This window comes from Ursus arctos, unplaced genomic scaffold, assembly GCF_023065955.2.
Source record: "Ursus arctos isolate Adak ecotype North America unplaced genomic scaffold, UrsArc2.0 scaffold_26, whole genome shotgun sequence".
In the NCBI taxonomy this organism is placed as follows: Eukaryota; Metazoa; Chordata; class Mammalia; order Carnivora; family Ursidae; genus Ursus; species Ursus arctos.
The window spans coordinates 42276358-42408282 of NW_026622941.1; the positions used below are offsets into that span (position 1 = coordinate 42276358).

Here is a 131925-nt window from a genome sequence, read left to right on the forward strand (position 1 = left end):
CTTATTTGCTTAGGTGAATATGTGGGGACTAAGCACTTGGCAGAGGGGAGTGAGAGCCATGTTAGGGTTGAAACTTTTCTCTGGGTTATCCACAAAGTGGCTGTGCTGGTCATGGATCATGGAGAGTTGACAATATTCTAGAATATGGTGGTCTAGGAATTTCTATATCTCAAGTCCTTAATAAAACCAGGGGCTTGGAACTGGCCTGTAAGGCTCCAGAGGGAGCTTTCTGATGCTTTTCCACTCAGAGCCAGACATTAGCTCCGGCTGGCTCTGTACCAGACCAAATAGACCACTTACAAAGCAAAAGATAACTAATTCATTTAGCTAATTAGGTCAGACACAGTTTTTCTTACATGTACTAGCAAGTCAGTTTTCTATAGTCTTCTGATTGGTAGAGAGGAAGTGCCACTCTTAGACCCCAGTCTTTGGATTGGCCAACGAGGAGCTGGATCATAGATCCGAGGAGTTTATTCATGGACCTGCTGAGAAGCCTGCTTGCTTACCTTCCTTTCTTCACTTTTAGATACATCGACATATAGAGGATAGTAGATTGGAATGAGAAGAAGACGTACGATACTAAATGTTAGAAATTATGTCAGTCCCGATGAAGCCCCCCCGGAGTTCAGGCCAAGGACTGATCTCCTTGTTTGGCTCAGAGGGGATGAAAGCTTACCGCCATGTATAGGGTTTTCAGAAAGTCAATTTCCTGAGTTAGGGTATCCACATTGGTTTCTAGATCAGACTTATTTAAGAAAACTGTATCCACATCCTGCATAAAAGAGAGAAGGGGAAAACGGTCATTACTTGTGGACTCTTTAAACTTGGCAGGGTCTGGAGATGGATGGGAAGATCAAGCCAATCCCCACAGGGCCAGGCCAGGCTTTGGAACAAGTGGGAGAGTGCTTGGAATGCAGTTATTGACTATTGTTCTTCTCCCTACCACAACATGAAAATTCTCCTGGGGGCTGCTGGACATTTTTGAATGTATATTTATAGGCAAGGAGAATATGGATAATCTAAGACTCTTTTTTTTTAAATCTAAGACTGATAAAAGGTCATCTCTTCAGACCTCTGCTCTCATGAAGACCCAATCCTAAATAATCTGAGGCCAAAGCAGAACTCCAAAGGGAACCTGTTATGGCCTTAGAGGTTCTACTCTGAGTGGCCCCAGACTCCATGGGGCTGCCTGGACATTTTCAGCTGGGGGGTGGGGGGTTGGGTTTTGTCTCGGGAACATTTTCTTGTCTGGAGGAGAAGCTTGCTTGGACCTGTTGCTCTCCCTTACCTTCTTCAGAGCGACAAACTCATTCTCAGCATTGGCCCGGAATCCCACCTCCTCTTCGTACCTGGATGATAAGGATTGAGAAGGTGAGTTCTCATTCTGAACTGAGATGGAATTACTCCTAACTCCCCAGTGAGCCTCTTAAGACATCTGTGCTACATCCAGGAACATGGGTCCCCGTTGCCACCTACATATTCTCATCCACTTTGTCTCATCTTTTGTATCTTTTACGAGCCTGTGGCCCTCAGTTTTTCCAAATCCCTTTTACTTTCTCAAATTAGACTTGGGATCTGAAAATGTGGACCATTGCTATGCTTCTCTGCTAGAAAAGACTTGGAGTCATTGCACTTGAACATAGAGAAAGTAGGACCCAACTCATTGCTGAACCTCAGCATTATTCTCAAAACCAGAGGGCTCCTTTTTCTGGAGTCCTCTGTCCATCTCCACAGACAAGACTAGGGACAAACCATGTCCAATTCAAGACTTCTTTTTACTCAGGACCCACAGAGGGTCCCTTACATATCATGCCCCTACTCCTATCTCTAGGCTGAGTATTGAAACCAGCATTCAACCCTGATCCCTCCAGCTGCTGTTATCTGAGCTTGGCAGCTGATTTGGGAACCAACCCTGCCTGTTCTCAGTCTATGCAGTCCAGATGCCACTTACTTCTTCTTGAAACCCTCAAGGACATCCTGCATGTGATTCCTCTCAGCCTCAAACCGGGCCCGGTCACTGTTTGCTATGTCCAGCTGCCTCCGCAGGTTGGTGATATAATTCTCAAAGAGGGGCTCCAGGTTGCTCCTGGCACATTTCTGCTCTTGGAGGAAGGTCCACTTGGTCTCTAGGAGCTTATTCTGCTGTTCCAGGAACCGCACCTAAATCCACAGGGGCAAAGAAATGGCACCTGAAGAGCTTGATACAGTCACCTACATGTCGACCAGTTCTTCAGGTGGCCAGAGATGACTCTCAGCTCCATGTTGACATTGTCCCCTTGTCTGTTGACTTTCATTCCTCCTCTAACTCAGTAGAAGCTGGAGGAAAAGGTCTGTGACCCCCTTCTCATGCTCAGCCAGGCTCAGCAGCAAACAGAAGCTTTTGAACCAAAACGCTTCAGTACCATTTCCCCTCTACCCTGCAGGAAAGGTGTAAGCCAGTCCACTGCGAAGTTGGAAAATTTGATTCTACCTGAGCTGGGATTTGCCTATATTTAAAAACTGATTGGCCATCCCTCACAGGGAATGAGGATCAGAATAAAATATATTGGGGTGGGATAAGACATTAGGAGGTGCGAATTCTCAGGTCATAAGTCATATCCACTATCCCAGATACTCCATCAGCTGAGAATTGTACAGCTGAAGGAGAACTTGGATCATTGGCTTCACCCCCTCATTTCAGAGATAAGGAAACTGAAGCTCACAGAGGTGAGTTTCCATTCCCAGATATAGAGGATTCCCACTCCACGGAGACATGGTTTGTGGGATGTCAGTTCCACATCAGTTTCTCTCACCAATCTGAAGATCACGACTTCCCGTGGTGGTTTCCTACTATTTCCCTCAATATAGGCAACTCAGCTGAATCTGGGTACCCCATGTGAGGAGTTTGCATTCTTTCTTCTGTGCAAAAATTACTCAGTTCCATTCTCTACTTTCCTGAGCCTGAACAGATGTGGTTACCCAGCCTCAGAAATTACAACAATCTCAAAAAGAGCATGAAGATCTCAAAGGATAAAACTCTTTAAAGATGTGGCTAACATCTGGCCAAATTCCTAATGTTTCTAGCCTGTTTGGTAGGTATTTCTAAGTGACTAGGTGGTAGGTCTTAGTTCGTCCAGGTGCCCTCAGATTTGGCTGGATGCTCCTCTTCCCTCCAGAAGACACAACCACTGTCTTAGTCTATCTCACCATGCAGCATTTCTTCAGGTTTGTCCTTGTTTTGCAGCAGAGTGACCCAGAAATCATACTGACCCTGAAGGATGTGGATCAAGGCTGATGCCTCAGGCCTGGGCTATTTCTTCTTAAGGGAGAGGACACCCCACTGCATTTTAGCTCTCACCATCCCAGACCCAGAAATTGAGCTGTCATAGGTACCTTGTCAATGAAGGAGGCAAACTTGTTGTTGAGGGTCTTGATTTGCTCCTTTTCATCCTTCTTCACCCTCTGGGCATTGGGATCAATCTCCAGGTTGAGGGGGGTCAGCAAGCTCTGGTTAACAGTCACTGCTGTGATAGATGGGGCTGCTGGGACTCCAACTCCTCCAACTCTGTAGCCAAAGCCATAGCCAAGGCCACTGCCAGCTCCAAATCCCAGACCCACACAACTGCTGGGCCCAAAGCCCAGACCAGCACCGCTACCATCACCAAAGCCAAAGGCCATCCCACTGCCAGCACCAAAGCCAACTCCACAGCGGATGGGACGAGGGCCTCCAGCTGCTATCCGGGGTGAGCACGATCCAAAAGCCATGACGCTCCGACTACCAAAGTTGCCAAGGCCCCGGAAGCTGGGCCCACTCCTGCAGGAGACAGAGCTGGCCCGGAAGCGGTTCAGGTTCTGGGGGTTCACTGCGGAGCAAGAGCTGAAGTTGCCCATGCGGCACGCAGAGCTGACTCGGTAGGAGCGGCAAGACATGATGGCTTCCTGGGTGAAGAGCGGGATTGCAGAGTGGGGCGAGCTGGAGCTGGGAGTCCTTCTGAGGCTAGTGGATCCCTTTCCCCCTTTTATGTGTCTGGGGATCTGAGGATTGGCCCCATAAAAATGCAAAAAATCCATTTGGATGCATTTATGAGCTTGGGTAGTTAGCAGAAACTCTTCATGCCTGTAACCTTGTTAATAATGAGCTAATCTCAGACACACCTATTCTCCTCAGGATCAGGACTATAACATCAAACCTATAAACATTAAAAACACATAAACACATAAACATTATGGTCCTATTTTTCCCCACAAGTCCACCACAATTGCCATTATGGGGACATAAATTTGCTTTGGTCATAAATCCAACAGACTTTTTCACTGCAAGTGTGGCGAACCACCAGGAAGTTAGGACGGCAACACCTCCAGCAAAAGGCTCAAAAGAGGTGCATCCATACAGATATAACCCCTGAAATAGATGAGGGTGTTGGGGGGGGGATGCGGAAGAGACAGGGTCTGCACAGCTCTGAGTAAGAAGTGATATGGCGAGAATACAGTTTATTGCATCTCTAGATGGATTAAACAGTTCAAAAGCCTTTTGCACTGTCTTATCTGTCTTCTGGTTTGGCTGTTTACGTAAGAGTTGAATCTTCAGTAAAGCTCATTTGGGTTAGTATAGACACACGTCTGATTTGAGACACTCAGAAGAGATTAATTCATGAATTCATTACTTCATTCAACAATTATCAGCTGCCTACTCTGTCCCAGGCAGTGTGCTTGGTGCTGAGGGTACAGAGATAAAAAGACAGTCTCTACGTTGGGGGAAGATTTATCTTAAGGACTTCCGCCGGTCAATATTTCCGTGGCATAATTTGAGGCCAAAGCATGCCAATGCTTTGATCATGTACCTGTGTGCAAAGTTAATCACATGATTTTGAATCCCCAAAACACACATTAGAGTTGATCTATAGGCTTGTGTGAAGGTTTCTTGTGTTACTGATGAACCTTTGGTTAGGATAGAGAGACACAAAGTAATGTGCATCTGGCCTATGGCCATACCACCCTGAAAGCATCTATCTTGGAAGCTAAGCAGGGTTGGGCCTGGTTAGTACTTGGATGGGAGACAAAATAATAAGCATCCGGATGGAGAAGTTCTTAGCAACTGGATATTATCATTGTTACCAATATTGTAGATATTTCAGGACCCAGAGACAGGTGTTTGCCTTTTCTATTCTAGTGTGTGACATGGTTCATCCTACCTGTCCTGTGCTTGGTGGAACTTGTACTTGACTGGATGCTTGGGATCCTTTGGGGTGCTTGGGATTCTACTTGGAAGGCGTGTGTGCTTTTGACCTGAGCTATCCAGCTTGGGTATTTACTCTTTTCTTCCTTTCCAATCTCTACAGCGTTTATTTCCTTTCGTCTTACTGCATTAGCTAGGACTTCCAGGATGGTGTTGAAAAGCAGTGGTGAGAGGGGACTTCTTGGCCTTATTTTTAATTTTAGTGCGAAAGCTTCAAGTTTCTCACCAAAAGTAGGATGTTAGTTGTATGTTCTTTGTTGATGTTCTTTATCAAATTGAGGATGTTTCCCTCTGTTCCTAGTTCACCACTATTTTCCATAGAGCCAGCTATCCGGTGTATGACTAAAGAGAGAAGCAGGAAAGTAATAATGAGAGAATCCTTCTTGTGAAGATTGCCGGTGATGTCCGTGCTGCTAACTGCTGTGGTCTGTCCTCAGCCCTCACTTAGCGTCTCAGCACTATCTGACATAGTCAATCATTCCCCTTTCCTTGAAATGCTTTCTTCTTTTAGTTTCCAGATGCCATGCTGTTCTGATTTTCTCGCCATATTACTGGCAGCTTCTTTTCTGTTTTCTTAGCCAGTTTCTCCTCGTATCCCCAACCTCTACACACTGCAGCATCCTTGGACCCAGTCTTTGTACCTGTTCACATCTTTATCTACACTCATTCCCTTGGTGACATCATACAGTCACACGTCTTTAAATACCGTTTATCCACACTGATGACTGCCAAGGCATATTGGTCTGGTGAACATCCCTTCCGTTCTCCACATGTATATTTTAATCAACATCTTTATTTGGGTATCAAAGAGGCATCTCAACCTTAATGTATCCGAAACTGTTTTCCCAATTGTTCCTGCTAAAAAAGGTTCCTCTTGCAAGGTTCACTATCCCTACAGTAGCTCAGGCCAAAAATCTGGGAGTCATCCTTGGTTCCTCTGTTTTTTCATATCCCACGTTCAATGCATTGGCAAATCGTCCCTTCAGAATGTATGTGGGCTCCTACTCCCTCTTACCACCCCACTGCTGCCATGTTGCCCAAGCCCATCACTTCCCACAGGGTCCATCGATGTGTCCTCCAGCTAGTCTCCCTTTGTCCCTCAGTCTTTTCTTAACAGCACAGAGTGATCCTTTAACAACATGCTGGAGCCCATCATTTCTAGGTGCTTACGGTTTCCCATCCCACTCAGAGTAAATGACATACAGGACCCTCCACAGTCTGCTCTCCCATGTCCACTGACCTCTTTCCCTCTATCCATCCTAACAGGCTGTAGCCACCCTGACCTCCTGGTTGTCTGTCGAGCAAGCAGGAAAACTCCTGCCTCAGACACTTACCTACCTGCTCTTTTCTCTGCCGGAAACTCCTTTTCCTCAAATAGCTACATGGCTGGCTCCCTCAACTCTTCTAGGTCTTTGCTCATAGGTCACCCCCTATTTACATCTCCCTCCCCCATATCCTCCGTATCCCTCCTCCTCCCCTAGTAGTTGTCACCATCAGAGGTCCTCTCCTGCATGGATTTGCTTGCTTAGCTTCTGTGTTCCCTGGCTGGGATGTAAGCCCCAGGATGCAGACACTTGGTGTGTTTTGTTCTCTGTGCCCTTAGTGCTTGGTAGAGCGGGGCATGTGGAGGGAATGCTATCTTGTTCTGTAGCATGCATGAATACACCTCTAAGATTCAGAGCAGGAGGAAAAAGGGGGTGAAAGGAGCAGGAAGTAAAAAGAAGAGGCATTCGAACATTTGGTTTTGGAGCTACATCATGAAGAGGAGACTCCAGGCTCCGCAACGGATAGCCGTGGCCCCGAGGGTGCTGCTGGTGCAGAAAGTCAAGTGCGCACTGGGGAGCCAGCACAGTTTGCCCTCCAGGCCCGGCCTCTTGCACTGTGAGTCTGGCTGCTTGGAGGAAAGGGCCAGGCAAGGGGATCCAGGAGGTTGGGAAGGCGACTGGCGGACCCTTGGGGAGGTGAAAAGGGAAGGAGCGACGTCCAGAACACCAACGAGGGTGCCAGGCCGACAACAGAGACTTGACATTGCCCTTGGAGTCAGATGGAACTGGGTTCAGTCCCAGTTTGCCACCTGCCAGCGGATGACCTTGGATGGTGGGGCACCAGGGGCAGGGCAGGACAGGGCTCTGCTCTGGGTGCTTGTCGGTACAGAACTTAAAAACGATAATACGACAGACTGAAAGTCAGTTGACTTTTTATTATCACGGTGCACCGGCCATTCTGAACAGTGGGAGGCAGCAAGCATGCCTCCTACGTGGGGTACCGGTGACCTGCGGACGTCCCTTAACCTGTCTAAGCCTCAGTTTCCTCACCTGTAAGATGGGACTGACACTGCCTTCTCCTTCACAGTACCATAGGGATAAGTGTGAGAGTGTCTGGGGTGATGCTGTGGCGGCTGGTGTGGCCACGGCCATCCATTTCCCCCCCTCGCTCTCCTCCCTCCCTCCCTCTCTCTGCCCCTCCCCTCTCTTTGGCACAAGCCTCCCTTCCCTTCTAGGCGGGCACCCCAGTTCCTGCTCAGCACCCGCCTCCTCCCACACCACAGCGGTGCTTTCATCACCCACCAACCGCTCTGGGGCTGTCCCGAGTCCCTGCTTCCCAGGCGGGGCAGTTGTGACCAGTCAAGCATAACTCCCGTTCTGGGATGAACTGTCCCCATCAGCAGTTTCTAGTTCTGAGGCATCATTTCGCCAGACGATGCATAACACAAGCCTCAGCCATTTTTCCGCGGGTGGCACGGAGGGAGCGGGGAGGGGTTGCCCTGGAAATGCTGGGCTTTTGCTGCCCGGACAGTTTCTTCTTCCTGCTGTGGGTCAGGCTGGCTGGAATCGGACATCTGGGGGCCGGGCTCCCCGAGATGCTGTCTGTGCCCTGTGGGGAGGCAGAAGTGCTGACGGGGGACGGTGGGGAGAGGCGCCGTCCTGGTTGGCTAAGCAGGGTCTGGGAACCCTGGGCGTGCCAGGGCTGTGTGTGTGTGTGTGTGTGTGTGTGTGTGTGTGTGTGTGTGAGGGGAGACAGGGAAATCCCAGGTGCCGAGGCTTTGCTAAAAGCCGCCTTCTTCAGAGCGTTTCCGTTTTGCCTGAAGACAAGTTTGTGCTGGAAAGAGACACTGACGGGGAGGTGCGCATGCTGGGACCTGCCGCTGTGGGAAGAGAAGCTCAGGAGTCCCCCAGCAGAAAGAGGGGGACGGTGGGGAGAGGCTGAGCCCACCCCGACCTAGGCCCTCCACCCGTCTGCCCTCTCAGATTGAGGGCTCTTAGATGGAAGCTAATACCCCCCTCCCCCGGGACAGATAAAGTGCCCCCTCTTGTTTGGGGATCCCCTCTCTTCCAGGCAGGATGGCTGTTTTCAGGTGGGACCCAGATTCCTCCCCTGGCCCCTGCGGCTGTCACCTGTCCAGAGTGACAACGAAGCTCCTCGAAGGTACATGGTCAGGTTGCTGCCACACCCTTGCTGGCGCTGATGGGGGCCTGGCGTTACGTTTAGATGCCGGCCTGGCTGCGGCCCAGCTGTCTCCCTGCCATTGGACATGGTGATCCTGTGCCCCCTCCTCCGGTCATAGCGCCGCTTTGGAAGCCATTGTCCCCAGGCCAAGCCCTGGCTAGAGAGTAGCAGTGGTGGGTACAGCTGGGGCCACCAAGGGGACTGGGATGAGCAAGGCGTCCTGGCAAGACAAGGGCCTCCGGGGGAAGAGGCAGAGGGCCCCTGAGGGAGGGGCAGTGGGGCCAGGAAGGGCCTCCTGGAAAGAGAGGCCCCAGGTGAGAAGAGCAACAAGGAAATGGGAGATATTCTGGGGAGACAGAGAGACGAGGTGCTCCATTGTCCCCAGGCCCCTTGGGGCTGCTCCCTCCTGCCCTCACTGGGGTGCCCTGGAGGGGCCCAGGAGTTGGATTCCTGAGGCCCAGTGGAATACAATGAAGCTCTGACTTCCTTCCTGAGGGCAGGGTTCCGAGGCCGACCCTCTCTGGATCCTAGCTCCCTGCCCTGGGCAGGCCCAGGCAGGAGCTCAGGGGAGGTTTGCCTGGGTGAATGGAATGTGCCGCCGGTCACCACTGGGAGGCACTTTTGTCCCATCTGCCTTGAGCCAGCTCCAGGTGGGGAGGAAGGGAGAATGGGGCATCGCTGCTCGGCAATGAAGGAGATCTCCTGGTGGATGTTCTAGAGGGGGCTCGCCCAGGCCTCCGAGCTCACCGTCCAGGACTGAGCTTGGGTCCCCCCACTACTGGGGGCGAGTTTTGCCTAGTGGGCTGTTCAGACAGCCTCCTCTCTCCTGGGCCTGTGCACTCTGAATAGAAAGTCCTAAAGGGATGGTCGTCCTGCCTGAGGCCTCCTCACAGGGCGGGTGGGGAATCTCCCCTCCCCCTTCTCCTTTAATCCGGGGCCTGTTCCCTGGGCCTGCGGTAGCCATCTGTAGGCTGGAGGTGGGCGGTCTATTGAAATCTCTGTTTCTGCGGACTCCAGGGCCTAGCGTCCTGGTGGTTCCCAGAACTTTGCATATTCATCAACCAGGAGCTTAGCTGGCTCGAGGGCCATGTCCAGAGTGACAGGGCTGTAGGTGGGAACTGAGGCTGGGAGGCCTTGCTCTTCTGCCCCCTCCTTCCCTCTGTGTGGCTGTGTGGTCCTGGACTCCAGACTCTCACCGGCACGGGCACAGGACCCTCTGGCTCACGGTTGCAACCGGGTCCTATGGCCGCTCTCTGTTGAATGTTTTGAGGAAGCGGCAGAATGTCTTCCAAAGTGGTTGCACCATTTTACAGTCTCTGCTGTGGGCCCTAGGTCCTGTGTCTCTTCTGTCTGCGGAGTAACTCCACCTCGACCGTTCATCCTTGTCAACAGCCCCTGGGTGGCCTGACCCAAAGCAGGTGCTTGATAAATATATATTGAATGAATGAAAAAGTGAATAAATGGCTCCTTTTGAATATACTGCTGTAGATTTCCTCCCAGACTCTATCCTCACCACCTTCTCCGTGAACCTCTCTCTCTGACCCCCTTTCCGGGCGTAATCATTAGTTGCCTCTTCTTGTTGCTCCCACGTTCTCTGCCTCTCATTATCTATGACTCCTCTGGGAGGCCAAGAGTCCCTCCGGGGTTAGAGAGGGTCTTAGTCACCTCTGTATCACCAGCTTCTAATGCAGGGGTTGGCACAGAATAGATGCTCTGCATGGGCTGTGCGGGGAGGGGAGCTGCACCCTAACACTCAGGAGCCTCAAGGGGGAGTTTGTGGTGGGGGGATTGTTACAGGGGATCACTGAGGCAACAAGAAGGATTTGGGGGCCCCGCAGAGGGCAGAACTGCTGTTACCAAGCCTCATCTCCAGGTCTTGGGGCTCCCTAAGAAGGAGAGGGGACTAGAAGTTTCTCCTCCCTGGCTGGACTGGTGCCCGTCTGCACAGCTCTCCCCAGGCCTGCACCTGACCTGCACCAAGGCTGGTCCAGGACGGGGAGGCAGAACACGGGGCTTGGAGTCTGCTAAGTATTTCTAGGCTTTCTCTAGGACACGTATGTGAGGAGGCTTGCATGTATAAGGCCATGATTTTTAACATAACAAGTGACTTTCAGTCTATGGGGCTTTGATATGCAGGTTTAAAGGCAGTTTGTATGGATCCACATTTATTCCACAGGCTGTTGGCAAATCATTCATATGTAGCTTTTCCTTGTGTAAGATAACCGTCATTTCTGCTCCCAAGCCCTCCCAGCTCCCAAAGGCTGCTCATTGGTTCGCCTTCAGCCTTCTTGTACCCCACAGAGCAGAGTGAACAATCCTGATTCCTGCAGCCCGTTAACAGTCAGTTTATTGGGAACAGACAAGCCCAGAGGCTTATGGCAGGGATGGCTGCTCCCTGGGTGGGGGAGGGGGCTCCTGCAGGAGGCAGCACTAGGGGCCTCTGGGGAGATGGGGTCAGCGCAGCACCGCCTTCTGGGCAGCCCCTGAGCCAAAGCCTCCCAGTGGCTGGGCAGCCCCACATCATTGTAGCCAGGAAAACATGAAAGCATATCAGACCCAAAAGCAAGAGGATTGAAAAGGAGAGGGAGCAGGACAAGGGGTGGGGTGGGGGGAGGGCTATGTACAGAGGGTGGGAGAGGGGCTTGGTTCCATTGAGCAAAGGGTGTCAATTGGTGACTGTCTCTCAGTCCAGGAAGTATTCCATGTCCCCTTGCCTTTGTTTTGGCGTTTCCCCGCCGTCAGCTCCCAATGTGGCTCGGGAAAAAGATGTATTTTCATGGTGTGAGCTCAGCAGCCCCGGGCAGGAAAATCTGCCCGGAGACCACCTCTTGATTCTGCGTGCCAACCGACAGGACCATTAGCAGGTCTCCAGTGATCCTGAAATGCTGGCTTTGGAATTCAGAATGGGATTTGGGGGTACCTCTTTTTGATCATTGCAATAGTGCACGTGTCAGCTGGGCGTTAGAAGTTCACTTTTCTTCGGTGCATGAGAGCCAGACGTAAGGGAGGTGGGGGAACTTCCAGGGGTTGGGGGTGGAAGACTGGCTTTGTGGGGCAACTTTCAGGGGATAATCCAGAAAGCAGAACTTTGGGGTGTTCGCCCCTAGGGCCTAGCGCAGGGTCTGCACACGGCTAAGTGAAAGGTGGCTCTTGGAGATGCCTGAGGAGTGCCTCTCGGTGAAAACCCAAGGGAAACCTGTGGTCAGTACAGGAAGGTGGGGTTTGGGAATATCCTTGTCTTCAGCCCTGGTCGGGGGACAACATCCGGGCTGGGGGCTGGCGCCCTGTCCCTGGGCTTCCAGCCTCAGGGGCGGGGCTAACACTTGTGGGAGGAGCTGCTCCCAGCCCCTAGCTTCACGCTGGCACCCCGCCCGCTCACACAGCCCAGTAGCCCCTGGGGCTCGCAGGGGATGTAGACTTCACCAGTGCCCACGACGCTGCAGCCCCCGCTGGTCTTGAGGACACTGGTGCCCCCTGGGCAGTACTCGGTCCTCAGCACGGGTGTGCTGACCACACAGGGCTCGTAGAGGACCGCGCCTTTGGAGCTGCTCACGGCTGCGGGAACAGGGAGGGGTGCTCAGGGTCCTGCACTGTGCGGCTCTAAGGGCGTGGCCCTGAAACCATTCACCCGGGCCGTGCCCCCACCTGCTGCCCCTCACCAGGAAGGACACCCCCATTCCAGCCACCGACTTCCCACGCTAGCCCCAAAAAGTGCTTAGAAGCTCTTCCTCTTTCCCCAGAGCCTTGGCTTCCGCTTCATGCTCTCCGTGTCTACTTGTCTGAACCTGCTTCAAAACTGCTTTCTCCAGAGAGGCACCCCCTTGTCATGAGGGTTCCCGGCAGCTTCCGGGCCCCAAAGCACGGAGGCCCTGCTGCATCTCTGCCCCTAATATAATTCTGACTCCCAAAGCGAAGAAAAGCCCCTCCATCTGACCAGGAGCTCCTGGCAGACAGAGCCCTTCCTTGGGGTGGGGAAGGTGTGCTGAAGTCTGGGCCGGGTGATGTGATCCGTCCCTGTTGGGTGGACCAGCCCCCACCGCCCCAGAGCCCCGGGGAGGGCGCATCTACTCACAGATATTCACGGGCCCAATGCCTTCGCACAGCCTGGAGGGAGAGGAAAGAAGACACAAGGTAACTGCGTCAGAGAGAACAAGGCTGATGAACGTGGGGCGCCCCTTCTCCTTCCCGCCCCGCCAAGGCTGCCCGCCGAGGACCACGTTCAGGAGAAGGGCCTGAGGATTCTGGGCTGTTTGGGACTTCCCCTGACTGCGGGATGGGCAATCGCACCCGCAGCCTCAGCCCCCACCAGCTCTGGAGGGGCAATGTGCCCTTGGTGCCCAGCCCCGACTCACCTGTGCTCCTCGCCCTCCAGCAGCCGCCTGTAGGTGGCGATCTCGATGTCCAGGCCCAGCTTGGAGTTCATCACCTCCTGGTACTCCTTGAGCAGGCAGGCCATGTCCTGCTTGGCCTTCTGCAGGGCCTCCTCCAGCCCCGCCAGCTTGCACTTGGCGTCACTGAGGGCCGCTTCGCCCTGCTGCTCTGCCTGGGTCACCGCGGCCTCCAGCTTGCAGCGCTGGGGGAAAAGGCACAGCAAGGCATTACTGGGGGCCCCAGGAGCCCTAGGCTGACTTTCGGAAGAACAGGGAGAACATGGCCATTGCAAGATAATAAAAAATACATATATTGGTCTCTGCCCCCAGTTCCTGGCGTAGAACTCCTAAATCCTTGTTAATTTCCCAAATGATAAGAGCATTAGGAACACCTTTTGATTTAATATTCGGTCTTTGACCCTGGGTTCTGACACAGAGTTCTCCAATCCCTTGGGATTCCTGGATGATAGCAATGTCTTTTGTTCTAATGAGGTGACTCTGGGTGAGTCCTCGATGGCTCCTGGATGGGGGCTGGTCACCAGAAAGACCAAGCCATGACTAGAAGTTGGGGATTTTCAGCCCCACGCCCCATTACCGGAGAGAGGGGAGGGGCTGGAAATGGAGTTTATAATGATAGTGCCTAGGAGAGGAGGCCTCTGTAAAATCCCCGAAGGATGGAGTTCATACTTCTTCCAGGTTGGAGAACATGCAGAGGGGCTGGGACACTGGTGTGCCCAGAGCATGGCACAGAAGCTCCGTGTCCCTCCCACCTACCCTGCCCTGTGGGTCTCCTCCATCTGGGTGTTCATTTGTATTCTTTTTCACAGCCTTTTATAACAACTGTTATAGTTGTTATAAAACGGTAAACTGTTTTCCTGAGTTCCGTGAGCCACTCTAGAGAATTAATGGAACCTGAAGAGGGGATCATGGGAAGCTCCAACGTACAGCTGATGGGTCAGAAGCGCAGGTGACAACCTGGACTCATGGTCGGCATTGGAATTGGGGGCAGTGGGATGGGACCCCGACCCTGTGGGATGGGACCCTCTCTCCAGGTAGCTGGTGTCAGAGTTGAGTTGAGCTGTAGGACACCAGCTGGGGGAAATAATCGGCTGGGTGAGCAGCTTTGTGAGTGTGGGAGGAAGGCGACAGTCAAGGGAACACATAGGAGGTGGAGGGAGATCTCCTTCACAGTCATGGGGCCGCGCCAGAGTCAAAGCTGCTGTGCCTTTCGTCCTAGGATTGTGCCATCTGGTTCCTCCCGCGGATGTCGGACCACTTCTGTCTGTAACACCTCAAGGGTCCGAGCGATGTCTTTGGGGCTAATAGACTTGAAGCGTCTGGCTGGTCCTCACCAGCCTAGGAGAACGGAGTGGGTCTGCGTTTATGGACTCCTGGGAGTCGTCTGGAATTTCAGGATCACAGGACTGGAGCCTTCGGGTTAGAAGGGGCCATGGCAACCATCTTTCCTGTGCCCCTGTCAAGGGGAGCACCCTTGCTATTTCATCTGTGACCGAAGGTGGCCTAGGGTCTGTTGGGACCTCGCTGCTTCCCGAGGCTGCTCTGCGGTTGGTCAGCTTTTGTAGGAAGGGCTTGTTCCCTCGTGAGCGAGGGGCGCAAATGCATTCCCACTTCTGGGAGCTCCCTGGGAGAACGGACCCGCCCCCAGGACCAGCAGTGGGGCCGCCTGGGATGGGGCCTCACCACCAGCGCTTTCCGGCCTCACCTGGGCTTTCGTGTTCTCGATTTCTTGCTGAAGCCGCTGGATCAGTTTGTTCATTTCCAGGATCTCATTCTTGCGGTTGCGGAGGTTGTCACAGTGGCTCCCGGCTGTCAGCCGCAGCTCCTCATACTGCCGGGACAGGGGCCGGGAGGTCAGAGCCCCTGGTGCCTGCACCCGCACTGCGGCGCCTCGCAGCCCCCTGTTCTCACAATCCAGAGCCTCTCCTCCGGTGATCTCCCAGCTCAGGGCTCTCTGGACCCTAATGCTTGTTCTGCTCCCCATCCCCTTTCCGTTTCTGGTCCATTTGGGGTCTTTTTCTGGGCTGCTTCTTATTTCCTTCCCCAGCCCTGAACCTTCAGCCTTATTAAACGCTCCTCTGAGCTCTCCTTTTTTCTGTTGAGCTGTTCTGTGGCGCGTCTTTTTCTCCCTAACCCAAGGCCCCAGGGTCTCCTGAGGGCTCTTTCCCCTTTAGAGTTTCCTCCTCTGGACCTTAGTGGGGTTTCTGTGTTCAGCCTGGGACGCCTGACAGACCTGGGATCGAGTGCCTTCCAATATTCTCCTTCAAAACCATTGAAAACAAAACGCAATGTTACTTCCTACTTTGACTTAACATATTTTTTAAACCTTTGCAGCTCCAAATTCAATTTCTGAATAATGTTTCATAGGTTTACAACGATAGATTAAAAACAATTAGCCAACTTTAGATTTTCTGCCTCTCATGGATGGGAGCATTTTGCATTGAGAAGGCAAAACAAGTGATAAGCAAATCACTCTCTTTGGCTCTTTTGTTGTTAGGCTTGTTGTGACAAAGCCTGCAGCTGCCTTAGCAATGTGCACTCTCCTCATCTTCCAACAGAACTCCGCTTTAATTTGGGGTGGCAGTGAGCCCAGATAAAAGAATATTTCTTGGCTTTTTCATTAATGAGATCTATGGGTAACACTTCCAGGAAAGCTGTTTAAAGTGGGGAATGACCCAGTTGGCATGTTTCCTTTGCCCTGTGTTCTTCCTGCCTGGAATGAGCATGTGAGATTAGCGATATGGCAGCCTTCTTGGGACATGAGGCAACCATGAGGATTACAGCAATGTTAAGGATAGCAGAACAGAAAGCGAGAAGGAGCCTGTGTCCCTGATGGCAACATAGAACCCCCGTGTCATCTGTGGGCATTCTATCTTTGTAAACTCTTTGAGGTCAGGGATGGCGTGACTCTTAGTATCCTCACGGTGCCACACACCTCAGTAAGGTCAGCCTTCCCTGGCCACACTATTTAAAACCTCATTCCCACAACACTCCCTGCACTTCATGCTGATTGATTTTCTTCAAAGCGCACGTCACCATCTAACGCACACCCTCCACACTGATTCGCCTTGTGTATTGTCTGCCCCTCCCCTGCCCCTGCCTCTAGAATGAAAGTGACACGAAGGCAGAGCTTGCTGTCTATTCTGTCTCCTGCTGGAATCCAGCATCTAGAACAGCGCTTGGTGTATGATGGATGTTCAATAAACGATTGTTGGAAGAATAAATGACCGAATGAATGAATGCATGGTGCCTTTTGCAGACAGGGCAGGCAAGACAGAGATGATAATATTGGCGAATCAAATTGCCCTTGGGGGTATCACTCTCCCTCCCAGCAAGCCCCTAATTGCCTAAGTCTGGGGCCGCCTTAATGACCGCTTCCGCCCTGCCATTAGTGCCCACTGCGCCATTACCCTCCCTCACGCCTTGAAGCCCAGGGCCCTCGTTGCCGTCATCGCCAATTAGTGCTTCTTGAGGGCTGCCTAGGAGAGCACCTCCAGTGTCTGTGCGTGGGTAAAGCTGGGATGCCCCGGCACCCTGATGACAGGCCTGGGCTGTCCGTGGGGTCCCCTCCCACACACTCTGCAGGGCCCTGGCCCGGGGCCTGGCAGAAACAACAGGACCCAGGGTTTACGGGGTTCCCTGTGGTTGTGTGTGACGCAGCCCTCATTATCTTCTTCCTCATTTCCTAGGGGAGAGGGAGTCTGGGGTCCCAGCCCGGCCCTGCCCGGGCCTCACCCGGCTCTGGTACCAGGCCTCGGCCTCGGCTTTGCTGCGGCTGGCAATGTCGTCGTACTGGGCCTTGATCTCGGCAATGATGCCGTCCACGTCCAGCTCCCGGCTGTTGTCCATCTTGACGATGACAGAGGTCTCGGAGATCTGAGACTGGAGCAGGCAGATCTCCTGGGTGGGGGCAAGTGGGAATGGGTGAGCGTTTTGAGCATAAAGGTGGAGGAGGGGAGGGGAGAAGCAGCTTTGACCTTCCCATAGCAGATTTGCATAGGACTTTACATAGCTGTCCCTAGTCTTCCATCACCAACCTGTTCTTCATCCCCCCCCACCCCCGCCCCAGTGACACGGACCCGAGAGCCACGGTCTGGGCCCTCTAACTTCTAGGAGTTTCACTGCCTGAGAACCAGCTGTCCGTGATTTCTTTCAATGCTCACTTTTGAGTCAGCTTGCCCCAAGCCATACCCGCGGGCAGGAGCCCTCCCGCTCCATCACGCCCACGGAACTGTCCCCTGACCCAGCATCTGTGCGCAGTGGGGCTGCAGGTACCTCCTCATATAGGCTTTTTAGGAAGTCGATCTCCTGGACCAGAGCCTCCGCATTGGTCTCCAGGTCAGCCTTCATCAGGAAGGCTGTGTCCACATCCTGCGGGCAGAGCAGGGACGACTATAACCTGGGGCCGGGGGAACATGTGCGGGCCACCCTCTCTTCCCAGACAAGCTGGTGGCAGGTGTGGGACGCAGGTATAGGTCCATGTGGAAGTGAAAAGGTGACAAAGCCAAGGATGGAGGGAGGGAGCCCAGCTCCAGGACCCTATGCCTGGGCCTGGCACTCTGATGGGGGAGGATATGACAGAGTGGGTTTTGAAGGAGCCTTGAATGCAGCTTCTCAGAGCCTGCTGTGTGGAGCACGGGCCATAGAACACCTCGGTGTCTAGCTGAGAAACCGTCGCTATTGTTTTCCTCTTTTGTGGTTAGAGTCAGAGTTATTGTTTGGTTTTTTGATTTGGCATTAGCTCTATCTCCAAGTTCTCGGGCAGGTGTAGACACAACCCTAACCGGGTTGGGCCCACATGAGTTGGAAGTTGGAGGCCACGTCAATCACTGTCCTTCTGGAAGAAGTGGGGGAAGGCTGGCTTTCCTCTTTCCCAGGGTCGGTGGGGTTGGCCCTGGGCTCCGACGGGGGAGAGGCCCTGTCTGGGGGTGGGTGGGCTGCAGACTGGTTTGGATCCGGTCCAACGTGAGTGTCTGCTGAGTGTGCTGAGGCCACCTGGGCCAGCTCAGGGGGCCCTCTGTTCCTGCGCTGCCCTCCCTCACCTTCTTCAAGGCGACAAATTCATTCTCAGCACAGGGCCGCAGGGAGAGCTCCTCTTCGTACCTGGTGGATGGGCAGGAAGAAATATTTCAGTCTGGCTTGGGGGTTCAGAATTGGCCTTGGTATCCAGCCTGAGGGAGGGAGCCTGGGGGGCAAATCTGCCTCTTACTGACTTAGTGCCCTAAGGAGTCACCAGGCCAGCCCCCGTCCTCACTGGACACCTCTAGCTGCTCCAGCCACTCAGGACCGGTGATTGTCATGGCCTCTCGTTAGCCACTGTACATGTTAACCTCCCTCTCCACTCCCAGCCTGTTCCTGTGATTAATCATCTTCTGGGAAGTCCTTCTTAAGGCCACCTTCCTTCTATCTTGCTGCTAAGGAAGCCCACATCATCTAGCTCTTTCCTCTGGGAAGTAGGTGAAGAGTTGGCTGCCTTCTCTGAGTTCTTCTCAGATTTGGCTGCAGACCCTGGAACCCCAGCCCGCCCCGTGCCCTCCCCGCCAGGAGAGGTCTGAGCCTGGCCCCTACTTGCAGAGGTAGCAATTACCCACTTTACCAGAGCTGTAGAGACAGCCCGGCCATCTCTTCTAGGCTCCAAGGGAGCTCCTCGCCCACTCCCTATCCCCCTGGGCAAGGGAGTCAGGGTTAGGGGGTTCAGTCTGGCTGGGATGACTCAGTGCGATATTGATCCATGGGCAGCCTCACTGCGCTTCCTGACGCCCATCCTTCCTTGCTCCAGCAGACCTCGGCCTCCGCATGGGCCCCGGGAGCTGGCGCCTTCTGCCTGGGCCTGAATGCCAGCTCGGGCGGGTGCTAGTCATGTGACTTTGGGGAAGGGACTTGGGTGAGGGACTTGTCTGTGCCTAAGCTTCATAATGTACAGAATGAGAATGACCCCGGCCCAGCCTCACGGAGCTGCTGTGAGCTACCGCACACACCGGTTAGTGTCTCCCAAACGCTGGGCTGCCCTGGCACGGGCCGCAGGCATTTAGTCTCATCCTTCTTCCCCCCACTCTCCCAGTCCAAAATCCTCATCGTGAGCTGTAAACCGCGTCTCCTGACCACCTTGTATGTTACCCGCCAAGACAGGCATTGCTCTGGCTGAGAGGGCTGGCCTCGCCGCATCTCGCCTGTCACGGTCTGCTTCAGTGGTCCCCTCTCCCTTGGCACACTCTGGCCCTTCCTGTCACCTGCTCCCGTCCCTTCCCCTTTTCTGGCATCTACTCTGGACTCCCCTCTTGTAAGGCCCAACTAGAATGAAACTTCAGCACGGCCCCGAGCAAACGGCCTCGCCTTCAGGAAGCTTTCCTGGGCCCCATGTGCACCTGCACTGTCTGGGCTTTCCTCTCCACTTCTGCCCTGTCTCCCGTCGTAGCTGTTGGTTTGCGCGCATGGAAGTCTGTGCCCGACCGGGGCACCTTGAGGGGAGGAGCCAGCTCAGCGCAGTGTCCAGCTGGCACCAGATAGGCACATGGCTGACACCCGCAGCCCGAGAGGCCCCCATGTGGCTCCTTCCACTGACGCACATCCCTTAGGAACCATGGCTCTGAGCCTACTTGCACCACTTCTTGTCAATGGAAACGTGTCTCTCTCAACCCTCCCCCACCAACATGTGCTCCCACGAGACACCCACCTAGGACCTGTGAGCCAATTTATCTGGGCCTCAAGCCTCTTGCAGGCACTAGACCTAGTAGCCTGCAAGCTCCTAGTTAACATCTGTTTCTCGGGTACCTTCTCCTGGGAGGCAGGCCGGGAGCTGCCCTCTGGGAGGGCAAGTCTAGCAGGCTACCTGACCTTAACCACCAGAGCTGGGGACGTAGAGGGGTGATGGCTTCCAGGTGTGGACTCGAGGTCCGGGAGCTGAGCGTCGGGGAGTGAGAGAAAACGTGGGCCAGGTTAGCTTGGAAGTGGTCCCAGGAGTTGCCGAGAGGGGCTTATTAGGAGGAAGGAACAGTGGGAGCAAAAGCTTGGAGGGAAGAGGGTTTGGGAGCTTGTTTGGGGATAAGACGTGGTTGTGGATCTGAATGGGGATCGATAGATGATACAGCAGACCGGGTGGTAGAGCAGAGCCCCGGAGGGCGGGACATGGCAGCAGAAAGAGCTAGTATTAACAGGGAGATGAGGAGGGCCTTACTGAGGGAGGGCGGCGGGGAGGGAGGTGAAGACAAACACAGGAGTTCAGAGTTTCTACCGCGTGAGTGACGAGCAGCACCCTAGCTCCCCTGCACTGCACTGTTGTTCCACCTAACCGAGAAGTTGGGGGCTTCCCATTGTAGAGATGGGGAAACTGAGGCCCAGGTTGTTGACGGAGATTGCTCCAGGTTCCCTGGTGGGGTGAAAGGGGGCCACACTCACTTTTTCTTGTAGCTTTCCAGTGTGTCCTGGAGGCTGCCGAGCTCTGCCTCCAGCCTGGCCCGGTCCCCGGCCACGCAGTCCAGCTGACGCCGAAGGGTGGAGATGTAGGTCTCGAAGATGGGCTCTATGTTGTTCTGACAGCACTTCTGCTGCTGCATGAAGTTCCACTTGGTCTCCAGCAGCTTGTTCTTCTGCTCCAGGAACCGCACCTGCCGCCAAGAACGGGATGTCACAGAGAGCAGGGAGCCTGGGGACCGTGGCCGGGAGACAGTGGGAGGTGGCGGCGTGGGCGGGCAAGGCAACCAGTGTGGGCTTTTACTCCCAGCACACTGCTGCCAATGAGCTAAAATGTTCGGAGGAGGCTCCCTGCATAGACTGGCACCTGAGAATATGTCTCCATGTTTCCTCCACCTACGGGAGCTTTTATAAGACCCCCCCCCCCCCCACCTAGGGGTGGCAGGTTGTCATGGGAGGAGTACTGTCCCGAGAGGCCTGGGACAGGTCCCCCTTCCAGCCCTGCCGCTGACTTCCCACGAGCCTTGCAACCCCGGCCCTTCGAGCCTCACTTGGCTTCCAAGACTCCTGCTTGGAATTGTGTCTGGGAAGCACTTGGTGAATCTTCACAGTAATGCAAGCTGGTGACGTGAGGTCTGGGAGTTCAGGCTTTCTTTGGTCACAGCCCAGGGGCACTCAGGGGAGGTCAGAGCAAAGGCTTTGTCCTAGGACTCTAAGCTATCTCCCCCAACTCTGATGTACCCTGCGTGGCCGTGTCTAGAAAATGTCCCTGTCCCTGGAACATGGAGAGCTACCGGCCAGCTTTTCCCTTTAGACGGCTTAGAAGCCGAGGTGAGGAGAAGCTGAATGAGGTGATCACGGCCACCCCCTTAGCCACTGGCAGAGGGAACACGGCGTCCATGCCTCAAAAGAAATCTGCGGAGGGAGAAATGTTGCCCTCCTTCTGGTCAACGGCCGCACTGCCAGCAGGCTCCCAGCCTCGGGAAGGTGGTACGACGTTGCTGGAGATGGGAGCCCAGAACTTACTGAGATTTAAAGATAAAACCGTAAGTGGAACAGTCCCCATTTACTGCAATAAGTTTCTTTTCGGAGCACTTTTACCTATCTTAGCTCCCTTGACTCCTCACCACCAAGGCCCCCTTCCCCACCGGGCAACAAGGGCCCTGAGGCTGGGAAGTGAGAGGTGTGCACAGGGCCTGGGGGGGAACAGTCAGGAGTGGAGCCAACACCAGGGCCCAGGCCTCCTGCCTTCTGCCTCAGGACTCTTTGCCCTTCACCTGGGGGTCAGCAGAAACACGGGCTCAGCCCCCGATCCCAAGAGCCTCCCTGGGGTGTGGGGACAGGTGCAGAGGCCGCTGCTTGGAGTTCTGCTGGGCCAGTTCAGTGCCTTTCAAAGGCCGCACACCACCCACCCCTGTAGGCTGTCGGAGCTGTGGCTTTGGTGACAGCGACCGGGTGCTCCCAGCTCTGCCTGCTCCGTCTTCTCTTCACACCAGGCCTACTCCGGTGGCAAATCTGGGGTCCCAGTGCCCCTCCCTGCCCCCAGGCCCAAGGGTCTCACCCCAGCTCAGGCACCCAGAAAGCGGCTCTGGTGTTAAAGCCTCCTCTGCTTCATTCGTTTTTCTTTTCAGTATCTATCATTGCTTTGGGAAGTTCCTCTTGTAGTCTGACCTCAGGCAGCCCTGGTGATTTTCTCAGATCATATTCAGAGAGAGATGATGACAGGGTAAAAAAAGAACTAGCAGGCAGAAGTGTCTAGCCCTGAGCCTGATCTAAGCGGCTTTCAACCATTAGTGGTCGTAGAGTAAAGAGGCCAGTCCATGCCCCGTGCCTTCTCGGTTGCCGGCCTCTTCCTGCCTCCCCGGACCCGAAGCAAAGCGCTCCCTGTGTTGCATGGCCCCGAGCATGGGGCCTCCCTGGTACCTTGTTGATGAAGGACGCAAAGCGGTTATTCAGGCACTTGATCTGCTCCTTCTCGTCCCTCTTCACCCTCTGCACGGCCGGGTCGATCTCCAGCTGGAGCGGGACCAGCAGGCTCTCATTGATGGTGACGGGGGCGATGCAGGCCGAGGGTCCACAGGGGGCTCCCACTCGGTACCCGAAGCTGGGCAGGCCACACCTGGAGGCCACCCGGGGTCTCCCGAAGCCCACGTTGCACAGGCTCCGGGAGCCCAGGCAGCCCAGGGCACGGAGCGCCCCCCCGCCCCCGGGCCGGCACGGCCCCCTGCTCACTGCATATTGGGTGACCATCCGGGGGAGAACAGCGGAGCAGGAGCTGAAGTTCCGACCCCCGCATCTGGAGCCCAGCTGGAAGGAGCGGCACGACATGGTGAGAGAGAGGCAGAGAGGTGCTGGCAGGGAGAGCGGGAGGCCCGAGTTATCAAGCCAGCCCAGCTTCCCCCCTTTTATCTCATGGGGGATGGAGGGCCGGGCAGAGCCAAACCCCAAATCACCATTAACAGGTTTATAAGCTTGGGATATTGGCAACTGCTAAGTACCAAGGTGGATAATTAGGGTAGCAAAGAGCAAAGGGAAGGAGCCAATGGGCAGTGCTGCTGTCCTCTTTCCTTGTTTATGGGGGCGATGAAAGGGGCCAACCAGACAGACGTTTGGCATATTGGGTGGCTCAGCCTCAAGGAAAGGGAGATTTAGGACTTTATGCCATTTTGTGGTGGGGAGAGGCATGAATTATACACCCTGGTTGCCCAAGACTAGAGACCAAATTAACTATGCTTGGGGATGCTCTATTTCCCCAGGGCTGTTTTTCTGCTTTTCTGCTGATGTGCCAGACCCAGGTGCCCTCCATAGGCTCTTGGGTGTTCCTAGAAGCTCCCTGGGAGGGAGGATTTTGAGGTCGAAGAAGCCTCCACAAGCAGGTTGGGCCCTGCCCCCTCCCCAGGCCAGGCGGGTGCTGGCTCTGGCTTAGTACCACTAGGGCTCCTGACATGGACTCTTGTCTCTGGGGCCTGTTTAGTCCAAAACACCTGCAGGGGACTCAACAGGAGATGCTTTGTGCTTCAGGAGGGATGAGGAAGAAATGCTCTCCTGAAGACTCTTGGGCCTTCAAAGATACATTGACGTCAGCCCTTAGGTTAACACTATTGTGTCACTAGCCTTTTGCCTTTTGTCCCCACCCCATCCCCAGCCTCCCCGAGGTAGACAGAGCCTGCCCTAACCTGAGGACATTTCCGGGGACCGTTGCTACCCTCAGGAATTGCTCAGATGGATGCGGGATCCCGGCTTCCTCCCCAGCGCCCAGGTCACAGCTCTTCGGAGATGCTTGGTATGGCCCCCACCCCCCGCCCCTCACTCTCTTCCTTCCCCCTTTCCATCAGTTCCATCCGTGAGACCTCTGCCGTCAACGACTGTCTTTCCCTGCCATACTGGCTTTTTTCCAGGTCACAATTAAGCCAATAATAATAATAATAATAATAATAATAATAATATTTATTGGGCGTTTACTGAGTGCCGGGACCACCTCAAGCTCTACACCCACGACCTCGTTTAATTGCTGACGGCGCCATGATGTAGTTTCTGCTTTACAGACGAGGAACGTAGGGAGCAGAGTGATTTATTAAGGACCCCCGAACCACGCAGCACATCTGTGGTGGGCTGGGATTCGAGCCTACTCTTCCTGTCGTCGAGGTGCTCTGCCGCTCTGGTGGAGAGAAGCCTGGCTGAGAATGGGGTCTCCTGTCAGTATGCCTTATGTCTCCTCCATTCCACCTGAAGATTACGAGCCTGGAGCTCCACAGTTTCGGTCTAACTGTGACGTTTCACTGTCCCCTTCTCCCTAGTCTTGACTTTGGGTCCTAGAATGCTGAGGATTGAAATTGGGGCTTGGGAAGGTCAGGGGTGTCACAGGAGGCCACGGGCAATGGTGGGAGGCGGGGGGGGGGGTGGGTCTTGTTGCATGGTGGCAGGAGAGGGGGATTCCCCTTCCGCCCTGGGGTAAGCGTCACAGAAGTGGGCCCAGGAGACGGTGTTAGAAGGGGATGGTGACACTAAGAAGCCAGACCGGAGAGCATCCCCCTACCACTCCAAGGCCAGAGCACGGTGCAGTGACATGTTGGGTCCCCAGGAGCCCGGGACCAGAGCTGGGGATCAGTGAGTAGGATCGTTGGCTGGATCTGTTGTGGGCGGGAGGCATGTGCTCCCAGAGAACACCGGCTCCAAGGCCGCCCTCTGAATGTGAGATAAGACGCAGACTCCACCAAGACCTAGAGAGCTCAGGGACACTTTATTGAAGCGCTATCAGGAAATAGGCAGGCATGGGGAGCGGGCAGCTCAGGAGGGTTTGAGACAATCAGAGTGGGGTGACTTTTTTTCTGACTTAATATCTCTCCTGTCTTCATGTCCACAGCTGGCAGCCAGTCCCTGCTTGCCTTTGGAACGCATTTTGGTCTTGAATGCATGGCAGGTGTTTTGAGAGCTCCCAGCTGCTCAAGCAGGGAAACCACTCCATGAAGACCAGCTTCAAAAAGATCTCTGTGCCTACATGGCTCCCCTCTTCCACCGTTCCTCTGCCCCTGCTGCCTTCACGGGCCGAGCGAGCATCCTCTGAGAGTGAGGAAAGACGCCGGAGGAAGGACTGCCTCTCTCCCGAGTCTGCCCTCTCAGACTGTGGGGCAGGGGGTTTGGTGGGCTGCCTGGAGAATGTCAGTTCTAGCCAGGCCTGGGGCACAGGCAAATCCACACCGTAGACGTGTCCGAGATGGAGACATAGAGAAAGAAAGGTCAGGAGAGAGGGAGCAGGGGATGTATTGCCAAATGGATGAGTGGGAGGAGAAGAAAAGAGAGAGATAAAGGAGCAGAGGGCAGGGGTGGAGAGAGAAGACACACAGCGTGGTGGAAGAGGAGTAGAACAAGGAGGAGGGAAGAAAGAGCAAGGTAAGAAGGAAAGAGAACTTTCCAGAAAAGGGACATGGCTACCACAGAGCCAGGAGAAAGACTCCTGAGCCTGGAGGATTACTCTACAGGAGGATTCTCCCAGGGCCGTTCTAACACAGGCTGATCGGGTTCCTTTCCCTGGTTCATCTGCTGCCTGGCCGCCGTCCCACACCTGGCATGAGCCTGCCTCCCTCCCACTCAGCAGCAGGGCCATTCTGGGCAGGATGGTAATTCTAATATTGGCCTAAATGAGGCAGATTTGAAAGGAATCTGGCTGTGAACTATCATGGAATGTAGCCCCAGGCCGTGAAGCACTTTGGCATTCTTGATAAAATCATTCTATTCTAGTATGAATAATCGAGTCGGTCATATTTTGAAGGGTGTTGATTTCTTATTCCAATATTCTGATGGTGGGAGCTGTCAGCAGAAGTGGCTGGGAGCCGGGCGGGGGACGAGCCAGAAGGAAGTGGGGACACCCCATGCTGGTTGGGTTGGCAGCATTCCTTGGTCGGAGGGGGCCTACAGGAAAGCGTCCTGCTGCGGCGAGAGAGCCACGCGTGGGAACCCTGGCCTAGACTACCCGCAGCTCCTTTGGGGGCACCAAGGTCAGTTCTAAGCCCTACCCTCCTCTCTAAAGGCCTGTGGGTGCCGTGGATCTGGCTCTGGTGGGAAGAGGAAGATCCTACCGCACCCCTGCTCTGGAAGCTGGGCCAAGTCCTAGCCCAGGTCTTGGCACAGAGCAGTTGAGTGGGCATTAGTGGGAGTGGATGCCTGGGGACCCTGGAGGGCCCTGGGATCAGAAGCAAGGGGGGTATGTCTGTGGGGACCCGTCCGGAGGCAGAGGGATGGACGAGGTGACCTTAGGACGCACAGGCCACTCCCCACGCCTCCTGCTGTTGATTTGGCGCATGGGGCATCAGCGAAGCGGCAGGCCTTAGGGCTGGGGGTCGGGGGGAGGCTGGAGGGGGCAGCCGAGGGGGCGGGGCCCTTTAGCTCCTGTAACTCTTCTTCGTGGACGAGGTCTTGGAGATGATGCGCACGCTGGAGCTGCTGCCGCTCATGCTGCGGCCGCTGGGGGAGCTGAAGCCACCCCCGGAGCTGTAGCCCAGGCTGCCGCTGTAGCCGCCGCCGGACATGCAGAGGCCGCCGCCCGAGCTGTAGCCCGTGCCCCCGCTGGAGGAGACCACGGCTGTGGAGAGAAGGCACAGGGCACGCTGGCAGGCTCCTCCGGGTCCCCGAGGCTCTAGGCCCAGGAGGGCTCCCTCCCGTGGGGCTTCCTCAGGGAACAGGAATCTCCTGGGGCCAGGGGCCGGGGTCAGAGAGGGTGGGCACGGACACGCTGCCCCAGGGTAAGCGTCTACATAGGACATCGCACTTTCCGAAGCACTTTCACAGCTGTGGCCATGTTGATCTCAACAGGCCTACGAGGACACCATTACTAGGATCACGTCCACTTGCCAGAGGAACACGGAGGGGCTAAGACATCAGGCGGCAAGTGCGGGGTCACACCTGCTGCGTCCGTTCCTCAGCGGCGCAGGGCTCTCATGGCCGGAGCATGAGGCCTCGGGTCCTGGGCAGGAGCAGGGGCTCCCATACTGGAAGAGGCCTGAAGGCCATCCGGGTGAGCCTCCCCCGGTTGTAATCACCTCGGACACATCACCAAAAGGCGATGGTTTATAGCACCTGTCCCGATACCCTCAGGGAGGGGGCGCTCACTACCGTGGGACGCAGCTCCCCTAGCTTTTCAAACATCTGGAGATGCCTTGTTGACCGTCCCTCTCTGTCCAGTTCTCCAGCTGAAGCTTTCCTGTTCCTTTCACCAACTGGTTTCAAGCCCTCCCCCATCTTGGGTTTCTGGCCTTCTTCTTGTGGTCCGAGCCACCTGGGGCCCAAGGAGATGCTTCCTCTCACACCCAGGACTCGCTGCTCCCTGAACGTCCCTTCCGCTGCGGGCTCGTTCCCAGCTGCGGTGCTTCCTGCTCTCCCCTCTGTGAGCTGAGGCCCTGCTGTGCTCTGCTGGTTCCATTCCTTTGCTTCAATTCTAGGTATGGTCCTTTCTGTTGCGCCAGTTCACTAGCCTCTTGTTAGTTGTGTGAGTTTGAATCCTGCCAGAACTAGCTAAGGGATCGCGTTCAGGCTGCGGACCCATCGCTCTGCGTGTTGTCCTGTCCTGTAACGGGGGTCTTCTAGGGACCAGAGTGGAGTCCTTCCAGAATGGACGTGTGACCCCACTGGGTCTGGCCCTGGGGCGTGAGGGCCCGCCGCAAGTCTTTCTTGAGCCCACAGAAAGGAAAGGCCACAGAAGAGAAGGGTCTCCACAGAGCCCTTGGGAGAGTCTTAATGACATCCCCACCCACGTCTATCACCAACTCCTTGTTAGTGATGCCATTGCTTCCATTTCAACGCCCACTTTTCTGTTATCCCAAGACATTTACTCACAGATGTTCACGGGTCCGACGCCTTCCCCAGTGAGTCTGTTGCGGGGGGAGAGAAAGAGACACTTCATTGGCTGAGAAGTCGAGGAGCCCTGGGCGCTCATATTTGTAGCTATCGGCACAGCGTGCTTACTATGTGCCAGGCCCTGTGCGTAGCAAGCCTTCCTTTCATCTAGCTAATATGAATCTGCAAGGGGAATCTAGAAGAGAGACTGAGTTAAAATAAATACATAGAGAAATGGGGAGAGGGATGCGTGTTCACTAGGTGGAGAGGGACCGGCAGATTGCAGGCTTCTCTGGGCAAACATGGAGCCCCTGAGGCCCATCCCAGTGTGGCCTGGGGGCTGGGCAGGAAGGGCCCTGCTATGGCCTTCCAGGTAGTCATGGGCCACCACTGCCTGACACCGTCACCCCGACCCTCTGCCCTGGGTCCGGTAGCAACGATGGGAGAGGCTGAGGCTGCAGGGCGCCTCTGGGGAGCAGCTGCATCTTAACCCTGTTTCCGCCTTTGGCATTTCTATCTGGGGCCTGACGCTGTGGGGCTCTTGGTGTCCGTGGCGTTGGTGGTCTCGTGGCATCTGTTGGAGCCACGGTGGGAGCCATGGTACTTGAGCAGCCGCGGTGGGGAAGGCGCCCCACCTGCACTCCTCGCCCTCCAGCAGCTTGCGGTAGGTGGCGATCTCGATGTCCAGGGCCAGCTTGACATTCATCAGCTCCTGGTACTCGCGCAGCTGCCGGGCCATGTCCTGCTTGGCCTTCTGCAGGGCGTCCTCCAGCTCGGCCAGCTTGTGCTTGGCGTCCTTGAGGGCCAGCTCCCCGCGCTGCTCGGCATCGGCGATGGCGTTCTGGAGCGTGGCGCACTGCCAGGGACACACAGGAGTTTGTGAGGTCGCCCACAGAGAATGCAGGAAGATACAAGTTTTAGGTTAAACATATGGGAGGATTTCCTGAAATGGGTTTCATGCAAAGGAGGTTGGAGCTTCATCATCTTCAAAAATAAGATTAATCTCTGTCCTCCTTGGATAATTTGAGGTTTAGCCATAGAGGAGAAAATGATTTGGGGAGGGGGTTCCTTCCCGATGCTGGGCTTCTCTGCATAGTTTTGCTTTGTATGGCCCCGGAGGACAGACCCTTCCCTCGGGGAGCAGCTGCTGCTGGGCAGACCTCAGAAAGAAGGTCCCGACTTCCCTGGTGGGGCGGGAGACCACACAGTTACATTCCTGGGTGGTCACTCATCTGGGGAGGCTCCTCTCTGCATGGGCTGAGTTGGGACCAGGCCTGGGTCTGCCGGCGGGTAGGGGCACGGACGGGATGGCTGCTGGGAGCTCAGCCCTACCTGCTTCTTCAGGTTATCAATCTCGGAGCGCAGTCTCTGCATCACGCGGTTCAGCTCGGAGATTTCCATCTTGGTGGTGCGGAGGTCATCCCCATGCCGGCCGGCCGACCGCTGCAGCTCCTCGTACTGGGGGAAGGGGGTGGTCAGGTCAGAGGTGAGATGGCCATGGCTTCCCAGGGCCCAACAGTCTTCCAGGGCGCTGCTTGGAAGTGCCTGCTTTGCCCCCACTGCTACTTTCCATCAGATACCCTCTGCACTGTCCCTTGGCTGTCTGCCCCTCGATCTCCATGCCCGCAGGCCCCACCCCACAGCTGGACCCGTCCTGTGTCTGGTCTTTCGTCCTTCCCCCTCCACATCAGGTATCTTTTTTTTTTTAAAGATTTTATTTATTTGACACAGAGAGAGACACAGCGAGAGAGGGAACACAAGCAGGGGGAGCGGGAGAGGGAGAAGCAGGCTTCCCACTGAGCAGGGAGCCCGACACCCAGCTCGATCCCAGGACTCTGGGATCATGACCTGAGCCGAAGGCAGATGCTTAACGACTGAGCCACCCAGGCGCCCCTCCATATCAGGTATCTTATCCTCACGTGCTCAGCAGCCACAGGGGTGCCTGTCACTCTGATTTTTAAGCCCTTTCATATTTATGCCTCCCCAGCTCAGAGTGTTTGCCCTAACCTGGAAAGTATCATGGTGTGGCCCATATTGAGCCTTTGGTCCCAGCCCCTTGGTCACCCCCAGCTGCACCTCCCTTCTCTGGATCCAGGCTCTTGTTCCTACCTTCCCTCTGGCTTCCGCTGGCTGGTGCTGTCCAGCTGTCCCTTGCTGCCCGCTATAGGGCATTGGAGGTGTGTCCATCCTCCCCCTCACAGAGGACTGACCAACTCCTGCCTTCATCTCTTTGCCCCCTCCAGGTCCCGATGGTGCTGCCCAAGCAGTTCTCCCGATGGAGGGTAAGCCCCAGGCTGAACTCATATCTTTTTGACCCCATCAGACTGGGACACCTGGCAGGACAAGGCTCTTACCTAATTTACCTTTGAAATCCCAGTTCTCTAAGACTGTTTCACGGACTTGACCTTGATGCCTCACCTTGGTCTGGTACCAGGACTCGGCTTCAGCCCGGCTGCGGTTGGCGATGTCCTCGTACTGGGCCTTGACCTCAGAGATGATGCTGTCCAAGTCCAGCTTCCGGTTGTTGTCCATGGACAGGACCACGGAGGTTTCTGAGATCTGGGCCTGCAGCTGAGCCAGCTCCTGCGATGGAACCCACACGGACGAGCTGAAGCAGGGTGTGTGTGTGTGTGTGTGTGTGTGTGTGTGTGTGTGTTGGGAGACAGTGGCCAGGCCCGGGAAACAGACCCTGGCATCGAGGACCTCACTTGCACTGTCGGGGTGCAGCACCTTGTAAAGGCCCGAAGGGCTGGGAAGGACATTAGGAAGGTCACTGAATTTACACCCGGGCTTGGCTGTCACCCCATCTGCCCGAAGGGAGCAGCTGCACAGGGAACTCCGGCGGCATCCTTCAGAAGTCACTCCCGCTATCAAGGGAGCGCACCTTGCCGTGACCTGTCGGTGGTGGGCTGCTCTGAGAAAACACAGCCTTTCACACCAGATAAAGAAATCCTCTTGTGACAGAAAACTGAGTTAGAAGGAGCCAGAAAGCTCAGTCCTATTTCCCAACTTGGCTCCTCCCTGTTCCTCAGAGATGGGAAATGGAAATCAGCTCGAGACAGCAGAACGGGCACCAGAACAAAGTGTTCGAGTCTGGGATCGGCCAAAAGGGTCAGATCACTTCTCTGAGTCTCAGAGGGGCTGGTCCCAGCACGGTTTCACATGCTTTCTGTGAGGATTAAATCAATTCATGTCTACATAACACGGCTTTGGAAACAGTAAACCACAATTAATTTCACCTTCCAGAATCATCTATGGTGGCGGTTCCCAAAATGGGATCCTGAGACCAGCAGCCCCAGCAGCATCACCTGGGAACTTGCTGGAAATGCAACATTTTGGTTCCTACCCTAGATTCACTGAATCCTACCTGGTGTTTTAACAAGCGGTCTAGGAGATTCTGATGCACTTTAAAATTTGAGAATCCCTGGTCCGCAGCACAGATCTAAGTAAAAATATTCCTTTCCTTTCATAATTCATATGAAATTCATAATTGGTCATGCATTTCCCGCTTCAAGCAATTATTCTTTTGTTGTTTTGCGATATGTTTTTCCCACAGAGTTTTCCTGGTAGGGGACCTAACTTGTGGGGATCGGAGGGTGGTCTCAGCCGACATGCTTGCTGTTGTCAGCATCGCAGGGAACAAGCAGAGAAGAATGATGTCTTTTTTGCCCAGTGTGGGCGGCAGGGTGGTCACGGAACCTGTCCAAAGCCATGGAGCCCATGCTCCTGCTCCCGGAACATGACCCACTTCTGCTGGGCACTGAACATATGCAATGCACGGGCATATCACCTGTCCTTCCCGGGGCTACCCGGAGGCACACAGCACACCCTGCACCCCATTCTCAACCCCTCTGCCTCACTCGCTCTCCTCTAGCCACCTTGGCTTCCTCCTTGCATTCCTGGATCCTCGGTTCTTCCCGTTTCTCTTCAGATATCACCGACCTCCTGCCCGCCACCCTTCCTTGTGTCTCTCCATCAGCCCTACTATGCCTGAAATGGCGAAGTTATTCCATCCTCTCTGTGCAGCCCATCTCTTCCACCGTAACAGAAGCTCCAAGAGCTTAGGGGCTTTGTTGTGTCTGCTCAGCACTGCCCCTGCAGCCCCGAGGACAGTGCCTGGCATACAGAGGGGCACAACGATACGTGTCTTCTTCAAGAGAGCTGGGCAGTTGTGCTGGGTGCTTCTAGAAGCACCCGAGGGCTCGCTAATTGCCACTTGGTGTGTGAGACCGCATCATTCTGCAGCCTCTCTAGGAAGAGTAGCTGGTAAATCTGAGCTGGGCTGGGTGAGCCAGGATGCCCAGCTGTGTCTATGGAAACCACGAGCATTTCATCGACAGGCAGTTTTTTTTGTCTGACCAATAGCACATGCTCGGTCCAAGTAGTCAAGGTTGAATTTCTTGCCTGACCCCCCCAGCTGCCCTAGGGAGCCTCATGTTGTTCCTCAGTAGGGAAAGCAGCACCTGCTCCCTGAATTCCAACCTGACGACGGGGTGGGGAGCAGAGAGGAGACGAGGGAAGGAGCCAGCAGCCTGTGTGCCCGGCCCAGGCCCCCAGCCCCTGACACTGCTTACCGCATCGTAGAAAGCTCTCAGGAAGTTGATTTCATCCATTAAGGCGTCCACCTTGGCCTCCAGCTCTACCTTGTTCATGTAGGCGGCGTCCACGTCCTGGGCACAGAACATGCGGTCACTCTGAGGCCCATCCTTTGTGGGGCAGCCAGCCCCTCTGGCTGAGTTAGGCTGGAGAACGCCAGCTCCCAGGGGTAAGGGCGTTTCTTTGTTCCAGGCTCTGGAGCGGAACTTGCAGGAGGGCGAAGACTATGTGGGGACCAGGGCTCTCAGGGAATGCTCACCGGCTCCCGAGCTGGTGCCACGTGGACAGATCTTAGGTCACCTGCCTGTGGTGAGGTCGACCCCATCCTGGGCCTGTGGGCCTCGGCTGCCTCTGGGCTCTCCCAGCCTCTCCCCCGCCCTCCTCTTCACACTCTCAGCCCCTCCTGCGCTGCACCCACCGCTGCTCCGTTCTCCCTCCCCCAGCTGGCCTCCCCTCCCTCCGCCTGCCCCTGCTGAGCAGAAAGGCCCACCACTCCAAGGAGCTGATCCCTGTCCTGCCCCTGTCCTCCTGAGCCTGACGTGATGTCCTGGAGCCTTAGCTCAGCACAGGGCCCGTTTTGCTTCTTTCTCCCCATAGGGACTGCACGTGGGGAGAGGCTGGTGTCGTGATTTATAGCTGGGACTCTGGAGTCCTGGATCCTGACTCACTTCTGATTTTCTGGGTGACCTTGGGCCTCTTACTTAAACTGCCTGAGCCTGAGTTTTCTCATTTCTAAAGTAAAACCTGCTTCAAAGATCAGCTACATGAACGGGAAGTTGCGAGGCCCCTGGCTTCAGTGACGTCACTCCCAGAAGGGGCTGCTGGGGCCTGGGAGCCAGGAGGGGGCGGCCCTGTCCCCTCACCTTCTTGAGCACCACAAACTCATTCTCCGCCACTGTGCGCCTGTTGATTTCTTCTTCGTACCTGTGGGAAGGATTAAGAAGTGGGTTGTCAAGGTGATCGTTGTGTAATATACAAAAATATGGAATCGGGATGCGGTACACCTGAAAATAATATCGTATTGTATGCCAATCGTAAATCTATACCGAAGAGCGGATGGGTGTTAGGAGCGGCTTCTGGGAGTGAGGCCCAACAGCGGGGGCTATAGGTGGACAGGCGGTGTGGGTCTCCAGCGCAGCCATGGACAGTGAGCTCCTGCAGCATCGCTCGCCCTTTACACTTGTGTCCCCACCCCAAGTCACACACAACCGCCTCTGTCCAAATACAACTCCAGCCCCAAATAACAGTAAAGCAGAGCCACCCCTCGTTCCTTCTGAGGTTGCCTTCCTCGAGGCTTTGCTACATAGAGTGTTGACGTCCCATAATGGGGCCAGCAGGCTTCTCTTTTTTTTACCCCCTGGTGTCACCCTAAGCCAAAGAAGGGAGGAAAAGAGGAGTGGTCCGGCCCGAAGCAGACAGTCCCAGGCCTTGGTTGGCTCCTGCGCCCCGTCGCACCCTCACGTCGCCTTGCCCTTCTGGTCTCAGCCACACTGAACCATGGAGAGGGAGCCGGCCTCAGGCTAATAGGGGCCCTCCCTCCCCCATCCGGCCAGGCTTCTCATTCTTCAATTTGCCCCTAGATAGCAGCCCCTCTCCCCTCCTGCCCCCCAGGGACAGGGGAGGTGCCCCCTTGCTCACTGAGCTCTGGGAAGGAAGCTTCCCTTCTGCCCTAGGTAACCCATTTCCTCCCCAGCCCTCATAAGCGTCAGTGAATCTCACTCTCTTAGCGGCTCTGCAGCGGCTGGGCTGGGCTTTGTCTCTTCCACCTCCCAGCTGAGTAGCCTGAGGCAGGTCACTTAGCCTCTCAGAGGCTCTTCATCTCCGAATTGGCTTGTCATTATTTTTTTTTAAACCACCAGGTACTACCCCACGCTAAGCATGTGTGGGTTCTCCCCGTTTTTATGTTGCCTCCACTGTCCAGTAGGATCTGGGAAAAGCTCTTTCCTGCCCTTGAATCTTCAGTACTGTGCCTTCTCCAGAACGGATGTGGTTTTCCTTATTGCTTCCTTATGCTGCCTTTTAATGGCATCTGAACATCTTCTCCTCACCTGACTCCATGCAACTGTCCTCACCTACTGTATTTTCCAGTTCACAGTCCCTCCCCCTGCACGGGCCTCTTAGGGGCCCTGCCACAGGAACATCACTGTCCATTAACCAGGAACACACTCTTCAACAGATCCCCCCATAGTCCTCCCCTGCAATTCTTTCTTTCTCCACCTTGAGCTTTAGTCTCTTCCTCCAGGAAGCCTTCTTGGACTGAAACACTGTTACTCCATATTGCATACATATTATAAATTCTCCATCTGCACTCGCTTCTCTTGCCTGTGTCCTGCATCACGACACACCTAATCATCCCTATAATAAAAGTAGTGAACACTTCCCAACAACTTACGACGTGCTGGGCGCTGGACACCCTACCAAGTATTTCACACGCAAGTTTTGATCTAATACTCCCAACCCCTACGAGGTGGGCACTATTAATATCCCCTTTAACAGACAAAGGAACCAGGTAGAGTTCAGAGTCAGGGGTCATTCAGTTAGTAAGTAGTTGAGCCAAGATTCTAACTCCACTGACTCTAGATTCAATAGAGCTAGTGCTGTCCGAGAGAACTTTCTGTGATGATGGAAATGCTCTATATCTGTATCTGCTCTGGGGCCATTAGCCACACGTGCAACTGAGCCCCTGAAGCGTGACTAGTGTGACTGAGGAGCTGAAATTCAAGTTTTATTTCATTTTAATTCATTTAAATTTAAACAACCATGGTGGGGGGGAGGGTGCTACCATTTAAACTCAACTCCGACCTGAATTCTCATTACACTATACAAACTATAACCGAAACTCCTTATCAAGTCACTTATTTTGTTTGGACCAAGAGCATTAGAAATAAATTTAAACAATAAAAAGAGGAAGCTGCTTGAATTTATAGGCACGAGCATGCCATCGTGTCTAGTGGGCTCTGTGTGTGTGTGTGTGTGTGTGTGTGTGTGTGTGTGTGCGCGTGTGTGTGGTTTCATGGAGAAGGCCCCAAATCTGTCTTCTTTTGCTCCTTGGCCAGGGTTGGGGTGATTACGCGCACGTCGTGTAAGTTAGCAATGGGGCTGAGTTGAACAAATGTGAGAGCGAGAGTCTATGGGTTCCATTCTTGAACCAGGAGTTGCCACCTGGACAACGCTGGTCAAGTCAGTGGCTGTCTCCGAGCCTTACCGTCCCCATCAGCAGAGTTTACGAGGTGGTTGTGCGAACCCGCTCTTTGTGCCCGTGCCGGCCGTCATCATCTCCAGTGCCATCCCTCCGCAAAGCCTCAACATTCTTGGCCACAGGGTCCCAGTTCTTTTACCGATCCTGCCTCGCTTCCCTGAGTGTGTGTCCCATTGCCCCGCTGGACTGGACCCTTGCGGAGAGCGGGGCCTCTCCAGGACCCTCGGGGCAGGGCCCTCCCCGGAGCCGGCTGCACATCTACTCACTTGTTCTTGAAGTCTTCCACCACGTCCTGCATGTTCTTCAGCTCCGTCTCCAGCCGCGTCCGCTCGCCACCCAGGCAGTCCAGCTGCCGCCTCAGGTTGCTGATGTAGGCTTCAAACATGGGCTCGATGTTGGCCCTGGCAGTTTTATGCTCCTGCAGGAGGCTCCATTTGGTCTCCAGTACCTTGTTCTGCTGCTCCAGGAAGCGCACCTGCCCCGGCCGGAGGGGAGAGACCGTGAGGGCTGCCCTGCCTCAGCCTCCCAGAGGGCTGTGGGACACAGGGCCCCCCAACAGTGCAGGGAGGCCCTGCAGGAGCTTGGAGTCCAGGTGGCAGGCTCCTCCTCGTCCTCGTCCTGGAAGGAGCCTGGAACGTAGACAGCCACCCAGATGTGGGTGTAGTGGGCCTGGGAGACGGGTGGAGGCTTGGTGTGGAGGAGGGAGAAGTAAGGAGGGCCAGGACCAGAGGGGCTGGAAACCGTCTGCATCCACCAAACCACGCCAACGTGCGGGAGCTGAAGGAAAGAACACTCCACCAGCACCGGACTGGGCGGGATTTTGAGTCCCATTAAATGGGCAGGAGGTTCTTGGCAGAAAATTTTGTTTGTCCATTTTCTTTGCTACATGATTTCTCTAGATCTGCAATCTGAACTCAGTTGCCCATATAGTCCAGGATCGCCGAAATGGGTCACTCTAAAGTCACGTTGGGGGATCTGGGCACAAAGCTAGCCATGTCGCTGGCCCGCTGTGTGGCCTGGGCAAGCCCCCTCTGCTCTCTCGGGTCCCTCGAGCTCTTGTGCTACTAGTCTGGTTTGCTTGACTTGCTCTCATCTATCTGCTCCTCTGTCTGGGAGGCTGCCTTGGGAATATGCGAAAGTCCTTTCTTTGGGAGCCCCTGGAATGACCACAGCCTCAGAATGAAGGGACGAAGGAGCCTCCAAAATGTTGGAGATGGCAGTGTGCCTCCAGAGGGCCTTCGACAAATGCCCCTCCTGCCCTTCTCACCTTTCGTGTCTGTTGTCAGAGAAAGGAGGGCAATCCGGGCCCTGAGTCCCTCCCTATCACATCCCCTTGTCCCCACATCCTCTCTAGATGAACCAAGCGGAGGAGGGCCTGCCTGCTCCCCTCAGAGCCAGTCTCCTGGAAACCTCGTATTTGTTGGTGCAGATACCAGGCCAAGTGGGGTGTCACGGGTGATCAAATGGAAGAAGCCCTGGCTCAACAGTCCCTTTGGTCAGACTGGCACATTCGTAGACCGGCGACCCTATGATGAGGCATTCCAAAGCCTGTTCGACCTGCAGAGTCACCCTGACTAGTCTGTCTGTCCAACCCAACCGAGGCCCAAGAAGTTAGGGGATGTTCCCCTAGCAGTAGAGTCTGGGTTGGAAGAGTCTAGCACTCTTCTTTCCAGGTCCCACATATGGAGCCTGAACAAGCCAGATCCTTGGACTGGTTCTTCCCAGGCAAAGCAACCAGCTCAGGCGTGAGCCGGTGGTGGAACAAAGTAGAATAGCGTCTTTCCCCGGACCTGCGGAAATCCCTAGGAGCGCAGGCCATCCCGCAGGGTGCACTTGGGGCTGGTGTCACAGCTCAGCTCTTGCCAGAAGAGAAGTGGGAAAGCCGGCTCCTTGGCAACCACTCAGCTTCCCCGACATACTCAAGTCACCAGGGAAGGTCATGGCCAGAGGGCTTCCCCTATTAACTGTGCAGGTAAAGGTAACCCCAGCCTGCTTCTCAGAACCGTTCATTCCTTCATTCCTTTGCCTATAAAATGATCCCTTTTTGCTGCCTAACTTTCAGCCCAGGACACATTTCTTATCCATGAAAAGAGCAATGACCTTGCCGTAGGTCAGACAGCTCTGGTGTGTGGAGATGAACATTTTTCTGCTCCCACCTCAACAAGGTCCCTCCGCTCCCTCCTTTGCCGGGTCAGCTGTCTTCCCAGCCCCCAGGATCACAGGTCCTGGGCAAGTGCCAGTTGACCTCAGAAAAGCACAGAAAACAGAGGTACCTCGGGCACCTGCTGCTTTCTTGGTGGGGACCCCACTTGCCTCTCACCTTGTCGATGAACGAGGCGAACTTGTTGTTGAGGGTCTTGATCTGCTCCTTCTCCTCCTTTCGTACCCGCTGGAGGGAGGGATCGATCTCCAGGTGGAGGGGGGTCAGGAGGCTTTGGTTGACAGTGACCTCCTGGATGCCCCCGGAGCCAGGCATCATCCCGCCTCCAAATCCGTACCCACCGAAGGCTCCCCCGGCCCGGTAGCCCATGCCTCCGAGACCCAGCCCATAGCCGGCACCCCCACCGCTGGCCCGGCCGCAGCGGTAGCCTCCACTGATGGAGATTCTCTTGCTACCCCCAAAGCTGTGGAGGCTCCTGGTCCCGAAGCCACCCCCAAAGCTGCCCCCGAAGCTCTTCCCGCCCTGGGATACAGAGACAGAGCTGAAGCTGGGCCGGCAGCCTGGGAGGAGGCTGGCCGAGGAAGCACTGAAGTTCCGAGTGCCTCCTGACTTGATGGTGACAGATGATCGTTGGGTCATGGTGGAAGCTGGTACCAGAGAGTCAGAGGAGCGAAAGTGTCACAGGGATGAGGAGCCTTCCAAGTCTAGCTGTTCCAGACTCTCCTTGACTTTTATCCCTTTCAAGAACTGGGCTTGGCCGGAGAAGATCAAAGACCACTCTGTTGAGTTCATCTCAATGGCATGTCTGGCCAGCGCCCGTCTTCCTGCCCCCTAATCATCATGGGGAACACCCTACCCAGGGCAGGACCTGGCCTGGGGATTCGGGCCCGGGGCAGGCCTGGGTCCCGAGCCCCCCGCCCGGACAGGTTCTCAGGCTCACGCAGCAGGCACTCCCACTGTTTCTAAGCTGTTCCTCTCTTTGGATTCCCAGGTCCTGGACTCTGAACCCAAGCACTGGATTATGCCCTTCCTGTTGCTGGGAAAAGAAGAGAAACCTCCTTTCCTGAGGACTCAGTCTGTGCCAGACCATGGGGCAGGTCAGCTGTAAGCATTATGTCATTGGATTCTCATCTAACTTTGTGAGGGTGAGGGTGAGAGTAATCGTTGCCAACGTTTATTGAGCAGCTACTATAGGGAGTTACACCAGTCTTCTCATTTAATCTTCACGCAGCACCGTGGGGTAGCTATTATTATTCTTGTTTTGCTCATGAAGCTATTGAAGCATAAAGTCGTTGTGAGACCCGGCCGCAGTCACATGGCTGGTGAGTGCTGGGCTGATGTTAAGGCACTGTGGTCTGACCACAGGATCTTTGCACCTGACCCTGGTGGAGGGGAGGGGGTTTGTCTGAGGGTGGCAGACTCAGGATTTCTCTCCAGATTCCTGTCCCCTCTACTCTTTTCGTCCCTGGGGACCAGGGACATTTAACGATCACCCTCGGTGTCATTTCTCTCCTTCCTGCCATCCCCCCAGCCCTTCCTGACTTTAGCCCCTGGTTTTACACTCATCTTCTCTGGGTTCATGGCCTCTCTGCTCCTGCCACTTAGCTTTTCCTGCACAGCACCCTGGTTTGTTGTGGTTCAGATTCCTGGTTCCTGACTTCCACCAGGTCTGAGCAGGGTCCTGAGCCCTGAGCCCACTTCCTCTAAGTCCACATGGGTGGTCCTCACTCCAGGTGATGCCAGTCTCAGGCCTTATGGGAGGGGTTCCGGAGACTGTAAACTCAGGAATGTGGGAGCTTCCTGGGTGCCTCACTGCCGCCTGCAATTATGGTCTCAGTGGCTCCTTTGCTTGGTGAAAGCACTGCCCCCAGGGCTGACTTTTAACTCCTCTCCTGGCCTGTTATTTCTCTGCTCAGGTCTGCAAGTTTGAAGCTGTCAGGGAACAATCAGCCCCTTTGCTCGAGGAGGGCTGGGCGGCCCACCCTACGTCACTGTCCTCAGAAAACAGTCTGGGTTTGGGAGGGGATGGTATCGCCCTGAATGACACGCAAAGTTGGGAGGATGGACAGAGCTGCCCAGGGGCTTGGGCTTCTCAAAGAAGGCATCCAAACAAGAGGCGGGAGGAAGTGGCAGAAACACCAGGATGGAGTCTGCCTGGCAGTCTGCCCCCCTTCATCCCTCCCATCTCCCCAGCCCAACAGTCTTCGTTCTGAGGGAAGCAGGGAAGATCGGATGTGCACTGGGCACTCTTTGTGGCCCGGAGAGGAGGGGGACTGTTCTGTGCTGCATCACCACGCCAAGCAGAGGGCTGGACACCAAACACATTACACATGCATTTAATAGACACGTTCCAGGGAGGGAAGAGAGAGAGCCCTCACTCCCAGCAGGGAGCTTATAAGCACCGTGAGACGGGTGGGCTGCGAACCTGGCATTGAGACGGCCTGGAAAACACCCACTCCCCAACTCTGTGTCTGGAAGGTGGGGAGGAAGAAGGAAGAGTTGAAGGGGGGGGTCTCTGCAAGATAAGCCAAATGTGAATCTTGAAAGGGGGGGGCATCGGCACAGAGAGGGTGTGGGAGCCTTCTGGGGACTGTCAGGAGCGGGGAGGCTGGCTCAAGCTGGGGAAGGGGTTTAGCCAGGACACCAGGCTTCCTTCCCGGCAGCACAGGTGGGCCAGGGGAGAAGAGGGAGAAGGACCCAGATATCCTGTCTGAGAGCATAGACAGGCCAGGTCAGAAAGCAGACAGGCTTCAGGGCAGGGGTGGGGGAGCGGGTGGCTTCACTTAATGCTTGTAGCTCTTCCGGCTGGAGGATGTGGTGGAGACAAACTTGACACTGGAACCACTGCCTCCGAGGCCCCGGCTGCTGCTGGTGCTGAAGCTGGAGCCGCCCGGGCCTGCGCCCAGGTTGTGCCCGGTGCTGGAGGTGAAGGAGTAGCTGCTGCCCCCACCGAGACCCAGACTTCCGCCTCCAATGTTGCTGCCACCGCCGTAGCCACTGGAAACGGTGGAGGTGACCACAGCTGCCGGAAGACAGGGGACAGGGTCAGAAGCCAGGGCAGGAGAGAAGAGACTGGAGTGTCAGGGCCTGCGCCCCGAAGTCCGTGGTGTGAGGATGGGGTTGTCTGGTCAGGCAGCTGTTTGCCTCCTTCCAGCTGCCCCACCCACCTAAGTGAGAGCTCTGTCCTGTGCTCAGCCTGGTTTTCCCTGGGCTGTGATGCCGGGCATGCTCCCTGTCTAATGGCTTCCTGCCTCCTCTCTGCTACTTGGTGTCTTGCTTTTCCTTCCAGAGCTCAATGGAGACTTCTTGCCTCCAGGAAGCATTTCTTTCCCTTTGATCCCAACACACTCCCCTGCCACTCTGTCCCCATCTCCCTCTGTGGGTCTGGCTCTGGTGTCTCTCTTCCTTTTGGGGGGCACGTACACACTTGCCTCGGTGTCCCCAGCCTCTGCACCCCGAATCCCAGAATGGGGCTGGGGTAATCTTGCTAGACCAAGTGCCAGATGACCCACTGGCCAGCCAACTCTGCTCCCATTCTCCCCCCTCCCCCACCTGCTCATTTCCTAACTTTCATAACCACCCATCACCTTTAACATCCCGTACCCTACACTGGGCTCTTCAGAAGCGAAACTGAAATAACAATGGACTGTTAGGGAATGAATTGTGTCCTCCAAAAAAATACGTTGAAGTCCTCACCTGCAGTACCCGTGAATGCAACCTTATTTGGCAATGGGATCTTGCAGATGGAATCCAGTTAAGATAAAATCATTAGGGAGGGCCCTACCCAATAGGACTCGTGTCCTTATAAGAAGAGGAAAGGCACCCACATGAAGACAGACACATAGGGAAAGGGCCATGTGATCACAGAGCCAGAGATCGGCATGATGCAGGGCAGGGAGCACCGAGAGTTCTCCGGAAGCGTGAGACAGTACATTTCCCTCGTTTGAAGCCCCCCAGTTTGTGGTACTGCGACGTGCCAGCCCTAGATAACAAACACGGACTTTCAGGCGCTTTCAAGAGAGAGGGAACCTCGGACGTTATGGCAGCCACCCCCCAAACTAGCTCTGGGGGTCTCTGGAGCCGCCAGGCAAGGCTATCAGCGAAGGAGGACAGCTGGGGAGTTCCGAGGGCTCGCCTTCTGGAGCCGTCGGTTAATAGAATCATTGGTTTTGTGAATCCCGCATCAAGAAAACCAAACTCACTTGCGGGATGCAAGCTGTAAAAGTCACCCCTGTTGGCCTCACGGTGCCAGCAGTGAGCTCTGCGAGTGACTTCTGCCCTCAGCGGCACGGGACTGTGCCAGCTCGCTAACACTGCTCCCATTCCCGGGCTGCTGCTCCCGGTTGCCCTGGCCGAGGTGCTCTCACTGCCTTGAGGGACCCGGGTAACCTTCTGCTGTCCTGCTCTGCAGCGTAAGACGGAGCAGCGGGGCTGCTCTGCACACCGTTCTGGAAGGGGGCGGCCTTCCTGGCCATGCCCTTGGGCCCAGCGTGGAGCCTCCCTCCAAAGGCTGAGAACACACCAGGGTTTCATAAATCCTGTCCGCAGTGAATGCTCGTGTCTGAACTAGACTTGCACCCCCAGTGAGAAAGGTGTGGAATCCCAGGAGTTGGTGGGGAGGGGGCAGAACCTGTGGGTCTTCTAAACCCATGTAGAAGGGTCCCAGAAAACCTCCTCTCACCCTCTCTGTGGTGCTCTGTCCCTTGCAAAGAGGTAAGAATTGGGACATTAAAGACTCTGTCCTAAAAAAAAAAAAAAAAAAAAAAAAAAAAAAAAAAAAAAGACTCCTAATATGCTTCTCCTTTTAACGAATTCAAGACCTCAAACGTCAAAATGAACCCTATCCGTGGGGTCCCCTCCGATGCCTCATGCATGCCCTCCGACCTCCCGCATGGTGCCACCGCCTCTGTCCCAACCACGTGCACACCAGCTGACACAGAGGATGTCATACTCACAGATGTTAACTGGAGAAACGCCCTCTCCGCTCAGCCTGATTGGGGTGGGGGGGGGGGGGAGAGGAGGAGGGAGAAGGAACGTTACTATTATGTCCAGCAGCTCGTGGGCATTTGAAATCACATTTTTGCAATTAAGCACATTAAAAAAACCCTTTATTATGTTTATTGCAGCAGTAAGTGGAGGTTGAAATTATTTAAATACTAGTAGTATTAAAAATAATAATCTAATGAATGACATAACGCAGAGTTTGAGGTTCTAGGAGGAAAACCTGTAATCTCAGAAATACCTTTTTTTGGTTCAAACTAGGTAGACACCTGGAGAAAATTAAAGCTAATCATACACTAGGGTCGGCTGGAAAGGCAGGGCTCCTTAAGGAACAAGAAGATTTCTCTCAACAATGGACTGTTGTCCTGCACGGGGCAGTGCTGGGGTGATTAGAGGTGTGGAGAGGAGACTGAGTCATAAACATAACAATAACAATGATCAGCCTATTATTGTAGCAACTGGAGTAATTTTGCTTTCCCGTGCTAGGGACAGAACTGGGCTTCATTCATAAACACATACTTAGAACATTAAAAAGCACTACCTACCTGTTACTACATTATGCCACTTAATTCTCCCATGACCCCATTAAGTAGGTATTGTTACCTCAGTGTGATGGATGGGGAAACTGAAGCTCAGAGAGGTTCATTAACTTGCCCATGATCACAGAGCTAGATTTGAAGCCAGACTCCTTTGGCTCCAAAGCCCGTATCTTTGGCCACGAAACTGAATGATGGCCGGCATTTTTCGAACACTTGTTGTGTACCGTGCACTGTTCTAAGAACTTCATGTGTATTCCCTTATTTTAACCCTCTTAATAACATATGGGATAGAAACCATAGTTATCTTCATTTCACAGGTGAGAAACAGAGAGGTAAAGTAATTTGCCCTTGGTCACACAGCTGGTAATCGGCAGAGCACGAAGCTCCCACTGAGCTTTGGGGATCAGATGATTTGGCCCCTTTATTCCATCACCGAAGAATTTGATGACCAGAGAAAGGATACTGACTTTCCTGAGGTTACGTAATTAGTTAGTGGTAGGCCTGTCCACCCAAATCCTGGGACAGTTCATTCTCAGCCCAGAGCCTTTCATACCATGTACCCAGACCTACCACTTAACACAATTTCTCCTTTGATAGAATTTGACTAGTTTGGACCTGATCAGATCCTAGATTTCTATGGGGTGTGAAAAGCAGTTGTACTTCAGATAAGGGCCTTTGATAATGATTTACTGGCCCAGAAGGAAATTGCACCTTTTTTTCCCCCTTATAGCCCAGTTCTATCTGCATTCCAGGAGAGGAGGGGGCCACAGGCACCTGAGCCCCTAGAAATGCTCTCGCAGCTGGAGTGGCGCTGGTCCACCTGTCCCCACCTGCACTCCTCGCCCTCCAGCAGCTTGCGGTAGGTGGCGATCTCCACGTCCAGGGCCAGCTTCACGTTCATGAGCTCCTGGTACTCGCGCAGCAGCCGGGCCATGTCTTGCTTGGCCTTCTGCAGGGCCTCCTCCAGGTCTACCAGCTTGGCCCGTGCGTCCTTGAGGGCCAGCTCCCCACGCTGCTCTGCGTCAGCGATGGCCGTTTGCAGGCTGGAGCACTGTAAGAAAAGGAGGAAGCCATGAGCCTTACTGACAGCCCCTGGAGGTGCGGTGCTTCTGGGGCGGGGTCCTGGAAGCACGGCAGAATGACCCGGGAGAAATGAGCGAGCAAGGAGCTCTCAGCCCTGCCCAAACTCTACCTGCTTCTTGACGCTGTCGATCTCAGCTCTCAGCCTCTGGATCACCCGGTTCATCTCGGAGATCTCTTGCTTGGTGTTACGGAGATCATCCCCATGCCGGCCCGCTGTGACCTGCAGCTCCTCGTACTGATGGAATCAGAGCAGCGTCAGTCACCTCATCAAATGCCTGGGCTGGGTACTCCCTGTGCACACAGCCTGGCTCTCCGGACCACCTGCGGGCCCAGCCGTTCACTGATCCTTCACGCACTCCCTCGCTCATTCGTTTGTGTGACATTTCTTAGGCACATCTACTTGCCAGGCACGTGCTAGGCTCTGGGAGTATCACGGAGAGCATCATCAGACCCCTGCTTACAGTTTATTGGGGGAGATAGATGTTAATGAATTATTATTGAATTTATAGTTCCAAACTGGGATGAGTGCCCCTTAGGAAATGAACGTAGTGTAACAAAGGAATCTGACCCAGATATGGAATTGTGGGGAGGGAGTCAGGAAAGTCCTTCCAGAGATAGAGGGGCTCAAGCTGCGTGCTGAAGGATGGGAAGGAGTGGTGTAAGTGACAGGCTGTGGAGAGAACATTCCAGACAGGGGAGACAGCCTGTGTGAAGACCCTGGAGCAGGGAGGAGCATGGTGAGCTCTGGGCAGGGGGGAGGAAAGGTGACGTGTCAGCGTCCTTTGGGGATCCCGGTCACGGGGCATACACCCAGACCCATGTGACCATGAATTTTGGTAGTCCTCCAGACATCTGGACTGGGGGTGCAGGGGAGAGGTACAGGGCATCGGTGTTGGATGGAGCCAGGCTGGAGGGGTCATGGTTCTGAAGACTTTAACAAGATCCCCCATCTGAGGGAGCTCTCTGCCTAGTGGTGCATATCCAGGATGCACTCATTAGGGAGAGACCAACGCCCCTCTCTCCTGCCCACACCTTCCCCAGGGAAGAAGAGCCCCTGCCCGAGTGAAGATCTGTCTGGCTTTCAAAGTGCTGAGTGGCCCAGCTCCTCCAGTTCTAGATACACGTGGTTTAAGGGAACAACCAACGGCCAACAAAAGGGTAAGTTCCAACCACTGTAAATTTCAGCTCAGGCACATTTCATCCCCATTCACCATCTGCCTTTGCCTCCGCAGGGGGCGTGACTCTGCACCGTGCACCCCTGGCACCTGACACCCTCTTCCTTCCTACCGTGTTGCAGTGGTAGGGACTAAGGCAGTGCACACAGCAGGGCAAAGGGTGGAAGCCACATGTAGCCACCCTCAGGCATGGCCCTGAGAGGGGTCTGCGTTTGGCAGGGAGCTGATCTCCTGGATTGGACTATCCAGTCTCCTACACCCTCCAACGCCAAACCTTCTTCTGACCATCTGTGACTTTGGACAGTAGCTCTCCAAGGTCATCCCAACCCCCCCTTCCTGATATAGAGACTTTTGCTTGGCAAAGTGCTCGTTTCTGTCTTCCAGCCCCCACAGGACTGCTTGCTCAGCCTTAAACCCCTCCCCCATCCTTGGCAATCTACTGTCTCTGGATGCTTCCAAATGGAAGGAAGACCCACCTCTTCTTGGAAGCTTTTTATTACATGGTCTTTTCCCTTCCATGACCCCTCCATTGACTTCATGCTCTCTCAGACCAAAATTAAACTGCAGTTTACTTATTTACGACTCTGTAACACTGCTTGACACAGATGTGTGGAATAAATAAGCCATTTAGAAATAGCTGCATGACTATTTCTTGGTTGTTTCAGAGTCTCACCCAGGCCCAACCAGATCATAAGTGATAATGGGGACGAGGGCTGTCCTGAGCACCCAACATTGCCTGACTGCATGTTAGTGTGAATGGCTGGGTTTCCACACCCATTTCAAGTTGACTTTTCATAGAACCAGACACTTGCGCCACATTGAAAGAAACAGAAATGCTCATGTATTTCCTGATGCTCGTGGCTAATAATTAAATGATTATTCAGGGCTTCAGATAACACTAGCCCTGGAACCTATCATAGAGGTGCCCACTCTCACCTTGGTCTGGTACCAGGACTCAGCCTCGGCCCGGCTGCGGTTGGCGATGTCCTCGTACTGGGCCTTGACCTCGGCGATGATGCTGTCCAGGTCCAGGCTGCGGTTGTTGTCCATGGACAGGACCACGGACGTGTCACTGACCTGGGTCTGCATCTGGGACAGCTCCTGCAGAGGCAGAAAACTCAGCGTCACCAAGGCATAAAAAGAAAGGTTCTTGAAATCACGCGACTGACTACCCGTCTAGGTCAGGAATCCCTTCTTTGCAGGGATTCTTCCAGCCCTTCCCTGGGCACACGAAGCCATTTAGGGACTCCCATGCCAATCCCTGAGAAGTTTCTGGGTCACAGACCAGTGTGATGGGGGTGTGTCCCCCAGCATAGCTTCTCAAGACCCACACCTTTGTGCTTTCCCTGAGTATGAAGGGTGGGTCAGTGTCCTCTGGTCCAAATTATATTGAGTTGAATATGACATATGTTGATCCATAGGTCAGCCTCAAAGGTTTTTAGGATACAGTGAGTGTTAGGACCTTGCTTCTCCCTGTACAGTGTGACCTCATCGCTCCCTACTTCTCTCTCCCCTTCAAAGACCCAGGTCTCTGCCTTCACAGTGGCAGTGCCCAGAATGAGGCATCTTCGGAGGGCAAGAAGCACCCTGAGCAATGAGCTGAGGGGCAACTTGCCTTTTATGAACTTTTCTGGGAGGGGAGGGGGAGAGTTGTGTCTTGATTCCTTGGAAATGCTACCCAGGAACCTGGGATTCGAGAATCGGCACTCCCTCTTTGCTATGCTGTGGGGTGGGGGGAGCAGCCTCAGAGCTGGAGTAGGGCTTAGTGTGGCAAGATTTCAAGCAGGTCTCCCAGGTGCCCGTGACCACCCAAGCCCCAACTTGGAGCCTCTGGGGCAAGATGCTGGATGGAGGCCCCATGTAGATGACATTCTCTGCAGCTTCCTTTTCTTTCCAGGCTCCAGACCTAGGAGGGACAAAAACATTTGCAGCCTCTTACGGCCTCAAAGAACATCCGGAAGAAGTTGATTTCGTCAGTCAGAGAGTTGACCTTGGCCTCCAGTTCCACCTTGTTCATGTAGGCCGCGTCCACATCCTAGAACAACAGCACAGGATTTTCCTCTGAGACCCCAGCCCCAAGCAGCGAGTCCAGTGGAACTTGGACAGACTCCTCCCTGGCCCTCCCGGGTTAGATTTTAGCAAACTCTGAGTCTGGGGTTTGGGGTTGGGGTGTGTGGGTGATTGCAGAGAACTGGGGGCTTGAGTCCCCGGAGCTAACAGAAACCCTAGCAGGGTCAGGGGGCCCTAACTACAGAGGGAGTATTTTGGCAGATTTGAACTCTCCAGATCCTCTCAAGGGTTATGTGCCATTTCAAGGGTCGAGTCACTGCATACTCCGAGATTCAGTCTCGGATCTTCTCCTATGAGAGACATTTCCACCCACCTTCTTCAGGGCCACAAACTCATTCTCGGCAGTGGTGCGCTTGTTAATTTCGTCCTCGTACCTGTGAGCACAGAGGAGAGGGGGCGTGCTGTTGAGCAAGTGTTCAGTTGAACTCGTCCGAGGCTGGGGAGTGTTTCTGGTGTAGCAAGAGTTAAGAGACCTCAAATCCTTTCCAGCTCTTCCACTGACCTGTGCGTGACTTGGGGTGATTCACTTAACCTCTATTTCTCCCTCTATAAAAGGGGAATCATTTCTTCTGCCAGAAGTTTTTTTTCTTCTTCTTCTTCCTCCTTTTGTAAGACTAGAAGGTGAGCGGGGAGCTTACGGGAATGGAATTAGGTACTTAAGCAACTCCATCTTAGAGAGGCACAACTTCGATCTTTAAAAAATGTTGCCGCCTCAAGTGTCTGCTGGAACTGTGGGGTGAATTTTGCTTGTCCAGGAAGGAAACTGTTCCTGGTAGATTTTGACGTGTTCTCACTGAACCTCAGAGCAGCCATGTGATCAGCATACTTTTAGTAAATAGAAGTGGCTCTAACTCAGAAACCAAGGGCAAGCCAGCCAAGGGGTTAGGGGGGCCATCCTTTCTTGTTGGATACCTCACCTACTGCAGCCTGGACGATGGCCAAATTTTGCCTCTCCCTGGAGGATGGCCTCGCGTACACGGGGAATGTTCCAGCTCAATTATAGTGTCCGCGCCAGCGGAGTTAAGGAATATCCTGGCTGTGAAATGGTATTATGCTTTCCAGAATAGCCATGTTATGTTAGATGACGCAGACATCCCTTTGGGGTCATGTGGACAGATTAGAACAGGCTTCTTGTTCATAGTGATGCGTGAGATGAGAGTCCCTTTGTGACCCTACTCCATGCTCTCTTCAAATCATGGGATGGTGACTGCAAGTTCCACACCTCCCTGCTGGCACACTGGCATTTGCTGCCTTGCACCTTGCTGGTCCTTACAAAAAGGAGTCCTGAGACGACCATGTATGACCGGAAGCCCGCCTTCCCCTTACCTGACTTTGAAATCTTCCACAACATCCTGCATGTTCCTCAGCTCAGCGTCCAGCCGGCCCCTCTCCGTGGTGACGCCGTCCAGCTGCCGGCGGAGGTCAGTGATGTAGGCATCAAAGAAGGGCTCCAGGTTCTGCCTCACCGTCTTGGAGCCCTGCTCCTGAAGGAGCTCCCACTTGGTCTCCAAGACCTTGTTCTGCTGCTCCAGGAAGCGCACCTGGAGGGAGGGAGGATGGAATCTTGAGAAACTGGGGAGGCAGAGCCAGACACTCCAACTAATAAGGGAGGGAAGAAAAATACGCTTTTCACTGGATACCCATCTGTCGGCGATATGATTGACAACTCCAAATCAAAATGAGAAAACCCTTGAAGCCACGCCCCTGCTCTCTGGGGCCTGCATAGAACTGGTGTGGTGGGCACGGAGGTCTCTATGGGGAGACTCGACTCTGGGGTCGAGTGTCTTGACCGCACCTGCTCTGGGTGAGCGGAGTTTGCTCGGCGGGAACGTCTCCTGTGGAGAACAACTGAACTCTTCCCTCAGTGTTGGCTGAACCAACCGCGCGGCCCCCAGGGAGGATGAGGGAAATTTCCACAAGGTCCTGAGGGCCAGTCTGGTCCCACTTGTGAAGTACTTGTTGAGCGGATGCGTTTTTCCACAGGGAGGCCATTGCAGTGCTGCTCCCTGTGCGTGGGGGGGGCCTCTCCAAGAGTTCCTGCCCCCCCACCCCAGTGGCACACATGTCGCCCCCCGGCTCACCTTGTCGATGAACGAGGCGAACTTGTTGTTGAGGGTCTTGATCTGCTCCCGCTCTTCCTTCCGCACCCGCTGGATGGCGGGGTCGATTTGCAGGTTGAGGGGAGTCAGGAGGCTCTGGTTGACCGTGACCTCTTGGATGCCTCCAGGGGGGCACACGGGGAAGCCCGAGGCTCCGTAGCCTCCTCCGGCTGCGCCCCCATAGCCAAATCCACTGCTGACCCCAAACCCGCTGCTGGCCCTGCCCCCAAAGCCACTTCGGAAGCTGCCGCCGCACCTGCCGATGGAGACCCGCCGGGTGCCCCCCAGGCTGTAGAGGCTGCGGCTCCCGAAGCCTGCCCCGGCGCCGCTTATCCTGCCCAGCCCCGCACCGCCTCCCGTGCAGCGGGCCACGGAGACGGAGCTGAAGCGGGAGCGGCCGGCCGCTGGGGTGGTGGCCGAGGCCGTGCTGAAGCTCCTGCGGCTGCCGGTCTGGAAGGTGATGCTGGACTGCCTGGACATGGTGGCTGAGCGAGGCTGGCGAGGAGAACTCCTGACACGGGCGCGTGCCACAGGGGATGGAGAAGACGGGGCACTTGGGGAGCCCCAGGCCGCCTTGGCTTTTATGGGCCTGCGGGAGGGGTGGGGCGCTGCCCAGGGAGGCCTCTGATGGCATCTCCCAGGCATTCGCAGGCCCTGAGCTCACGCTCAGCGCCCCTCCGCGATGGTGTCAGGGCCACTGGTTGGTTCCCTGGCATTCTCCCCCACGCGGAAACTCCTTTCCAGTCGCAACTTGATCAGCAACTAATGAGAAGTGCGCTAATTGCTTTCAGTCATGTCCTAATCATGCATCTCCTAATGGGTTCTACAAACACCGCCTCATTTCTAACCCGCTTTCTTAGGCCTGGGACCCACTCCCTCCTGTGCAAACATCGTGTGTCAAAACAAGTGCCGATTCCCTGTTTCCCAGGCCTTCCTCTCCCCCCACGGTGCTTCTTGCTCCAGAGCCTTCTCGCAGCAAGTGCCCGCTGTGTCCCCTGCCCCACACTGGCCTTCCAGGTCCTAAAAATCCTGCTCCACGCTCATCTTTCTTAGGAAACCACCCAGATGGAATCGCGCCTTTGTTTTTCTCAGAAGCTTCCTTCTCTATTGTGTAGGTCACACCTGATTTCCCGGAGTGGGAAATCCTGTCTGCTCCACTATGGGACTCTCGGGACCTGCCCCTCTGTCTCCTGTGGAGAGAAGTTGTGAGGGTGGGAAGATGGGTTCGAATCCCAGCCCCACCTCTTACTCGTTGTGAGACCCTGTGCCGCTCACAAAGCTTCCCCGGGCCTCAGTTCGGGTGTCTGTAAAGTGGGGTTTGCGATGAGGAATCATGTGGGAAACAGCTGTTGCAATGCCTGCGACCCGTGAATGCTGCGGAAACATTTGTCGAATCCTCTCTCCCGGTGCCATCAAGCACGAATGAGCCAAGAGCCAGCCGCGTGTCCCTCCCATGGCAAGGCCGGTGGGGATTTGAAAGGAGCAACATACACGTTCTTTTTCTTTAATAACAAGCTTGTGGTCCTTCTAGGAAGACAGAACTGAAGTTCATGAATTTATACGAAGTCACCGATGTACCATAAACTGCCTCCCAGCTCTGTCTGAGGCTGCCTTATTCCAGAAGCTTCCTAGCCTGGCCACACTGGCTGAAGGCCGGGGATCCCTGGCTTTCAGTCTTCATCAGAAGAGCTTCAGTGGTTGCACTGAGTGGAGGGCACCCCAGACATTTGTCTTATTTTCCCTGTTAGTCTTGTGGGCTGTGCCCTACATCCCCATTAGTGGAAACTGATGGAAACCTGCAAGCTCCTGGTCTCCCCTTTTTTTCTGCATCTCACCCCCCTGCCTCTACCCTGGGGGGAGCCAGACAGGGACATTGTTAGGAATGGAAATGTATTCGGTTGCCGGAAACTGAGTCCCTGAATGGTAAAGCCAGCAGACCAGGGGTGCCCAGCTATGGGAAGCAGAGCCAGATTCCATGGTCTTCCCACACAGGTGTCCTTTCAGAGACACATGTGGAACGATGGGTTAGCCGACGCTCACCGGCCTGGAATGACAGCTTGGCACTTGTGCGCGGAGCTCTTTCCTCCTTGCAGCTGAGGCGGGGGGAGCTCTCCTCGTTGAGAGATTGCTGGAGAGTCTCAGTTTCCACAGGGAACCTATGAATCATAGCTTTTGTTGATACAGGGTGAGAGGAGCATAGGAGTTCTCTCACCGAGCTGCCAGGGCCCCCAGGTCCGAGCCGGGTGGTGCGTGCGTCTGGGGCGGAAAGAATAATTGTCTTTGTTTTGTGTTCATTGCATGATAATCTTCCTTCCAGAGAAGAGACACTTGTTTCCTGACCGGTGCTGAGTAAACTCTCAGAGCTTTCCACGGAACAGACGCCGGTGGAGAGGCTTAGGGAGCACCGTAGCCTGTGCCCGTGGGAACAGGGGCCACCTCCGCTCTCTCTAATCACGCTTCCTGTGACTCCAGTCTGCCTTCCTGCCTGGGTCCTTCCTTTCTTTCCCATGCCCTCTCCAGAGAGTCCTATTCCCAGGCATTACCTCTCACCCCGTTTCCATCTGCCTCGTGTCTGGGGCTGCCCACTTCTTTCCCTCCCTCCTCTCTCTGATCTTTCCACCCGGACTGTTGTTTCCAGAGCTGGACTGTCTCACTCACTGACTTTGGTGACATAAGTGGAAATAGGTAAGTCCTTCACTTCTCTTCTTCCTTCACTCCTTCTGTGGCCTTTGACCTTCATCGTGACCTTTTCGCGGGTGAACGATGTCTACATGAATGCCGAGGACGGCCCAGCCTCCTGACAGCCTGTGTCACTGTCCCCTTTAAAACCTCAAAACTTGAGACTATCAATACCTTCTTCTTTCCTTTCTGCCAAGGAAAGTTCTCTGTTTTGATGTTTAACCTCCTCCATGGTTCTGCCTGAAACTCACCCCCAAGAAAGATTCTCAGATAAACCGGATGCAGGTACTGACCCCTTTCTGCCTGTTTCCTGAGACCACATGTGCAGGCTTGCAGGTCACTGTGCTTTTCCACTGCTTTGGTCTTCTGATGGTCTGGGAGCTAGGTTACCCCTGAGGGTCAAGGGTATTTTTCTCCCCACCCCCAATTTGCTCCTACTACGCTGCATGGAACTGTGGCAGAAGTTCACCCGAGTTAGGTTGTCTGGTTTAGAGAAGAGCTCCATACTCTTCTCTGTTCTCCACTTCTTCTGAGTTCCTCTAACTACCTTAGCGTTCCTGGGTCTGTCCAGAGGAATTTTCTTGAGGTTTTGGGGGGTGGTGGGTCAAGAGCTATGGTATGCACTCTGCTGCCCCAGGCTGTTCCCTGTCCACCCAGCTCAGGGTGGGCTCTCCCATCCCCGGAGGGACACAGAGGTCCTGGGTGGTGGTAGATTTTGAGAAGACCAGGCGGGAGTGGCAGTCAGGGCTGTGGAGATCAGTGGAGGAGGAGAGGAAGGCACGGAGCACGCCTCCCAAAGCCTAGGAAGTCGGGGTGGGGTGGGGAGGGGACACACCAAGAAGCTTTGGCTTCCAAGCAGGCCAAGGCCAGAGAAGGAAGGGCAGGCTGGGTGGGGACAGAGGGGATTCGGTAATTCCATAGACCAGACTGTTTTGACGCACAGAGCCAAGTCCCTGCGGACAATCTCCGAGGACCCAGGCCCCGAACTACCCACTCCCAACCCCTGCATACACTGGGATGGACCTCTCCTTTAGTTAATAACTATTTATCAGCACTTACTGTGTGCCAGATGTTCACTGTTCTAGGCACAGGAGACACAGCGGGGAACAAAGCAGACACCACGGCTTCCTCCTGGGTCTGCGTTGAAGGACAAAGGGGAGCTGAGGCTGTCTGGAGGGGCAGCCACACATGGCTCTGCCAGTTTACAACTGCCAGGGGCTGAGCAGAGAAAAGAGAAGTCTGTTGTGGTACCAGAGACGTCACAACCGGAAACCCTTTCCCCCAGGGCTATCGGTGCATGGCAGGGCAGCTGACCTCCTTCCCGTTTGGGACCTCTAAGAGGTGCCACCCGGCCTGCCTCTAAGGGGGTCAGACCCTCCAGCCCATGGTCCCCTTCCCCCTGCATTCCATGGCAATAGCTCCTGCCCAAAGGGCATGAGACGTACCAGTCCATCTCAAGAAACCACCAAGATTCACGACTTGCAACATTTGCTCACGGCCAGGCCTCTTTGATCTGCTCCCTTCTACGGCCGACATAACAGGCCTTTCCCTGGGGCCCAGATTTGGGGCAGGGGCATACCTTGCACAGGTGGGCAGGCAGCTCTCAAGTCCCCTTCAGCCAATCGTAGCAACAAAACGGGGTGCTCTTTCATTCAAGCTTGCATTTAAGTAAAGGTGGAACAGCCCCTTCCCTCCACAATCAAGTTCTTCAGACACTCCCAACAGACGTGCATGTGCAAAGCGTGAACACACGGACACGTATATCTCAAGAACATTCATGAAACAACAGTCTCCATGCAACGTGGTGGCGACTGGGTGTGTCTGGGGAGAGAAGTGACATGAAGGAGTAGAGTCGGGCTTTTGGAGCCCGACGGAGCCTTAGCGATGAGAAGACCCAGAGCAAGAGCTGTCTGAAGTGGGGGACTGATGGAATGCCCCTGTGGCTCTTCCTGGGCCTCTGTGAACAGAGAGTGCGGTACCTAGACACCCCGGCAGGAGGAACGGCGCGTCGCCACCGCCTGCAGGCACAGGCTGGGCGGGCCGGGTGATACCGCGGTGCCGCAGGAAGCTGTTGACGCCATCCACCGGCTCCTTCCAGGGCTCAGGGGTGCTGTCGAGGTCTGGGGTGTGTGTCACAGGCTGGGAAGTAACAGCCAGAAGCCATGCAGGGCTTTGGCACCGCCCGGTGTCCCATAACCTTGGACATCACAGGAGCCCTTCTCTCCCTGCCTTCCAGTGCCATCTCTCACCCCGGTTACATCTGAGAGGCACTGCCGACCGGAGCCTTCATCCAACGTGCATCTGTTCATTTGTTCATGTATCCTTTCAACGAATATTTGCTGGGACCTACAATGTGCTGGGTCCCGGGCCACGACAACGGAGGACGCACTGTCATCCCCCTCGCCTCAAGGAAAGGAACCACTACAATAAGGTGTCGCCGTATGTATACGAGCAGGCACAGCATGAGCACAGGGAGCCCTGGGACACCTGGCAGGGCCACGTCCTCCTCGGAGGCCAGACCGTGATCTGGGATCCAGGCCCCCTGGCCGTTGCCGTTCACTTCAGCTCCAGAAAAGCTCATGAAGTACACCATCAAGAGCTTCCCTATTTCTGGTGACGAGAGTGAGGCCTGGAGTCCCACAAGAAGTTGAGAGTAAAGCTGGAACCAGGACTGTTGTCTCCTGTCCCCCCTAGGGTCTTGTGGCCTAGATATAGAGGCGTCGTTCCGCATGACTTCCCCCACCGCCAGCCTGCTGGGCTGTGAGGAAGGGAAGATGGACGCATATGGCGCAGGGGAGTCGTATAAGGGGCCCTAGAACAAACTTGAAAATCTGCAGTTCGGACAGTGCGTGTCATGATCGATCACAGGATGGGCCTTGAGGGCTTCCGATGAGCCTTACTCTCCCCGTGGGCTCCAGAGGCCACGTTTCTGGCACACACGTGAGGGCCCAGCCTGAGCATACAAGGAGAGGCTGGGGGCGCTGGCTTGGTTTAACATTTCTCATAGGTAAATCACAGAGTGAATCCATCCACGGATACTCGAGATGGGATTGCATTTAGCTGCTGAACGCACACCCACCTTGTCTGTAAAGCTGTGTATCCTGTCTGAGACATCTCTGATGCGTCATTTACCAGGGAGTTTCCATGGGCAGGAGCTTCTGGATGTGGGGCTGTGTTTTCCACCATCTCCAGGAGGGCCGGGCCCATGGGCCATCCAGCGGTGGCCTAGGAGTCCTTGTCCCATGATGGGTGTCACGCTGGGCCACCTGACACCCAGCTGCCCTGTGGGCACCACGTGAGCCAACACTGATGCTGAGGACAGTGACAATGACGATGATGTCGGGAAACTGAGAGCCATTAAGCTCGGAGAGATTGAGTCAAGGTAACCTGGAGAGTAGGTACCTTTCTGTGCTCTGCTTTAAGAAGGGTAAACATACAAAAGCCCAGAGACAGAGGGTAAAAAATAACAACAACAAAAAAAATCAATGACTCATTATTTACAAAAAAATTCATCTCTTAGAGGAAGCCACTCAACAGAGGACTCTTTGAATTAGCTGGCTTTCTTTGTGTGCACTCAAAGGACAATGGATGATATGCAGCTTTGCAGGGGGGCTTCGAGGGTGCTAAACCAAGCATAGCTCTGGAATCAGTGGGATGAAGCCGTTCTGAAAGGGCCAGGTTCAGATGCAGGTTATATCAGAGGAGCTGGACGCTGCTGTCACCTCCCTTCCTGGAATAGTGCTGAAAGGGGGTGTGACCCCACAGGCAGGTGTCTCAGTAGCCTCTGTGTGATTTCCTCTGGTGGGGATTCTGGATATGCTCCCATTGGGCCAATGAGAGACACTAACTCCTTTTAAAGGAATGTGTCCAAATGCTTTTCCTTCCCTCCTCCCCCCCCCCCCACCCCGAGGGCTGGTTTATTAAGCAAGAGTTGGCCAACTTGGAATGAGCCCAGAGACTAATGAATATGATGAGGGAATTGGGAAATAGGAGGTTTGGGGAGCGGAGAAGGGCATGATGGTAGACCAGTCAGTTTCTTGGGTGCTGTTGGAGATGATACACTTAAACCTCAGGGAGCATTCGAGGGTCTCTGGATTTTAACGGTCAACAGGGAAATCTTCTCTCCGGAGAAGTGGTGAGATTTCCGTAGATTCTTTCTGGAATGATGGGTGTGCTTCTGCAATAAATGGAGCTCTTTCTTGTTTTTTTTTTTTTTCCTGGAGCATTTAGTATCTCCATGAGATAAGCACCTATATTCTGCACCCTGATAAGGTTGTTGAGGCATCATGGTATTTGAGGATTTAGTTTTAAACTATGATTTTCCTACATCTTGAAAGATTTCCCTTTGAAGGAACCGACATCCACTTAGCCCCTCCAGAGTGGATCTGCCGTGGCTCCCATGTCTTCATACTTTGCACACATTGTCTTTGTCTTCTGGTGTGTGCGTGCGTGTGTGTGTGTGTTTGTGCGTGTGTGTGTGTGTTCTGGCTCTCACAGGTAAGAGGGATTTTTTCAAGGGTAGGCATACAATTCTGTTGAATCCAACATGAACTTAATAATTTATTATTTGCAGCGTCTACAACCCAGCTATGCCACGGATAATCTTAAACTGTATTGCCGGGTAGCTTTGCTGGGTTGCTGAGTCCCCTAGGACGTATCTAAGGTTTGGAAGAACATTTTGTGAAGCAAAGGTAACACAGGATAAAGGCAGTCACATTCCACTCAGCACTCCCTCATCACTGAAGAACGAACTAGAAGTCAGAGTAGGGGATGTAAGCCTTCATAGACTAGCAAGGGCTCTCAGGGAAAGGCAAGGCAAAATAAAGCTTGGACCGAGTCCAGAGCTGGAGGAGGAGAGAGCAATGAGCTTGCCAGCTTGGGCAAAAGCAGTCATTCCTCTTCCTTCCAGTGTGGGCTGGGATTCTCAAGCTCAAGGACAGCGCTGCTTGGTGTTTGCCCTCAGTGTGTGAGTACGTCCCCAGCTGACATCATCACCTGGCAGATGCAGGCAGGTGCTCCAAGTAGGTGAGGGGCCCACTCCTCTGTCTGCTGGCAGCACCCCAGGGTAGCGGTGCCTCCACCAGAGGGCAGGCAAAGCAAGGAAGGGCTGGAGTGGTAGGGGAAGGTCAGGCCAGCCTCTCCTCTCCTGCACCTCGCCCCATGGCTAGAGGGGAGACTGATGGAGCCAGAGTCCTGGGCGAGACCACGCGTACCTCCCTAACACGGGGAGAGAGACAGAGTCTGAAAGGAGGTCGGTCGGTCCTTGGATGCTGGTTCTGCCTCTTACTCATTTAACCTCATCATTATAACTGGGATAAAGTGTAGGGATGTGAGTGGGTCCAGAAATCAATAATTCTCCGGCACTGCCTTCCAGTAATCAGAAAACATGACAGAAGACAAGGAGTTCGCATTCATCACAAAAACTCTGAGATGCCTAGCGACACCCGATAGCAACAGGACCAATGCAACAAAATGCACAAGAATGACCAGAAAAGATTGAAAACAAAGAGCAGGAATTGCTGTTTCAGAAACCAACATGGAATAGGAAGCGTTGGTAATTACAGTGGTGTGATCACATAACGAGATCAATGGGGCCGAAGAGGAAATGTATGAATTCAGCATGTAATGAAAGTGGTATTTTTTACTTTTAAATAAAGTAATACTTATTTTTTACTTTATTTAAAAAGTGTGAGTGTGTGTGTTTTGGGGGGGGGAATGAGGATGTTTCTCTTTACATAGCAGAAAGGTAGAAAAAGGAAAATAGCAATTATCCAAATTCCCACTCTTTAGAATCAATCACTGTGATTATTTTGACTTATTTACTTTCATCCTTCTTTCCATGTTAGTGCCTTTTAATAAATCACATATAGAATAAATAAACACAATGTCCTTTAAAAACAATTCATGGCTCAAGTTCCTGCTAAGATGGCCAACCGGCTGGATCCGGTTTGTCTCCCTCCCTCAGGATCAGTCCCGAGAAATTTTTTTTTAAAGATTTTATTTATTTATTTGACAGAGATAGAGACAGCCAGCGAGAGAGGGAACACAAGCAGGGGGAGTGGGAGAGGAAGAAGCAGGCTCATAGTGGAGGAGCCTGACGTGGGGCCCGATCCCGTAACGCCGGGATCACGCCCTGAGCTAAAGGCAGACGCTCAACCGCTGTGCCACCCAGGCGCCCCCAGTCCCGAGAAATTTTAGAAACACGGGGAAGGCCTGGATCCTAAGAACTACCAATGACAACCACAAAAACTGCGAGGAAGCCCAGGCGGGTCTGAGGCTGTTTGAGCTGATTATAGGGGCAGGTGGGTGGCAGCAGCCTGGGGCTGAAGCCTGAGGCAGCAGGGAGGGGGCAGTTCGGAGGGAAGGGTCTCAAGTTTGGTACTTGCCTACTGTCTGCCCCTTTACAATAGAAATTCAGAGCAGCAGCCCGACCACCAGTGCCCTTGTCTGCAGGTCAATATGAGGACAGATTTGTCTCCTTTGTAGGTAGGGTTGCCAGATTGAGCAAATAAAAATATAAGACGTGCAGTTCACCTTGAATTTCAGATCAATGACACTTAATTTTTTAGTGTAAGTATGTTTTATGCAATACTTGGGACATACTAAATTGTTGATGTCGTTTATGTGAAATTCATATTTAAATGTATGTCCTCTGTTTTGGCTGAGTGGCCCAATTCATAGGTGACTGGGATAGTAATGCCTGCCCTGAGTATCAGGCCTGTAGCTAAGTAGTTGGCCTCCATAGAACCGGGGACTGGTCTGGCCTTTACTCAAGGATGTGAGGAAGGCCTGTAGGGTAACCTGCTGTCACGGAGCTTCTCAATGGGGAAGGAGAACCAGAGTCTGAGCCTGGCTCACTGGGAAGTTTCCCTGTCAGCTTTTGGGATTTTGTGGGGCATGGCATTTCCTAAGCCCCTCTTCCACCGTTCCCTTGACCTCAAACTCTATAACTTCCTAATAGAAGGGTAGGGAGGTCACTAATATTCCAAAGTCTCCCCCAGCTCCAAAGCTTCTGCCTAGCAACCTAACCTGTTCAGCAGCCAGACCGTTGCCCACCTGTGGACAACTATGCAATAAGGCTAGACTGCAACTTGACTCATGACCCGGGGAGGTGGGGGGGGGCAGGTCTCTGCAGTGACTTCCAATTAGCAAAATATTATTACAGCAGAATTGGTTGCTACTGTTCTTGTGAATTTTTTCCTTCTGTTTTATTCTTTCACATTCAGACAACTCATGGGATGGAATGTCTGGTTAGCCAGATTCTAGAATAAACTTGTGTAAACATAGCCTAGAAGATAGAAAGCCCATTGCTGTGTGAAAGTCAAAATTATCACCCTGACGGCGGTATCTGGGAAGATTGGAATGAACCTCCACTCTCTGTTTTTGCTTGCCAAAACTTGCATGAAGTTTACACTGAAAATGGCTTTTGGGTGTCCTATCACAAAAGGAGAGTGTTCGCCAGCCAGAACCGCCCCCGTGCTAATCTGAGAGCCATCTGTCAACATGGACCATCTTTCAGTCTCATCTTTTGCCAACAGCACTTCAAAACAAAGTGTCCAACCAACACTGCTTGGTGTTTTATTAGCTCATTCTATTACCTTTTTTGACTGCCTCACTTTGTTTCAAGGAAATCATGACCTAATTTAAAGACAGTCAAATTCCCTGTGTTCAGGTGTACAGTTCTATGGCTTGTAACCAGCGTGTGTCAAGCTCTTCAGGCAACCCTAATGTCTTTGGGTGCAAAGGAAACCTATTTCAATTCATTTACGGCTCTGCTCCCAGGCTCGGCTATGCTCCCAGGCTTTCAATGTAACCACCCCAGATTTGGGGATATTTCCTTTTCTGTAGCAATTGATTCAACTGATACATCTCAGAAGTTGCTTACAAGCAGGAACTCTGCGGCAAACCTTTGTTATCATAGAGCCGAGTCAAGCATTTTGCCTTCCTACCAGTTGGCCTCTGTTCTGCTGGATCAGTGCAGTGTTTTCCTGGCGGTGGCTGGGGCTGGGGTGGGGGACACCAGGCTGAGGAGCAAGCCACTGAGTGACCGAGTTGGAAACACAAAACCCCTCAGTTATCAGATTACGCCAATCCACTTTCCAGGATCCTCACTTCTCCGTTTTGAGAAAGAGCCCTGAGTGGCGGAGGGCTGAATTGTTGTGGGTAGTCATATCACCCACAGGATAACTAAGTATCACATAATGTTGACTGACTGAGTTGGGTATGAAGCAGGGTGAGTGGTCAGCAGGGCTGAGAGATGGGTCTCCAAAGACAAGGAGCAGGAGAGGATGAGACAGTTTCAGAACCAATACACTGATCAGCTGCCTAATCTGACAGTCTTTATATTAGAAATCTGCTTTGTGCTTGTTTATCATATGGGAAACTCCTGAGTGTAGCTACAACGGGCGGGACAGTTAGAAATCAAAGGGAAGAAGCCTTATTTTGTAACATGATCCACACTGAGTTTCGGTTTTCAAGATAGGCATAGGTCTCCGTCTTCCCCAGAATCGTGGAAGACGGAGACAGCTGATCATAAGAGGGTTACATCCAATGGACATGTGCTTGTCTTGAGTGTCAGTGATTTTTGACCTTCTGATGGTGCATGATGGGAGCTCAGGTACAGCAGGTGTAGACAGTGGAAATGAGAATGGGGCCGCTCCAGCTGTAACTTAGGGGCCGACGGAAGTTGGAGGCAGGAGAGGAGAAGTAACCTGAGAGAGGGCAATGCCACTGTAGACGGGGACAACGTGGGACCAAGACCAGATGGCAGGACTCAGTGCTTGTAGCTCTTCCTGCTGGAGGAGGACGTGGTGGTGTATTTGATGGTGGAACTGCTGCCTCCAGAGGAGCTGAAGCCACCGCCCACGCCTCTGCCGCTGCTGGAACTGAAGCCACCTCCAAGGCTGTGGCCACTGCCATAGGAGTAGCCGCTGCCTCCGCCCAGGCCTGAGCCACCGCCCATGCCGCTGGCACTGCCATAGCCGCCAGACACGGTGGACTGCACCACAGCTGTGAAGGAGAGAGGGACAAAGACACACAGGACACAGTGAGCTCTCTCTGCCAGCCTCAGGCCAGTCAGAAGAGCACAAGGGCAAGGGAGGGAGGCAAGCAAAGGTACTTACAGATGTTGACTTGTCCGACGCCTTCCCCACTCAGCCTAGGAAGGGAGAGAGCACAGGGAGCGTGAGACCTCAGAGAGCTCCCAGGGGACCAGAGCGGGAAGCCCCGATGTGAGGAGAGCCCCTGGGGAAGCTGCCTTTGAAATGGTTCTCTGAGAGTAGCCATTATGGCCATAAGTAAGGTGCCTTCAACTTCTGCTCAAGACAACCTGACCCTGGATCCAAGATATTTGAGGGGCTTGTGTGGGTTACCCACCTGCACTCCTCGCCCTCCAGCAGCTTCCTGTAGGTGGCGATCTCCACATCCAGGGCCAGCTTGACATTCATCAGCTCCTGGTACTCCTTCAGCAGCCGGGCCATGTCCTGCTTGGCCTTCTGCAGGGCATCTTCCAGCTCAGCCAGCTTGTTCTTGGCATCCTTGAGGGCCATCTCCCCACGCTGCTCAGCATCAGCGATGGCGGACTGCAGGTTGGCACACTAGGGGAGGAACACAGGAGAATGAACTTGCGATTCAGTCCTCCAGAGGAGACTAGCCACACTTCTTCTTTCTAGTGAGAAAGAGTCCTAGAGCATAGAATTTGTGGAGAGGGAACCCTGAATCTTCCTGTCTAGCTGTTTGACTATCTGGTAACCTTTTCACGTCTCTGAGCTTGTTATCAAAGTCCTATGCCTTTTGTATTACCCACCTGCATGAGGACGTGAGTGGTGACTGATGGAGTCTCCAGTCTACACATTAGAAGAACTGGACAACTGGATTTTTTTTTTTTTGAGTGTTGTCTCCAAAGTCAAATCTGGACCACAGACAAACGTATCTAGCATGACCACGACTAAATTTGTACATTACAAATATGGTCCATTGAGGAAGTGAATTTTCCATGAGACTATTGAAACCCTGCTCTCATCCCACCTCAGATCACATGTTTGGGAAAGCTTGTTCTCCCCTTTCACTCTTCCCTCTTTTTTTTTCTTTTTCTTTTTTGAATCATGAGTAGATTTGCAACATCTTTTCTCAACTCCTATGGCCTGCCTTTCCTCCCCATTTGTTCCTTTGCAGCTCCCAATACAATCATTCCTTTAAGATCAATCATATTTCCATACTTCTAGCCCATACTCTACTCCTGTGACCAGGAGAGATGTTTCTATGTGTTTGTATCATGCTCTTGGGATTGGACCCACTCTCCCTGAGAGACCCAGTGGCAGCTACTAAGGTAGACAGCTTGGTCTACTAAGGACAGCATGGTCTTTCCTCCCTTGTAGTTTCCAGTGCCCAGATGTGTCCAAATGATGATCGATGACTGGCTGATAGTCTAGCAAGGAAATAATACTTTTCTTCCCTTCCCCACTCCCACCCTCTGCTCCATCCTACCTGCTTTTTGGTGTCATCAATGTCAGATCTCTGTCTCAGGATCATTTGGTTGAGCTCAGTAGTCTCCTTCTTGGTGCTGTGTAGCAAGGTGGTCTGCTGACCTTGACCTGCAGGAGTTCAGAAGGAAAGAAAGGTAGGTATGGGCTTTCACATATGAACACTGGCTTTTAATTCCCAATCACCTAATAAGATTGTACCAAATGATGTTACATCTCTAAGAACAGTAGATGGCACAAGATTATTTGCTGTTGCGCAACTGAGTGGTTCTGGAGGATCATTGAGCACCTAGTTTTGCAAAAAACAGTGATGTTCTTCATATCCTTGGGATTTACAATCAGGAAGAGGTTGAAGGCAAAGCTCAGGAGTACAATGTCATTAAAATATTTTTTTTTCCTCCAATTTTGTCTCTTGCTTTTTACTCTTCCAACCTTCAACAAAGGGACTGAGACACCTAATCTTGATAAGCTCACCATCTTCAGGTGAATTCATTTTGTGCTGCTTCATGTTTATTGATTTCTCATTTGTATCTAAAAAGAGGAAGAGGAGAGATGCTTGAATCAATGAGTAAAGAATTTGGAAAGAGCCTGTCTTGACCCAACATTTCACACTAAATGAATCATTCTTGAATTGAACTTTCAGTTCATGGAGACTAGAAAGTGACTACTCTCTCATTTTCTCCCCTAATGTGCACTTCAGCAATCATGCCCACAACTAGACCTGGCCACTCATAGACTTGAAGTGTGGCGCTGAAGCCATGGTGGCTGACGCTTTGGCTCCTCATGGTGGATTTGCTAGACATGGTTCCTGAAGAGGAGAAGGCTGCAGAAAGTGTGAGAGGCTGGAGGGTAGAGCTGAAAGGAGGAGGAACATGAGATGCTTTCTAGTAGCCACTGTACAGGGAGGACTAGGCTGGGCTCATCCTGAAAGGTGACCTTGCAGGTTGAGAAGTGTGGCTTTTTTAAAAACAGTGAGACCTCATCTTTGTTATTAGAAAAGTTATGAAATATGAAGATTGCTTTTTTGACTTCTTTTAGAGGGAAAAATTCTCTTATCTTTGATCTGTGATTGAAACCAATACAATAAGACTATTCTGAATTCACTGAAGCCAGGAGTTAGACTTTGTCTCAAACAAAGGTTCAGAATGTTTTGCTTGTGTATCAGAATGTCCTGAGTGCTCTCCTCTCCAACCTGGTCTTTTGTGACGGCTGAGAACTAGAAATCTAAAGGCAATTTTGCCCTAACAAAAGATTACTATTTTCCAACAATTGCAAATATGTGAAGTTTGACTTGTTTTTTCAGCTATGTAAAACATTGAATAGGTAGAAGAGTATAAGAAGAACTTAATAAAGCCCTGGATACCCATCACCCAGATTTTGCTATTGTATCTCAAGGTTAACCTTATTTCATTCATAATTTCCCCTCTTTCTTCACCTACCTTAAATTTATTTGAAAGGAAATTCCAGAAGATTATATGTTTATCAGTAAATAATTCACTTTTTATGTCAAAATGGCAGACTGTTTAAAAAGTGACCAAAATACTATTTTTATATCTTAAAGTTTAACAGTAATTCTTTAATATCATGAAGGGATTAACATCCAAATTCCCTGCATTCTTATTGATTTTTTAAAATAATTTGTTCAATTCAAGATCCAAACAAGGTCCATACATATTTGTTTGAGTGATGTATCCCCCAAATAATATGTCCTTTAAATCATCTAACCCTCTGTCTTTTTTTTCTTGCAATTTATTTATTACATAAACTAGGTTAATTGTCCCATAGAATTTTTTATTCTTTGGGTTTTGTCACTGCATCCACTGGTGTCATTGAATATGTTACTCTCTCCTCTGTGTTCCTGTCAAGGGGAACTCAAATCTAGAAGGGTAATAAGTTTATTTTATATATTTAAACTTTTCCAGAAGTAGGTGTAGTTGAAAGTGTATAAGAATGAATATTGTCACTTGAGGTGCCTGGATGGCTGAGTCAGTTAAGTGACTGACTCTTAATCTTGGCTTAGATCATGATCTCAAGGTTGTTAGATAGAGCCCCACATCAGGCTCCTTGCTCAGCACAGAGTCTGCTTGAGATTCTCTCCTTCTCCCTCTGCCCCTCTCCCCACTTGCACACACACACTCTCTAAATAAATAAATAAAATCTTAAAAAAGGAACAAACATTAAAAAAGGAATGAATATTATTACTTCAATATCTACAGATTTAGAAATCACTAAGTAATGCATCTTTGTCTATCAAAACAAATTCTCAAGGCAAGCCCCCAGCCATGTAATTGAAGAAGTTTCTGTCCTTTGAGGGGACTTTTCGTGCATATGAGTGTGTGTGTGTATACACACTTCCTTCAGGTGTTCCAATTATGCTTGTGTTGCGCCTACTTTATCTTCTTTATCTGTATTTCCCCTTGACTCTCCTTTAATGCTCTTTGACCACCCCCCCACTCATGAAACTCTCTTTTCTCAGTATTCTCCTACATGTCCTTTATTGTGCATTTGGCATACCTATTGCCCTTTGTACTGATATTAATTTGGCCTTCATTTGCATTGTGGCTTTATTTTTCTCTCTGCCTCATATCTGACTTCTGTAAGTGAAGTTTTAGCTATTATTGTCTCATTATATGGTTTTTATTCTCGAACTTAATAGCAGGTTTATTTCATTAATTTTGGCAATTTTGTTTTATAGTAACTTCATGTTGATGAGTGATCATTACCTGCCTTTCATTTTACATATTCACTTCATTTTCAAACATGTGTTGTCTTTTGTGGGTCCTAAAACGGTTCCTTTCTGACTACTGCTCATCCATGAATGAGATGAACTCTATCTTGACCCATCAGTTGTTTGTAGAAAGTATTCTGGGGAATGGGCTGGGCCATATGCAGGCTAACAGATTGGGTGAATAATTCTTGCTCCTTAAAACACCCTACTCAACAACTGCAGAGTGGTTTACAATTCCCAGTCACTCTGCTTTTTTTCTTTCTTTCACCAACAAAATGCTGCCAATAGGCCTTGTCTTTGATTTGTTATTCAATTCTACCTCCACTGTTTCTTGAAACTTCATGACTAATGGGGTCCTGCCTCAGGTCACACTCCTAGTTCTGACTGTTGCAAATAAGGGATTCTTGGATTTGCACCTGATGACTTGTCCTTCACATTGACTTACTTGTGCTAAATGAGTCAACAGTGCCTGGAATATAATAAAACTTCAACATCAGGCTGCTTCTTTAGCTTGTGCTCAACAATTATTTTGACAGATAATTTCTTGTGTCCCAGGAGCTGAAACAAACAACAACAAAAGAACAAAATAAGAAAACTGAGGAAATTTAATCTCTTGATGTTTGCATACTGTCCCTGTGATGAGACATTCTTTCACCACTTAGCTAGGCTTACTCTGAACCTAGAGATCAGTACAACATGAATACATAAGATCTTCTCAAGACTTTACTGAGCATGTGTCTTCCTGGATATATGCATGACTCCTTAAATTCTCTCATACACAGAGCAACTTTTAAATGTGCTCATTTTCCAAAAAAACTCATTCCACTTAGTCTTTAGACCTTAGATGGTCAGATGGTCTATTGTTTGTCTCTTCCTATAACCTCTTGCCCCAGGACTCTGTGGGTTTGTAGTCTTCCTGGAAGTTCTTCCTTGCTGTGTCTCTTGCTTCTCTTATCTACATTTGGATTTATGTGAAACAAAGTTAAGAACCTTGCCTTAGTTCTTAGGAACTCTTCCAGACATGTTTGAAGAGACTTACATGGTTATTTGCAAATAGGGTCTACAACTTCTCTCTGTGTGAAGGTGTATATGGTAGGGAGTATTAGAGGCAGAGGGTGGGGAGGGGGTGAAGGGTAGAATGGAAAGAGGGAGGTTGGGGAAGAGTTCAGGAACAGGCTGCTGCCTACTCAAGACCAAAATTGCAATAGGTAGAGGGTAGAGCAAGGGCTCAGAAAATTGTTTTAAAAAAGGCTTTGTTATAATTTTGAAGTTGCATATTCTTGATTGGCCATTTGTTGGTTGTTATCAACTTTGGACAGTTTTCCAGAGCTCCTACAGAGTTTACTCAGTTTCTGGTTGTTTTTTGAGGTTTCTGGGGGCAGAAGGAGAGCTTGAAGTTTTCCAGTCTGCCATTTTGCTATCCTCACCTGCACCATAAGATTTTAATTAAATAAATCCATGTATATATACTGTTTTTGCAACTTGTTTTTCTGGTAGATGCTATATCCTGTATAATTTTCCAGGTCAGTTGTTTCCTTTCCATTACTCCTCCTGAGTGTATAATAATATGAAAGTTAAATGGGCTTAGATTTTGGAACCCAGTTATCACTTTATCTGTTGTTGGGAAGTTCTGACCGAAAATGAGGAGGTACCAATGTGAGAGGCTGCCCATGTTCCTGGAGGAACACTCAGAAGTGAATACAGGAGAATACTGATACAAGAGGATCCAGAAGCAGCCTCTATATAGTAGGGAATTGAAGAAATTTTCTCTTGTGTTGTGAGAGCCTGGGGGCTAGGAAGATAATGATCACTTCTGAAGAAATAGGGAATGATGTGGACAAGGGCAGGACAAGTTGAATGATGAGCCCTTGCACCATACCTTGAGTTTTCATTTTCCATTCATAGAAGTCAAATCTGGCCATGGCACACCAGAGGGGAGACGTGGAAGCATCTCTTCCGAGGACCAAGGAATCAGCTTTATCCGTTTTCATGAGAGACTTAGGGTGGGACAAGGTGGGTATTTCCATTTTTGTTTTGCCTTCACACTTCAAGAAATTAGCATATGAGTTTTGTGCCTGAGTCTTTGGATTCTTAATTTGAGAACCTCTAGTATTTTTAATTTTCCCATGTTGTGAAGACTGTTTGGATTCACATCCGTGTACATACCTCTTCCCACAATTGTGCTATTTCCTCAGTATACATTTCTAGAAAGATAATTGCAGTTCAGAAGTAAGTACACTTCCATTTCTCTTGATACACCTTGTCAGGCAAATTTCTTGGTCATGAAGCTAATTCCAAGTAAAAATCAAATATCGTATCCCTTGTTAAATGTTCTTTTGATCTGATAGGCCAGAAATATATTTCTCCAACTGATAATGTAAGGTTCATCCCTGGGGGATGTAGTGAGGTGGTCTTAGAGACAAGGCAAGTGAGACCAAGCCATTTCTGCCTGGTGCAGCTGATAAAAAGCAGAGTATACAATGATGGTGGACCAGATTCTTCCCATTCCACTTGCCAAACATTTAAATGAAATCTTATCTAGGAAGGAAATCTGAGTGTCAGGATGCTAAACTGCAGGCTTTTGTGCCTGTCTCAAGGAAAAGAGTGAAGTACCTGGGGATTGGGAGTATTTTAAATACATAAACAGGTATTTGTTCATTGAAAAGCTCAAGAACAACGGGTGACAAATCAAGGCCATAAAACGATGCATTATATAGTAAATCTGCTTTATTTAGCAATTAGAAGAAAGCAAAGAGCAGAGGGAACTTCACAGGGATACAGACTCTGTACATTGTAGAACTAGTCACTTCTGCTTTCAAGACCATTGCAAGATAGGAGGAACCTAACACTGGGAACGTAGAGAATTCCTGGGTACCTGGAAGCAAAGGGCAAGTTGCCGTGTTCTGGAGTAGGACCCAGGCAGTGTTTCTGTAAAGAAAATGGGCAAAGGTAATTTCCTTCTGATTCTCAACCTCATATACAAAATAATGGAGGCAAGAGAGTAATATTTTGGTAACAACCTGAGCCCCAGTTGCGGTTTATTATGATGTAAAGCAGAGGTTGACCTATGGTGAGCAATGGATGATCAGGTGGGGCAGGTATCAGCAGTGAAGAGACCTGAGGGACTCAACAACTTTAGCTCAAACTCAGAAAGTAAGAGAAATCAGAGGCAGGAGAGAAGTAGCCTGAGAGAGGGCAATGCTGCTGTAGACGGGGACAACGTGGGACCAAGACCAGATGGCAGGACTCAGTGCTTGTAGCTCTTCCTGCTGGAGGAGGACGTGGTGGTGTATTTGATGGTGGAACTGCTGCCTCCAGAGGAGCTGAAGCCACCGCCCACGCCTCTGCCGCTGCTGGAACTGAAGCCACCTCCAAGGCTGTGGCCACTGCCATAGGAGTAGCCGCTGCCTCCGCCCAGGCCTGAGCCACCGCCCATGCCGCTGGCACTGCCATAGCCGCCAGACACGGTGGACTGCACCACAGCTGTGAAGGAGAGAGGGACAAAGACACACAGGACACAGTGAGCTCTCTCTGCCAGCCTCAGGCCAGTCAGAAGAGCACAAGGGCAAGGGAGGGAGGCAAGCAAAGGTACTTACAGATGTTGACTTGTCCGACGCCTTCCCCACTCAGCCTAGGAAGGGAGAGAGCACAGGGAGCGTGAGACCTCAGAGAGCTCCCAGGGGACCAGAGCGGGAAGCCCCGATGTGAGGAGAGCCCCTGGGGAAGCTGCCTTTGAAATGGTTCTCTGAGAGTAGCCATTATGGCCATAAGTAAGGTGCCTTCAACTTCTGCTCAAGACAACCTGACCCTGGATCCAAGATATTTGAGGGGCTTGTGTGGGTTACCCACCTGCACTCCTCGCCCTCCAGCAGCTTCCTGTAGGTGGCGATCTCCACATCCAGGGCCAGCTTGACATTCATCAGCTCCTGGTACTCCTTCAGCAGCCGGGCCATGTCCTGCTTGGCCTTCTGCAGGGCATCTTCCAGCTCAGCCAGCTTGTTCTTGGCATCCTTGAGGGCCAGCTCCCCACGCTGCTCAGCATCAGCGATGGCGGACTGCAGGTTGGCACACTAGGGGAGGAACACAGGACAATGAACTTGCGATTCAGTCCTCCAGAGGAGACTAGCCACACTTCTTGTAGAAAGTGAGGAAGAGTTCCAGAGCCCAATATCATAGAAAGGGACTTTTCCTCTTTTTGCCCAGCCCTTTTCTCTTCTGCACAAATTAGCTAATCTGAGAGCCACATGACAAAACCCGTGCCCTCTATTTTTAACCACCCTGCATTACACTGGACAAAATACCAGCAATTTGGAAGAAATGAACCCACTCATTTCTTTTGAGTGCTGCCTCAAAGCCAGACCAGCACCTTTTTTGATGAGCTCTGTGGATGCCACACTAACTTATACAAAATTAGGAGCATCCTTACTCAAGGAGATGAGTTTCACATCTAGCTGTGGAGATCTTGCCTTCCTCACTCCTAAGGGATTCTAACTCACTTGGGCAACACTGATCTTCACCCTGGGTCCTTGCTCAACTTTCTTTTTCGGTAGAATCTTCAGCAGATTTGGAACAATCTTGACCCTCTTCTGACCTCCCCTTTCCTTTCCTCACTTGTTTCTTATATTCCTAAACCAACCATTCTCCTTAAGTAATCTCTTTTAAAAGCCCCAAGACTACCTTTTGACAGTCTGACTAACTGGGATTGCTCCTGTCAGGTGATTGCATCATTCTGTAGTGTTGGCATGCGTGTGTCCCAAGCTGGGGGAACTCACAAGAGTGGGAGCGGTGTGTCCTCCTCTCTGCTATTCCCTCAATTCCCAGTGTTTCCCAAATGGTGACTGATGACCACTTGGTGGTGTAGCAAGGAAAGGATGCTCTTCCTCTCCAGAGCCCCCCACCATACCTGCTTCTTGACATGGTCGATCTCAGATCTCAGCCTCTGGATCATGCGGTTGATCTCAGCAATCTCCTGCTTGGTGTTGCGCAGGTCGTCCCCATGTCTGCCAGCTGTGACCTGCAGCTCCTCATACTGGAATGCAGACAGAGAGAAGGCAGTGTATACGGGCTTTCACATGCCAACGGTGACTTGACTTGTGAACCAGGCATTTAACACACTTGCACCTAGTGGCTTCTCCCCAAGGGATTTTAGGGAAAGTTGATGTGGCAAGGTCACAGGATCCTGTACCTTGATCACAGACCCTCTTTTGAATGGACCGCTGACTGCCTAGTTCAGTTGGGGACCAGCAATGTTCTGTATCCTGTTTCTGAGAGCCAGCATCAGGGTGAAGACAAAAGCAAAGCTCACTAGGTCCTTATCTATGTAGCTGTCCTCCTGCACTTGGGTTCTTTGACTTCTTGAGCTTGGACAGAAAAACTGTAATGCCTGCTCTAGGAGTGCAGGGTACACATCCTATGAGAAAAGATCAGCTTCCTTACAGCACACTTCCCAGCAAAGAAGTCTATAGTCTTGCTGGTGTTCAGGTAGGGGACACAGCTGTCAACTCAAGGCTCACCTTGCTCTGGTACCAGGACTCAGCCTCAGCCCGGCTCCTCTGAGCAATCTCCTCATATTGGGCTTTGACTTCAGCGATGATGCTGTCCAGGTCCAGGTTACGGTTGTTGTCCATGGACAGGACCACGGAAGTGTCTGAGATGTGGGTTTGCATCTGTGCCAGTTCCTGCAGAGCAGAAGATTATCAGATCATTTTTTCCTATGGCATTTACAGAGGTATCCAATCACCCAGATCTTCCACCCTTTGCAGAGCCCCATCAGGGCAAATAAAAGAGGAGTGGAGATGCTTACTGCGTCATACAAGGCTCTGGTGAAGTTGATCTCATCTGTGAGAGCGTCTACCTTGGCTTGCAGTTCAACCTTATTCATGTAGGCAGCATCTACATCCTGGGAAATAAACCAACAACTTGAAGTCAGCTGAGCCCTCCTTCCCAGTCTGAACACCTTTTAGGCTCCCCATCTAGTCCACTCTTGGATGTGTGCACAGACCCAGAGTCCTCACCCTCTACAAAGGAACATGACCCCCTGATCCTCATCAGCTCACCTTCTTCAGAGTCACAAATTCATTCTCCGCTGCTGTGCGCTTGTTGATTTCGTCTTCATATCTGGAATTAGAGCAAGACACAATTGAGCCAGTGGCGAAGATGATACAGCAAGATCAGCCTGGGTTCCCAACTTCCCATAAGACAGATATCTCTAAGTTGAGCTTTCCTGCCACTGAGCCACAGAAATGGTTTTTTTGTGTTCCCTCAATTCCTTATATCTTTTCTCTCCCCACCCACCTCTATGGTCCATTTGTTCTTTTGGGGTTGTTTTTAGGCACTACTTGTGGTTTTCATTGCCATGGACCTGTTTCCCTATGGAACCATGCCCACCTCTGGACCTGGTCACCCGGTCGTCTTCAAGTGTGCGCTTCAGGAAACTGAACCCCTTTGTCTCCTTGAACTCACTTGTTCTTGAAGTCCTCCACTGTGTCCTGCATGCTCCTCAGCTCCGAGTCCAGGCGGCCCCTCTCGCCCAGGATGCTGTCCAGCTGTCTCCTGAGGTTGTTGATGTACTGCTCAAACAAGGGCTCCAGGTTCTGCCTCACGGTCTTGGTGCCCTGCTCCTGGAGCAGAGTCCACTTGGTGTCCAGGACCTTGTTCTGCTGCTCCAGGAACCGTACCTGGGGGAAGACAAGGTGGTTATTTGCCAGAGAAAGCAATGGAGAAAGAGATATGAGTTGCCAGGAGCCCAGGCACGCCTGGCATGTCACCGAGCTCCTGGGCTACTACAGAGCATGTAGAGAGGATCAGACTGACAGTGTTGGTCCCCCCAAACCTATTTCCTTCCTACCCCAGTGATCCTAATGTGAAATTCTTCCATGGACCTATGAGGTCTTCTCGCTGGCTAAGTTATGTCACCTGTCAGTAGCGTTCAACTTGTCTTTTCTTTTCATTGAAAAGCACAATCACACATTTCCCTGTTACATTGCACGATTTTTTAAAAAAATCATACCTCAGTTAAAAGTATATGAATTGTGCAGAATCTAATGATTAAATCCAATTCAGTTAATGATTGGAGTGCAATATCTTCTGTTTTAGTACATAGTTCTCCTCTACAACAAACACCCTCATGGTCATGCTCTGGTTCTACACATTCCTTTCTATGGATACATAGATGTTTCTGAGTCTTTTTCTTCTAATCCAGGCAGAAATGCTTTCTTTTCTTTTTCTTCCCACTCTTTTCCTCATGCCCAGAGTCCTCAAGGAGATTTCCGCTGGCATTATTTTTTGATTCTAGGAGTCTTCAGAAGGTAAAGCTAACCCACTCCATTCTCTCACTGCCTTATTTTGCTTCATGCTTATGAAAAGTAGAGTATTCTTCCCTGGCAGGGATGAAGGACACGTAAGAGAGCCAGGGGTTTTAAATGGTTTCCATCACCTGCTGCCTGTTGTGAACGTGGAGGCCAACTGGCATCCCAGGGGAGAGCTAGTCTCAGTCCCCTTCTCCCTGCCTCCTGAGTCTCCCCCTGGTAGACAGTCATTGCTTGCCTAGTGTCAGGACTCTGGAATCCCAGTGCAGGCAGGTGTTCCTGGCTCACCTTGTCGATGAAGGAGGCGAACTTGTTGTTGAGGGTCTTGATCTGCTCCCGCTCCTCAGTCCTCACCCTCTGGATGGTGGGGTCGATTTGCAGGTTCAGAGGAGTGAGGAGATTCTGGTTGATGGTGACCTCTTGGATGCCTCCAGGAGGGCACACAGGGAAGCCAGAGCCTCCATAGCCACCAACAAAGCCAGCTCCACCACCGAGCCCAAAGCCACCACCAGCTGCACCACCAAAACCAAATCCACTTGCGACTCCACCTCCATAGCCAAAGCCACCTCCAACTCTGCCACCATATCCGCCACCGATGGCACAGCTGCCCCCTCCGATGGAGATCCTCTTGGAGCCCCCCAGGCCATAGAGGCTCCTGCTGCCAAAGCCGGCTCCTCCATACACTCCACCGAGGCCACCACTGCCCCTGGAGCGGGACACGGAGACACTGCTGAAGCCAGAGCGGCAGACCCCTGGGACTCTGGCTGAGCTGGCGCTGAAGCCACGGTGGCTGACGCTTTGGCTCCTAATGGTGGATTTGCTAGACATGGTTCCTGAAGAGGAGAGGGCTGAAGAAAGCGTGAGAGGCTGGAGGGTAGAGCTGAGAGGAGCAGATCTGTGAGATGAACCTCCCGGCAGCAGTTTATATAGGATGGAAATGGGTTGGGCTCCGTCCTGGAAGGTGAGCTTGCAGATCGGGAAGGGTTGGGCTTTACAAACAGTGATGTCACATCTGGATTATTAGAAAAGTTATGAAATATGAAGATTGCATTTTTGGCTTTCTTTAGTCAGGGAAAAATATCTCCCGTCTTCCAGCTTTGACTTGATCTCAGTACAATGAGACTATTCTTAATTCACTGAGCGAGGAGTTAGTCACTGTCTCAAACAAAGGATCGGCGTGTTATGCTAGTGCATCAGAAGGTATAAGCGCTTTGCTCTCCACCTGTGTTGTACCCAGCAGAGATAGGACATTGAAATAATCCATTGCATATGCTGTCATAGAAATATTCTTGTTCTTTTCCATAATTAATGAAGTTAAATATGACTTTTTTCCTTTTATGTAAAATTTCACCCACATAGGGAGTAAAATAACAACATAATCGGTCCCTATGTTCTTATCACCTGGCTATATAAAAGTCATTATCTCATGGTCCATCTTACAGCTTCCATATTCCCACCCTATTCCTTAGCAACTGTAAATTATTTGAAAACAAATACCACAGATCGTATTGTCTCTTTGGTATGTAATTCCATATTTATGACTAAATGAGAGACTCTTTAAAAAAAATAACCAAAATATCATTTTCATATCTTAAAAATTTTATATATTCATTAACATCAACAAGTATCTATTCAATCTTCAAATATTCCTGTGAGGATCATTTATGTTTTATATTTTGTTTGTCCATATCAGGACCCACATAAGCTCTATACATTTTGTACGTGGGGGATATGTCATTTAGATCATATATCTTTCAAATCTTTTAAGTCATTAGATCCTCCTTCATAATTTTCTTACAGTTTATTTGTTAAGGAAACCAGGTTATGTGTCTCCTGCAATGTTTCATTCTTGGAGTTTTCTAACTGCATATTCATGATGTCTCACTTGACACCCTACTGTGCTCCCTTTATATCCCAGAACGTGGTAGTTCAAACTAGAAACTTAATATGCTATATATTTAAACGTTCCAGATGTAGATGTTGTCCACTGTCTATTAATCTACTGAATATGATTACTTACACACTTACTTGTATATTTAAATATTGAAGAAGTAACAGATGTTCAAGGGACAAAGACATGCTCCAGGCCATTGCCCAGCCAGCCAGTTCCCACATGCAGACGCAAGCAGCGTTCCCAGTTCCTGTGTATCGTTGTAGTAACCTCCCTTGGGTATGTTTCTGTGTTTTTCCTGGCATGTGTGTGATGTGTATGTGTGTGTGTGTGTGTGTGTGTGTGTTTATGAGAGAGAGTGAGAAGGAGAAGGAGAGAGATATTGGGCGGGAGTGTATATGTACAGAGAGAGCCCATGTTTTTTTAAAAGTATACATTGTATGCATATTTATGTATATATAACCCCCCCACATATTCTCTTTTCGGTTACTCCTGTCTTGTATTTATTGGTGTTTTCTCTTCATTCTCATTCTCTTTCATTATTGGTGTATTCTCTTCATTCTCTATGATGACTGCTTCCTGCCTGCTCGCTCCCCTTTCCTCTCCCTGCCCCCCCTTCGTGTCTATTTCTGTACATTCAGCAAGGCCTTGACCCCCTTGTCTGTTTCCAACTTGGTCTTCATTTCTATTATGGCTGTCTTGTTTCTTTGCTCCTTTCCTGAGCTCTACAAGCTCACATTTTCTCCTTTATTATCCCACTCATTGGCCCCTTCATTCTCTTATTTTATCATGATGTCTCTTTCCTTGAGTTTTGGGTAATATTTTATTGGAACTTTTTTCTGTTGAGTGTTTTTCACATGCCTCTTGTTTTTCTAGTTCCCTGTGTTTTTTAACGTAAGGTATCTATTGTGGGTCCTGGAATGGTTCCTTTCTGACCAGTGCTCATCTCTGAATGAGGCGAGCGCCTTCTGGGCCTGCCATTTGCAGGAAGACTTCTGGGAGGTTGGCCAGGGCCATATCCAGGCTCACAGTGATTCTCATTATGACACAGAGCTGTGCGAATAATTCCTTTACGCTTTAATTCAGACCAAACAACAAAGGTCACTGGAGAGTGGCTCACAGTTCATTCTCAGCCTTCTTTGCTTCACCAACAAAATGCTGCCAATAGGCCTCGACTGATTCCTTATTCAGCCCTGCCTTCACAGTTTCTAGAAACTTCATGACAAATGGGGTCCTGCCTCCGGCCCACACACCCAGTTCTGACTGTTGCAAAAAGGGATTCCTGGATTTGCACTTGATGAAGTGTCCTTTACAGTGACTTGGCAGGAGTTCAGTGAGTCAGCAGTGGCTGGCATGTAGGGAGACCTGCGTTAGCTTTGTTTGCTGTTCTCTGTGGTTACCATGCTGTTTGGTTTTGATTTGTCGGTTGGTGGAGAGCGTCCTTCACTGAGACGTGTGGCCGTGGCCATCTTTTCTCTGAGTTTTCTTAACAGCTGTGCTTGCGTGTCTCTATTTCTGTGAGAATATTCTTCTATTTTTTTTTTAATTGAGGGATTTTAAGATCTTTTCATTTTGATAGTTGAGGATGGAGTTTACCTTTGTGTTTCTTGTTCTTGTCGTTTTCAGGGAATTTCTGAAAAAGGGGAAATGCTTCCCTTTCATCTGCTAGGTCCATTCAGAAGTCTCCCGTTCACATATTTATATTTAAAATATCATACTAACCAAAATATCAAGCTAGTAACTTAAAGTAGAAATATTATTTTTTCCTCTCTCACGCTTCATGAAAACAGTTTTATTCAGTGCAGATGTTCTTGTCCTCAGGGCCTCCCTTCCCCAGAGCCACGTTGGGAGTCACCTGACAGTTTTCTATAGGACATCATATTTACTGTCAGTAGAAATTTAACCCTAAATTAAATGCTCTCATCAGTGTGACAACTTACTTAATTGCTTAAACAAAATTTGTATCATTGAACGTTTCTGAGTGGATACAGTCACAGAGAATAGCATATAAACCACCGGGTACCGATCACCCAGATTAAACGATTATCAAAGTTTTCTCATTATTGTTTCTTCTAATCCGCCTTCTTTTTATATCTAAATCCTCTACTACTTTTGTTGAACTTAAAGGAAATCCAGACATCAAGCATTTCACTTGCAAATACTTGCAGGCAGGTCTAAGGAATAAAGACTTTTTAAGCTAACTGCATAACAACACTATGGCTCTCTTCAGCGGCAGCCCTTTTTAAATGGTATCTAATAGCCCCCTACATTTGAATTTCTCTGATTATCTCAATGATGTCATTTTATCCTGGTTTGCTGGAAGCAACATCTTAACTAGGTTCACATATTGCATTGGACTACTATGTCTCTTAAAGTTCTTTTATTTGATAACAAACTCCGTCCTTTTCTTTCATAAGCCATTGATTTGTGGAGAAATTATTTTTTCTATAGAATGCTTACATTCTGGATTTGGCTCGTTGTTTCCTGTTGGTGTCGCATAACTTCTAGCCCCAGTGTTCCTGCATACCGGTAGTTGTCCTGGAGTTGCTTAGATTTATTTCCATTGTTTCGGGCAAGACTAGTACTAGCTGTGCTCTGTACTCCTGATTGCATCAGATCGTGAGCTACACAATACTAGATGTCCAATTTTTTGGTGTATGAAGACTGATCGGGGGACTTCTGTGGTTCGGCCCCATCCTTCTATTGAAAAGTACACAACAAAATTTCATCTAAGATTGTAGTGTTCACGGATCACTTCCTAGAGTCACTGTTTCATTAGGGGTTGCGAAATGGCAACTTTCTGATTTAGCATCCTGCCTCTGCATTTATTAGCCAGGGCTCATCTACAAAGGACTCTTTAGGTTTACTCTTTCGGTAAACTAATAGTTAATTCATCTAGAAGAGTCAAAATAAGTACTTGATTCTTTCCCTTTTAAAATTACTTTTTAGACTAATGGATTGGGAGCCTAGCAATTTCCAAAGGTAATCAAGGTAGTTTTTAGTTTGGTAGTTTGTTTTAATTTTTGGTGTAATTATAAATTCACAGTTTAAAAAATATATATTTGATATGTTTTAGTCTGTTGCAGCCATTAGTCCTTTGGGTGCTTAAAGTGTCCCAATTCGGGCCAATGGGAGTTTTTCAGATTGGCTTCTGTGTCCTCTTGACGAGACCCATTCAGCTTCAATAGCTTCCTTGTTTTCTGAGATGAGGTGTCTCCAGCTTATCTTATACTTACCTTGTAACAGACATGGAATCAGCCATTTTGCCAAATAGCTCTGGTTCCTTTTATTGGGAAATAATATTCATAAACTAGAATTTGGATGATAAGAGCACTCATTGTTACTGGCTTGTCTCGGCTTTGAAATCTTTTCAATGGACAGAACTAGGAAAGATGTAAAAATATATTTAAAAACAAATCAAACATTTGTAGTAATATTTTCAATTCAAACAGAAAATTACAGGTTGATTTTATACCTGTATTTATTGTTTCTCACACTGAAATCTTGGCCCTGAATGACATAAACATATTACTCATTTGCTTTATCCTGCACCATACCTATGATAGTATAAAAATAGCAGTAGCAATGTCATGATTAAAAATCAGTCTACTGAATGCGGTTTGTGATTTCTTTGGGGTTACTTTCTCCAGTAGTATGAAGAAAAACAAATTAGGTAAAGGGAATGGACAGAGAGAAAGAGGTGAAAGAAAACTTTCATGACATCCAGATAAATTCTAGGCTGGCAGTTTCAAACAGAAGCAGGAACGTAAGGTCCTCCATTACCACGACTGATGCAGTAGAGTTTCTTCAGTGAGAGGAGTACAGACACAGATGACAGAAGCCTTAAAGAAGTGGCCTGCTGGGGCGCCTGGGTGGCACAGCAGTTAAGCGTCTGCCTTCGGCTCAGGGCGTGATCCCGGCGTTATGGGATCGAGCCCCATATCAGGCTCCTCTGCTATGAGCCTGCTTCTTCCTCTCCCACTCCCCCTGCTTGTGTTCCCTCTCTCGCTGGCTGTCTCTATCTCTGTCAAATAAATAAAATCTTAAAAAAAAAAAAAAAAAAAAAAAAAAAAAAAGAAGTGGCCTGCTAAGGGAGCATGAAGAGGTTGGGGACTGTAAAAGTGCTGGGGAAATGGAACCTCTGAGTAGACATGCCTCCAAGACCTAAAGACGGTGGTTTTCCTGCCCCATCCCTACTTTTTAGTGCCAAAGGCATCATGGTGCCCCTGAAGTCTAGTAAGTGAAAGCATTGAGAAAAGACCGCCCAACAGGAGTCATGGTCAAAAAGGGGACAGCTACTTCCAGAGATGGATGCCTCAACCCCTTTGTCCTCCCATCCTTGGATCTACTGCCAGCTTTTCATAAAGTCACATACAATGAATAGATAGATAGGAAGTTTGTAAGGACTGCCTCCTGAAGCATGGAGAAGGGCAGAGAAGTGCAGCCTGCTCTCGAACCCTCCCTGAAGCATTCCCTCCCCTACTATGCTGCGCCCTTCCCTGCTATGAGATGTGATTCCAAGCATTGGAATGTGGTCAGGATTCTACCTAAATGCAGCTGGAATCTACATTGGACTGCCCACTAGCAATCATGCTGGATCACAGAGGATTCAGGTATGGTAGACTTTGGGTATGTTGTCTATCTAGAAAAGAGTTCTTCTACTTACAGGTGTATTTAAAAGATGTATTTCCTATCTTTTCCAGTTACATGGCTTCTGTACTGAAGAAGGCAATAGGCTAGGCTTCTTAGGAGTCAAATCTAATATCTAACCACCATTGGTACTGACAGCTCATTCCTTGCCTCAAAAGCAAGTCTTTGCTGTTGCAAAAGAAATCCATTCCTTCTTATTCAGCACTCAGTGTGGAAAGGAATAAAATCCAATGTTTTCTTCACAAGGGCCTCAAATCTAGAGTTAAATCTTTTCTCTCTTTGTACCAAAAAGCATAACCACATTTAATCTCAGATCTCCTATAATTAGGACATCATTGGAGGACTCTTTCTTTTTTCTCTTTTGAAATATGTTTCAATGATGAAAATAATACATGCTCAACATTGAAATACTCAGAAAGTACACAACTTAAAATAAATACAGGTTATTTAGGTTTACACCAACTTGAAATAACCAGTAGTATTGCTTTAGCGTCTGTCCTTCAGTTATTTCTCTGTCTCTCTCCCCACCTTAGTTGTGTTATAATTTTGTTTACAAATTTGGCATTACCTAAAAATACAGATGTCGCTTTGAGCCCCACACCTTAAGCATTTTTGTAATAAATTTTTTATTTTAGAATAATTTTAGATTTATAAAAAAATTTTTGAAGATAATACAGAGAGGTCCTGTAGACCCCACACACCCAATTTCCCTATTATTCATACCTTACATTAGTATGGTACATCTGTCACAATGAAGGAACTGATATAAATATATTATTATTAACTAGTCCATACTTTATTTGGATTTCTTTAGCTTTTATCACTGTCCTTTTTTCTGTTCTAGGATCTCATCCAGGATACTACATTACATTTAGTCATTATGTCTCCTTAACTCCTGTTGGCTGAGATTGGTTGTCAGGCTTTCCTTGTTTTGATGACCTTGAAAGTTTTGAGGGGCAGTGGCTAGATATTTTGTAGGTGTCCACATTTGGGATTTGTCTGATGTTTTTTTCATGATGACACTGATGTGATGGGATTTTGAGAGGAAGACTGCAGACGTGATATTGCCACTCTCATCGCGTTGTATCAAGGGTACATGCTATGAACAGGACTTATCACTGCTGATGTTAACCTTGATCATCTGCCTGAGAAAGTGTTTGCCAGATTTTTGTAAAGTTATTATAAAGTTATTCTTTTAACCCTTTCCTTCATACTCTTTGGAACAAAATCATTATGCATAGCTCACACTTAAGAGGGGTGGACTTACTATCTGCTGAAAGGAGAAGCATCTGTGTAAATAATTGGGAATTCATGAGAATAGTGTACCTTCGCTCATTAATTAATTAATTAAATCATTTATTAATATTAGTATGGGCTCATGATTATTTATTTTATATTTTGCATTACAATCCAGTATTTCTTCATCCTTCCCTCCCTCCCTTCCTTCTTTCCTTCCTTCTTCCTCCCTTCCTTCCTTCCTTCCTTCCTTCCTTCCTTCCTTCCTTCCTTCCTTCCTTCTTTCTTTCCCTTCCTTGTACAAACTGTCCCAGTTTGGCCACTAGGAGCTCTTTCAGTGGGCTTTTGATTATTTCCTAAATTTTTGGCATGGAAAGATGCTCTAGGGTTATCTTGTTTATTTCCCACCCCAGTCCTAGAATCAGTCATTTCTCCAGGGAGCCTTCTTTATTCCTAATGGTATTAGTTAGGGTTTTCCGAAGAAGCAGAACAGAGCAGACATATACATATATATGCATATACATATATGCATATGTATAAAAACACATTATAGATTTACAACATATACAATACACATGATTACACATAAATACATATAATTATATATCATAAATCTATAGTAAATAAATGTTTTACATATATAATATATATAATCACATGAACCAATTCCTTACAACGAATTTTTTTTGCATATATATATCTATCCATAGATAGATATATATATGATCTTTGTATGTATGTATATATATATACAAAAAGAGATTTATTACAAGGCATTGGCTTGTGTGATTATGGAGGCTGGCAAGTCCAAAATCCGCACAGCTGCTGTTCCATTTCAAGTCTGAGGGCTGGAAGGCTGCCGCAGAGCCAGGAAATGCTGATGCCCCAGTTTGAAGGCCATCAAAGCAAGAGAGCTGTTTTTTTAGGGGAGGGTCAGCCTTCTGTTCTCTCCAGGCCTTCAGTGGATTGGATGAGATCCACCCACATTATGGAGGGCAATTGACTCCATACAAACTACCAATTTAAATGTTAATCTCATCTAAAAACATCCTGACAGAAATACCTGGAATAATATTTGACCAAATATCTGGGCACCTTGTGGCCTAGTCAACTTGACACATAAAATTAACCATCACACTAATATTGGGTCATGGTATTAGATACCAAGATCTGGTTGCTAGATGTGCTCATTGCTACCGGAGTGTCATTGTTTCCAGGTGCCTTAAGGTGGTGGAGCGAAAAAACCAATGTATACATTCTAGCATTTCCCTGCATATACACATATCTATAAATGTTACAATATGTAACCATCTGTATCTATACTAAACTAACCATAAGCTCATGCTGGTGTCTACAGTTTTAATTCATTACCATAAAGATAGTTTTAGCGTTTTCCTTTGCTTATATGTAAACTTGCACCAACAGTGAGAAACCTGGCTCTAAGCATCTGCCATCCGTTTACTTAATTTTTCAATGCCATTATATGTGTATAGTGGCTTCATAATTATTATACCTTATCCCTGTGGGAACTGACTTTATTAACTACAGTGTTTATGTATAGCTCCTCTTGCCTTTAGTCTTACAGGTTCCATTCATTTCCAAAGTTACTTAGGTCAGCCTTTTTTATCTCTAACCCCTTCCATGGGGTTGTTTCATACATTTGTAATACAGTAGCTCTTTTTTTCACACTTTACATTCCATCCTGGGATTGCTTAATCTCATAAATGATTCCTTTTTAATTTCACAGAGAGAGAGAGAGCGAGCGCGCAAGCACAAGCAGGGGGAGTGGCAGAGGGAGAGGGAGAAGCAGGCTCCCCACTGAGCAGGAAGCCTGACATGGGGCTCAACGTGGGGCTCGATCCCAGGACTCTGGGATAATGACCTGAGCTGAAGGCAGACACTTAACCGACTGAGCCACCCAGGTGCTCCTCCTTTTTAATTTCAAATATTAAAGTTCACTCTTGTGCTACAAAATTCTGTGAGTTTTGACAAATTCAGAGTGTAGTGAATTCACCATTACAGTATCATACAGAAAAGTTTAACTACCTTAAGTAAGTCCTCTGTGCTTCACTTACTTAACCTTGCAAAAGTCTTTTGTCTTTCCACATAAATTTTAGAATCAACTTGTTGATAATCAATGGAAAAGCTTGCTAAAATTTCAATGGAGATTGTGTTGAATCTATATAGCAAACTGGGAACAAATGACATCTTAATAATACTGAATCTTCTAATCCATAAATATGCAATATCTATTCATATATTTACACTTTTGATTTCTTCCATCAATATTTTATAATTTTCCACACATAGATATTCTTCATATTTTATTAGGTTGATACCTAAGTACTTAATCTTTTGGTACTAAAGATAAATGATACTTTAAAAAATTTCAGCACTCAGTTCTTAACTACTGGTGTATAAAAAAGCAAATGACTTTTTAAAATGGTAATCTTGTGTACTACAACTTTGCTATACTGGCTTGTTTTTTTCCAGGAGATTTTTGACAAAGTCTTTCAGATTTCATACATAGACTATCATGTCATCTGGGAATAAAGACAGCTTTATTTCTTCACTTCTAATCTGTATAACTTATATTGTTTTCTTTCATCTTATTGCACTGGTTAGAACTTCCAGTATGATGTTGAATAAAAGTGGAGAGAGAACACACGCTTGTCTTATTCTCAGCCTCAGAAGAAAAGGGTCCAGTCTCTCACCAGTAAGTGTGATGTTAGCTATAAATTTTTTTTGATGTTCTTTCCTAGGATGAGGAACTTGTTCTCTACTCCTTGTTTGGTGAGTTGGTTTTTTTTTTTTTAAATCAAGAATGGATGTTGGGGGGCGCCTGGGTGGCTCAGTTTTTAAGCACCTGCCTTTGGCCCAGGGCGTGATCCCGGAGTCCTGGGATCGAGCCCTGCATCGGGCTCCCTGATCTGCCGGGAGCCTGCTTCTTCCTCCCCCACTCCCCCTGTTTGTGTTCCCTCTTTTGCTGGTTGTCTCTCTGTGTCAAATAAATAAATAAAATCTTTAAAAAAAAAGAATGGATGTTGGATTATGTTATATAACTTTTTTTCTGCATTAATTAATGTAATCATATGATTTTTCTTCCTTAGCCTTTTGCTATGGTGAATTACGTTGATTGATTTTGAATGTTGAATAAGCCTTACATGTCTAGAATAAATCTCATTTGTTGTGGTGTAGAATTCTTTTTATACATCATAGGGCTCAATTTGATAACATTTTGCTGAATGTCTTCATGTCCATGATCATAATAGATATTAGAATGTACTTTACCTTTCTGGAAATGTCTTTATCTGGTTTTGTATTAAAGTAATGCTGTCCTTACAGAATGAATTAGAAAGTGTTCTTCCTGCTTCTATTTTCTAGAAGAGATTGCCAAGAATTGGTGCCATTTCTTTTTTAATTGTTTGGTAGAATTAACCGATGAAAATATCCAGGCCTGGTGCTTTCTTTTTTGGAAGGTTATATATTACTGATATGATTTATTTAGTAGATACAGCACTATTATCATTATCTGTTTCTCCTTGTGTCATCTTTAGTAGTTTTTTGTCTTTCTAATTTGGCTCATTTCATCTAAATTATCAAATATGTAAGTATGGAGTTGTTTGTAGTTTTTCTTGATTATGCACCATAAGATTTTAATTTAAATCCATACATGCATATATGGGTTTTTAACCTCCTTTTTGTATATTGCTATAGCCTAGATAAAATTCTTTGCCAGTTATTTTACTTTCCATTATTCCTCATGGTAATATTAGTGTGTGGTGAGTGGGCTTAGATTTTGGGAGCCAAAGGTCATAAATCGGGTATTAGGTAAATTCTGTGCAGAAAGTGAGTCAGTGCCAAAATGAAAGGCTACCTCTGCTCCCTGCAGGAAAGGTTAGAGGTGAACACAGCAGGATACTGATACAGCAGGATCCAGAAACACTTTTATAAATTAGCCAATCCATGAGATTTTCTCTTGTACTGAGAGTTGGGGTTAGGGGCATTAAGAAAACAGACTGAAAACAGTAACTGGCCCTCGGGAAGTAGAAATTAATAGACTATCCCTGCACTGTATCCTATTTTCCTTTAACCATTCTTAGAAGTCAAAGCAGGCCAGGGCATAGCTAGAACGGATGCGAGACCATCTCATCAGAGCAACAGGACTTGACTTCTTTGAGCCACTATGAGAAGCTTATGAGGTAAGGAAGAGGGAATTTCCATTCTTGTTTTGCCTTCACACGTCAAGAAATCAGCATGTAAGTTTTGTGCCTGAGTTTTTGGACCCTTAATGTGTCCAGCTGTAGAATTTTCAATTTTTTCATGTTGTGAGGATTATTGGAATTCACATGCACATACATATATCCTCCTGCATTTGTACTATTTTCTCAGGATAAATGTCTGGAAGTATAATCCCAGCTCAGGAACATACACATTTTAATTATTCTTCATACACCTTGGCAGGCAGGTTTCTAGGTCATGAAGGCAATTGCAAGCAAAAATCAAATATCTTATTCTCGTGCCGATGTTCTTTTGCTATAATTGGACAGTAACATGTTTCTTTGGGCATTATGGGTAGCCACTGGGGCAGGTGGCAGAGAAATCTCAAAGACCAAGTAGGAGAGACTAAGCTGCTACTACCTAATATAGGCAGTAAAAATAATTTTATAACGATGGTAGACCAGATCCCTGCCACTCCACGTGCCAAAAATTTATATGGAAACTGATCTGGGGATGAATCCTGAACATCAGGATACCAAACTGCAGTTTGTTGAAACTGTCGGAAGGAAGGGAGTAAAGTACATGGGTGTTGGGAGTATCTATCACGTGATAAGGCATTTGTCCAATGAAAAAACCTCAAGAATCAAAAGTGATAAAGCAAGTCACACTACACCATAAATTATATATAAATCTGCTTTATTGAAGTTAGAAGAGAGCAAAGAACAGAAAATATCACAGGGATACAAATCCTGTTTATCACACACCTGGTTACTTGTGCTTTCATAACCATTGTGAGGGAGCACCTCAATCTTTGAAAGATGGGGAATTCCTGGGCCAGTAAAAGCAATAAGAAGTTGCCCTATTCTGGAGTGGGACCCAGGCAGTGACCTTCAGATGGTGAGCAATGGAAGCTCAGGTGGATCAGTAGAGACAGAAAGGAGAAACGAAGGCACTCAGCAACTTTAGCTCCAACCCAGAAAGTAAGAGAAATCAGAGGCAGGAGAGAAGTAGCCTGAGAGAGGGCAATGCCACTGTAGACGGGGACAACGTGGGACCAAGACCAGATGGCAGGACTCAGTGCTTGTAGCTCTTCCTGCTGGAGGAGGACGTGGTGGTGTATTTGATGGTGGAACTGCTGCCTCCAGAGGAGCTGAAGCCACCGCCCACGCCTCTGCCGCTGCTGGAACTGAAGCCACCTCCAAGGCTGTGGCCACTGCCATAGGAGTAGCCGCTGCCTCCGCCCAGGCCTGAGCCACCGCCCATGCCGCTGGCACTGCCATAGCCGCCAGACACGGTGGACTGCACCACAGCTGTGAAGGAGAGAGGGACAAAGACACACAGGACACAGTGAGCTCTCTCTGCCAGTCTCAGGCCAGTCAGAAGAGCACAAGGGCAAGGGAGGGAGGCAAGCAAAGGTACTTACAGATGTTGACTTGTCCGACGCCTTCCCCACTCAGCCTAGGAAGGGAGAGAGCACAGGGAGCGTGAGACCTCAGAGAGCTCCCAGGGGACCAGAGCGGGAAACCCCGATGTGAGGAGAGCCCCTGGGGAAGCTGCCTTTGAAATGGTTCTCTGAGAGTAGCCATTATGGCCATAAGTAAGGTGCCTTCAACTTCTGCCCAAGACAACGTGACCCTGGATCCAAGATATTTGAGGGGCTTGTGTGGGTTACCCACCTGCACTCCTCGCCCTCCAGCAGCTTCCTGTAGGTGGCGATCTCCACATCCAGGGCCAGCTTGACATTCATCAGCTCCTGGTACTCCTTCAGCAGCCGGGCCATGTCCTGCTTGGCCTTCTGCAGGGCATCTTCCAGCTCAGCCAGCTTGTTCTTGGCATCCTTGAGGGCCAGCTCCCCACGCTGCTCAGCATCAGCGATGGCGGACTGCAGGTTGGCACACTAGGGGAGGAACACAGGACAATGAACTTGCGATTCAGTCCTCCAGAGGAGACTAGCCACACTTCTTGTAGAAAGTGAGGAAGAGTTCCAGAGCCCAATATCATAGAAAGGGACTTTTCCTCTTTTTGCCCAGCCCTTTTCTCTTCTGCACAAATTAGCTAATCTGAGAGCCACATGACAAAACCCGTGCCCTCTATTTTTAACCACCCTGCATTACACTGGACAAAATACCAGCAATTTGGAAGAAATGAACCCACTCATTTCTTTTGAGTGCTGCCTCAAAGCCAGACCAGCACCTTTTTTGATGAGCTCTGTGGATGCCACACTAACTTATACAAAATTAGGAGCATCCTTACTCAAGGAGATGAGTTTCACATCTACCTGTGGAGATCTTGCCCTCCTCACTCCTAAGGGATTCTAACTCACTTGGGTAACACTGATCTTCACCCTGGGTCCTTGCTCAACTTTCTTTTTCAGTAGAATCTTCAGCAGATTTGGAACAATCTTGACCCTCTTCTGACCTCCCCTTTCCTTTCCTCACTTGTTTCTTATATTCCTAAACCAACCATTCTCCTTAAGTAATCTCTTTTAAAAGCCCCAAGACTACCTTTTGACAGTCTGACTAACTGGGATTGCTCCTGTCAGGTGATTGCATCATTCTGTAGTGTTGGCATGCGTGTGTCCCAAGCTGGGGGAACTCACAAGAGTGGGAGCGGTGTGTCCTCCTCTCTGCTATTCCCTCAATTCCCAGTGTTTCCCAAATGGTGACTGATGACCACTTGGTGGTGTAGCAAGGAAAGGATGCTCTTCCTCTCCAGAGCCCCCCACCATACCTGCTTCTTGACATGGTCGATCTCAGATCTCAGCCTCTGGATCATGCGGTTGATCTCAGCAATCTCCTGCTTGGTGTTGCGCAGGTCGTCCCCATGTCTGCCAGCTGTGACCTGCAGCTCCTCATACTGGAATGCAGACAGAGAGAAGGCAGTGTATACGGGCTTTCACATGCCAACAGTGACTTGACTTGTGAACCAGGCATTTAACACACTTGCACCTAGTGGCTTCTCCCCAAGGGATTTTAGGGAAAGTTGATGTGGCAAGGTCACAGGATCCTGTACCTTGATCACAGACCCTCTTTTGAATGGACCGCTGACTGCCTAGTTCAGTTGGGGACCAGCAATGTTCTGTATCCTGTTTCTGAGAGCCGGCATCAGGGTGAAGACAAAAGCAAAGCTCACTAGGTCCTTATCTATGTAGCTGTCCTCCTGCACTTGGGTTCTTTGACTTCTTGAGCTTGGACAGAAAAACTGTAATGCCTGCTCTAGGAGTGCAGGGTACACATCCTATGAGAAAAGATCAGCTTCCTTACAGCACACTTCCCAGCAAAGAAGTCTATAGTCTTGCTGGTGTTCAGGTAGGGGACACAGCTGTCAACTCAAGGCTCACCTTGCTCTGGTACCAGGACTCAGCCTCAGCCCGGCTCCTCTGAGCAATCTCCTCATATTGGGCTTTGACTTCAGCGATGATGCTGTCCAGGTCCAGGTTACGGTTGTTGTCCATGGACAGGACCACGGAAGTGTCTGAGATGTGGGTTTGCATCTGTGCCAGTTCCTGCAGAGCAGAAGATTATCAGATCATTTTTTCCTATGGCATTTACAGAGGTATCCAATCACCCAGATCTTCCACCCTTTGCAGAGCCCCATCAGGGCAAATAAAAGAGGAGTGGAGATGCTTACTGCGTCATACAAGGCTCTGGTGAAGTTGATCTCATCTGTGAGAGCGTCTACCTTGGCTTGCAGTTCAACCTTATTCATGTAGGCAGCATCTACATCCTGGGAAATAAACCAACAACTTGAAGTCAGCTGAGCCCTCCTTCCCAGTCTGAACACCTTTTAGGCTCCCCATCTAGTCCACTCTTGGATGTGTGCACAGACCCAGAGTCCTCACCCTCTACAAAGGAACATGACCCCCTGATCCTCATCAGCTCACCTTCTTCAGAGTCACAAATTCATTCTCTGCTGCTGTGCGCTTGTTGATTTCGTCTTCATATCTGGAATTAGAGCAAGACACAATTGAGCCAGTGGCGAAGATGATACAGCAAGATCAGCCTGGGTTCCCAACTTTCCATAAGACAGATATCTCTAAGTTGAGCTTTCCTGCCACTGAGCCACAAAAATGGTTTTTTTGTGTTCCCTCAATTCCTAATATCTTTTCTCTCCCCACCCACCTCTATGGTCTATTTGTTCTTTTGGGGTTGTTTTTAGGCACTACTTGTGGTTTTCATTGCCATGGACCTGTTTCCCTATGGAACCGTGCCCACCTCTGGACCTGGTCACCCGGTCGTCTTCAAGTGTGCGCTTCAGGAAACTGAACCCCTTTGTCTCCTTGAACTCACTTGTTCTTGAAGTCCTCCACTGTGTCCTGCATGCTCCTCAGCTCCGAGTCCAGGCGGCCCCTCTCGCCCAGGATGCTGTCCAGCTGTCTCCTGAGGTTGTTGATGTACTGCTCAAACAAGGGCTCCAGGTTCTGCCTCACGGTCTTGGTGCCCTGCTCCTGGAGCAGAGTCCACTTGGTGTCCAGGACCTTGTTCTGCTGCTCCAGGAACCGCACCTGGGGGAAGGCAAGGTGGTTATTTGCCAGAGAAAGCAATGGAGAAAGAGATATGAGTTGCCAGGAGCCCAGGCACGCCTGGGATGTCACTGAGCTCCTGGGCTACTACAGAGCATGTAGAGAGGATCAGACTGACAGTGTTGGTCCCCCCAAACCTATTTCCTTCCCACCCCAGTGATCCTAATGTGAAATTCTTCCATGGACCTATGAGGTCTTCTCGCTGGCTAAGTTATGTCACCTGTCAGTAGCGTTCAACTTGTCTTTTCTTTTCATTGAAAAGCACAATCACACATTTCCCTGTTACATTGCACGATTTTTTAAAAAAATCATACCTCAGTTAAAAGTATATGAATTGTGCAGAATCTAATGATTAAATCCAATTCAGTTAATGATTGGAGTGCAATATCTTCTGTTTTAGTACATAGTTCTCCTCTACAACAAACGCCCTCATGGTCATGCTCTGGTTCTACACATTCCTTTCTATGGATACATAGATGTTTCTGAGTCTTTTTCTTCTAATCCAGGCAGAAATCCTTTCTTTTCTTTTTCTTCCCACTCTTTTCCTCATGCCCAGAGTCCTCAAGGAGATTTCCGCTGGCATTATTTTTTGATTCTAGGAGTCTTCAGAAGGTAAAGCTAACCCACTCCATTCTCTCACTGCCTTATTTTGCTTCATGCTTATGAAAAGTAGAGTATTCTTCCCTGGCAGGGATGAAGGACACGTAAGAGAGCCAGGGGTTTTAAATGGTTTCCATCACCTGCTGCCTGTTGTGAACGTGGAGGCCAACTGGCATCCCAGGGGAGAGCTAGTCTCAGTCCCCTTCTCCCTGCCTCCTGAGTCTCCCCCTGGTAGACAGTCATTGCTTGTCTAGTGTCAGGACTCTGGAATCCCAGTGCAGGTAGGTGTTCCTGGCTCACCTTGTCGATGAAGGAGGCGAACTTGTTGTTGAGGGTCTTGATCTGCTCCCGCTCCTCAGTCCTCACCCTCTGGATGGTGGGGTCGATTTGCAGGTTCAGAGGAGTGAGGAGATTCTGGTTGATGGTGACCTCTTGGATGCCTCCAGGAGGGCACACAGGGAAGCCAGAGCCTCCATAGCCACCAACAAAGCCAGCTCCACCACCGAGCCCAAAGCCACCACCAGCTGCACCACCAAAACCAAATCCACTTGCGACTCCACCTCCATAGCCAAAGCCACCTCCAACTCTGCCACCATATCCGCCACCGATGGCACAGCTGCCCCCTCCGATGGAGATCCTCTTGGAGCCCCCCAGGCCATAGAGGCTCCTGCTGCCAAAGCCGGCTCCTCCATACACTCCACCGAGGCCACCACTGCCCCTGGAGCGGGACACGGAGACACTGCTGAAGCCAGAGCGGCAGACCCCTGGGACTCTGGCTGAGCTGGCGCTGAAGCCACGGTGGCTGACGCTTTGGCTCCTAATGGTGGATTTGCTAGACATGGTTCCTGAAGAGGAGAGGGCTGAAGAAAGCGTGAGAGGCTGGAGGGTAGAGCTGAGAGGAGCAGATCTGTGAGATGAACCTCCCGGCAGCAGTTTATATAGGATGGAAATGGGTTGGGCTCCGTCCTGGAAGGTGAGCTTGCAGAGCGGGAAGGGCTGATCTTTACAAATAGTGAGATCAGCCCCAGCCTCTTAAAGGTATGAAATATGAAGATTGCTTCTTTGGCTTCCTTTAGTCATGGAGAAATTCTCCTGCCTTCCAGCCTTGTTGATCCTAACACAATAAGACTGGATATGAATTCACTGAAGTCATGAGTTAGTCATGTTCTCAAACAAAGGAGACAAGGAGCTGATCTGTGATAATTGTCCCTTCTTTCTGCTTACTCAGACGCTCCTCTGTGTGCCCCCTTCCCACACAGGTTTTCTCCTCTACCAGCACCACCCTTCCCATCAGGGTGGGACTGACTCTGAGTTCTTATAGGCATTTGCCCAAAGGCCTGAGCAAGAAGTGGCCTGCAGTGTTTTTCACCATGTTTGTACCTGTCCTTCTGGAGCTCCTGGCTGTTCTTCCTAGTGGCCTGGGCATGAAAATGGGGGCTATTTTGGAGACATAATCATTCTTTGAAAAGCAAAGGGACAAGAGAGTTGAGTTTTTACACTATGCAGTCAGCATTTGCTCTCTGTTCTGTGTGATAAGCTGGCCAATTGGCAGTTTCCTCAGAGGACAGGAGACATCACCAAAGGTCACTCTGCCTAGAAACCTGACTTGTGCACCTCCCTTTCTAGTGTTTGCTTCCACTGATCTGTTATTATGCAAAATTTTCTTTCCAACTGGAATCCACAGACACCTTTTTCTCTTCTGTTTGAAATGTTCACTTAGAACTTAAGGATTCTAAAATGAGTAGGACAAAAATCATTGAGGACTTCACTGAATTTTTATTCTAACAGACACTTCTTAGGAATCAAGAAGCAGACACCTTAATGGGGTGTGTACAGAAAGTTGAGGGAATATAGAAACAGTGAATCATACAAATGTGCCCTTACATGTGTGATTATGTCACAAGTAGATTCCAAATTTTATTTCTAATCTCAGCACTTGAAATCTGAAATGGCTACACACCTCGGAGGGAAAGAAGAGTGATGTTTGGCCTGGAGAGGAATGAGGTCCATTTTTTCCCAGCCCACACATTAAGTACTGAGCACCCGGAGCATTGAGGCATGCCATTGTGTGAGAACACAAGGGTAAATGGCAACCAGCAGAGGAAGGACAAACTCGCCCATTGAGGTGATCTGAGAAAAGCTCTTGTTACTATCTTAGAAATGTCCCATCTCTCCAGTGTTTTGGGGTGCACAATATCCAGGAGGGCAGGTCATTTCCTGTCCAAAGGAGGTGCTATCTAAGCATAGGGAAGAGATACGTTCTCAAGACAACGGAAACAGCTCCCTTCTCTCCACCCTGGTTGCACAATGGCTGACCAAGAAATGGGCTTCCGCCCACTTCTGGGAAAGGAGTGTTCCTTCCCATGGCATGGCCTTCTGCTCTGTTCTACTATCTTGGGATAGAGGCTCTAGGTTTGGCTTAGACGATGCAGGAGGGGTGGGAAGGGTTGGTAAGTCAGGTGGGAGCAGCACACAGTTTTCCCAGGATTTAGCTCTATAGCTGCTTTCATTGTGCAATGGTGGAGATGGGTAGTTGTCACTGAGAGTGCATGGCTTGCAAAACCGAAATGAGTTACTATGTGGCCCTTTAAAGAAAAAGTATATCGACCCCTGGTTAAGAGCCTGGGCTCTGGAGACAGAGCGCTCAGGCCCTTAACTAGCTCGTGTGTGTCTTTTGAAAATTATTCATTTTTACAGCTGTAAAGTGAGGGTGAAAATAATACCTAGCTCACTGCGTTGTGGGGATTGCAGGAAATAATGCAGAGGCCTTAGCATAGGGCCTGCATGGAAGTGCTCCATCAAGAGGAGCTCATAACCGTATTATAATGCAAGTAGGAAGAAGCTTAGTGGGTTCGGGGGTGCCCGAGAATCTTCGAGAACGGGAACACAGGTGCAGCTGTGTGTGTGGCGGAGGGGATGGGGGCGGAAGAAATGAAACCCACGCTGCAGGTTTGTGGCATATTGGTAAGGACCTGGGAGCCACACGTGGGGGTCTGCCCTTGCTCCCAGAAGCGGTGTGGCACCATGGAAGCCAGAAGGGCAGCAGAAGCAGAAGCCTGATTTAGAAGCTTGCTGGCGCTCAGAGCAGCAGGACAGGGAAGAATCTTTGCTCTGGGGCGGATGCGGCTCCTTGCCTAAGAGGTTGGAAGGAAACTGTGGCCAGAGAGAAGGACGATCTGTGTCTTTGGCAGGAACCCAGCAGGCTGCTCGCTCAGTCCTGTGTGGAGTCAAGCTCCCCTGGGCCACCCTCTGCAGGGCCCTCTTCTGTCCTTGGGGCTGTGCATACAGGGACAGGCTGCCATCCACCAACACAGGTGACCAGATCAGTGCCTCCTTCAGTACTGACCTGACATCTTTTCCAGGGTGGGAGAAGACTCATCCCTGAATAAAGTGTGTAATTCCATTGTAGCAGGGACCTCACATTCAACCAGGTAGCCGGTCACAGGATGGTTTAACTTGAACATATCATCCACTTCCCAGCTTGGCATGTCCACCAGATAACACCAGCAATATAAAGTATTATGTTTCATTTCCTGACATGAGTATTTCTCCTATCTATAGATTTCTACGGCATTCTGTAATACATTATTTTATATTATAGTCTTTTTAATATATATAAAGATGTATTTTTCTCTGAAATTCTCATCACTACCTGCCAGGGAATCAGATGTCCTGGGAACCAATGCTGGTGACCCTGACCATGAATGAGGTCAGCTAGGAGGGCTCATGAGAGCTGCCGCAGGCTCCTATGACAGTGGAGGGGGAGTTAGGGAGGTGGGGCCCCATGGCAGGTCCATTTCTGATTTCACTCTTTTCCTGTCCTGCCACCTTAAAAGGTCAAGTTTGTACTTGATTCATTTGCCCTTGATTTTCTGTATCTTTGGCTGCAGGGAGGCGCCTGGCTTCTATATTCCACTTTGACACTGGGGTAAGTCGTCCTGGGCTAAGTGGTCCTTTTTCCTCCTCAAGAGTCCAGTCTTCTGCCCTCTGTTTCTACTTTCACACTCAGGAGAGGGCTGTGCTCACAGACAGTGCAGACCCACTGGATGGTTAGAGAATTGAGTTCTCCAGTGAAATCTCCCCAGTGTTCCTGAATCATGTCCCATGGTTGTATTTTCCCAGAGGAGCGGGGTGGAGAAGGCCAGACCTTCATAACAAGATTCAAACAGAGGGTGACAGTTCAGGCAACTATGTGAGAGAAACGAAAGCAAGCAACGTGAGTAACGCCAATGACAGCCGGCCTCCTCCCCAGCAAGCTGCCGAGCCCAGCCTCTTCCCTCTGCCAGGACAGCCACCATTCAGTGCTGCTGTCTGATGGCCTTGGAATGAAGAAGGCCTTTGTTCTAGGGCCCAGGGGTTCACCTGTACTCCTTGCATTTTTCCCAGCATGGAGGAAGGCAGGAAGGAAACCCAGAAGCCCGAGCCCATGCAAAGCCTTGTCTTTCTGCCTCCCTGGGTGGAGCTGGCAGATGAGACTGAGGGATAACTATTGTCATCATCCATCAAAAGTTTAAGACTAAGTGCCTAACCCTGCCAGCCCCGGTGCAGGATGATGCTGTTCAGAGGGAATCCCACAGACCCAGTCCTCTCCCTAGGGAGCACCCACTGAAAGAAAAACACATGCAGCCACCTGTGTAAAGACTGTAGACAGTAACACCCAAGTTGGAGTAGAAAGTCAGCCTTCTATGATACATAGAGCGGTTCAGACAGTATGGAAACTTCCAGAACTGCATGACATAGTAACTAGGCTGTCATGAACATACAGTATGCACTACACTGTAGAACTGCCCTTGTATTTCTCAATTTCCACACACACGGCCCATCCATTTTTGCAGAGAACACAGTGACAGGGTCATAAATCTGGACATGAAATCTGAGTGGCTTTACCTACAGCTGCTGGAAGTTTCTGACAACTCCCGTTATCCAGTGGGATGAGGCTCTACCCCAGGTCAGTCAGGGGGTCCAGTGGTCACTGAGAGAACACCTTCTATGGTGCTCAGTGAGACGCTCAGTTCAAAGCATTGCCTGCCTCTGGAACTGTGGTCCCAACCCCTGACGTCACTCCATGGGACCTCTAGTGGGGGTAAGTCAAGAACCTCGTATTTGTCCTGCTTCTTCCTCCTAGCCTGGAGGAAATGAAGGGAAGCATTGTGGCTGTCATTTCAACTGCCAAAAGTAATATGCACAAAGGGTCTGGGATGAATTGGGTTACTATTATTAGCATATAGGATTGATGCGTGTCGTGTGCCTTCAGGGACATAAATTGAGTGTTTGTACAATTATAGAAAAACTCTGATGTTCCTTTAAACATTGATCTTGGTGCATATTCCTATAAAAATCTAGTTACTGTGTAACAGATTTTTGAAGGTGTTCATTTCTTTTTGACTCACCCCATACACACCGGCATTGGGTAGGTAGGGGCATTTGAATGGTTGAGTAAATGACAGGTGCATAATTGAGCTGGGACTGGGGCAGACTGAGATGAAGGGGACAATGCTTGGCTTCCCTAGTCAACATGGAGAGACAGTCGCACCCAACTTGGAGTAGAAAGGCAGCCTTCTATGATATATAGAGCGGTTCAGACAGTATGGAAACTGGAGGAAGTGAGGCATTTTGAGGCTCTGAGGCAAGAAGCAATTTTGGAGGCAGAAAGATCTTTCAAAAAGACACAAGAAGCTGTATAGCAGGTCTGGTGTGGATTATGCCTGGAACGAGCAGGGTGAGGGACCAGATTCTCCTTCTGTCATGTGTCCTAGGTCCTCTATGACAACTAGGGTAGAGAGGAGCCTAGCCTGGCCTCCCCAGGAGCCGACAAAATCTCTACGTGGCCTGGTTTCTGTTTCTGTCCACGGCCTCTCTCATGTCCCTCCTTTCTGCATCCTGCCTCCTCACCACTGAAGGGTCCACCTCACTAGCTTGTGTCATTTAAAAAAAAATGTAGTTGGGTAAAAAAACTCCAGCAAACCTCCAGTGAGACACATAAAGACCTGGTTTAAATACTGTAAGTGGTTGAATGAGACGCAGCCTGTGGGATGATGTCTTCCTACAGATGCCTTCTAGTGAGACTCCCTTAATGTCAGTAAAGGGGGGAATGTCTACATAATGATGGTTACATTGGGTAATTCCCCCCAATTCAGGATGATTTACAGTAATTCCTACCCAAAAACTGCATCTCAAAATCATCTGACTCTTAGAGAATATCCTAGAGAGAAAACATGCCTCACACGTGCTCCTCTGAGACTTCTTGGCATTTAGTGGCAATGGCCATCTGTTAATCCTTTGTAATCTCACTTCAAGCCTGGGGTTGGGATTAGTGACAGATATTCGATGATGTGATGTGGGCTGGGAGCAAACGGTCAAGAAAGAATTCTTGAGATGTTTTTGGTGCAAAAAGGTGCTTTGATTACAGCACGGGGACAGGACCCTGTGGGCAGAAGGAGCTGCACTGGGGTCACGAGGAGTAGCTGATTCCATATACCTACTAGTTAGCGGGGGCTAAGGATGGCGAAAGTCTCTAAGAAATTTGGAAGCAAGGCTTTTAGGGCCATGAGGAGCTAGCCGCTGCGAAGATAAGGTCATTCACTACTGCCTAGTAAAACATCAGTCTTGAGACCCTTTAGGTGTGTATCAGTGGCACATATGCTCTGGAGGTCATTGCCAATATATCCTGGGGAGTGTCGCAGCTCTCAGGGAGAATGACACTAACAAGAGCAAAGCGACAGGGGCAAAGCAGCAGAGGAGGTCCTTGAAAGGGCTGTAGGACTGCTGCAATCTGTAAATTTAGGAATTCTGCCTGGAGACTGCCAGCCGAGTCTGGCCCTCGCTTCCTTTTTCTCCCATCAGTTCATCCTCTGGCACAAGTCTGGGAAATAATGTGGTGAAGGAGGCCTCAGGGGGATCTGATAAATTTAACTTCTTTCCCATTTTCCTCTGCCCTTTCCTCAGCTCCTTCCAGGAAACAGCCTGGATTTTTCCAAATAAGCACAGAAGATCATTCGATACTGCTTCAAGCATTTGGACCCTGCGGCCGAATCTGCTGACTAGGTATTCTAGAGTCCATTCCCAGTTCCCTGCTTTCTCTCCCACCTCCACCGTAGACACTTGAAAAGTGAGACATTCTTTCTCTTAAAATTTTTAAGAAATTGATTAGATATAATGTATGTACAGTGAAATGTACAGATCTTAAGTAGGAAGTTGAATCAATTTTGACAAACGCATGCACTTCTGTAACCCACACAATATCAAGCTAGAGAACATTTCTATTACTCCAGGAATCCTCCTTGTGTCCTTTTCCTATAATCCCACTGCCCCCAGGCAATCACTGTTTTGAGTTTTTCCACCTTGGATTATTAATGTGTTCATGTTAGAACTTTATAAAATGGGATCATACAGCATACACTTTAAATATATCTATTTATTAGTTATTATTTTTGTATATTTTATACTATTTATATGGATGTGTGCTTCAATTTTTTTACTCAGCAAAATGTGTTTGAGATTCATCCAGATTGTTGTGATATTTCAGTCTCTTTTATTGCTGAGTGATGTGCCATGGTATGAGATACCACAGTTTCTTTACCCATTCTGACTGATGGGTATTTCCAGTTTATTACCTTCCATAAAATGGTGATGAACATACTCGTGAGGCTTCATGTGGACGTATGTTTTCAGTTAACACAAATAAATACCTGGAAATAGAACTGTTGCATCAAGAGTTAGTGTATGACCAGCCCAGCCAGGCACATCTCACCTGTACCATAAACACACACACAGAGTAAGCAAATTTTGGTTTTCCAAAATGATTGCACCATTTTAAAAAATTGACTTTAATTTTTAAGCCAGTTTTAGGTTCATAGCCAAATTGAGCAGAAAGGACGGGGAGTTCGCATGTACTTCCTGACCCCTTCCGTGCGTAGCCTCCCTCACTATCAACATCCCTCCCCAGAGCGGTACCTCTGTGACAGCTGACGAATCTATGCGGTTACACACATCACGTGTAGGGTTTCGTATGGACTTTTCCAACGTGGTTGCCCCATTTTGTATTCCCATTAACAAGGAAGGGAGCTCTTGCTGCTCCACGTTCTCATCAGCACTTGGTGTTGTCAGAGTTTGGATTTTCACTCTTCTAAAAGGTGCATAGTGGTATTTCATTGTTTTAACTTGTGTTTCCCTAATGACATGCGATGTGGGCATCTTTTCATATGCTTGTTTGCCATCTTTGTAACTTCTTTGGTCAGCTGTCTGTTAAAGTCTTTGGCCTATTTTCTAATTGGGTTCTTCATTTTCTTTCTTTCTTTCTTTCTTTCTTTCTTTCTTTCTTTCTTTCTTTCTTTCTTTCTTTCTTTCTTTCTTTCTTTCTTTCTTTCTTCCTTCCTTCCTTCCTTCCTTCCTTCCTTCCTTCCTTCCTTCCTTCCTTTCTTTCTTTCTTTCTTTCTTTCTTTCTTTCTTTCTTTCTTTCTTTCGATTTATTTATTTATTTTAAGAGGGGAGGAGCAAAGGGAGAGTGTCAAGCAGACTCCATGCCAAGCACAGAACTTGACCTGGGGCTCAATGCCATGACCCTGAGATCACAACCTGAGCTGAAACCAAGAATCCGACGCTTAACTGACTACACCATCCAGGTGCCCCTGGTTTTCTTATTGTTGAGTTTTAAGAGCTCTTTATATTTCAGACAACAGTCTTTTTATTGGATTTTTCTTTTCTTTTTTTTTTTTTGCAAATATTTTCTCGCAGTCTATGGCTTGAGTTCTCATTCTCTGGATAGTGACTTTTGCAAAGCAGAAGTTTTTAATTTTAATGAATCCAGCTTATCAATTCTTCCTTTCATGAATCATACTTTTGATATTGTTTTGTTAATACTTTTCTGAGGATTTTTGAATCCATGTTTATGAGAGATTTTGGTTTATAGTTTTCCTTTCTTATAATGTCTTGGTCTGGTTTTGCGGGCCTCATGGAATGAGTTAGGAAGTATTCTTTCTGCTTCTTTCTTCTGAATGAGATTGTGGAGAATTGGTATAATTTCTTCCTTAAATGTCTCATAGAATTCACTAGTGAACCCATCTGGGCCTGATGTTCTTTTTTATTTTGGAAGGCTATGAATCCTTGATTTGGTTTCTTTAATAGATAGAGGCTTATGTGAATTTTGGCAGGTTGTGTCTTTCAAGAAATTGGCCCATTTCATCTAGGGTATCAAATTTGTAGGCATAGAGTTGTTCATAGTATTCCTTTATTATCTTTTTAAGGTCCATGGGATCCATAGTGAAGTTCACTCATTCATTTCTGATATTAGTAACTTGTGTCTTTTCTCTCTCTCTCTCTCTTTCTCTCTCTCTCTTTTCACTTAGTTAGCCTGGCTAGAGGCATGTTAATTTCATTATTTTTTCAAAGAACCAGATTTTGGTTTCATTGATTTTTTTCTGTCAATTTCCTGTTTTTATTTCATTTATTTCTGTGCTAGTTTTTATTATTTATTTCCTTCTGCTTACTTTGGAATTAATTTACTCTTCTATTTCTACTTACTAAAGATGGATGCTTAGATTATTGATTTTAGATGACTCTTCTTTTCTAATGTATAAATTCAATGATATAAATTTCTTTCTAAGCACTGCTTCTGCAGCATCCCACAAATTTTGGTAAATTGTATTTTCATTTTCGCTTAGTTCAAAATATTTAAAATTTCTCCTGATATTTCTTCTTCTCATGTGTTATAGAATGTGTTGCTTAATCTCCTCATAATTGGGGATTTTTCAGTTATCTTTCTGTTGTTTGCTTCTGATTTACTTCTGTTGTGGTTTGAGAGCATAGATTGTATGATTTCTATTCTTTCTATGCTGCTGCATGTTCCGTGTGAGCTTGAGAAGAATGTGTATTCTGCTGCTGTTGGATGAAGTGTTCTATAGATGTCAATTATATCCAGTTGATTGATGATGCTGTTGAGTTCAATTATGTCCTTATTGATTTTCTGCCTATTAGAACTTTCCATTAATCATAGAGGGGTGATAAAGTCTCCAACTATAATAGTACGGTCATCTATTTCTCCTTGCTAGTCTATCAGTTTTTGCCTCATGTATTTTGATGCTCTGTAGTTGGGTGCATACACGTTAAGGATTGTTATATCTTCTTGGGGAATTTATCCCTTTATCATTAGGTAATGCCTCTCCTTATCCCTGATTATTTTCCTAACCCTGAAGTCTGCTCTTTCTGAAATTAATACAAATACTCCAACTTTATTTTAATTAGTCTTAGTATGGTATATCTTTCCCCATCTCTTTACTGTTGCTCTATATATGTCTTTATATTTAAAATTAGTTTCTTGTATTCAATCTTTACTTGGGTCTTGTGGTTTTGATACATTCCGATAATCTCTCTTTTAATTGGTCTATTTAGATTATTGACTTTTAAAGTGATTATTGATATAGTTGGATTAATATCTACCATATTTGTTACTCTTTTCTAGTCATTGCCCTTGGTAGAACTCCCAGAGGTGAAGCTCACAAATTGTGGATGTCTCCAAAAGACTGAGCCCCTTTGAGGTTTTTCAGCTCTCAAGTTTATCCACACTGAAACTCCAACAATTTTAATTACACTTCAGGTTTTTCTACCAAGTACTAGTTTAAAAATAATTACTAAAATCTCAAAACAGTGTTGGTTAGACTTTGTTTTGAAATGTACTGACTAAAAGACGAAATTGAAAGATGGTCCATGTTGACAGATGACTCAGATTAGCATCAGGGTGGTTCTGACTGGGAACATTCTCCTTTTGTGGTAGAATATCTAGAAACCATTTTTAGCATAAACTTTTTTTTAAAAAAGATATTTATTTATTTATTTATTTATTTATTTATTTATCTATTTATTTATTTGACAGAGAGAGAGACAGCCAGAGAGAGAGGGAACACAAGCAGGGGGAGTGGAAGAGGAAGAAGCAGGCTCCCGGCAGAGGAGCCCGATGCGGGGCTCGATCCCAGAACGCCCGGATCATGCCCTGAGCTGAAGACAGATGCTTAACGACTGAGCTACCCAGGCGCTCCTAGCATAAACTTTCATGCAAATTTTGACAAGCAAGAATTGTTGTATTCAAATCTTCCCAGTTATCAGTCTCATGGTCATAATTTTGACTTTTAGACAGAAATGGGCTTTCTCCTTTTTAGACTATGTTCACACAAGTTTATTCTAGAATCTGGATAATCAGACAATCCATACCATGGCTTATCTACATGCTAAATAAGAAAATGCAAGAAAAAATTCCACAAGAACAACAATAACCAATTCTGCTATAATAATATTTTGCTAATTGGAAGTCACTGCAGAGACCTGCCCCCCCCCCCACCTCCCTGGGTCATGAGTCAAGTTGCAGTCTAGCCTTATTGCATAGTTGTCCACAGGTGGGCAACGGTCTGGCTGCTGAACAGGTTAGGTTGCTAGGCAGAAGCTTTGGAGCTGGGCGAGACTTTGGAATATTAGTGACTTCCCTACCCTTCTATTAGGAAGCTCTAGAGTTTGAGGTCAAGGGCACGGTGAAAGAGGAGCTTAGGAAATGCCATGCTGCACAAAATCCCAAAAGCTGACAGGTAAACTTCCCAATGAGCCAGGCTCAGACTCTGGTTCTCCTTCCCCATATGAGAAGTTCCATGACAGCAGGTTATCCTACAGGCCTCCCTCACATCCTTGAGTAAAGGCCAGACCAGTCCCCAGTTCTAGAGAGGCCAACTACTCAGCTACAGGCTTGATACTCAGGGCAGGCATTACTATCCCAGTCACCTATGAATTGGGCCACTAAGCCAAAATAGAGGACATAGAGTTAAACTTTAATTTCAGATACACAACATAACAAATTTAGTATAAATATGCCCAAATGTTGCATGGAATATACTTATATTAAAAATAATATGTCATTTATCTGAAATTAAAATTGAACTGCACATCTTGTATATTTATTTGCTAAATCTGGCAACCCTGACATACACCAACATAGATCTTCCCTCATATTGACCTGCAGATAAGGGCACTGGTGACCAGGCTGCTGCTCTGGGTTTCTACTGTAAAGGAGCAGACAATAAGTAATGACTGACCTTTAGACGCTTTCCTTTAAACTGTCCCCTCATTAACTAGCATGGGTTATTTAGAAGTATTTGGTTTAGTATTCAAATAATTAGGATTTTTGAGATATTTTGCTTTTTATTTCTAATTTAATGTACCATCGCGATAAAACATAGTCTATATAATTTCAGTCTTAAAAAAACTGGCTCAGTGGGGCGCCTGGGTGGCACAGCGGTTAAGCGTCTGCCTTCGGCTCAGGGCGTGATCCCAGCGTTATGGGATCGAGCCCCACATCAGGCTCTTCCGCTATGAGCCTGCTTCTTCCTCTCCCACTCTCCCTGCTTGTGTTCCCTCTCTCGCTGGCTGTCTCTATCTCTGTCGAATAAATAAATAAAATCTTTAAAAAAAAACTGGCTCAGAATATGGTCTATCTTTGTGAATGTCCACTTGAAAAGAATGTTGCTGTGCTTACACCAGTTAAATGGCAAAAATCGACAAGGCAGGAAACAACAAATGTTGGAGAGGATGTGGAGAAAGGGGATCCCTCTTACACTGTTGGTGGGAATGCAAGTTGGTACAGCCACTTTGGAAAACAGTGTGGAGGTCCCTTAAAAAGTTAAAAATTGAGCTACCCTATGATCCAGCCATTGCACTACTGGGTATTTACCCCAAAGATACAGACGTAGTGAAGAGAAGGGCCATATGCACCCCAATGTTCATAGCAGCATTGTCCACAATAGCTAAATTGTGGAAGGAGCCGAGATGCCCTTCAACAGATGACTGGATTAAGAAGATGTGGTCCATATATACAATGGAATATTACTCAGCCATCAAAGAGAACGATTTCACAACATTTGCAGCAACATGGACGGGACTAGAGGAGATAATGCTAAGTAAAATAAGTCAAGCAGAGAAAGACAATTATATGGTTTCACTCATTTATGGAACATAAGAAATAGGAAGATCGATAGGAGAAGAAAGGAAAGAATGAAGGAGGGGTAAACAGAAGGGGGAATGAACCACCAGAGACTATGGACTCTGGGAAACCAACTGAGGGCTTCAGAGGGGAGGGGGGTGGGGGATTGGGATAGGCCGGTGATGGGTATTAAGGAGGGCACGTATTGCGTGGAGCACTGGGTGTTATACTCAAGTAATGAATCATGGAACTTTACATCAAAAACTAGGGATGTACTGTATGGTGACTAAACATAACATAATAAAAAAATTATTATAAATAAAAAAAAGAAAAAAGAAAAGAATGTTACTGTGGATAGTCTTTTGAATTTCATATACACATTGTATGTTCTTGAATGGAATGTCTTTGAGAGATATATGTAATGTAAACATCTTTTCCTGGGTTGTGGCTTTCTGTTTTGCTATTTTTATGTTGTTTTGTGAGCAGAAGTTTATACTTTTTGTAGGATAAGCAATTTTTATGATGTTTAGAAATTTTGTCTATCCTTAGGTCATCATGAAAAATTGTTTCTTTTACATACATTATCATTTTATCTTTCACATATAAGACTATATAATACAGCTAAAATTGATTTTTGTGTATGATATGAATTAGGACTCATGATACAGTTTTTACCATATGGAGAGTCAATTGACCTTATACCATGTGTTGTGCAAAACCATTCTTTCCCTATCACACTGCAATGGCACCACTGTTGTGGATCAAGTGAGTCTATATGTGGTTTGTTTGTTGAGTCTATATATTGTCCCACTGGTCCATTTTTCAGTCATTTCCCAACAGCACACTCTCTTACTTAATAAATTTTTATAATAAGTCTCAATATCTGGAACTACAAGAACTTTGGTCTTTTTAAAGATTTTTTTTTTTACTATTTTAGATCTTTTTGATTTCCATACAAATTTTAGAATAGTTTTAGCAATTTCCATAAAATACCACCTGAAATTTGACTGAAATTGCTTTGAATCCATATTTCAAATAGGGTTGACATATTTACAATATTAAGTTTTCCAAGCCATGAAAATTGTATATGCCTCTCTTTGTTAATTTTCTTTAGTCATTTTCAATAAGGTTTTATAGCCTTCTGTGTATGTTTTGCATATCTTTATCCTTAGATATCATAAATTTTTTGATGCTACTAAAATGGTATCTTTTTAATTTAATTTTCTAAGTGTGTCTTGCTAGTATATAGAAATCCAATGACTTTTATATTAATTTTCTAGTAACTTTGATAAATTTGCTTATTAATTCTAATAGTTTAGAGAATATTTTCATTTTCTACATACATAATCATGTCATATGTGAATAACTGCAGCTTGTTTTCTTTCTTTCTAATCCTTAAGATGTTTATTTCTTTGTCTTGCCTTATCACACTGGCATGATTTCCAGTATAATGTTGAATAGTTGTGGTGATCACAGTTATCCTTGCCTCCTTCTTGGTCTCAATGAGAAAGTTTTGATCATTCAGTGTAATATTTGCTGTTTGTGTGTGCGTGTGTGTGTGTGTGAGCGAAGGAGAGAGAGAGAGAGAGAGAGAGAGAGAGAGAGAGACCATTTGATTTCTCTCCTTTTATTCTGTTAAAATTGTATATTACATAATTGTGTGTTTTTTTAATGTTGAACCACCTTTACTGTAATGATATTTGACAGCTTCTAATCCCTATTCCTACTTCTTCCCCTCTTCCCACATCTGAGAAAACTGATAAGAAAGCCTGGGTGTTCCCTCTTTTGTGATTAGTGGGAACTTCAAGCCATGTATGGTACTCCTCAGACTGGCCTCACCCCTAGTCACCATAAATACCCCACTCCATCTCCATTCCCTGCTTTTCCAAGCCATATTTGGATCGGGTTGGGAGGCTTTCCCTTCTCTCCCCAGAAAGCCTTATTATGTGAGTAATATATTTTCATACCATCTTGGTGTGTGTGTGTGTATGTGTGTGTGTACTGTCATCAATCTCAATAGTTGAATCAAATTTTAAGTGGAGATCCATCCTGCCTCTGTAGGGGGGCCACAATAATTGGTACTGTGAGCAGGTTGTCTAGATGATGACTGTTACCACTGAGGTCTTCCTTTTCTTGCTTTGCCTTGTAATATAGCTCTGCTGTGTACTTGAGAGCATTCAGTTTGAGTTGCCGCTTTCTATCTTGTAGGTTCTTTGAGTTGTGTTGCTGCCTGGTCTCAAACTTGCATTCTGAGCTATACTGATTTGTGCTACATTTACTGAGTTCCACCAAGGCATCTGTTATAGACTTAACTGACCTATGTCAGAAGTGTCAATAATTGTCATTTAGAGACAAGAATATGGGACTGGGGCCCTCCTTAAAATGGCAGTGGATGATGCACTCAGCCCAAACCTATCTGGGTGTCTCATATTGAATCGTGTTTCTTGATTCTCCCATAAACAGTGACTGATGCTAAGATCATGAGAGTGACTCTTACCCTGTGACCATTAGCGTGTGTCTCAAGCAGGTGTTGGTCTCTATTCTGTGAAGTGCTCAAGGGAAAGATCGATAACCTGTGCAATATATGGTCCCATCAGGTGATCACTCATGTGGAGAAAGAGCAGTTACTATGAGGCAGGCTAAGGCCACACTCTGAAAAGCAGGTGGTTTACTAGGATCCTGAAAAATGCTTTTGCTGCTGCTTCCCATGTTGTTGCCAAACGAGAGCCTCATCTTCAGGGTTACAGGGGAAAACACATATGTTACAGCTGTGACACAACTAAGGGGTTAATTCAACTATTTCCATGAAGGAGGCCCTAAACCCTGATGATACCAACTTGAGGCTCTCTGGAGGAAGACATTTATGGATTTGAGCAAGGTAGAGAATAATCCCTCTTTCCCCCAAGTATATTGAATAAACACAGAAAAGAAAAAGAAAGAGAATGGAGGGAGAAAAGAAGGAAGGAAGGAAGGAAGGAAGGAAGGAAGGAAGGAAGGAAAGAAAAGAAGGAAAGAAAAGAAGGAAAGAAAAGAAGGAAGGAAAGAAGAGAGAGAAAGAGAAAGATGAAGGAAGAGAAGAAGAAGATAAAGAAGAAGGAGAAGAGAAAAGAAAGAAAGGAATGAAAGAAAGAAATCTGGAAACGGAGGAAACAAAGAACTGAAACACAATCTGATGCAACTGGAAATACAATTTGCTAAAAGAATTTATACATCTAGGAGATTTTTTTTTAAAGGCATGGATTGGCTTTGTGCCTCTAGCATATAGGTTCTGAATTAACTTTAATGTCTAAAATACACTAACTGGCAAACCTTTGTGGCCTTAATCCATACTGGAGGTCAAGTTACACTTCTGCCTGGGATCTCACTAAATTTAAACAAGATACCTCTATAATCTTGAAGGAGTTATTGAACCCAAAATAGAGAACAGATAAGTATGCCTCACCCTAATTATCAGAGCTATTGACTTGACTATATTTCATCCATGGCCCCCTAAAACATTACACAGTGGTCACGCACAGTCAAAAACAATAAGCAACAAACTAAAAATAAATCAAGTCCTTGACATTTACACATTGGCTTGACAAAATGGAACTCTATAGACCTTCCCCTAGTTAAAATAGTTAATATGCCCCAATGTAAATTAGAATAGGGCCTTCAAATAGTGAGACCCATTATATGGCATCTGTTTAGAGAAGGGGGATTATGCTCACATTATTTCTCTATTCAACAACCAATTTGACTTTGTTTTAAACTTGGAAAGAAGAAAGGTACTTCACAGTTGATTACCAGAGCCTTAATCTGATGGTCATACCCATTAAGGCCCCTACCCAACACTAATGAAATTGCTGACTCTACCCAATCAGCAACTGGTAAATACTTTGGTTTCATGGATTTGGCTAACAATATTCTGTTCAATACTCATTCCCACAGCCTTTCAGTCACAGTTTTCCTTCACCCCTGAAGGGGCACAATACATCTTTAACTCAGATGTTCAGGGAATGCCTCCATAACACTGCCATTGCACACAATCTTTGCAGGCAAAATCTTAAATGCCTGGACTTTCTCCAGGAGCACAGGTATGATATTACACTGATGAATCTTCCTCCGAAGAGTTTCACTGGGCATACTCATTCAGGACATGCAAATACAAAGGAGCTCACAAAGAGGATAGGCCACTTCTCCACACACAGTGCAAATTCCTGCTGCCTCAGTTAAAATACCTGAAATTATCTGGTAATCTGAAGGCCACCCTGACACTGTCAAGAAACAGCTACTGACCTGCTTGGCACCCACAATACTAGAACAGGCCTAACATCTTTTAGGCTTTTTTTTTTTTTTTTTTTTTTAGTTCTGAAGGTAATGTATTCCTTATTTATGAAGCCCATATGTGCTATTACTTGCAAATCAGCCCACCTTGAATGGGGCCCCCCTCCAACAAAAGGCTCTAAAATCGGTCCAAGTTGCAATGCAGTGGACATTACTATTCATGCCCTCCAGACACTCCTTCATTCTAGAGGTTGTAGCAAGACCTTTTCATGCCTCTTGGAGTCTCTGGACCACCCATGACAGCCACTTTGCCTTCAAGGTCATTCTGTTCTTCCCATGAATCATCAGAGGAACCAAGCACATCTGGACAGATTGACCCTCATGGAGTCTCTAGGCTGGTTGTAGACCTTGAAAAAACAATTCTTCACAACAGCTTATATTATAAAAGCATTTTATTGAACACACTCTGGAGGTAGTCAGAACCAGAACAAAATTTGGGATATGGATGGGGACCCTGGTCTGAAGGTTTAGATACCAGGAAACTTTGGATTCTTCTCTTGAGGACCATGCTATAGAGACCTAAAGGCTGATTTGAAGCAGAGCATAGAATCACAATACAGGAGACTAGAGACCGGGGATTGGACCAAGAATGCTACTCTGCAATACATTGGACTAGACCACACTCCAGAAAAAGAAAACTTGGCTTGGGCAACCACCTGGAAGAAGCAGTCACCACAGGTTGGATTGCTGCTCTTGGGTGGCAGTGACTTGCATCAGGCTCTTAGCTCTTGAAGCTCTTCCGGGAAGAGGAGGTGGTGGAGACAAACTTCACACTGGAGCTACTGCCCCCACCACTGCCAAAGCCCATCCCCAGGCTTCGGCCACTGCCTGCGCTGAAGCCAGAGCCCCCCACACTAAGCCCGCCGCCCAGGCCAACGCCTCCACTGCTGCTGGAGTAGTAGCTTCCGCTGCCACCTCCTCCAAGACCACCGCCAAGACCTCCACCAAGACCTCCACCGAGGCCACCGCCAAAGCCACTGCCGCCGCCATAGGCAGAGGACACGCTGTTTGTGATGACAGCTGCAGAGAAAGGAGGGAGAACTTGGTGAGACCAGTATGCTCGATTAAGCCTGCACGTCCAAGTTATTTGATCCCGCTAGTGTTAGCGTTGTACCTGGCCTCTTTCACAGAGTAGCAAATGAGGCTCAGGACTATGCCATTTAGTTAAGGTCCCTAATAGAAGGTTGGTGAGCTTAGAAGGCAAGGAATCGTGCTAAGTCCTCAGGGGGTAGGGACAACGAGGGGAGAGGGTACAGATGTATGAAACACTGGGCCTTTGCTTCAAGAAATAAGACATGAGCCATGTTGGTTCATGTCTCAATCTGGGCTCTTTCCCCTCTACTACCTCCTTCTCTCTAAATGTATTAAAAAACTATATACTGCAATGGGAGTTTCTGGTATGTAGAAACAATAGGATTCTGAGTTGGCACCAAATACCCCATATTATCATCATTGTGAAGGTCTGTTCAAAGTTACTTACAGATGTTGACTGGTCCAACTCCTTCTCCACTCAGTCTAAAATGGGAAAAATTAAAGGAAGAGTTAAAAACTCCCCAAAGACAGTACTAGTCATGTTTAGAGCTTGTTCTACAAGCAAGGAGCCTGCATGCCCCAAAGCTGCTTAAATTAGAGAAAGAGATAGCCCTCTAGAGTGACTTCCCAATGAAGAGGAGTGTCAGCCTATTTGACCTAAAAACAGTTTATTGGAAGAAGATTGTAATTCACATCCTCCTCCACCCATTAGATGGAAAGCATGAGTAAGAGGCTGTGGGAACTATGAATATGTATCAAGCAGTTTTGGCCTGGTAGGAGCTTACGTTCTCTGAGGGAATTTGGCATAGACAGAAATACCTCTAATAGGAAGGATGCGGTGGTTAGTGTCAGAAGATTGCAGAAAATGGAGTAGTTTGAGAATCCAAAGGCAAGTGAATTTAACTCAGCTGGAGTAATCATGAAAGGCTTCCTGAAGGAAGGGGTACTTGAAGAATGGGAAGACATTTGTTGAATTGCTTGAAGGAGAGGAATCTGGTCATGACAACAGGGTGAGAAAGAATCCTGGTGGTGGGAACTGGGTCAGAAAAGTGAGTTGGGGCCACATTGTGTAGGTCAGCTGTATGCCTAGGTGTCAGATTGAAACTGGATTAGTGAAGAGTAATTATCATGCACAAGATAGTGGTCACTTGTGTGTGTGATTTACACCCTGTAGTGGAGAAGAAGCTCCATTTTATCAAATGTGAGGCCATACTGGACTTGTGAAGTCAGCCGTATGTTGCCTACCTGCACTCCTCGCCCTCCAGCAGCTTCCTGTAGGTGGCGATCTCCACGTCCAGGGCCAGCTTGGTGTTCATGAGCTCCTGGTACTCGCGCAGCAGGCGGGCCATGTCCTGCTTGGCCTTCTGCAGGGCGTCCTCCAGCTCGGCCAACTTATTCTTGGCGTCCTTGAGTGCTAGCTCCCCGCGCTGCTCAGCATCCGCGATGGCGTTCTGCAGGTTGGCGCACTACAGAGGGAAAGAAGTGAGTGGGAACCCTTTAGTAGCTGACCTAGGCCTCAGGTGTCTCTTTCTGGAATTTCAGGGAGAAGCCAGTACATTTGTCCAGGTCACTGTGGATGGTGGAACATTGTAACGCTGGTATTTGTTCCAGCTCTGGTGTGTGTGTGTGTGTGTGTGTGTGTGTGTGTGGGTGGGTGGGTGTGTTTATAAAAAGTAAAACAAAACAAAATAGATCTCCCTTTCAGAGCTCAGGCCCCTTCCTTGGCTTCTTGCGACCTCTCCCTACCTGCTTCTTGACATTGTCGATCTCAGCTCTCAGCCTCTGGATCATCCGGTTCATCTCAGAGATCTCTTGCTTGGTGTTGCGGAGATCATCCCCATGCCGGCCTGCTGTCTGCTGCAGCTCTTCATACTGAAACCACCAGAAAAGAGGAAAGACCCCCATTTATTTAAGAATGGAAATAGTTTCTCAAAGCTCACAGGCAGGAGCGACCAAGAGGTGGCAAGTAGTCTAGTTATCTGAGACCTGGGGCTGGTTTCAGCTTTGTCCAGGTGGACCTGGTCTTAGATAATTTTCCCTTTAGTGCCTTTGCTTTCATAGAGACACAGGTGTGAGATTCAGAATGAGATTCTCCTTAAGGTTCTTGAATTTATGTGGCAAATGTATGCATGACTGTTCCCACAAGTCACCCCACAAGGCCTCAGGGGTTTTGGGAGCCCCATTCTTAGCATTTTGTCAACAGTCTGGAATCCTAGACATATGTCCATCCCCTCACTCAGGATGTATTTGCCACAGCACCCACCTTGGTCTGGTACCAGGACTCAGCTTCCGTCCGGCTACGGTTGGCAATCTCCTCATACTGGGCTTTGACCTCAGAGATGATGCTGTCCAGGTCCAGGGAGCGGTTGTTGTCCATGGACAGCACCACGGACGTGTCTGAGACATGGGTCTGCATCTGGGACAGCTCCTGCAGGGAGATTTGAAATCAGTCATTCTGTGTTATTTAATATTGGGTCCATTCAAATCTTCCACTCATTGTGGTATGTCAACTTGAGAAAAGAAATAATAACCACCTACATCAAAAATTAAGATAAGTTAATAAACAATCCAGATCATGAATCAAATTAGTTTTTAAAAAACTTTAACAACTTTGAACGTCCAAGAAACCCCTATCATGTAACCTCTCAGACTCACATCTTCTTGGGCCATAACTTAAAAAAATCTAGTTGCATGGACTGCTTGCTGGGAGAAAACAGAGAGGGGATGCCACTCCAGAAAGGGGAGGTGGCCAGGAAAGGTATACTTGTGCCTTTAGTAATGCATTCCAGACCTCACTCTGCAAAATGACTATTGAAGAGGTCTTTTGCTTTTAATTTGACTTTCTTTTTTTAAAGGGTTGTCTTCATAAGTAATAAAGTGTGAGTGGTACCAAAGGGGAGGGAGAGACAGAGGTGTGCTCACAGCATAGGAACCACTGAAGTCAATCTTGGAGCCCCTAATTCCTGGTGATGTCCCATGTCTCTGGGTCCCCAGTAGGGGGCATTTCTTACCGCCTCAAAGAACATCTTCATGAAGTTGATCTCATCCATCAGGGCATCGACCTTGGCCTCTAGCTCCACCTTGTTCATGTAAGCGGCGTCCACATCCTAGAGAAACAGGGATGGTTGGCACTGCACCCGATTTTTACCCTGACTTATATGAACGACACCCTGAGACAGCATAGCCCCGGGCTACGAGCTATCTTCTACCCACGCACCTTCTTCAGCATCACAAACTCATTCTCAGCAGTGGTACGCTTGTTGATTTCATCTTCGTACCTGGTGGTAAAAAGGATGGTAAGTGCTGATCAGAGGATGAGGGACAGGTGGGGTCTGGGGTCTTTATTGCATGAAGACCACTGTGAGCCTGCCTTCCCGCTGGGAAGGGTCTTCTCACATCATACAGCCAGAGAGGGAGGGAGCACTGGTAGTATGAGCCCCTGGGCAAAGTCCTCACCTGTAAGAACATTGGTTTTTCTGTAACTGCTTACCAGATAAACATTATGTTATTGCTATCATTCAGTTGCTTCAAGAATATTCTTGAATATTCTTAAAGAATATTAAAGAAGCTGTGTTATTTCTACCCAATGCCATATCCAATTTCCCTAGTGCTTTTTTCAACTCCCATAGCCTTGTGAAAAAACAAACAAAAAACTACCAACCCAGCTACTACTCCGTAAGGGCTAAAGAAATTATTTGAGCCACTATGTTGGGTTTGGGGACAATCCATCAGAGAGCCCATGCTGTGGACTTCGAGTATACTGGGGAGAAAAGCCCTAAAGAGCAAGGATTACATGACAGCTCGTTTCCCCAGGTGGTACCAAGGTGCTGAGCCTGTTGCTCTGGCTGGTGGTTAAATGCTATTGGTACCAAGGGATTGAGTTTGGGGCTGGTACGTTCTAAACAGGGACAGGATTGTTTTTTTTTCCAGTTCCACAGGCATCCATGGAAGGGACATGCGTCTAGCCCATGGGGGAGGCATACGCAGCAGGCTGGTTATAAAGTACATCTGGTGCCAAGGTGACATCACCCGCCCCCTCTCTGCTCCCTGTGACCCACTTGTTCTTGAAGTCCTCCACCAGGTCCTGCATGTTCCTCAGCTCCGAGTCCAGGCGGCCCCTCTCGCCCAGGATGCTGTCCAGCTGTCTCCTGAGGTTGTTGATGTACTGCTCAAACAAGGGCTCCAGGTTCTGCCTCACGGTCTTGGTGCCCTGCTCCTGGAGCAGAGTCCACTTGGTGTCCAGGACCTTGTTCTGCTGCTCCAGGAACCGCACCTGGAGAGGGCAGAGTGTGAAGGTGGAGAAACTTGAATTTCATGTTTCGATGATCAATTCACCAGTTTTCCTCCCATTTCCTGCTGGTCCCCTCCACCTCTCCATGCACGGCGCCTGGCCCTGGGCTCCCAGAAGGGAGGTGCAAAGTGAGGCGCTTGCCCTCACTCTTCTAGGGGAGACAGGACACCCGGACAGCACTGGACCCAGCTGGGCGGCTGTGAAGACACTCAGGCTACTGCCCAATGAACTCATCTACCTTTCTCGTCAATCAGCCCTGTTACAGGAAGCACAGAACTCTTGTCTTTGCCCCACAGTCATCAAAGAGCCCTTATGAGGTCATCTCTGAAGGGCAGGAAGTAAGACCCTCTCTTCCCAAGTAGCCAATGAAGCCGTCTAACTAAGAAAATGGGCCACAGATCCAGGACACAGAAAAAACTGTAACGGCCACCTAGGAAGGTATGTGCACAAAGTCAGAAAATCTCCCTTCTTTGCACTTTCTTTGGCATTTATTCCACACTTGTGGCGGTTTTTCACGAAAGATCCCACTCACCTTGTCGATGAACGAGGCGAACTTGTTGTTGAGGGTCTTGATCTGCTCCCGCTCCTCCGTCCGCACCCGCTGGATGGCGGGGTCAATTTGCAGGTTGAGGGGAGTCAGGAGGCTCTGGTTGACCGTGACCTCTTGGATGCCTCCAGGGGGGCACACGGGGAAGCCAGGACCACCGAAGCCTCCTCCAAAGCCAGCGCCGCCACCGAGCCCAAAGCCTCCACCAGCTCCACCGCCAAAACCAAATCCACTCCCAGCTCCACCTCCGAAGCCATAGCCGCCTCCGGCACCTGCACCTGCACCAAATCGGTTCCTGAAGCTGCCACCGCTAGTGCTGATGGAGATCCTCTTGGAGCCCCCCAGGTTGTAGAGGCTCCGGCTGCCGTAGCCACCTGCTCCGCAGGCACCCCCTAGGCTGACCCTGCCAAAGCCGCCACCGCCACCCCCGGACCGGGACACGGACGTGAAGCTGGTGCGGGAGACAGACGGGGTAATGGCAGAGGCAGCGCTGAAGCTCCGGCCGCCTCCACTCCGGAAGGATACACTCGACTGGCGAGACATGATGGCTTGTTCCTGGTAGAGCAAGAGTACCGGGCACTAGGGGTTGGGAAGTGCTGGAGAGAACAGAGCTCAGCAGGACGCAGAAGGTGGCTCTGTTACCCAGGAACGGCAATCCCCCCTTTTTATTCCCTAGAACTGGGTTGGGCGGGAGAGCTGTCGAGCTGTGAATGATTAAGTGGGCTGGGCATGCCTGGGGGGCAGCTGTGAGCTCACCGTCACACCTGCACAGTGGTGTGGGGTGCAAACGCTTGCTTCCTGGCAGGCTGTGCTCAGTTAGGAATAACCTTGCCTTGCAGCGCGGATATCTTGGCAGAAAGTTGGCAATGCTGCCAGCCAGTCTCTCTTCACCAGGGGGGCCTGGGGCTGCAGGCACCCCCAGAAGGACACCAGAAAGTAAGGGGGCATGTGGCCAATGTCCCAAGGGCTCCTTACGGGACCGGGGATATCATCAGCCCTCTCGGCACAGTGTACACAGTCCGTGAATTGGAGTCCCCCGCTGGCAGGGATCTGCTCTTTTGACTCTTTTAGGCAGAGGGTTGTTGCAGGGACCTTGGCACTTGAAAAGGCAACGTGACCTGACATCTCAGCTATGTGCTAGAGGGGAAAATAGACTTCTGTCCTTTACTGCAGAATCTCTTTCTTTGGGGGGGAGGCAAAGTTATCCCAGAACCCACTGGGCAGATTGTCTGGCAGGGTTTGGGCCAGAAAGGCTCCCCAAGCCCAAGCTCCAGAAACAGAGAATGTGGGACATCCTCAGCCCTGGGTCTATATCACTTTGTGCCCTATAGGGGCAGGCCAATCCCCCCACAGCTCCTCCTGATTCAGTATTTTCTGTGGCTTTGACCTTCCCTCTTGCTCTTTGGCCTCCCCAGGGCCCCGCGGGGCCTTAGCCAATCCAGGGGACCCATGCAATCCCTCATAAAAGGTCCCTAGACTCAGCCTGGCAGTCACGTCTGTCTTCAGAGGGAGCTGCTCTGCCCACTCCCGCAGCCCCCCCGGTGTGTTCCAGCAAGCCCTCAGTTATTCCACTAGGGAAGAAATGAGTCATCGTATCTGTTGATACAGGCTGGAGACTGCCGCAAACACATACCTGCAGGAGCTTCTAATCTCATCAGGAACATGTTGAGAATCTGCCCGCCTGTTATAACGGAGAACCGCCCCGCTGCGAGCAGCGGGCACTGCCGCGCTTTCTCTCAGCGCCAGCCCCAAAGTTTCCTTGAGGGCCAGGCGAATGGAAAATGGAATTCTAAGACTATGGATTGTCCTGTCAGATAGGCCCTGGGGAGCAGATCTGGGGGACCAGGCAGCTGGTGTCGCGAGCCCACCTGGAAGAGAGGGGTCTGGTTACGTTTCAGCAAGTGTCCGTCCTAAACCACGCCCCTTCTTTTGGACGCAGACCTGAGTGGGGTCACTTCTCGTCCTCCCCAAAACAGAAGCAGGCACAGAACTGGGCCATTAAGAGCTGGGGCGGGGTGGGGGGCGCACCTGGGGAGGTAGGGGATGGATTGAGAGCCTCGGGCTGAGGGAGTACATTCTCAGGAGTAAAGGAATGAGGACCCAGCCCAGACTCAAGAATCTCTGGTCAGGCCTGCGGTTGGCTCCAGGGAAGCCGCGGCTGTGGGAAAATGCCTCTCAGCTGCTGGGGATCAGCAGAGATGTGCTTGTTCACCAGAGGGCTGGGATGAGCAAGCAGTGGACAGGTAAATCCAGACAGACAGACCGACGGCCAGAGCTCGCCTCACAGGTCTTGGGCAATGAGGTCTGGGTTGCCTCCCCGCCTGGAGAACTCCTGAGACTCTCAGAGATGAACTTGACCGAGCTCACCAATTTCACACTTTGTGGCCTCTTGGGGAACAGACGGGAGTGTCTTGGGGACCCTGAGACATATTGGGGGACTCTCAGCCCCTGAGAGATCGTAGCCAAGCTGAAGGCAGGCGTCTGAGGACGCCTAGCATGGGTCTCCCTCTCCCCTGGGAGATCACCATCAGGGCATGCACCCTCCCACCCCCGCACAGGTCCTGAGTACAGTCTCTGCGGCCCTCGGGGAAGCCCCACCCCTCCCAAGACACTGGGACATTCTCTTTTCTCCAGCCCTCCTCCTGCCAGCTGTGTAGAGGAAAGAGAAGGACTCGGGAGAACAGGAATGCATTCAGGCCAGTCTGAGAATCTCTAGAGTGTGCCAAGCTCAGATTCAATGCCAGGGACCAAAGGTGTGTGGGTGGCGAGTCACTGTGGCAGGGAGTGTTTGGGTGCCTGACTTGGAGTGGGGGGTGGGGGTGGGGGGGAAGCAGCACTTTTCTGTCCGAGCTTTGTGGGAACCCTCCCCTAAGCAGGTAAGGCAGCCCCTCCTGCAGTGCCAGACCTGGACAGCTATAAATATTGGGGATGGGGGGAGCCAGGCCCCAGGAACACCACAGGGAGAGTCCCACCCCGGCCTGGCATTTCACTGTGGCGGGAAGGGAGGGATTACACGGAGCTCACTGAGCTTCTCTGCTGGGCGCCCACAGGATGAGTTACCAAGTCATGGCAGCACGAGCTGCCCAGCTCCCCATCAGCAAAAGACGAGTGCAGGGCTAAGTGAGCTGCAGTGGCTGGCCCTGCGGGTGTCCCCGCAGAGGGAGGCAGGACACCTGAGCCTCCCACACAGAGGGGTGCCTCACAGAGCAAGTGGCGAGAAGGGTAAATCCAGGTGTCCTTTGGCAAGGGTTGGGCTAATCCTGCAGTTCCAGCCCGGGGTCCCCTCCGCAGAGCCCCGTTGCCATCTGTATGCCTTTCATAGAAAATGTGAGAAGTAGACCCAACAGGTAACAGAAGACTGTTTTGCACACAGCCTCTAGGTCTCACTGAACCGGACACTCGCCAAGGTCAGGGAATGCCCCTGGCTCCCCTTCACTTTGCCGCCCCACGCCCAGCCCAGGCCGACACACTGGAGGTGCTCAGCAAACATTTTTGAACTGAACTGGCAAATGTATGACATCTCCCCCCACTCCTTTCCTAGATCTTGGCGTGAGGCGCTCCCTAACCCCATGCTGAGTCTCTGAGTCCTGTCTACCGCTTCTGTCCCTGGGTCCATGTCCAGAAGGCAGGTCCCTTGCCCCCTCTAGCCTGGGCACCCTCTGAAGATGGAGCTTATGACTCTTCATCCTTTGCACTTGGCTCCATTCTTCTCCCAGCACCGCGGGCCCTGAGAGCACTCTGCACCTGAGGTCCCTAGCAGCCCCTGTGCCCTGCCCCAGCCTCTCCGCACCCCTCTGGGAGAGAAAGAAAGCCGTAGTGCCCTCGCCTTTGCAGGCTTGCTATCCCTTGCATGTTCAGCACAAAAAGTGGGGAGCGATAGCTGGAGCATGAATCACCCTATTCACTGGGCAGCAGCTGGCAGCCCCGTCTGGGAGCACAGAGGCAGATTCGGCAGGATGGGCAAGGGCAGGTGGACGGTGTGCCAGCCCCGGCACCTCCTTCCAAGGCCCTGCCTCAGGGAGGAACTGACGGAAGAATTTTCCTGCCTCCACCCAAAGTCAGCGGAATCCTGCCCCCACCTCCACTCTGGGTCCCAGCTTTGATCTCAGCTAGATTCTCAGGACTGCAGGGGCCATAGAGGAGCCCGGCCCCTCTGCAGACTGGGGAACTGGATACACCACTCCACCCTCCTGTGGCCTTGTGCCCCCGGGGGCCTCCTCGTGCTGCTGGGAGGGCCACCCCCACTCTCCAGGACTGTCAAACCCCACAGCTGAAACCAGACCCAAGTAGGAACACAAATGTCCGCAAGCAAAGTAACACTCTGCCTTGGCTTGGGTGGGTTCGGAGGTGGTGTCCTGTTGCTGTTATGGGGGTCATGGTGACAAGCGGGCCCCTGGGTTGACTTCTCTGGTACGAGGGCTTCACACAAACTGTGAGCTACAGCATAGGTAGAGAGGCTTGGTCCTTGGGTGGCCCTTGCACTGTTGGGACCCCGGACACATAGCCTGGCCTTGCCCTGCAGTTTGCCCCATGGTGCTGGGAGGAAGCACGGTCTGCAGACGCAGAAGGAAAGGGGCCGTGCGAGCCGGAGTTGGAATTTCGAGCTGGCTGGAGTTGGCAGGAAGGGTGGGGCAAACACGCAGGGGGCCCTGGGGAGCAGCCTCCCCCCTCCAACGAAGCAGGCGATTGGAGCTTGTGGGACAGAGCTCTGAGCTGCCCTCCGACAGGCCCCTGCAAGTCTGGGGAATGCTCTTCCCTCATTTGAAGGGTGTTTTGCCAATGGCATACCAAAGCCTTTGAAAATCCCCCTGGGTTGATTGAAACCATGGGCTGGAAATCAACAAATACTTTAATTAGTCAGAGGGACTTAAAAAAAGGATATACAGCAAAACCCTCTGTGCTTGGCTTTCTCATGGAGGGTGGTTTTATTTTCTTTAATAAACCCTTATAGAGGCCACACCGCATGCAAGGCACTGTCCTACAAACTTCGCATCTGTGCATCTAAAAAGGTAAAGAAGCAAACAAGGGCTTTTAGCACTTTCTTGGCATTTGCTTTGGTCCTTACATGTGGGTATGAGTGTGCCTGGAGCTCTGGGAACTTGCAGTACTTTCTCTACAAAGGAGAGGCAGGGACGCGATGCGTTGATCCCAGGCTTCTATCCTGATGGGGTCAGAGGCTGCAAGGAGCCCCTCCTGCATCCCTAGCCTGCTGGGTTCTTTTCCTCCCTGCTCCTTCCTCCTCCCACCACAGCGGCCACGCTAGGGAAGGGAAGGTGGAGGCAGAGACTGCGGCTTGGTGCACTGCCTCCTCGTCCAGCCCTAGGGCAAGGCACTGGGGGGGTGGGTGGACAGAGACTGGTTTCCTTTGTGCCCCCCCAACTCTGCATGAGCTGTAATCACATGGGGTGAGTTGGTACAGACAATGGTGTGGGGGAAGTGGGGAGAAGACCCAGGGCCATCTTAGGAAACACACTGGGAGTTGGGACAGTCCTGGAGGCACACAGACACCTTCTCTGCCCAGCGGCACACCCCCCCACCCCCCGCACTCCCAGGTCCTGTCCTCACGCCGTATAGGCACATGAACTACTGGCCTCTCTCACTGTCTGCTGGGACCAACAATCACTGTCAAGGGCTGGTGAAAATAGGTTAGCCTTCTCCAAGGGAGACACAATGTCCAAGGCAACTGAGAAAGCACTTGTACCAATCATTTCAGCATTGCTTCATTAACACAAGTGTTTTGACCAGTTGTCGGCGGGGAGGGATTGCCATGCACTGGGCCACCACCATAGGAGTGCAGCAGCGAACAGGACAGGCCCTTGGGGGAGACTCAGGGTCTGAGGACAGGGCTGGGTCTCCCCAATCTCCTTGCCAGGCCCAGGATGGTGACCCCTATCAGCCGCCTGGGGACAACAAGTGGTTGTGCAAGGGCTGGGTGGAGACTAACCTCTGAGCCAAAGTCAACACCGAGGCCCTCTCCCCTCAAGGCATCTGCCCCTGACAGGCCTGGTCCCTCCAGGTGCCAGATGGGCAGCAGAAACCCCTTACCTCCTTCCCCTCTCCCATCCCTCCTCCCACCGATAGAAGGACTGAGAATCATAAGTGACTCTTTGCCTATGTGCCGACCACATCGTGCTCTCAGCTGGCTGTCTACTGAAGTCCATATGCTCCGGAGCTGCTTTCGAGGGCTCCCACTGTCCCTCATCCCACCCAGTCCCTGGATTCCCATGGCCGTTCAGTCTCAACTCCCCTGTCCAGCCAGGTGGATCCATTCACACCCCCACCCTTAGGCCCATTCTCTCCCCACCTTTCATGCTAAGAAGGGCAGTTACACTGAGTGTTGCCTCGTCTCTCCACCTGTCTCTGTCTCTCTGTGTCTCTCTCTTTCTCTGACTCTCTCTCTGTCTTGGCTTCTCTGCCACAAAACATGAGGCAGAGACCCAGAGTCTTCTCGGGCAGTCTGTTCCAAATGGGTGTCCGACAATGGCTGGATGGGGCGCCTCTCTGAACCTGGACTGTCTGTGATCCCAGAACAACTCAGAGCGTGGGACGGGTCGTGCTCAGGATGTGTTCTGTGGTGTGATAGAAGGCGGGAACGATAGGCACACATAGACAGCAGTGGCTGAGGGCCAGGCACGGGTCTGGATGTAGCAGCTCATTTAACCCTTACAACATCATGAGGGGGCCGGTTATTAGCCTTATTTTACGAATCAGGAAATTGAGGCCCAGAGAACATAAGTAGCTGGGAAGTGTCGTGGCCTCAATATGAACACAGGCAAGTGTGACTCCAAAATCCCTTGTCTTCACCATTGTTGATCATCAGGTTGTTGGTCCATGACTCTGACTTGACCTGACGAGGCCCTCAGCAGCGGCTCTGGTCTCCGGCTAGCCTGTGAGGGCAGCAAGCACAGAGAGCCTCAGACGCCGCACAGCAGTCAGCGTGTGTCCGCATCTTGCAGCCGCCCTGGCAGGGAGGAGGCTGGATCCCTGAGTGGGGACAGAGGGGTGGTCCTTGGGGAGACGCCACCCCTCTCAGGATTGCCAGGACCTGAGGCGTGGCAGCTGGGACTCTGGGGCAAGACTCCACAGGACTGGGGTCATCCAATACAATGTTCCCGGGGCAGAAGCTTGGGGATCGCCTACTACCACTCCTCTCCCGACGTCCCTGGCTCCAGACACGGGGCAAAGGCCCAGAAGCCTCTGCAGCAGTCTATCCCAGATGGCCGAGATGTGTCCGACAACCGCTTCTCCCAGCCCCCGCATGTGTGGCCCAATGTCCTGGTTCAGCCTCCAACCTTTCCTTCTATTTCTCATCTTTCCCACCCTTGAAACTCTCTACACCAAGACACCCAGATAGGGCCCCCCCGAACTTTGCTCTGGTTGAACAGAGGCCATGAAGATGAGTGGATAAGAACGGGTGATCCAGCCTGAGGGTTATTTGGCATTTTTGATTCTTCGGGATGGATGGGCTACCAAGTGGCCTCCGAGGGATTAGACCAACCCTTTGAGCGAGGCCACCCCACTCAGAAAAGAAATGAACCCCATCTCACTCAGATATGCAGCCTCATTTCTTTTGGTGACATTGGGCCTGATTTCCTCTTGCTCTTCTTCTTCTTCTTCTTCTTTTTTTTTTTGCTAAATATTTTATTTATTTATGTGACAGAGAGACAGCCAGTGAGAGAGGGAACACAGCAGGGGAATGGGAGAGGAAGAAATAGGCTCCCAGCGGAGGAGCCCGATGCGGGACTCGATCCCGGAACGCCAGGATCACGCCCTGAGCCAAAGGCAGACGCTTAACAACTGCGCCACCCAGGTGCCCCTCCTCTTGCTCTTTTTTGAAATCAATGGCTATGGGAGCCTCACTGTGTGCCTGAAATTGTGCTAAGATGGAACATGCGTTGTTTTATTTACTACTCACGTTACCATAGGCAGTAAAGCTATTCTTATCCCTGTTTTCTGACCCTTAGAAAGGAATTCTGTCTTGTCTAAGGTCATCAGCTAGTAAGTGGCAAATCTGAGGTTTGACCCCAGGTCTGGCTGTTCCTAGTGCCTATGTTCTCAACCAGCACCCAAGTGGTGATACCAAGGGGACCCCATGATTTCCATCAGCAGCCCACACACCAAAGCTTCCTCAAGTCACCATACCACCTAAACGAAAACGGGGTGCTACTCTGCACACCAGCTCCGAGCCGGCTCTGCCATTCCATTGCTCCGTCCCAACCAGATCACAGTCCTTAAACCCTGCTCATGCAGAAATTCTGGAGGTACCCCTAGGGCCATCAACACCAGGATGCCCCCGCAAGGTGGGACTTCCTGACTCTCTGGATCTAAGAAGCCTGGGTGTTCGTCACTTACCCATCAGCCTTCCCAGACAGGGTATGTGTCAAGGAGTAAACAAAAGCTTCATTCATGATGACCCCCCCCACCCCGCCCCCACCATGCCCTACTTCCCTCCTCAGCGGCCTGGGAGCCCCAACCTGTTTGAGTCTGCCTCAAGGGCCTGTCCCACCCATCTACCTCCTCACCCACCAGACCTCCCCGGAAGGGGCAGCATCACCATTCAAGGCCAGGGAGACACTCGGTAGCAATCAATACCTCCCAGCCTTCTAGAATGTCATGACCTATCCAACCTCTCGGGCAGTCCTTAGCTGCCAGCTGATTTGGGCATCCCCGAGGGCTGGGGGCCCTCACTCTGGCGCCAGCCATGGCCTCCTGCAGGTTGGCACACTGCCCTTAGCAGAGAACAATAATGTGTTATGGTCTGCAAGACCTCAGACATAGCATGGCTCCATTGTTCTGAGTCTGGAAAATGATCTCACAATAACCCTGAGAATTGAAGTTATCCCCAGTCACTTGGTAAAGCATGGCCTTCCTTTGCTCAAGAACACACAGTAGCTTCCTATTGGCCTTATACTCACCTCCTCATTCCTCTGGGTCCCCCTTCCGCCCCAACCCTACCACCATCTGGGGTGGGCACATGTTCATGCCCTAATCCCCACAACCTGGGCAATGTTATGTTACCTGGCAAAGGGAAATTAAGGCTGCAGAAAAAAATTAATGTTGTTAATCAGTTACCCTTAAAATTGGAAATTACCCTAGATTATCGAGGTGGGTCCAATATAATCCCAAGGGTTCTTAAATGTGGAAGAGGGAGGCAGAGGGGAGGTCAGAGTGACATCAAGCCAGAAAACCAACATGGCCATCTTTGAAGAAGGGAGGATGGGACCTGCGAGCCAAGGCAGGTGTGTGGCCTCTAGAAGCTGCAAAAGGCAAGGAAATGGATTCTCCCCTACAGCCTCCGGAGGAAACGCAGCCTTGCCCACACCTTGAATTTAGCCCAGCAGATACCCCTTTCCGACTCTGCCTTCTGGAGCTATGAGATGATGAGTTTGTGTTGTTTCCACTGAGTTTCTGATCGTTTGTTACAACAATAGGAAACAAATACACCGTCTCTATCCAGATTTGGCTTTGGCCAAGGAACCTACTCTTTATCCTCCACACCACACTCAGGTAACCCTCTCCCAACCTCAAGACCTCACCCCTGTCTCCTCCACACAGTCCTGCCCCCCCACCAGTTCCTTTCTTCACAGCCCCCCTGCAAAAGCTGCCCACGGCAGAGGACCACCTTAGGTCTCATTTACTTGCCCATTCCCCATGTCGTGCCTCCAGGCACTGGACTAGGTCCATGGAACAGCAGCAAACAGGCTATGTTCACCATCCATTGCAGTTCCTCTGCCGGATACATGTTTTTCTGCCCCAGGGACTATGTGTATTCTGGGTGTTTGTTCACTGCTCTCAGTTGGAGAGTTCACTTCAGATGGGTCCCTGAGTCCATCTTCCTCAGTACTGACCTTTCCCTCCTGACGCCTCCACATTGTCTTGCCCCAGGGTTCAGCAGGAACTGTGCCTGGGACAAACTGATGGTCACAGGTGCTTACTCATTGGCAGAGGATAGGAAGAACCTGGGCTGGAATTAGACCCATCCTTTGGTTACTGTTTGATGAGTGTGAGCCATCAAGTTCATGTCTGCTCCATCCTGGAGCCTGGCCTCCTGGGCTGGGCCCAGGCTGCTTGGTAAAGAGCACTCTGCTTTGCCAGGCTTTGTCCTGGTTGTCTTGAGGGGATTGGTCTTGGCAGCTCAGCGGCCTCAGGTCCTGGTCACCTGACTTTGCTCATTCCTGCTTCTGTCCACCTTGGGCTCTCCCCCTGTAAGTCCTCATGCTGGTGTGGCCAAGAAAAGCAAGATGGCAATTCACAGGGAAGAGTCTCTGACAGTTGGTGAAGAATGTGTCTTTCCTGGAATATGACACCACAGTTGGTGTCTCCCCGAGGACCTTGGCCTCATGGACAAATGCTGACATTTCCCAGTGGTCTGGTTCCTTGTGAGGGAGGCAGTGGAAATGGCCCCAACCTTTCCCAGACAGTCCCCAGAGTTTTACCCCAAACAGAATGGGCTCTGTTCATCCACCGAAAGCCCCATAGTCTTCTTGGTTGGCCGAAAACAGAGAGTGCCCTTTCTTTGTATTGGGATCTTGACCGAGGTTCTACTTGAGAAGAATGGGGCATGCCTAATATGAAAATAGCTCTGGGCTTCTCAGGAATTCTGCCCTCCCTGTCACCTTGCAGGCTCATGAGGATTCCCACAGCCTTGTCCTCTCCACATTCCTCCAGGGAAATGAGCATGGCTGGCTCACGGCTCTTCCACTGATGAAGGACAGCCCCAGATGGAAGTGGAAGGAGCAGAGTAGTGATGTCTTGGGTTTGCTCCCTGAGGAAACCATGCAGCACTACTGTCCTAACACACAAACACGGGGTTCAGATTGCCAAATTGGGCCCCACCTCGTGAGTCAGTTGGGCAGACACCTCCAAAGGCCTCCAGCGCCATCAATTACCTGCCTCAGTGTGGTATGGGGATTCAAGCTAGGCCTCAGGCTAGGCAGCAGGTTGGCCGCGTTCTTCATTCTGACATGCTCAGCTCCAGGCTGTGGTTGTTTTCCGTAGACCAGAATCTCGAGATGTCTGAGGCAGGGTCTCCATCCGAACATCTGAGGGCTGAGGGAAGGAGCACCTTCTGTCAGGTTCCACAGAGTCTCGCTCTCCCTGCTTTCATTCATTCCATTCCCAGCAACCAGAGTTGGCCTCAACTGGCCTGCTGAGCATCTCCCCTCAGGCTGGGCCCCGGGAACACTGGCTGCAAGCCTCTCCTCAGCTGCTCCTGAGAACATGGTGGTCGTTTCCCTCCCACCTTGCCTCATTGGAGAATCACACTGTACTTGCTGGGAGGAACCTAAAGGGGGTGCCCTTTCCTGGCCCTACTGGAGGCCAGTGAGGGAACCACTCTGCCCTGCCCAGGGCCCATTTTCAGACAGTCCCCATTAGAAGAAAGCCCTTCCTCATTGCGAGTTGAAGTCACCTCCCCACAACATATGCTTCTTGGTCGTTCTGCTCAACGGAGAGACACAGAAGAGGCTCAAATTTCTCTTTCCCTTTGGCAAACGCTTCCATATTTGGGGACATTTCTGAGTCGCTACCCCCTCTCTGACTTGGAGGACACTGACTCCCAAGGAGAAAAATGTGGTTCTATCCCAGGCTGTCTCCACCGTGGCAGCTTACCCAACCCTGCGCTTCTCACAGCCCTCGGGAGCTGGCTGCGCCCTGGCAGCCAACCCAGAGCTGCGCTGGTATAGCTGGCCTCTCCAGCCAGTGCCTGTTGGCCCCTCTCCAACGTGCACACACCTCCAAGATTTCCCCGTCTATAGCCGTTCAGGGGCCACGCGGGATGTTGCCCAGATCTACAAACCACCTGGACTGTTACTTCCTTTAACATTTTTGCTTTAGATAGACCTGCAAATTTACCCAATATATTTATTTTATAAGGCAACTTTTTAACTATTGAATGACATCTTTTCTAAGACACATCAAAATAATGTCAAGACTATAAAATAATGTCAAGACTATGACAGAGCCTGGGATGATTTTGTGTGCCAGCAAGGCTGGGCTGTGTGCTTTGGGAAACAACCTTTTAGGTGTCTGCAGGGTTCCGGGGTCCCTCCTGCTTATCTCAGCCCCTTCTTCAAGTCTCTGCCCCAGACTCTTTGCTAACGTGCCTCCACGTTCCTCCTTCTGGGGTTCTCCAAAATAGGACTAGACCATGCCCTCTGTTTCCTGGCTCCCTGCATCCACTCTCTACCACAAGGCCGGCCTTGCTTTCTGCTCTCAGGCCTCCTCTCCCACCAAGCGAGGAGGAGACCCCTCTGTGGCACTTAGGACAGGGCAGGGGCAGGGGGCAATACCTCGGCTGCTTTATGTCCTCAGAATGTCCAGCTGCAAAGCCTGGGCCAAGAGGTCCACCTGACCTGGAGTCAGGGAGGTGGCAAGTCCATTTCTGTAATTATACCATCGAGTGTCTGGAAACCACAAATGAGCACTCAGAAAGCCAAATTACAGTCCTTACAGGGCGAGAGGGTGAGTGTAGCAAGCAGCAGCTTCTGACGGGGCAGTCAAAACAACTGGGGCTGTGGCCAATTCAGCCCAGGTGTGTGTTGGGGAAGAGAGGGGTGGCTTTGGCTCCTGACCCTACCCCCCAGTGATAGGTAGGGCCTACCTAGAGATGCCGAGAGCCACGGTCACTGACCTCAGGCGGGACCCAGGAGAAATTCCTGAAGAGCTTCTCCTTTGGAGGCATTTGCCCCCTCTGCAGCACACCGGGCTCATGACCATGGCCATACTGGCCACCCCCTAAGGACGACCTTGACTATGTGGCATTCGGGGCCTTGCATGGCCTTGCATATCTGGCAGTCCTGCCCAGTTCACAGAACTGGCTCCAGCCTCACCCTTTGCTCTCCCACCCCTGTATCATTGGTCCCACACAGAGTCCCCAGCTCCATGGAACACCTCTCCCAATACCGGTGTCTCCGACCTGGCTCCTGAAAGCAGAGCCAAGCCCTGGGGCAGAAACAAGAGGGAAACTGAAATTTCATCCATCCTGTCTCCAGCATACATGCACCATTCAGGTAGGAGAGTGCGGGGGCCACTTCCGGTTCATGCCCAAGTGCATTTCATGATCTCTCTGGCCCTAAGTTTTCTTATTTCCATAAAAGGGGCACTAATAGAGCTGTCGATGACGATTTAATTAGGAAATACCCTTAAAGAAGCTAGCCCGAGCTCCGGCACCCAGGAAGCTCTCAATGGACAACAGCATTTTTCATTATTCCAACCTCTAAAGTTTCTCTCTGTATTTGCCGTGTCTCTGACGGGCTCAGCACCATCCCTTTGCCTGCTTCATCTTCCTGTCCTTTAACACCCACGGCTTGGCCTAGGCGTCCAAGTCTGCCCCAGCTGGTGTCTCAGGTGTGGGTCCTTATACTAGGTCACCAGGGACCCTGCCCTGGACCCTTCTTTGGCAAGCCCTGCTTCGGTCTCTTCCAGCTGTCCTCTCCCCACAGAGCTAGGAGTCTGTAGGGTCACTGGGACAAGCTCATCTGCAGCCATTCTCCTCTTTTAGGCATCCAAACCCCAGAATCGCCCACGCACTACCCAGCCCACACCCAGGCCTGTGGGGGCCTCTTCCCCAGGTCCACCTCCTGGAGCACAGACTGCCTTGCTGGTGGGCATTCCTCCAGTCTGCCTGCAGCTGTTGCTGGAGCTTGGAAGTGTAGGCCACGGTTCGTATGAGGTTCTTGCAGTGAGGACAGAGCCAAGGGTAGGAAGAGAAGGGCAGGGTGTAGGTGGAGAGCTGGGGCTCCTCGCCATGCTGCTACATTCAGACCTGGAACTCTGAGGAGCCCAAGAAGACTCCATTTGAGACTGGCCTGCTGGGGACCCAAGTCTGGATGTCTCAGCAGGAACAAGGTCACCTCTTGCACGCTTCTGTACCACCAGCCTTTGGCTCAGTATGAGGAGGGGTGGGTTCTCTGCGGTGCTTGGAGCTTTCAAGAGGTCAGATGGTGAGCCTGCTAAATGTGTTTTCCTTGGTACTTCCAGTTTGTGAGACAAGGATGGGGATGTAGAGAAGAAGCCCCTGGGGTCTCCCCCTGCAACAGCAGATGCAAGGCTGGGGTGTCCAAATATCCAGACCATTTCTCAGAAACTAATAAAATCTACTTATTTAATCAGTTGTTCTCATTGTTTTTTCTTAGACATTTCATAGTATTCTCCCCATTTTCCCTCCCATTTTCTGAAGATGCCTTTCTGAGAGTCCTGGACCCCCCATGCATCTGGAAATAAGTTGCTAACTGGAATAATTACATGAATGTGTGAGTTTAGGCGTGAATGCCTGAATTAAAAACAGGCTTATCTATATCAAGTCAAGTGGACCTGATTTTTCCGCCTGCTAACTGTGTGACCGTGGGCAAGTTCCTTGACCTCTCTAATCCTCACGTTCCTCGTCTACTTAGATCTCCAAATAAACTCTAAGGACACTGCCATCTCTAAAACTCTGGTGCGTACCCCCTTTGCTCTTCCTTCCCCTTTATTCTGCAGTCACACCAGAGAGCTTTTATCAGCACACAGCTGTCTTCAACCTTCTGGCTGCCCACTGCCCACCCCCCAGGCCCTGCCCTCTGCGGCCCGGCCAGACTGTCCCTCCCCGTGCTTCATTTCCAAATCTGCAGGCCTCAGAGGTGTGGACTAGAGCGCCTGTCCCACTTTGTTCCACTCAGAATGCCTTTTTTTCAGTCTGTTCTCCTCTCACCCATCCGGGCTGGCCTCCCAGTTCCGGGACACCAGCCCTGAATGGCCAGTTGTGGTGTCTCAGAGATGCCGTTGCGGGGTTGGACACTTAGTGGAGCCCTGTCTGCCCGCTCTTGCCCTGGGACTCTCGAGGCAGGAAGTCATCTTGAGCGGTGACTACCGGTGCTCCTGCTCCACGGGGATGTCAGGTGGCCATTCCCAGCCCCATCAAGGACGGGTCCGAAGTGAGGCAGAGGGGTGGCTGAGCCGCAGACAAGGGCATCGTGCACGGGGGCGTGGAACACGTTGGGACACAACTCTGCAGGTTTCTTGTACTGTGATCATCAAAAACAGTGAGTTCAGCTCCTGGCAGTTCTGCCCTAGACGCTCGCTGCACAAGAAAACATCGCCCCTCCAGGCTCTGCCCGCCCGGGAGCCCGGGAGCTGGGAGGAAACAGACACATCAGCCAAGACTAGTAAAAGCCAGTGGGCACTTGGGGGTAAGACTAGCAATCCTGTTTCGAGTAAACCACCAAGAGCAGCACACACATATCAGGGGTGAGGCATGGCTTCAGGAGGAGATTCCGGGGGGTTGGTTCGAGGAAACGTACAGGAGCCAAAACTCCATTATGGTGAAGAGACAATGATCAGGAAGCAGGGGCTCTGACAATCTGGGTTAGTTCCCTGAAGGAGGCAGAGTTCAGAAACATGGGCTCAAATACAAGAGTCTGGGGTACGAAGTGAAGATAGGAGGAGACAGGCACTCTTGCTGCTGGGAAATCGAATTAGGATCAGAGTCCCCAAGGAAGCCCTAAACCTTACCCATGGTTTCCTAGGTCACTACCATTGTCTAAGTAGCAGTAGTGAGAATAGTAATAATAACAATAGCAGCTAACGTTTCTTGTGGGGCTGGCATTTCATGTCTCAACTGCAATGGTGCCAGGGGGTAATTCTTCTTCCCCTTTTTGCAGAAGAGGAAACAGATGGAGAGAGGATAATGAATTTGCCATGGGGCGCAGTGCCGCTGGACAGCACCCGGGACCAGAGCCCCAGTCCCCCAACCGCCCACAGCTTCCCTCACCTCTGCAGGGTCGTGCCGGCATCATTGCGAACGCTCATGCAGGGTTCCTACAGGCTTCCCTTTGTTGTCCCTTCTGATGATTTTCTACATGTCGTGTAGTTGACAGTGATTTTATCCTCCTTGTTGAGAGGAGGACACAGAGATCACAAAGTGATGGCAGCTTGGAGCGGTTTTCCCTAGTCCCGTGCGAACGGAGGCAGGTAAGAGAGAGCAGTGCGGTTTTCATGTGGGGCTAACTTTACTTAATCTAAAGGATTGGACTTCATTCTGAGAGGTGTCCTTCCGCTGTTAAAGTGTCCTTTTCCTTTGTGAAATGATGAAGGTAGGGATGGTAATTGTTGCCCTTTTTTTTTTTTTTATGTCCCATTTTGGCAAAATGAAAGGCTGGCAGCCGTAAGTAGCATCTGATATGAAATCCTAATGGATCGTGGGCTCTCCGCATCCAGGCCTGGGCTCAGCTCTCTCACGGCACCCCTCTTCCCGGCCCGGCCATTTACCCAGGGGCACCATTGCTGCTGACAAAGTGTGAAGGATCCTCGAAGGGTAGTGCCCAGCCTGCCTCCCACCGAGCTGGGAAGATGCCTTCTGTTACCTGGGACTCTGGAGGAAGGTGTCTCAGAGAGAGCCATGGCCTAGGCTGCCCGCCCCCAGCTGAGGCCGTGCAGAGGGAACACTCGGGGCTTTCTGGCTTCTGAGAGTGCGGTATCCCCACCAACCCTCTTTCTCATATCTGCCTCAGCCTGCATGGGGCCCCTTTCTCTGCTGCTCCACTTGTTTGCTTGGTGGAGAGCATCGAGCAGGGACCTTCTCACCACCCACCCTCGTCCCATCCGCTCCTTGTCCTATCTGTCCCAAAAGCCATGATTCATCCACCTTGTCTTTCTTTTGAGGATTTTCTACGGCAGCCTGGAGGCCCCTCTCTCCTGATTGGCTAGATTCCCAGACAATCGAAGAACCATTCAAACAAACAAACAAACAAACAAAATCAGGACCATGTGAGGGGAGCTAGTTCCTAGAGGATAAATGTTTTCTGTTTCTTATAAATGGAAATAATCCTTGGGTCACCTGTGCTTCTGAATTACCTGTTTCATGGCTCGTTCTTCATTTTTGGATGGCTCTTCCCTCCTCCACGAGCACTGGAGACAGTGACGGTATTCAAGTCTGGCACAGGGGGGACGAGGAATAGCCGAGGCAGAGGAAGGGAGATACCTCGATTAGAAAGATAATTTTCTTCCTTTGAGCCATGCTGGGATGAGCCCCCAGCTGACGGGTGGCGGGGGGGAGCACTGGAGAACTGAGCCACCAAGGGTGGGCGGTGGGACCTGGGAATCTCCACCCCTGAGAAGGGCAGCCGGGGATAGAGCCAGACAAGAAATAGTGTTTATTGCCGGGCAGGACAGGGAGCCCAGGTCCAGTGTAGCTGCAGGAGGGTGGGCAGACGCGAAGCAGAACTTTTCTAAGTCCACGTCGTGAGACACGAGGACTCCAGAGCGTCCTCAGAAAGTGCTCAAGGAAAAAGTGCTCAAGGAAAGCGGAGATGCCCCTGCCTGGGACGGTTGCAGAGGCGGTGGCTGTGTTCCAGGCTGGACTGGCCTCCGTACCATGTCTGCAGAAAGGACAGTGCCCAGGGGATCCCACTTGCATGACCGCGGCCACCTCCTTCATGCTTCTCCAGATTCTTCTTGCTGGTTGACGATTTCATGTGGATCCTTCTGCTCCCAGAGCCCAGCCAGCTTCTCAGCATAAGCTGGCCACCCCAGTCTGCTTCAGCCCCATTCCCTTCAAAAGCGTCCGTCTCCACACTCTGGCTTTTTGGGGCTCCCTCTCTGTCCCCTCCTGCTCCTACTCCAGAGCCAAAACCACCAGCTTTCCTGGCCACCTCTGGCACAGGATACCACAGCCGCAAGCTGGTGAGGGGGACACCGGCTTGATCTATGTGCTGCTTTGAACACCCCCCCCCACACCATTGAGGGGATCAGCTTCTGTGACTGACAGGTGGCAATGGGGTCACAACCTCTGTGGCAGCCTATGGTGGGGAAATCCGAGATGGGTTACAGGGCAATTGTAGGCGTACAAGGAACCCAGCCCAGTGCCCAGGACACAGAGCCGTTAGGCTTCAGATGATGGAATATGATGGAAGTTCCAGCAAATCGTGGGCCGGGAGCCCGCAGGCCATCAGGGAAGGGTGGGAACGCACGGCAGCCGGGTGGGCAGAGGCAGATGGTTCTCATACCGGCAGGCAGGGCGGTGATGTGGAAAGCGTGTGGGCTTTGGAGAGACAGACCTCATGGAATCCTGGCTCCGCGTACTGGCTCTGTGGCCGTGTCTGTAGCAGGTGTCTGTCTCAGGAATAACAACGCCCACCTCGGAGAGGTGACGCCGGTGGCATGCCCAACTCTGGGAGATTCTGGCCTACGGTAGGTGGTCCATAAACAGCAGTCTCCCATCCCTCTCCTCGAACCCCCATCTGGTACGCTGGGCCTGAAGTATGGGAAAGGGCTGACGGGGGGAGGCTTCATGGATGGAGAGAAGGAGTGAGTAGTGATCAAGGCCAGAAGGCCTCAGCCCCCTTGGCGGGCACCCCAAGTTACCATGTGGGACCACTTTTGTTCTCCTTGCCCTCCAGAGACATCCTGAAGGTGCCAGCTTGACCCATGCAGTCCCTGGCAGTCCCCCAGCTGGGCTATGCTGTGTCTGGCTTGGCCTGCTGCAGGGTCCTCTCCAGGGGATGTCCCCAGGGCCCACTCCCATCAGTGGCCACAGCGGCAGCCTGGAGTCGGAGTCCCATGGGGGGTGCGGAGGGGTAGTTAGCCCACCAGCTAGTGCTCAGTGCAAACAGCGTACCAGGTATAAGAGTACACAGGTGAGGACCGTTCAGGCCTTATCACTGGCTTTGGGGGAGGGGATAGAAAGGACAAGTAAGGTGGGTTGGGGACTTCATTCACTCGCACCACCTTTTCCTCCACCTGTATCCTTCTGAGTGGTCCATAGGACCAGAA

General features: G+C 50.1%; 7 protein-coding genes across 9 annotated transcripts in view; all 7 read right to left on the reverse strand.

Annotated features, from left to right (window-relative positions):
- Positions 1-3909, reverse strand: part of KRT84 (keratin 84) — a 7162-nt gene extending 3253 nt beyond the window's left edge. The window contains exons 1-4 of the mRNA XM_026501807.2: positions 3373-3909; positions 1952-2160; positions 1289-1349; positions 677-772 (exon numbers count right to left, since the gene is read on the reverse strand). Coding sequence (XP_026357592.1) covers positions 677-772; positions 1289-1349; positions 1952-2160; positions 3373-3909 — 903 coding nt within the window. The remainder of the gene's footprint in view (positions 1-676; positions 773-1288; positions 1350-1951; positions 2161-3372) is intronic.
- A 7000-nt stretch (positions 3910-10909) lies between these two features.
- On the reverse strand, positions 10910-22822 carry KRT82 (keratin 82). The gene is made up of 9 exons (XM_026501808.3): positions 22384-22822; positions 20446-20654; positions 18093-18153; positions 17326-17421; positions 16786-16950; positions 14756-14881; positions 13015-13235; positions 12735-12766; positions 10910-12217 (listed from the first exon to the last, which is right to left on the reverse strand). The coding sequence occupies exons 1-9, from the start codon at positions 22786-22788 to the stop codon at positions 11979-11981; spliced, it is 1554 nt and encodes a 517-aa protein (XP_026357593.1). The 5' UTR covers positions 22789-22822; the 3' UTR covers positions 10910-11978.
- A 3517-nt stretch (positions 22823-26339) lies between these two features.
- On the reverse strand, positions 26340-38384 carry LOC113257583 (keratin, type II cytoskeletal 5-like). The gene is made up of 9 exons (XM_026501806.1): positions 37905-38384; positions 35851-36059; positions 33249-33309; positions 32364-32459; positions 30208-30372; positions 29122-29247; positions 28425-28645; positions 27790-27824; positions 26340-26539 (listed from the first exon to the last, which is right to left on the reverse strand). Exons 1-9 carry the CDS (start codon positions 38382-38384, stop codon positions 26340-26342), a joined length of 1593 nt encoding a protein of 530 aa, XP_026357591.1.
- A 1688-nt stretch (positions 38385-40072) lies between these two features.
- LOC113257582 (keratin, type II cytoskeletal 75) lies at positions 40073-50255 on the reverse strand. Its single transcript, XM_026501804.3, has 9 exons — positions 49695-50255; positions 48940-49154; positions 47927-47987; positions 47483-47578; positions 46480-46644; positions 44478-44603; positions 44116-44336; positions 42701-42735; positions 40073-40767 (listed from the first exon to the last, which is right to left on the reverse strand). Exons 1-9 carry the CDS (start codon positions 50190-50192, stop codon positions 40529-40531), a joined length of 1656 nt encoding a protein of 551 aa, XP_026357589.1. The 5' UTR covers positions 50193-50255; the 3' UTR covers positions 40073-40528.
- A 10852-nt stretch (positions 50256-61107) lies between these two features.
- On the reverse strand, positions 61108-73846 carry LOC113257463 (keratin, type II cytoskeletal 6A). 3 transcript variants are annotated; one of them, XM_048216585.2, is made up of 10 exons: positions 73196-73818; positions 72063-72277; positions 71657-71717; positions 71404-71499; positions 71114-71278; positions 70504-70629; positions 69450-69670; positions 69197-69231; positions 68907-69083; positions 61108-61337 (listed from the first exon to the last, which is right to left on the reverse strand). In XM_048216585.2, the coding sequence occupies exons 1-10, from the start codon at positions 73733-73735 to the stop codon at positions 61165-61167; spliced, it is 1809 nt and encodes a 602-aa protein (XP_048072542.1). In that variant the 5' UTR covers positions 73736-73818; the 3' UTR covers positions 61108-61164. The 3 variants fall into 3 exon arrangements, with proteins under 3 accessions (XP_048072542.1, XP_057159213.1, XP_048072541.1); XM_057303230.1 differs by lacking the exons at positions 68907-69083; positions 69197-69231; positions 69450-69670 and adding exons at positions 61514-61548; positions 61767-61987 and having other exon boundaries at positions 61108-61400; XM_048216584.2 differs by lacking the exon at positions 61108-61337 and having other exon boundaries at positions 68309-69083; positions 73196-73846.
- An 11754-nt stretch (positions 73847-85600) lies between these two features.
- Positions 85601-90950, reverse strand: LOC113257358 (keratin, type II cytoskeletal 6A). Its single transcript, XM_026501559.4, has 9 exons — positions 90328-90950; positions 89195-89409; positions 88789-88849; positions 88536-88631; positions 88246-88410; positions 87636-87761; positions 86582-86802; positions 86329-86363; positions 85601-86215 (listed from the first exon to the last, which is right to left on the reverse strand). The coding sequence occupies exons 1-9, from the start codon at positions 90865-90867 to the stop codon at positions 85980-85982; spliced, it is 1695 nt and encodes a 564-aa protein (XP_026357344.3). The 5' UTR covers positions 90868-90950; the 3' UTR covers positions 85601-85979.
- A 16738-nt stretch (positions 90951-107688) lies between these two features.
- Positions 107689-113831, reverse strand: KRT5 (keratin 5). Its single transcript, XM_026501803.4, has 9 exons — positions 113164-113831; positions 112399-112613; positions 111558-111618; positions 111352-111447; positions 110604-110768; positions 110087-110212; positions 109586-109806; positions 108789-108823; positions 107689-108328 (listed from the first exon to the last, which is right to left on the reverse strand). Exons 1-9 carry the CDS (start codon positions 113719-113721, stop codon positions 108030-108032), a joined length of 1776 nt encoding a protein of 591 aa, XP_026357588.1. The 5' UTR covers positions 113722-113831; the 3' UTR covers positions 107689-108029.
- Between the last annotated feature and the right edge of the window lie 18094 nt (positions 113832-131925).

Excerpts from the sequence above, each read along its gene's own strand:
- LOC113257463 (XM_048216585.2), bottom strand. The coding sequence starts at position 73,735 with ATGTCTAGCAAATCCACCATTAGGAGCCAAAGCGTCAGCCACCGTGGC. Across the intron at positions 71,279-71,403 it reads CCAGAGCCTTGTATGACGCA|GAACTGGCACAGATGCAAAC; the intron begins GTAAGCATCTCC and ends TCTGCTCTGCAG. Across the intron at positions 61,338-68,906 it reads CAGCTCCTCTGGAGGCAGCA|GCCTGGGCGGAGGCAGCGGC; the intron begins GTTCCACCATCA and ends GCGGTGGCTCAG.
- KRT82 (XM_026501808.3), bottom strand. The coding sequence starts at position 22,788 with ATGTCGTGCCGCTCCTTCCAGCTGGGCTCCAGATGCGGGGGTCGGAAC. Across the intron at positions 17,422-18,092 it reads AATTTGTCGCCTTGAAGAAG|GATGTGGACACAGCCTTCCT; the intron begins GTGAGGGAGGGC and ends CTCTGCCCGCAG. Across the intron at positions 12,767-13,014 it reads CTGGAGGGCGAGGAGCACAG|GCTGTGCGAAGGCATTGGGC; the intron begins GTGAGTCGGGGC and ends CTCTCCCTCCAG.
- KRT5 (XM_026501803.4), bottom strand. The coding sequence starts at position 113,721 with ATGTCTCGCCAGTCGAGTGTATCCTTCCGGAGTGGAGGCGGCCGGAGC. Across the intron at positions 111,448-111,557 it reads AGTTTGTGATGCTGAAGAAG|GATGTGGACGCCGCTTACAT; the intron begins GTGCGTGGGTAG and ends CTGTTTCTCTAG. Across the intron at positions 110,769-111,351 it reads TGAAGATGTTCTTTGAGGCG|GAGCTGTCCCAGATGCAGAC; the intron begins GTAAGAAATGCC and ends ATCTCCCTGCAG.
- LOC113257358 (XM_026501559.4), bottom strand. The coding sequence starts at position 90,867 with ATGTCTAGCAAATCCACCATTAGGAGCCAAAGCGTCAGCCACCGTGGC. Across the intron at positions 88,411-88,535 it reads CCAGAGCCTTGTATGACGCA|GAACTGGCACAGATGCAAAC; the intron begins GTAAGCATCTCC and ends TCTGCTCTGCAG. Across the intron at positions 86,803-87,635 it reads TCGACCATGTCAAGAAGCAG|TGTGCCAACCTGCAGTCCGC; the intron begins GTATGGTGGGGG and ends TTCCTCCCCTAG.
- LOC113257583 (XM_026501806.1), bottom strand. The coding sequence starts at position 38,384 with ATGACCCAACGATCATCTGTCACCATCAAGTCAGGAGGCACTCGGAAC. Across the intron at positions 33,310-35,850 it reads GTGGAAGACTTCAAGAACAA|GTACGAAGAAGAAATCAACA; the intron begins GTGAGTAGATGT and ends TCCTTCCCACAG. Across the intron at positions 32,460-33,248 it reads AGTTTGTGGTGCTCAAGAAG|GACGTGGACGCCGCCTACAT; the intron begins GTGAGGGGACAG and ends TTCTGTGCCCAG.
- LOC113257582 (XM_026501804.3), bottom strand. The coding sequence starts at position 50,192 with ATGTCCAGGCAGTCCAGCATCACCTTCCAGACCGGCAGCCGCAGGAGC. Across the intron at positions 47,988-48,939 it reads GTGGAAGATTTCAAAGTCAG|GTACGAGGACGAAATTAACA; the intron begins GTAAGGGGAAGG and ends CTGTGCTCACAG. Across the intron at positions 44,337-44,477 it reads TCGACAGCGTCAAGAAGCAG|TGCTCCAGCCTGCAAACGGC; the intron begins GTAGAGTTTGGG and ends CTTTTCTTACAG.